At 43.6% G+C, this 144,179-nt stretch overlaps 2 protein-coding genes across 4 annotated transcripts in view; one reads left to right on the top strand and one right to left on the bottom strand.

Moving 5' to 3' along the window:
* The first annotated feature begins 14,360 nt into the window (after positions 1-14,360).
* ARHGAP25 (Rho GTPase activating protein 25) lies at positions 14,361-108,623 on the top strand. Of its 3 annotated transcripts, XM_040224071.1 has the most exons (11): positions 14,361-14,808; positions 60,728-60,927; positions 68,032-68,119; positions 75,094-75,210; positions 89,314-89,521; positions 95,552-95,684; positions 97,678-97,751; positions 99,310-99,431; positions 100,778-100,962; positions 104,761-105,287; positions 107,738-108,623. In XM_040224071.1, the coding sequence occupies exons 1-11, from the start codon at positions 14,748-14,750 to the stop codon at positions 107,943-107,945; spliced, it is 1,923 nt and encodes a 640-aa protein (XP_040080005.1). In that variant the 5' UTR covers positions 14,361-14,747; the 3' UTR covers positions 107,946-108,623. The 3 variants fall into 3 exon arrangements, with proteins under 3 accessions (XP_040080005.1, XP_040080007.1, XP_040080008.1); XM_040224073.1 differs by lacking the exon at positions 75,094-75,210 and having other exon boundaries at positions 14,362-14,808; XM_040224074.1 differs by lacking the exons at positions 14,361-14,808; positions 60,728-60,927; positions 68,032-68,119; positions 75,094-75,210 and adding an exon at positions 81,692-82,135.
* A 33,522-nt stretch (positions 108,624-142,145) lies between these two features.
* Positions 142,146-144,179, bottom strand: part of BMP10 (bone morphogenetic protein 10) — a 6,915-nt gene continuing 4,881 nt past the window's right edge. Inside the window, exon 2 of the mRNA XM_040224089.1 lies at positions 142,146-143,086. Within this exon, the coding sequence (XP_040080023.1) occupies positions 142,146-143,086 (941 nt within the window). The remainder of the gene's footprint in view (positions 143,087-144,179) is intronic.

Here is a 144,179-nt window from a genome sequence, read left to right on the forward strand (position 1 = left end):
ACAGGACTGGTCCACGGTGCATTTAGAATCTCAGCCCTTCTCACTAGCTCCTTGGCCACTGCTGGTCCATATGGTGATGCTTTTGTAATATTTAGAAAAATATCACTTCATGACTTAATGGGTAGACAGAGCCTTTGAGAAAGGAATGGTTCCCCTTCTTCTGGAGGAATGCAACACCATAGTCAGGCCCTGGCTGGATCCCAGGACCCCTTCAACCTGTTGGTATGGCCGGTGCCTCTGCAAACTGTCAACAGCACAACCACGGGTGGTGTGCTGGCTGGTCCACACCAATCCAGACCCACCATGCCCTCTCACCTGCGTTGTTGCAGTCAACCTCTGAAGTCTCTGCTTCTGTCCTTGCCCTCTCAGCCTTCACACAATTTGCCCCTTTTTGTTTCTTTCCCACCTATCTAAGCTGGGATCTCTTATCCCCTCTTCCCCAGCCCTCAACATGGAAGCCATAGTGAATTTTTTTTTTCCTATTTACTGAAGTGCAGTTGCTATGCAATATTATATAAGTTACAGGTGTACAATATGGTGATTCACACTTTTTGAATGATGTACTCCATTTATAGTTATAAAATGCTGGATATGTTCCCTGTTGCCATGTAACCCCTCCTTGTAGATTATTTCATACCAAGTAGTTTGTCCCTCTTAACTCCCTACCCCTATATTGCCCCTCCCCCTCCCTCTCCCCACTGGCAACTACTAGTTTATTTTCTCTATCTGTGAATTCACTTCTTTTTAAAAAATATTTACTAGTTTGTTGTACTTTTTTTTAGATTATGCATTTAAGTGATGCCATACAGTATTTGTCTTTCTCTGTCTGACTTATTTTGCTTAGTGTAATGCCAAGTCCATCCATGTTGCTGCAAATGGCAAAATTTGATTCTTTTTTATGACTGAATAGTATTCCATTACGTATATATTGCTCATATCTTCTTTATCCATTAATCTGTCGATCAGCATTTAGTTTGCTTCTGTATCTTGGCTGTTGTAAACAGTGCTGCTATAAACATTTAAATTAGTGTTTTGGGGGGGGGATATATAGCCAAGAGTAGAATTAATAGGTCTTATGATGGTTCTTGGACTTCCCTGGGGGCTCAGACGGTAAAGTGTCTGCCTACAATGTGGGGGACCTGGGTTCAATCCCTGGGTTGGGAAGATCTCCTGGAGAAGGAAATGGCAATCCATTCCAATATTCTTGCTTGGAAAATCCCATGGACGGAAGAGCCTGGTAGGCTACAGTCCATGGGGTTGCAAAGAGTTGAACACGACTGAGCGACTCACTCATGATAGTTCTACTTTAGGTTTTTCTGAGAAATGTCCATACTGTTCTCCATACTGGCCACACCAATTTACATTCCCACCAACAGTGCATGAGAGTCCCTTTTCTCCACATCATCACCAGCGTTTGTTACTTATGTTCTTTGGATAGTAGCCATTCTCACAGGTGCAAGGTGATAGCTCATTGTGGTTTTGATTTGTATTTCCCTGATGATTAGCAATGTTGAGCATCTTTTCATAGTGGTCTTTTAAAACTACAAGTCAATTTACTCTTCTGCTCAAAACCTCACTCCAAGCATAAGCCAGAGTCCTGGCCAGGTTCTAGAAGGCCCTGTGCAGTCAGCCCCCTGTTACCTCACCAACCCATCCCCAACGATCTCCTTTTCTTCCCTCTATGCCACGTACACAGTACATGCCATGTACAACTGTCTCACAGTTGTACTTGAGTGGGGCCCTTGCATTCACTATCCTTTCCTCTGGAATGTTCTTCCACAGATACGCATCTGGCTCATTCCTTACTTTCTCAGGTCTTTACTCAAGTGGGTCACGTCCACCCATTTACAGCTGCAGGCACCCCCTCCTGAAACTCAGCACCACTTCTCCCTTCCCAGGGCGCAACTACTCTCCCCTACAGCTCTCACCCCTGTCTAACATTGCACACTCACTCTACTTATTATTGTGGTTATCTCTCTCTCCTCTCACCAGAATAAACTTCACGAAAGCAGGAGGTTTTGGCTATCTTGATTTTGGCTGTTATCCTAGCACCTAGAACAGTGCCTGGAACATCACAGGTGAACAACTTATTTGCTGTTTGTTGAGTGAGTGAGTGGCAGGAAGCACAGTGGGACTTTTACACTGAAATATATGAAGTTGTTTTTGCAGGTTCAGTTCAGTTCAGTTCAGTCGCTCAGTCGTGTCCGACTCTTTGTGACCCCATGAGTCGCAGCACACCAGGCCTCCCGGTCCATCACCAACTCCCAGAGTTCACTCAGGCTCGCATCCACTGAGTCAGTGATGCCATCCAGCCATCTCATCCTCTGTTGTCCCCTTCTCCTTCTGCCCCCAATCCCTCCCAGCATCAGAGTCTTTTCCAATGAGTCAACTCTTCACATGAGGTGGCCAAAGTATTGGAGTTTCAGCTTTAGCATCATTCTTTCCAAAGAACACCCAGGGTTGATCTCCTTCAGAATGGACTGGTTGGATCTCCTTGCAGTCCAAGGGACTCTCAAGAGTCTTCTCCAGCACTACAGTTCAAATGCATCAATTCTTCGGTGCTCAGCTTTCTTCACAGTCCAACTCTCACATCCAACATGACCACTGGAAAAAGCATAGCCTTGACTAGATGGACCTTTGTTGGCAAACTAATGTCTCTGCTTTTCAATATGCTATCTAGGTTGGTCATAGCTTTTCTTCCCAGGAGTAAGCGTCTTTTAATTTCATGGCAGCAGTTACCATCTGCAGTGATTCTGGAGCCCAAAAAATAAAGTCTGACACTGTTCCCACTGTTTCCCCATCTATTTCCCATGAAGTGATGGGACCAGATGCCATGATCTTCGTTTTTTGAATGTTGAGCTTTAAGCCAACTTTTTCACTCTCTACTTTCATGTTCATCAAGAGGCTTTTGCAGGTTAAAAGTGATCAAATATCAGGAAATTCATGCAGTTCATTCAGTCTAATACAATGTAACCCATGTTTGGCCCAAAGGACGTATTATGTGGGGGAACACTTTCCTCACATAATGTTTGCTCTGTGTGCTCCCATTCAAAAACTTAAGATTCTGTGTGTAAACCTTGGGTGACAAATTTCCCATTTAAATGGACATTTGTCTTCCTAATTCTATGATACATGGAACAACCTTCCTCTAGGTAAAATTCAACAGCATTATATATCTCTATTTCTATCTTTATATCCATATATATATATATATGTTTATGGGATAGTTGGAATCAATGAAGGTTAATAGACTATCAAACTATGAGCAACCATCAAAATCAACACTAGAGCCTTGGAAGAGATGAGATCAGTATCAGTATCAGTAGGGCAAGTTGACCTCACAGTTCAGGCCTGGAGGAACAAGGATCCCAGCAGAGATGCTTGTCTGCATCCATTGACCCAAACAGCATATTCAGTGGGCAGAGTCTCTTTCTGTGCCAGGCTGGAGTTTTTTAAAAATCTATTTTACTCATATGGCCAAGGGACAGGAATAAGACATTGAACTTGTGCTTTTTAAATTTCACTGTCTTAAAGGTACAGACGATTACAATCCATATGAAACACGATATTTCTCTTGGTGTCTCTAAATGCCACAGTCCACAACACGCCTTCTGTGGAATCAGATATATTCCTGAAGATGCAGCCTTTAACCCTGCAGGGGCTTCACTGGTGGCTCAGCAGTAAAGAATCCATCTACAATTCAGGAGACCTGGGTTTGATCCCTGGGTTGGGAAGATCCCCTGGAGAAGGGAATGGCAACCCACTCAAGTATTCTTGCCTGGAGAATTTCATGGACAGAGAGCCTGGTGGGCTACAGCCCATGGTGTCACAAAGAGTTGGACACAACTGAGCTACTTTCGCTTCACTTGAGTAGTAACTTAAAGGACAGTTGCTGGTCAAGTGCACCCCCAATATGGGGCACACATCCCAGCGCCAATAAGAGCCAGGTAAGGAATATAAGCATGTGAGACTAGCTCACTCAAGTCCACAAAGAAATGTTTTCTCCCAAATGTCTTGACCTTCCCAGACTACCTTTATTCTCCCCACTTTAGAATGAGACATTCTAGAGTGAGTTTGAATAAACTCTGGGAGTTGGTGATGGACAGGGAGGCCTGGTGTGCTGCATTCCATGGGGTCACAAAGAGTTGGACACGACTGAGTGACTGAACTGAACTGAACTGAGAATGAGACAGGAGTGCAAAGTATTATACTCTTCTTTAATGTAGCCTAAGGAAAGCAATTCCAATAGAGCTATTTCAAATCCTGAAAGATGATGCTGTGAAAGTGCTGCACTCAATATGCCAGCAAATTTGGAAAACTCAGCAGTGGCCACAGGACTGGAAAAGGTCAGTTTTCATTCCAATCCCAAAGAAAGGCAATGGCAAAGAATGCTCAAACTACCGCACATTTGCACTCATCTCACATGCTAGTAAAGTAGTGCTCAAAATTCTCCAAGCCAGACTTCAGCAATACATGAACCGTGAACTCCCTGATGTTCAAGCTGGTTTTAGAAAAGGCAGAGGAACCAGAGATCAAATTGCCAACATCCACTGGATCATCAAAAAAGCAAGAGAGTTCCAGAAAAACATCTATTTCTGCTTTATTGACTATGCCAAAGCCTTTGACTGTGTGGATCACAATAAACTGTGGAAAATTCTGAAAGAGATGGGAATACCAGACCGCCTGACCTGCCTCTTCAGAAATCTGTATGCAGGTCAGGAAGCAACAGTTAGAACTGGACATGGAACAACAGACTGGTTCCAAATAGGAAAAGGAGTGTGTCAAGGCTGTATATTATCACCCTGCTTATTTAACTTATATACAGAGTACATCATGAGAAACGCTGGACTGGAAGAAACACAAGCTGGAATCAAGATTGCCGGGAGAAATATCAATAACCTCAGATATGTAGATGACGCCACCCTTATGGCAGAAAGTGAAGAGGAACTAAAAAGCCTCTTGATGAAAGTGAAAGTGGAGAGTGAAAAAGTTGGCTTAAAGCTCAACATTGAGAAAACGAAGATCATGGCATCCGGTCCCATCACTCCATGGGAAATAGATGGGGAAACAGTGGAAACAGTGTTACACTTTATTTCTGGGGGCTCCAAAATCACTGCAGATGGTGACTGCAGCCATGAAATTAAAAGACGCTTACTCCTTGGAAGAAAAGTTATGACCAACCTAGATAGCATATTCAAAAGCAAAGACATTACTTTGCCGACTAAGGTCCATCTAGTCAAGGCTATGGTTTTTCCAGTAGTCATGTATGGATATGAGAGTTGGACTGTGAAGAAGGCTGAGCGCTGAAGAATTGATGCTTTTGAAGTGTGGTGTTGGAGAAGACTCTTGAGAGTCCCTTGGACTGCAAGGAGATCCAACCAGTCCATTCTGAAGGAGATCAGCCCTGGGATTTCTTTGGAAGGAATGATGCTAAAGCTGAAGCTCCAGTACTTTGGCCACCTCATGCAAAGAGTTGACTCATTGGAAAACACTTGGATGCTGGGAGAGATTGGGGGCAGGAGGAGAAGGGGACAACAGAGGATGAGATGGCTGGATGTCATCACTGACTCGATGGACGCGAGTCTGAGTGAACTCTGGGAGTTGGTGATGGACAGGGAGGCCTAGCGTGCTGCGATTCATGGGGTCGCAAAGAGTTGGACACGACTGAGTGACCGAACTGAACTGAAGGAAAGCAACAGCACAAGTGTGACAACAAATTTCACCTGGCCCCGCCTCTCTGGAGCAGAAGAGTCTCGGCACTCTTGACCTACGTGACCAGGGCAGCCCCTGCTGAGCTTCTGCCGAATGGTTTTCTGAGCTGAACCACCTGACTCAAATTCCATGCTCACCGAAAAGCTGTTGAAATGAGGTGAGTTGTTATAGACGATGACTGGGGAAGGTGGTGTAGGCACTGGAATAGAGGTTCAAATCCTCAGGCAGCTAGAGTGGGAAGGATCAGAAAGGACTGGGGATGGTGTTAATATTTGCAGGTGGGCGATCAAAGTTCATGAGCCCTGGGTGGGGTCCACAGAAAGGAGAGAATTCTCACATGGATGAGGTGGGATCAAAATCAGCAGGGGTTGTGGGGGCCTCCCAAAGTGGGGGTTGGAAGTGGTCCAAATAAGGGGAGGAGTGTTTTAGCACAGATATTATTTAGAATTATCATGCACGATGATAACAAAAAAAAAAGTGGGTGGCTTTTACTTTTGTTATACTTTTAAAATTCTCCACAGCCAATAACATCTATTGTCTGCTTAGGACAGGTGCCTCCCATTGCTACCTTTCCCCACCCCAGCCCCACCCCACACTCACTACTGAGAAATAAAAACATTAGATTCAGAGATCTGCCACCATGGACCATGCATTATTATTATTATTATAATTTTTTTTTACGAAGCATCTCTTCAAGGACTGTGGGAAACAGTAGGGATGGCAACCAATCCTTGACCTCCTGTTAGACTCCAAGATTTTGTTGTTAAATAGTGAAATGTAAGGCCTCTTTTGTTTCACTTCCAGTGCCAAGATGCTCAAGATTTATCTTTGTTTATATCCCACCTCCCAAAATATACAAGCAATGCTATTAAGGAAAACCACTGGGCCAGCACTAGCAACAAAGCTTCTCTCTGTTCCTCCTAAGGAGAATCTTATTGATCACCAGTGTGTGTGTATGTGTGTGTGTGTGTGTGTGTGTGCACGCATTAGTCACTCAGTTGTGTCTGACTCTTTGTGACCCCATGGACTGTAGCCTGCCAGGCTCCTCTGTACGGGGAATTATCCAGGCAAGAATACTGGAGTGGGTTGCCACTTCCTTCTCCAGGGGATCTTCCTGACCCAGGGATTGAACCCAGATATCCTGCATCGCATGCAGATTTTTTATCATCTGAGCCACCAGGGAAGTCCAAAGGTACTGCCCTATTTCACAAGAAGCCAAGAATCTGGGCTCAGAGAAGCCTCCCTGACTTTGTCTCATAGGCAGAAAATTCCTGACAAAGGGGGACGCTCAGGTGTTTCTCCTGGAGTCTGTTCTTCACTCAGAGACACACACCGTGGAGAATCTGGAAAGCTGGACTGCCTTCTCCGTCGTACATCTCTCTGATGGTCATCAGTGAGGTGGCTACTGTATCATCCTCCCTTCTTCTCTCCAGGCACTGCTACAAATCCCTGCAGAAAATACCAGCTACAATAGCAGTGATGATGAGGATGATGATACAAACACGACCTGGAGCATGTGATGAGGAGAGAGAGGGAGAAAGCAGGGGGCCAAGGATTCTCTCTAGCAGACCTGACCACTGCTGCTAAGATGGGACTCTGGTTGCAGACCCAACATCACTTAAACATTCATCAGGCAGCAGGTAGGGGAAAGTGGTACTTCAGAAGTACATAGGAAAAAGACCGCCAGAAATTTGGAATGAAATTCAGCATGACATGCGTCAGCTTCTCCTTAAAGAAGGGCTTAAAGGAACCAAAACAAAGTAGTAGAAATTGGAAGCAGCCAAAACTGGAAGTCACATTTTAACTGAATGTGGTTTTGTAGAAATGTACATTCCTTGTAGCTACCTCTTTGGATGTTTTAAGAAGCAGAATTTAAGCTTTAAAAAACAGAAACAGCCAGTAAACAGATGGAAACAGTACTGCCTTCAGGAAAATGCAAATCAAAACTACAATGAGATACCACTCTGTACCTACTAGAATGGCTCAAATAGATGATAACAAGTGTTAGGGAGAACATGGAAAAAATGGAGCCCTCCGACATGGCTAGTGGGGACATAAAATGAGGCAGCCACTTTGGAAAACATTCTGGCAGTTCCTCAGAAGTTTAAATGTGAGTCACCATATGATCCAGAAATCCCACTGCTCTGTATATATCCAAGAGAAACAGAAGCATGTATACATGAAAATTTGCACATGAATGTTCACAGCAATATTACCGTAATATCTGCAAAGTAAAAATAATTCAAATTTCCATCACCTGATGAACAGATAAACAAAATGTGTCCATATAATGGAATATTCTTTGGTCATAAAAAGAAATGAAATTCTGATATATGCCACAACATTGATGAGCCTTCAAAACATTATGCCAAGTGAAAGTATTATATTTAAGAAAACCACATATTATATTACTCCATTTATATGAAATGTCCAGAATAGGCACATATATAGATTCAGAAAGTAGTCTAGTGGTTGCCTGGGGCTGGTTGGGGGAATTGAGAGGGTCTGCTCTAAAATTGTGGTGATGTTTGCGCAACTCTATGAATATAGTAAAAAAAAAAAAATCACTGATCACTGAATTTTACACTTTAGATGGGTGAATTGTGTGGTATATAAATCATATCTCAATAAAGCTGTTAAACAACCAAATCAGTGAAATGAAGAACAAACATGAGAAACTGTCTCAAAATGTGGAGGATAACAGAAGTGACAAAATGAAAGACAAAGAGGCAACAAATAAAGAGCTAGCAGGTAGCTAACTGGAATTTCTGGAGATCCAAGGGCCAGCGGAACGAGTCACAAGTGAAGCTATAAGATAATCTCCCCCTTGAGCGATCTCCAGATTGCTCAGACACAGATACCTAGGCATAGCTGAACCCTACAAATGGCCAATATGCGTATTAAAAAGTAACTTCAGTTTCACTGTTAATAAAAACATTGTTTGTTTAATTGGCAATGATTAAAAAGAGAACATGCCAGCTGTTAGCAAGGCCCTGATGAAACTGGAACCCTCCTATAGCACTGATGTGAACATGAACTGGTAGAGCCTTCTGGAGGACAGTGTGAAAACACGTCAAGATAACTACTCATGTTTTTTTGTCAAGGGATGTTAGCATTTATCAAACAACATGCATTCTAACGTTTTAAAAATTAAAACTATACATAAATATAGATACAGACACTTCCCAGGTAGTGCCAGTGATTAAGAACCTGCCTGCCAATGCAGGAGACGCGAGGGATGCAGATTTGATCCCTGGGTCAGGAAGATCCCCTGGAGGAGGGCATGGCAACCCACCCCAGTATTCTTGCCTGGAGAATCCCATGGACAGTGGAGCCTGTTTGGCTACAGTCCATGGGGTTGCAAAGAGTCAGACACGACTAAAGCAACTTAGCACACAAACGCATACACAGGAGGTACTGTACAGCCTGGTGACTGTAACTAATGTTACATATTTGAAAGTTGCTAAGGGTAGATCTTAGGCATTCTGACCACACACACACACACACACACACACACACACACGAGTAAGCACGTTAACTATGTGAGATGATGGGTGTGTGCATAATCTTAATCTTAGTAATCACACATATAGAATGTATATGGATATCAAATCATCACATTGTACACTTTCAGTGTACAAATATAAGTAATTATATTTGTCGATTATTCCCTTATTAAGATAAAAATACATATACACATACATCCACAGAGAAGACAGAGAATGAGAAACATTTTCATTACATCTTAAACAGTAACAGTGACTTTTATTGTCTTTATACTTATTTAAATATATGGAATTTAGAAAGACAGCAATGATGATCCTATATGCAAGGCAGCAAAAGAGACACAGATGTAAAGAACAGACTTTTGGACGATGTGGGAGAAGGCGAGAGTGGGACAATATAAGAAAATAGCATTGAAACATGTATATTACCATATGTAAAATAGATGACCAACAGAACCAGTACTCTGGGACAACCCAGAGGGGTGGGGTGGGGAGGGAGGTGGCAGCGGTGGTTCAGGATGGGGGGGTTTGGGAGCACCCATGGCTGATTCATGTCGATGTATGGCAAAACCCACCACAATATTGTAACGTAGTTATCCTCCAATTAAATAAATTTTTAAAAAAACTTGCAAAGACATCTCTAATGGTAAAAATAACAATAAAAGAAATGTTTAAAAAATCCACTGTTGACTCTCACCTCAGGGTAGAGTCCAACCCCTCAGCCAGTGCCTGAGGCCCTGCCCCTTTGGCCCTGTTTTCCTTCCTCCAGCCTTACCCCGCAGCCATATACCGCTCCGGGTACTTCCCTAAACGGGTTTCCTGTTGTAGCAGCTCTCTGCTCTTTCATCAGCCGGAACATCTTCCTCCCGCGCCCCGACCCTGCTCCTGGTCTGCCTGGTCTCTCCTGGGTCACCTCTCCTGGGAAGACACCCTGGCCACCCAAGCAGAGCTCACATTTCCTGCTCTCACCCTACCCTGTGTGTGCACTATTTTTATGCCTCCAATGACATTGCTGTGATGTTTACACTTCTCTCTCCTGAGTCATTTGAGGATTAGGCAGGTTGTTAATCATCCTGTTTACTCAGCATTCATCCAGCACAGTCCTGGATCAATGTTTATGGAGTGAAGTGGGGAATGAATGAATGTGAGCTCTGGACTCTCACACCAGCAGAACATCTGCTCTTAGCACCTAGTAGCTCCAACCTGCCCCGGACTGACAGAGCCCACCGTCTTCTCCCTGGGGTATCCCTCCTTCCTCATTAGCAACCCTCACTCTTTCTGTCCACCCCCCATCTCTGTGACTGGAGCCTCCATCTCTGCAGGGACAGGGGCCAGGACCATGGGCACCTTTTTTCTCCCATAGGAACTCATCGGGTGCCATCAATCTTACCACCTGGCTGGTTCTTACCTTGTTTTCCTTCCTGCCGTCCTTCACTGTCACTCTCCCTTGGATGTCTGCCCCAGCCTCCCCATCCTTATCCCAATAAAAAGCTCCCCAGTGGCTTCTATTTCTTCCTGTGTAAAGTCAAACCTCTTTCCAGGGATCCAGCCCTGATCCAGCCCTGGTCTCTCTCCCTAGCTTCACCTCTCCTCCATCCCTCCTCTTTTATCCTTTTTAGGAGCAACCTGATGAGTTCTTTCTTGCTTCTGTGCCTCTTGCATGCTGTTTGTTTCATCTAGAAAACATTTAAACCCTTTTGCTTCCCTAACTCATTCATGAAGCCTTAAAAGACACTTCCTCCAGGAAGCCTTCCCTAACTCCCTAAGGCCCAATTAGGCCCCTCCAAGGTAAAGTCTCATGCTTCCCAAACTTTCAATTCAACATACCCCTTCTCGTGTCTTTAATTGTTTACTTAATTGTTCTCTCTCAACAGACTGTAAGTTGAATGTGAAACAAGAACGGCTTGTTTAACATTCTGAACATGAACATTCCTCCAATATCCATTGAAAAATTAAGTCCTGGGACTTCCTTGATGGTCCAGTGGTTAAGATTTCACCTTCCAGTGCAGGGGTGCGGGTTTGATCCCTGGTCAGCAGCAGCAGCAGCAGCATACCCAAAAAACCAAACATAAATCAGAAGCAATATTGTACCAAATTCAATAAAGATTTTAAAAATGAACCACAACCTAGATGTCTATCAGCAGATGAATGGATACATATACATAATGGAATATTACTCAGGTATAAAAAGGAATGCATTTGCACCAGTTCTAATGAGATGGATGAAACTAGAGCCTATTATTTAGAGTGAAATAAGTCAGAAAGAGAAAGACAAATACTGTATATTAATGCATATGTAAATTAAGTTCTCAATAGCTGGTTAGAGTTCAATAAGCAAATACATGAATGAATGTTTGCTTTTCCGTTTGCTGTTGCAGAGGCCGATTCAATCTTTGGAACCAGACAAGACATCTAGTTCTTCATTTTCTGGAGCCCAGGAATTGGGGAGCAGCACTGCAGTGGTGCCCTCTACCTTGGCAGCGGAAGGCCCCAGAGCAGCCTCTTGGAGGCCAGGCAGTTGTGCTGGGCCTTTCCGGGGTGCTTTTCTGCTGGCTGTCTTTCTAAGTATTCACAAGCAACTTCCCCATCAGTCACGAGTTTTTCCAAGACTTATAGGAACGTACCCTGAAGAGTAAGGGAAGTTCTCTGCATTTTTCTACATGCTACCTTTAAGATATTTTCAAAGTCCTTGAGTTTAAGGTCTCAGGACTGAAACTTTGGGTGATATCAAGTGCCCTGTCGAGATGCTGCTGGGCTGAGCTCAGGATGGCTATCTACCCATGCCTCCTCCCCATGCCCCCTGCAAGTGAGGACAGAAAAAGAATGGTGTTGTTTGGGTTGGGCAGGCAGTCATGCAGAGCGGGGGCTGTGAAATGTGCAGTTGGCTGAGTCAAGTTCAGAGAAATCCAGCACCCCTGGGGTGGTTGGAAGGTGGCTGAATGAGCCAGGTTGGTGGGATGGATTGGAGTATTGATCAGTTTCTTTTAGTCTCTCCTCCCTTCTTCCCCCTCCCCCTCAGGGCTGTGAGTATTTCCTGTCTCACTGACTTTGGACTTGGTCATGTGATATGTGTTGGCCACTGGAATGTGAGCAGATATGATAAGAACAGAAGCTTTAAATGTGCTCCTGTGGTTCTTCCCTCTTACCGTCTTTTCACTCACAAGAAGGATATGCCTCAGGTCACCCTTGCTCCTTCAGCCTGGTTCCCCAAACATACATTTTGGAACAGTTTTGTTTGAGATGGTTATTCATTATATGAGCAGAGATGTGTATGACTGGGGGGTTCAGGGAGCAATTTGGGCTGGAAATCTACACTGGAGGGGTCAGCAGATGCATAGCATGCAAGCCTTGAAATTAGCTCACTGAGGTGTGGGTATAGATGGAAAAAAAGTTCACTGAGTGCATCATGGTTTCTTCCAATGTTTAGAATTCAGAGAGATGAGATGGCATCAGCAAGGATATGGAGATGGGACAGAAAGACAGGCAAACAACCATGCCAGCAAGGAGTCCTGCGGGCCAAGTGGAGAGTGGGCCGGGAGCTGGAGAAATTAATCAAATGTGTCCAAAGTGAAATGACAGGCGGAACTGACCAGTGGGTTCAGTGACAGTGATGTCATCAATGTCCTTGATAAGAATATATTTGGGGGAGTCATGGGATCAAAAGATCAACGAAAAAGATTCAGAAGAGAATAATGACAGATATTTGCAAATACACACAATTCTTATGTAAACTTTGCTCAGAAATGAAGGAGAGAAATAGAGCCATAACCAAAGGGGGAAGAAGCATCAAGAGAGATTTTTTAAAATTATAGGATGAAAAAGAATAAGTTTGAATGCCGGTAGGAACGATCCAAGAGAGAAGAAATTGATGATGCAGTAAAGATGGAAGAGTGGCGACACGATTCATCCTTTGTAGCCAGGAGAAGATTGAGTGTGTGAGCCTTCCTGCGTGGAGGTGGGACCTACAGTGGTGGGAGCTTACAGACATTCTCCTCCATTGCATCAACTTACTCAGTGAAACAGGAAGCCAGGTCACCAACAGAGTGAGCATGTGGGAGGCAAAGAAGAAAGTACGGCAGAGTCTTCCAGGACAGTGGAAGAAGGAATGAACCAAAGGTTTGCAGCTAGGATGCTGGCCAGTAGCAACTCTTGTGAGCCTTCTTACCTATTGCTTTATCAGCCCCATTACCTTATGGCCTCATTAGTCTTATTACCTACTATCTTTATTAAGCCTCATGACAGCCCTGTGAAGTAGGTCCTATTGCTTACCTCGTTTACAGATAAGACTATTGAAGTACAGAGTAGTCAAGAAACTTGTCCAAACTCATACAGCTAGAAAGTGGTTGGGCCAGGATTCGAACACAAGCAGTCTGGCTCTGGGCCCAAGTACTTAATCATTAAGTTAGTCCAGCCCAGTTGAACATATGAAAGCTTGTTATGGAAACGAACTAAATGGAATAAGGATTGAAATACGTTTGTGGTGCACCCACTGTGTATACTAGGTGCCTTCACAGCTCTGTGCAGTCGTGGTTATTATCAACCCATTTTACTGCTAAGGATACTGAGGCCCAGAGATTCAGTTGCTTATTAAAAGCTATAGCGCTAAAAAGTGGAAGAACTGAGTTTTGAACCCTTATCAGTCTGATTCCCAAACCCACAGCCTGTACACAAGGTCAAAGAACCGTTGTAACACCTAAGTGGGTCTACTTAGCTAACGTTGACTTAAATACATCAGAATCCTCCTGACATCAGGTTGAGATCACTTGGAACCTTTACCCAGAGCAGGTGGAGAATTTACTATGTGGGCCTTATAGCAGGAAGAACTCAAAGAGGGTGCCTTTGGGGGAGTGCTGATTTTCTTACTGATCATTTTTGGAAGTGCACTCTGTTCAGTGAGAAAGGAGGCTTAGAGGTATATGGCCAGAGTCTTCGAAATTTAATCGAACCTATAAGGTTTATAGCCTAACAGCACTTACTCTACTTATATAAGCACTTCTAAAACCTATTCTCTGAAGAAAGAGCTTCAGAGCTCAATGTATCATCTACACTGAACAGCCACCCACTTCCTCAAATGCAAGGAAGCAGACAGTTAAAAAAAAAAAAGCCAAGAGGCAGCCGTTGTTTATCACGACCTCGCCTCAGTGAGGCCTGAGATTCTTTTGAACAGGAGCTTTGCTTCCCATGACGCAGAGCGAAGTGTCAACTGGGATATTTCTGGTAATACTGAAAGCAAGAGAAGCAGGGTGTACACTTCACAAGACACCAGCCCCCCGAGGGACCGTGGGAAGGCTTGGGTGCCACCCCCCGTGACAGATGGGTGGAACTTTCATCTGAGAAAGGAGAAGATACTTGGGCAGATCAACCTCAAACCCAAGATTGCTTGTGAAGCAATTGTAAAGGGGAAAACACAAACACACACACACACACACACACACAAGCTCGAGAGGCAAGAAGACCAAAAAGCCAAGAAGGGTGCGAATTGTGGCAGACTCCCCGTTTCAGCAGCGACTCACCCAGACCAGAAGCAAAATGTCCCTGAAGTTGCCAAGAAACTGGGATTTCAACCTGCGAGGGGAGGCTGGCAAAATAGGTATGGTCAACGTCTTTTTGCTGCTTTTGTGGTTCTTACACTTGAGTTCCCACCATTTGCATGTTGGTCTGCAGGGAGCATAGTCTGCTTAAAAATCGATCTCTGGGCAAAGCTGGGTGTGGGGTGAAATTTGCATTCAGATTGATATATTGGCTCAAAGTCCCCAAGCACCAGGGGAAGGCTTCTTTTTTTTTTGGTTTGTTTGGAGGTGGTGGGAATGGAGCTTCTTGGCGTGTGGGATCTGGGGTACTTGGCGTGGACTAAGGCTACAGATCTCACAAAACATGGTGAGTTTTTCTCGGTTTATCTTGGAAGGATAATTTCCCTCCTGTTTGGACACATCCATGTATGAGTGGATTTTGACAGTCTTGGAAGTGCTTGATCCGTTCTGTTTTGTGAGCCCACTGGGTCGCCAGACCTTTGTGGACTTGGGCTGAAATGGTGTTACTTCTAGCAAAAAGTAAACAGTGTGGACAAAACAGGAACATACAGGCATTTGAAGGTAAAGACACTTTTAATTAAAAAGGATAGAATGGAAGGGAAATCTAGAGGAGATGAAATAGATGCATTCTAGATAAATTAAATTAAGAGACTCTGGTATGCTTTCTGAGATACTCTGGCCTTTAATTCTGGCCTCTTCTCATTAACAATATTGGTGATATATTGATTTTTTAAAATAAATTGTTATTGAAATACAGGTGATTTATAATGTTGTGTTAGTTTCAAGTGTACAGCAAAATGGGTGTGTATGTGTGTATGTGTGTTCTTTTTTTGTATCATCTTCCACTATAGGTTATGATAAGATATTGAGTATACATTTATATCATTGTTTTAGATTCCACATATAACCAACATCATATGCTATTTGTCTTCCTTTGGCTTACTTTACTTAGTATGATTATCTCTAGGTCCACTATGTGATCCTTTGATTTTAATCTGTTCCATAATTGTTATCATCAGTTTCTTTATATGGGTTTGTTCTACAATTAAATTGATCACAGTAATTTACCATAGAGCAACTGGGTTGGAAATGATTCCCTGTGTTTTACCCCTATACATGTATAGTGAGATAACTTCCTTGATACTAAACATAGACAAGTGTTAAGGTGTTTCTAATGACTTAGAAATGTTCAGTTTGGAACAGGCCCAACTTGAACTTCTAATGATGGTTAATGTGCTACTAAAACAAAGGGTTTGTTACAAAAAGTCACATATCTGAGTGTTAATGATACAGGTCTAAGAAAAGATTTGAAAAAAATTGAGAGTAATCAGAGAAGCCATTTATCTCGGTAACCAGAGACGATTAGTGGTCTCTAATCAAGCTGGGAACTATTGCAGGTTGGTTCAGAGAATAAGGAGAGATTTTATATAATCAGAGATTTTTCTCCTAACTACTGTTGATAGCAAGGTACTTGGCTAATGCTCATTCTATTGTATGTCATAAAAATTTGCTTTTAGAAGTAAAATTTCTATACTTCTGTTCCTTTGAAAGTGTCTTGCTTCTATTTGTGTGGGGTCATTCTACCCTCTCCTCATCTGTGTTTCAGTCTTATTCTCCTTCTGTTTAAAAATGGGAAATGAGACAATTAATGGTTAAATGATTAATTGATTAAGGGTTTTTTTCACCATATAGGACATTACCACATTAGAGTGCAGGTTTACATAATCTCAGACTTGGGATTAGACTGGGTAGATTTCATGTGATATCAACCAATGTTTCTTAAACCATAGTCCCATGGTTAGCCTGTGTCAGAAGTCACCACAAGTGTTAGGTAAAAATACAGATTCCTGAGCATCATCCTGACTTGTAAAATCAGAATCTCTGAAGGGAGACCCAAGCATCTGCAATTTAATAAGCCCTCCATCTCATCTCATCAAGAAGTCCTGCTGTAGGGGCTGTGGTGTAAGTCAGTGGACTTGGGAAATCGCCATTCATCTTATACAGCATGGTGCTTGGTCCCAGTGGGCACACAGCAAATACCTGTCGACTGAATGAATGATTGAATACAAGCAGATGATATTGTTTAGTACTATTTAATGAAAATATCAGGCTTCCCTGGTGGATCAATGGTAAAGAATCCACCTGCCAAACAAGAGATGAGGGTTCAATCCCTGGGTCAGGAAGATCCCCTGGAGCAGAAAATGGCAACCCACTCCAGTATCCTTGCCTGGGAAATCCCATGGACAGAGGAACCTGGTGGGTTATAGTCCATGGGGTTGCAAAAAAGTTGGACATGACTTAGCAACTAAACAAGAGTAATAAAGAAAAAAATCATAATCACAAAATGAAATGCAGAGGAGCCCTTGTCATTATCTATGCCATTTACAAGTTGGTCACCCCGAGGATTGGACTGCAGCCAGAACACTTTTCATGAATATCACGTTGGTGAGAATTCAAATCACAAACTGAGCCCTCCGAGGGAGGAGAGTCACTGACTCAGCCATGGGACCTCCGGTTCCCTCTCCAGCATCCTGGGTTCCAGGTATGACTGTAGGAACTGGCTTAAGAATAACCAAAGACATGAGCTGAGAGTCATGTCTGGGTGTCAACGACCTGTAGTTTCTCCAGCCTGGGCTAGTCAGGAGTAGATCAGTTTCTCAAGCTGGACACTACAGATTTTGGGGCTGGTTGATTGTTGTGATGAGGGTTATCCTCTGCATTGTAGCAATGGTCCTCAACCTTTTTGGCACCAGGGGCTGGTTACGTGGGAGACAGTTTTTCCATGGGCTGAGTGGGGGATGGCTTTGGGATGGCTCAAGTGGGTTACATTTATTGTCCCCTTTATTTCTATTATTATTACACTGTGATAATGTGGTAATGTGAGCAGTGGGGAGTGGCTATAAACACAGATGAAGCTTCACTCACTCGCTCACCTCCTGCTGTGTGACTGGGTTCTTGACTTACTGGTTAAGCCTGGGGGTTGGGGACTGGTATGCTGTCCAGGACGATGACCAGGACTGGTCCATGGCCTGGGGTCTGGGGACCCCTGCATCCTAGGATGTTAGTAGCATCCTCAGCCTCTATCCAGTAGATGGTGGTAGCACTCCCCTACCACCGCTAGTGTGACAACCATACAATCTCCAGACATTACCAGATGTCTTGGGAAGAGACAGCTCTCCTAGTTGAAAAATCACTGAAGCAGATTATCATCAAGAAGGTGTGGTTATCAGGCCACTTGGATCTGGAATTCCACTACCACCTCATGATTCATTGTCAAGGCACTTTCAAGAGGCTCTTAGTAAGTTATAACTTCGGGGGATGGACAGTACCCTAGAAGGATACCAGGTTCAGCCCTTGTTTAGGGAAATAGCAAGACACTGATGTGGCCCAGGAAAGGGCTCAATATCTTTTTGCTGAGTGGCACTTCCAGTTCCCCTAAATCTTATCTTGAGAGTGCTGAGCCAAGCCTTGAATGAAAGTGAAAATTTCCAAGGTGGGGGGCAACTCCGTACTTCCATCTCAGAGACTGAGGAGACCCCAGTGAATGGGAGGTGGACGAAAGACCACACCATGGGTCTGGATGTATGGGAGAACCTGACCCAGGCCACCCTGAATCTGATCTATTGGTCTTGGGAGGGAACAGGGGTTGGAGGTAAGGGAAATGTCGAGCCAACGATTTGACTTGAGATGGAGCCAAGAGCACACATTTCTTCCTTTGATCCTTTGTCATCTTCAGTTTTAGTCCAACACTTAAAATTGAGACAGCTTTCCATTGCTTTCTTGCAGTATTTTGTCTTATTCTTTGCAAATATGTTCTATCACTTATTTGTCTTTCTAACAGAATTGTAAGCCCTGAAGGGTGGTTTTAGAATGCAGTGTCCTTTCTTGCACTCTGTCCAAGGGTCTGGCACATCCGATGGATGGAATGTAGGTGCTCAGTTGAGAAGGTATTGACCGTCGAGGGAAAGCCCCTTCTGCCCTGCGGCTGGAAAGCGCTTAGTTAAAGATGGCTGGGTGAATTTCAGGACTACACTGGACCCATCCAGTTGCAGGCACATCTTACTTTTTTCTCAGGTACCCTAAGCCAAACTAGGCGAGGATGGGCCCTAGAGAGCATATGACTCTGAGATACATTTTTTAAAAGAAGTGACTATGGAGGGCTACTGTTTTTGACTTTCTTTTGTGTGTGGACATATAGTTTTAAAATTTTTATTGGAATATAGTTGCTTTACAATGCTGTGTTAGCTTCTATTGTACACTAAAGTGAATGAGCTATACTTTTAAAACAAATTTATTTTTATTTATCTTTTGACTGTGGTAGTATGTGGGATCTTAGTTCCTTCACCTAGGGATCAAAACTGAAGCCCCTTCAGTGGAGAATCTTAACCACTGGACTGAGAGGAAAGTCCACTCAACTTTTTTTTCTTGCTGAAATTTAATGTTGAGAAAAACTTATTCAGAAACAAAAATTCATTGTTTTACTCCCCCAAGTAGTAAAGTGAATAATGACAATAGAGGAGGGTTTTTTCCCCACTTGATAAATCATTATTTTTCTGATATGGAATCTAGTTTTGTCCTTTATAAAATTAGCATAAGGAAAATAAAAATATTTGTTACTTAAGGCCCTGGAACTAGATCAATTTCCAGTGTAAGTTATTATTCTTGTTTAAAGAAGTTAGATTTGAAAGTATAGTTTTAGATAGATAGATGCATAGATAGATCGACAGAGAGAACTCAATATATAAATAAGTCCAAGAATCCATAAAAATGCTTTAAAAAATGAACAAACAACATGAATAGGCATTTTCCAGAATAGGAATAATGATTCCAATAAATACATAGAAATATGGTTAATCACAGTAATTAGGAAATGTAAATTAAAAGTACAATGATATACCTAATCTCACCCACCAAAATGGTTAAAATTAAAAAGTCTGACAATACCAAGTGTTCTTGAGGACGTGGAACGATAGGAACTGTCAGACACTAACAACAACTTTGGAAAACAATTTGATATTCAGTTTAGTGAAACTGATGTGTACAAACTCTATGAAGTACTCATTTCCCTCTGGAGAGTGCCCCCTGGAGAAAACATTGTGTGTAAGAACAAGAAGAGAGGTATAGCAGTTCCACAGTGGTATTTCTTGAAATAACAAGGGACAGGAAACAACCAAAGTGCCCATCAATAAAAGAAAAGAAAAATAAATTTTAGTATCTTTATAAAATGAAAATAAATTTATAATAAATTTATAAAATGTAATACTATCCAAGAGCAAAAAAACTAATTGTGATGTATTTCAATGAGACTGAATGGCAAAAACTCAATATTAGACAGAAAAAGAAAGTCACAAAATCAGAATGGGGATTCATTTATAAGAAACTTAAAAACTATCACATCTATATATGTATATGGCAAAACTATAATGGAAATATAGAAACCAATTAACATAAAGCTCTGGGTGGTTGTTACTTCTGGAGGGAAAAGAGCAGGCAATGCATCTGGAAACTCCAAAGGTACCTAGATGGCTCACTGGTAAAGATCCTGCCTGCCAATGCAGGAGACATGCGTTCGATCCCTGGGTCAGAAGAATCCCTGGAGTAGGAAATGGCAACCCATTCCACTATTCCTGCCTGGGTAATCCCATGGATAGAGGAGCCGGTGTGGAGTCAGACATGACATGGCGACTCAACAACAACAAAGGTACTTAACTAATTTTAACTGGTAGGCACATAAGATGGTATTTTATTAATGTGTATAAAATGAACAAAGAAAGAAAGGTGTAAATAAACCCTTGAAAATCTGGAAGGAGGTATACAATTTGTTTATACAGTTGGCCCTTGAACAAGGTGGGGGTTAGGGGCACAGGCCCTCCCTCCCCATTCTGTGCAGTCGGAAATCTGGGTACTGTTATCTCTGCCTCCAGAACAAAGGAATTGATAAATGACTCACCCAAGGAGGCAGGATATTGAAATAGGAAAAGAATCTCCAATTGGACACAAACTTTTTGCTACACTTAGTTAATTTAAAGATCTGTAAAGTGAAAACACAGAAACTATATTTATAAAAAAAAAAATCACCTATAATTGGGCATGCCAAGTTCAAACCCATGTTGTTCAAGGGTCAACCATAGTAGCTAATTATGGGTGAAGGATTTATGGGTGAGGTATACCCACACATATATGTATTATTACGTTATAGGTATTTGCCAGAGTTTCTATAGTGAACAAATATTATTAATAACTACATCATTAAGAATGTGTGGGTGCTCAGTTGTATCTGACTCTTTGCAACCCCATGGAATGTGGGCCTTCAGGCCCCTCTGTCCATGGGATTTCTCAGTCAAGAATATTAGAGTAGGTTGCTGTTTCTTCCTCCAGGGGATCTTCTCCACCCAGGGATCGAACCCATGCCTCCTGGTGCTCCTGCATTAGCAGGCAGATTCTTAACCATTGAACCACCCAAAACAAATTCCAGTGCTTGGCCAGGCAGGTTGACATGAGGTCTGGCAGGTGGCACAGGCTCTCTGGTGATTTAGAGCCAGCTGCAAAGCCCTCCTCCAGCTGCAGAGGTTGCAACCAGCCAGGACTTATACATGGCCATCTGCAGACTTCCTGGGCCTCTAGCCCTGGGAGCTACATGGTCCTTCTGTGACCTGGCCAGCCTGGTTGAGCTCCCCAGGTTGGAACAACCAAGATCATGTAGCCTGTGGTGACTGGTCTATGTTTGTGGCATTCGGCTCTGGTGAAGGCTTTCTTTATAATTCACTGCCAAACTTCCAAAGTGCTCAAGCAGACCAGCCTGGGGTCTGGCCCAAATGTATGGGACTATATGCTGTGGCTGCCTTTGCACATCCCACACAGCTCCTGGTCCCTGAGGCATAAGGGGCCTCCACACACGCAGGCCTAGTCCAAAGGAGGAGTGTTGATTCCTCAGCCCATGACACAAACGTACTCCTCTTGGGACCCACCTCTGTCTCTGTTCCTTCTTCCAGTAAAAATGTCTCTCCCTATGTAGTCACTGACTTATCTTTAGATACAAATTAATTACATGCCTCTTGCTGCTGCGGTCGAGAGCCTCCTGACCACTTGGGGAATGGGGGCTGACATCATCCTAAACAGCAGCAGAGCGAAGACCAACTTGAGTAATGATGGGAAGTCAAAATCTTATTTTCTGCTCACTTACAGATAAAGTCCTCCTGGCAGACACTAGGCAAGGCTGACTTAGATTCTGACTTAGCTTCTGCACTTTTGTTAGTTTGGAGCCCAGTGCCCTTGGATTGGCAGAGGTGAGCGCAGTTGCTCTTGGTACATGAACTTCCAAAAATGTGTCTAGGGTGAGATGTGCCTAGACGTACACCTAGGCATGGTATACGCAGACATAAGTACCTTCCAGGCATGGTCAAGCTGTCGTCTCTGGCTCTCTGTTTATAAAGCATTGGCAGAGAGCATCCTACGGGAGAACTAGGGAAACTCTGCCCCTTCCCTTCTCAGCTGGAGTGTGGTCCTTTGAGAAAAGGACACTCATTATACGGCAGTTAGAAAGATCCTGTGACGGATTAAGAAGACTAAGTTGGTGATAATGGTCCCACCACACACAAGACAGCCTGAAAGAAAAAAAAGTGTAATCTCTCATGAGGCAGCTCTGTTGTTGATTAACTGGATATGAGAAGGGAGTGTATAAGCAGCTTTTATGAAGCCCCAGCTGTGGCCACAGCAACTGACACCGAAGGGCACTCCTAGAGACTCAGGGAAATACCGCAGGGAAAACCAGCGTGGGGGCACAGGCCAGTGGGAGGGATTCTAGCAAGAACGTGGTATGTAAATTTTGTATAATCCCCAGACAGGAACTGAGATGCAGAAGTTACAAAGAGAGAAGATAATTTACATTTCTCGATACTTTACTCATCACCATGATTTACTTTACTCATCACTTGATTTTTCCTTTGAAAATGTTCTAAAAAATCAAAATCACTTTGCAAAAAAAATGATGCCCATAGGTCTGGCAAACAAATATAAAGGCAGTCAGTCCTGCTCTCTGCCTTTGCAAGGCTTACAGGCTAGTGGGGCACAGACAATCAATCTCAGGACATCAAGACAAGTCCTGTGATGAGAACAGGCATGGGAGCCATTGGAGGGCGCCTGGAATCTGCATTCTGGCCCTGCCACCTCTCTCCCCATCACTGCCATCCCTCTTCTTTAATATATAGATGCATATGTTCTTCAGTGAGTCCCAGACTTGCCATCCTTCTTACACTGATTTCCCTGTACATGGTCTCTGTTCTTTCAGAGAAGAAAAAAGCTCCATAACTTTGTGTAGCTCCTCCCTGTGGAGGGATTACACCTGCCCACTTGTCTCTTGCAGCACCTGCTTCCCCAGGCAGACACAGACACACTCTAGACCCCAGTCAAATCTTCTGCAGCTCCTGCCCCTTCTCATCTGTGTGGAAGCCTGGCTCCTCGGGGCTTCCTTAACTACCACCTGATTCCTGCTCATGTTTCAGCCCTCCCTTGATCTCATTTGACAGACTGACATGTTTCCTCCTTTCTGTAAAGACAGTTGTGAAACTGACTGTGTGTCTTTTTTGTCTTGGTTGCCAGGAAGCTCAGAGCTAAATCGAAACTCTATCATGCTTTAGTCATAGCATGAACATCTTGTCCCCTGGGAGCACCTGAGCCTGCAAATCACTGGAAGGAGAATATAGCAATCCTTTCCCCACCCATTTAAACAGAGACACTCACAGCTCTAGAAACTGTAGACTTCCTTTGTGGTGAACTCAGTGAAGCCCTGAACATTCAAGATGTGATTCAAACCTACTAACTGATCATTTGGTTTTTAAACAAAGGCATTTCTCCTTAATCAGTAATGTGCAACACCAGTGCTCTAGGCCCTCCCTGGAGAGAATTAACTTGAATTGTCTGTAAAAAGTGGCATTGACTGAAGTGTGTCTAAGGGATGAATTGCCCATTGGTTTTTCTTGATAGGAGTGTAGGAGAACAAGAGGGTGTGTGTGGAACTGAAGACAGTGCATGAGCTTGGGATGCCTTTCCTGACTTGCAGAAACATTCACTTCATTATTAAACAGAATTAATAATACATATGTTGAGAGGAAGAAATTTCATGCATATAACACAGTAGATGTTTAGCAAGCACCTGTTTCCTTTCTTTATAGATAATCTCATTTCTAACCTCAGATCAAATGAGAAGCTGTACTAGGGCTGCCTTCTCTTGGCACCCTCGGTGAGAGGAGCTCACTGAGCTGTGCTTTACTGGCACACCATCTGCTTCGATCACCACCACAGGTAATGAGTTCTTGAAATCTGCTCCTGATTATTTTGTAACAAGGAGAACAAGAAATGAACAAGGCAGGGGACTCTTAGATGTAATTCTAGGTGAGAAAATTCGCTGAGAATTCAGTGCTTGTACTTTGTCTCCTTTGAGGGATTGGCATTCTTCCTCCTTTCTGTTAAGACAGTTGTGAAACTGACTGTATTTCTCTTTTTATCTTGGCTGCCATGAAGCTCAGAGTTAAATTGAAGCTCCATCACAACTTTCACCCATGCAGCTAGCACGCATATTTTCCTTTGTCTTTGGTATGAATTTATGTGTTCATTGCAAATGAGTTTTCTATTTGAATATGAAAACCCCATGAAGTCTTTTCTTTTAAGGAGAGAGTGTAAGTATATGCAATCTATCAATATATACCTCCTCAGATATCCTGGGAGTAGATTTCCTACTTATTAGTGGCAAATGGGTATTGTAATTTTTCTAAAACCAGTGTTCAGAGAATATTGGTGCTGAGAATCAATTCTTTTAGTTCATAAATGAAAGCACATTTCTATGATTACTCATATTTTTTCACTACTTATATCAAATCATGGTGTGTTCAGTACACTAAGACCAAACATTTTAATTTCATTCATTCATGTAACATTTATTTGCTCACCTTTACATTATAGACCCTTTTAAGGAGCATCCTCAATATCATACCTAGTGATAGCTGGTTCACTTCCTCCCTGTGCTACTCAGCTCACTTCAGTCGCTCAGTCGTGTCCAACTCTTTGCGACCCCATGAACCGCAACACGCCAGGCCTCCCTGTCCATCACCAATTCCCGGAGTTCACTCAAACCCATGTCCATTGTGTTGGTGATGTCATCCAACCATCTCATCCTCTGTCGTCCCCTTCTCCTCCTGCCCTCAATCTTTCCCAGCATCAGGGTCTTTTCAAATGAGTCAGCTCTCTGCATTAGGTGGCCAAAGTATTGGAGTTTCAGCGTCAACATCAGTCCCTCCAATGAACACCCAGGACTGATCTCCTTTAGGATGGACTGGTTGGATCTTCTTGCAGTCCAAGGGACTCTCAAGAGTCTTCTCCAGCACCACAGTTCAAAAGCATCACTTCTTCAGCGCTCAGCTTTCTTTATAGTCCAACTCTCACATCCATACATGGCCACTGGAAAAACCATAGCCTTGACAAGATGGACCTTTGTTGACAAAGTAATGTCTCTGCTTTTTAATATGCTGTCTAGATTGGTCATAACTTTCCTTCCAAAGAGCAAGCGTCTTTTAATTTCATGGCTGCAATCACCATCTACAGTGATTTTGGAGCCCAGAAAAATAAAAGTCAGCCACTGTTTCCCCATCTATTTGCTTCTTCATGAAGTGATGGGACCGGATGCCATGATCTTAGTTTTCTGAATGTTGAGCTTTAAGCCAACTTTTTCACTGTCCTCTTTCACTTTCATCAAGAGGCTCTTTAGTTCTTCACTTTCTGCCATTAGGGTGGTGTCATCTGCGTATCAGAGGCCATTGGTATTTCTCCCAGCAATCTTGATTCCAGCTTGTGCTTCTTCCAGCCCAGCATTTCTCATGATGTACTCAGCATATAAGTTAAATAAGCAGGGTGACAATATACAGCCTTGACGCACTCCTTTTGCTATTTGGAACCAGTCTGTTGTTCCATGTCCAGTTCTAACTGTTGCTTCCTGACCTGTATACAGGTTTCTCAAGAGGCAAGTCAGGTGGTCTGGGATTCCCATCTCTCTCAGAATTTTCCACAGTTCATTGTGATCCACACAGTCAAAGGCTTTGGCATAGTCAATAAAGCAGAAATAGATGTTTTTTTCTGGAACTCTCTTGCTTTTTTGATGATCCAGCGGATGTTGGCAAGTTGATCTCTGGTTCCTCTGCCTTTTCTAAAACCAGCTTGAACATCTGGAAGTTCACAGTTCACATATTGCTGAAGCCTGGCTTGGAGAACTTTGAGCATTACTTTACTAGTGTGTGCTGCTGCTGCTGCTAAGTCACTTCAGTCGTGTCCGACTCTGTGAGACCCCACAGACGGCAGCCCACCAGGCTCCCCCGTCCCTGGGATTCTCCAGGCAAGAATACTGGAGTGGGTTGCCATTTCCTTCTCCAATGCATGAAAGTGAGAAGTGAAACTAGTGTGTGAGATGAGTGCAATTTTGCAGTAGTTTGAGCATTCTTTGGCATTACCTTTCTTTGGGATTGGAATGAAATCTGACCTTTTCCAGTCCTGTGGCCACTGCGGAGTTCTCCAAATTTGCTGACATATTGAGCTCAGCACTTTCACAGCATCGTCTTTTAGGATTTGAAAGAGCTCAACTGGAATTCCATCACCTCCACTAGCTTTGTTCACAGTGATCCACCCCCAAAATGTGTACACACAGATCTTGTTTGCAGATGGGGCTGGTGACACTCTATTGCTGGAACTCTGGCCTATGACCTCTGAACCATCTGTATGTTTCCTTGTTGGTTTGGGGGTTTCAAAGTGAAAGAGGAAGTCGTACAGTATTATGTTTCTGATGCTTATATAAAATATTTTTAAATATTTACAAGTAATTTTATAAAATTTACCAAACAAATTTATAACAAACTCTGAACTAGCTACAGTGGCATGAGCCAACTAACATGGCAGTTAGAAAGTTACCTTGGAGTCAGACTGCCTAAATTTGAATACCACTGTCACTTGTTGCTAGTCATGTGACTTTGGTTCTCACTTTCTTTATCTGTCAAATGGGCATAGTCACAGTGCTAACCCATATGACTATTGCAACGATTAAAGGAGATGATCTTGGTAAAAATCCTTAGCTTAACAGCAGACAGTGACATGTGTTTCATAAATATCACTTATCATCATCACCATCAAGGGTATTACTACAATCTAGGTATTCTACTACAACTCCTTTTAGCAGAGTCATTGGTGAAGGCCATAGCCAGCAACGCTAGAGTCCACTTTGGTTTGTTTTGGTCCATTTTAGTCCTTCTCTATTTTCTTTAGACAAATGGTCTTTGCAACATCTGCTGACCCACTTTCCTGCCCAGTGTTGGTCACCTGGCATGTCTTGTTTCTGACTCCCTTACCTCCAGTCTTTCAATCTGCAATCCTTCTTTAAGACATACAAATTTTATCCAATATGTTTATATAACTTTGTCATTTTTCCTCTTCTTGCTTTTCTCTCTCTCTCCTTTTTTTAATCGACATTTCTTTCCCAAGTTGCTAAAGAACCTGGGTTGTGATTTTCGTATAAGGATAAGGAGGAGCTTCTGGTAAGTTGCCTATAGGATGACTGCTGTCAAAAGTTCAGTCTCCATGCTGTTGTGATGGGGCCATTCCTCATTCTCTTAACTCTGGGTGGGAAAAGAGTGAGTGACTCTGGGTGGTACACCACCTGGTGTTTTATTGAGAAGCTGTTTCCTCCAGGGCTGCAGGCATCTCCCACATCACAAGTCTCTGGCCTCTGATGTGAGCTTGCATCTTGTTTGTTTGGGCCTCACTCGGGTCAATGTTTAATGTCTGTGATCACTTACGTGTGAGTTACAGTAGCAGCAGACTAGATTTTCCAGTTCTGTAAGAATCCTGTGTATGGCCATCTATTCATTTCCACATCATTATTTTTAAATACAAGTGAAGAAAGAGCAGGACCTTCTCAGTGAGATCTCTGTCTTTCTCGGCCTCAATTCTGCTGTTGCAACTGAAGGGTTCTAGTGAGTGTATTCTCCCCTCCCTGTCCTTCTGCATTTTGCTCTGGGCATTTGCTCATTTAGATACTGGAAACCCACTTTGCTGGTAGATGAGGAATCTCACCAGGCATGCAACCCAGAGTTATTAGGACCACAGGTACAGGGCACCGTGGTCACTGTCCGTTCATTCTTAGCCGGGGGCTCTTTGTGCTCTGTCCTGAGACCAGCTTGGGCACCCCTCGTCTCTGTGTGAGCCATCCTGAGTTCGCCCACTCAGCTAGGGTGACCAGCTGTCCTGACTGGCCTGGAACTCAAGGGGTTCTTGAAATATGAGACACTCAGTATAGAAACCAGAAAAGTCACCCTAGTCACATGCTCTAAGTTTGAGATGTTTTCACAGAAAATTGCCGTTATTCTAATAGTCTCTCTATTCATTGAACTGGATTTCCAATGAGGTTGTACAGTTTAAGGTAAAAATAAATAGGAAGAAACATCTTTAAACCTTGACTTTTTCTTTTTTGGTACTTATGATCAAATGTCCTTCCAGATTCTTCCTTCAGGCTACCTGAATCTGCTATGCTAACTTCCTCTGTTTTCATGAAATTTTAAATTTCTTGCTCATACTTTCTCTTGAAGAATTAAGAACCACACCTGTCAGTCATGGCAAGGAACATCTTCCCAGAATGACACAAAAATCTTCCCTTTGTGGAATCTATATCCGGCCCCTGGGTTTGCCATTATACTTTCTGGGTTTTCTTTCAATTCTACCCCTTCTTCCCCACCACTATGACCACCACCCTTCTCCCTCTGGAAGCCTTCGTGAAATTGCCCAAGTAAGATTAATCCCCCTTCTTGTGTGAAATTGTTCCGTTTTGCTTCTCTTTTGACGAACACATTTATCAGACACCTACACTGTGCTAGGCTCGGGATGTAAGAAGATAAGAAACACTATGATCCTCACTTTAAGTAGCTCAGGCTCATTGGAGAGACAGGAAAGCAGGGCTCTCCCAGTAGAGAGAATCAGAAAGTCATAAATGACGTACGTGCGACTGTAACATTTAAAAAGCTGACGCAGGGTTTGTTCTGTAACTAAAGTTTCCTAACCCCAGCTGAACCACAGCCCCCAAGTATCTACAAGGGGCAAGTTTTCACTTGTTAATTACAACACGCGCGCGCTCCGCCTCCGCCCCCAAAAGCCTCCAACTCCAGATGGCTATTTTGACTAAGTGCCAGTAGAGGGCGCCCACAGACAACATAGCTACATCAACAAACACGGTTTGTTTCCCTGGTTTCTCTCTAGAAAGCCCTGGATTTACCCAGGCTGTGATCATCATAAAGTTGTCCCCATATCTCATTCCTCTGTGGCCTGAAATACCCAGATTATAACAAAAGTCACATTTGTATCTTTAGAGATACAAAGTGAGTTCCAGATAATACCTGTTTCTTGAAGGAACCGCTGATAGTCCTAAATAAACCATGTCATTCTTTATCACTGTACCCTCTCTGAAGTCTCACTTGCAGGCTTCCCATATGGAAATGTGATGTGACCACCACATCTTCCCTGCCCAGGCCACGCACTCCAGCAATTCCTCCCATTCCATTGGATCTACCACTTTTCCACCATCAATCATCCATTATATTCTCTTTAACATAGAAGATGATTCTGGGATTGCAGAGCTGTTAAACAAACACCCTCGACTCCTCTGCCCTTCCATCTTGCCTTGATAGTCACCTGGTAAAACCCTTCACTATGTTTAAACTCAACAACTGACTTTCTTGGTGCCTTGGGCATCTAATCATTGGTAGGGAAAATCAGGCCACTGAGCTGCCTGGATTTACTTAAAATTTGTGATCGATCATGTTAGGTGGATGTTCAGCCAAGCCAGAGAAGCCTGCTATGCCTACCTAATAAATTTCCTTTCCTTTTTGCCAAAACATTTTTTTCTTTTCTGAATGCTTTAACACCTACTTCCACAGTCACACTCACTTTTACATTTCTTAGAGAAAAGTGAGTGCAACTGATTGAGAACCACCTTGTTTTCTTACCACCAAGTGCTTCTGTCTACCCCCATCTACCCCCATCTTCCCCCATCTTCCCCTCAAGAACTTCCCTTTAGATCTGGACATGGGACCCCCATTTGGAGACTTGGATCTTATAGGGTCCTGCTCAGGTCTGGCTCTGTGTTCCTCCTCATAAGACAAGGCATCTTCCCACCTGTAGCCTGGGCCCTGCATGCCATCTAGAGCTCTTGGGAATGTGAGATTCCTACAAGGATGGCCAGAGCTGTCTTCCTGGGTCCCCCCCCCCTCCCCGGCAGTGGTTGTTCTGCAGATGGTTGTTGGCAAGGAGGCCCAGAATAGAGCTTGGATGTCTGGGCTGGTGTGTCCACATGCATGTATGTGAAGCCCCTCACTCTGCTAAATGGAGCTGGGATTGGGAGGAGAAGGGGTGTGGGCTATACAATGCGGGGCCTCTATCTGTATTCTTGCCACACTTTCTCCAAGGTTGGTGGTGGAAACCTGGCCACTTGTCATCTACCGTCAGCCAAGGTAATCACTGGGGACCCCACTCCACTAAGAATGTCCTTGTCAGCATCACTGATTGTTGGTATCTTGGCCAAGGGTGCATGGCTGTCCTTGTCTCATTCTACTACCCTGCAGCGTTTAACTGAGTTGGCCATTTCCGCCTTGAAATAATCTCCAGGCTGGCTAGATGCCACACTCGCGGCCTTCCTTACTGCATTAGCCACTCTTTCTGAGTCTTCTTTAATGGAATCTCCTTCTTCACCAGACACTTAGCTTTGAGATGTTCAAGGCAGAACTGGCTCCATCAATTTTAGGGCCTGGTGCTGAGTGAAAATGTGGAGCCCCTCATTCCCAGTTATGAAGAATTTCAAGACTGTGCACTTGAAGAGCAGTTCAAGTAGGCGCTGATGCAGGTGCTGAGATGTGGGGCCCAGTGCGACCTTGCAGGTTGTGTGTCTGTGAGGCCAGCCCAGGCCTCAGGACTCACTTCCCTCGTCTTCTTCTGTTTATCCATCCTCACTCGTTGGGTGCTCTCATCCCTTCCCATGGCTTTAAATTCCATCTACTCTTTTCTATGTTCACCCTAGTCTTTCTGCTGGGCTCTAGACTGCTCACCATCTCCACTTGGATCCTTCTCGGGCTTCGCTCTCCCAGTACGTCCAACACAGACTCCAGAATTCTCTCTCTTCCCATTCCTCCCCACCCTGTTTACCAGATCTCAATAAAAGACTCCACTTTTCACCAGGTTGCTCAAGCTTCCACCTACAGTCATTTTCCACTCATCTTTTTCTCTCCCACCCTGCATCTAACCCATCAGAAAAAAATTTTTGGATTCATTATCGATTTGGGCTTCCCATCTGATTTTTTAATTATTTCTGATACTGTAAACACCATCATTTCTGGCCAAGTCTTCTGCATTTGTTTGCTAACTAGTCTTCCTGTCTCCCATCTTGTCCTATACAATTTACACTCTGTATTGTGGCCAGTCTCAATAGTGGTGTTTTTTTTTTTCTTTTTTCCCCCTTCAATTATTTGCTTTAATATAATGAAGTTGTTACCCAGATGATTTTTACAACATCAGTCCTGATTTCTCAGAACATTGAATAACCACCCCCTCAATAGAATTTAAAAGCAGAAATCAACTTGTGGAATGCTTTCTCCAGTATATTTAGAATGAGATTCAAACCAATGAGACCTGCCTATGGAATCTGACCCCAACCATTTTTCCCAACCCACCTGCTGCTTCTCTGCTTCTCTCACATTGCCCTTCAGCCACACTCACTTTCTAGTTCCTTAAACACTTGGAGTTCAAGGTCACCTAGAACTTGCCACCATCTCTCTGACATGCCCTTCCCCAGCTCTTACCATGACCTTTTGTCCATTTGACTTCAATTCAAATATCCTCTCTCTGAAGATGTCTTTCCTGCCCACAGTATCTAGTATAATAACATCCCCCTACTCCAGTCTCTCTTTATCTCATTTCTTTATTCTATTTTCTTTATAGCACTTTAATACCAGAAATGATATTTATTTGATTTCATTTTATGATCTCCAATTCCTACTAGACTATAAGCACCTTGAAGGAAGGGCTTTGTCTATTTCTCTCACTCTTAGGGCATTGCTGCCAACAACAGAGCCTGGAATCTAAACAGGTGATGTTGGAGATTTTTGTGGTTATGTCTGGGGACTGTCCTGTGGCCTGCTAACTTTTCTCCACCCCAGTGAAATTCATGAGTAAAAATAAGATCAATGCATGTTTTTTCTGCTTCCTTTACTAGTGTGGAGCAATGGTTTGATTCAGAGAGACGATTCTGAATTTCTTTAAGAGAAGGAAGTAGAACTTTTGGTTTCTGAAACTATTTTGGAAGAACATGCAGGTGACTGAGCGTCAGCTGTTCTCAAGAGAGGTCAGGACCAAGTCACAGGGTTTAAGCTGCTGAATAGGGTGACAAACTGTGTCCTGGACTGCCTTTGGTAAGCCCACAACCCCCCCAAATTTGTATGAAAAATTATATGTGCAGATTCTCAAAGGAGTCTATACAAAGGCTAAAACCACTGTTTTATGTTTCCAAGCACTAAAAAAAAAAAAAAAAAAAAAATCCCTCACTAAGGAACCTGGTGATAATTAAACGCAATGTGGTGGGCACATGGGTCCGTCCTCTGTCTTGTCCAAGGGTGTTTTCTGGGTGTCGTGTGTAGAGAGTGAAAGGAGAGAAGACTGAGTGGTGGGAAAAGGCCACACGGTTCCCTAGTTCACAGCCTTTCGTGGCCCCACAGTGTTCCTGGCCTGGGGCAATCTGAGGGTGACAACTAACTGGGAAGTTCCTAGAACTGCTTCTTGTTGCTGACCTGCAGGTCCTGGCATCCTGGACCGCATCCCGGTCGTGGATGTGTAAGCTGAAGTGGACTGTGGCCACCAGAGGGCAGCACACCCAGCTGCAGCTGGGGCGGATCTGTTGGCCCAGCCAGACCTCTGGAGCTCCCTTGGGCAGCTGAGCTGGTTCAAGGCCACCTGCCATTTCATTAGCTTCAAAATAACGTGGTCTTGTGCTGCAGATGACTGATTTTGGCCCCCACTTGCTATGTTGGGGAGGGGGCTGACTGTACTTTCTGTACACTCACTTGGTCCTTAAACCATAAAGTTCAGGTGGAAAATGACCCTTCATATTCTGATAGCTCTAAGAGAGTAAAACTTGGGACTGACATAAGCAAGCAAAACTTATAAATGTTTGTGGAATCAATTATGCAAACAGGGGAACGTAAGTTATGGTTCCATTTGTTGTATAGTATCATAAAAAATGCAAACTGTTCTTCAAGGGCGAAAAAAGAAAGCTTATGAATTCCATTTCAAGGAGAAACCTACTGCTTCTACTTCCAAGGGACTTGAGAAGCATGGTCATTTATCTAATGGTAGGCTTCTAGTGGGTAGGTGTCCTTGTCATCACTTTACAGATACGTTCAATAACGTCTTGAGGGATGTATTCCCAGCTCCCCCTCTTGGCTTCTAACCCATCTCCATGGGTGGCCACAGGCTCAGCCTTTGCAGGTCTGCCCTTGGAGCAGAGCTGACTCAAGCTGCATCTAGCTTGTTCTCGCTCAGCCTGAGGTTCACAGAGAATGGGTGCAAATTGTAGGGCGCTGAGAGAAAGGTCCTTGAACTCTAAGAGCTCAAAACTTGCAAAATCTATCTTAATTTCTAATCATCCTGAGCCATGGTCTTTTTCCCCAAATTGCCTTAGTTTTTAAAAATAATTTGCTATCCTAAAAAAAATTTTGCACACGTGCACATACATGCATTATGTATATACATGTGTCTATATCAGGGTTTGTCAACTTCAGCACTGGCCCATTTGGGTCTGGACATCTGTTTCCTGGGAGGGCTGCCCTGAACACTGTTGGGTATTTACCAGCATTCCTGGACTTCTCCACCTCATGGCAATAGCAACCCTCCAAGTTGTGACAAACAAAATATCTCTGGACATTGCCAACCATCCCCCGGGGTAAAAACGCCCTCCATTAAGAACGATTGATTGATCTAGCTATTGGTTCATGCATGTGTGTTTGTGTGTATATATGTATGTATGTACATATGTGTCTATCTATCCATCTATTATCTATCTATATTAACCAGCTTGATTCAGAGTCTGTTTTTTGCAGCCAAAAAAAAAAAAAAGTCTGGTAAGACAATGATAAAACATGAATAAATTCTGTAAACTGCTCAAATAAGAGCACAGTAAGTTAGCAGCAAAACCAGGCCTGGAAAATCAGGCCTCAGAAACACTACCCAGTGGGCCTTCTGCTACTTGCCACCAGAGAACTCCTTTTAGGGGTCTCTCACCCCACCAGCTTGCCTATCATTGTGCTCTCCTTGTACGACAACATGGTAACACTGGAATGAAGAAATGGTGTTGAGGTGAGGCAACAGCATGGCTGCATTGCCTTGTTAGCCTGGGACACCAAAATGAGTCATCTGGGTGAGGATCACGGTCAGACTTTCTTCCTTGGATGTAGGTTTGGTGCTGGGGATGGCGGGCCATGAGGCGGACCAGCCTTTGCAGGGCTACCATCCACCCTTCCTGTGATCCTGCTCCCTTACTGTCTGGGGAGATTTGGCTTAATATTTTGGTCCTCCTGACATTCCCTTGTTTTTTGAGGTCACTCACCTCACCCCAGTCACTGTGGGGTGGTAAGAGTCACTTTTTTTTCCATTCAGAACTTATATTAGCTATGGAAACTTTAGAAGGTCAGGAGGAAGTAAGAATGTCAGGTGGTTCTGTGTAACAAACATACAACAAATGAGAGTGGATGAAAGAATTATTTTGAAATTCACATCTAGTGAAACATAGTTACTTTGGTCTGCAGCTGTGTGCATTTTGAAAAGTGCCTAGAGTCATGTGATAACCATCACAGTCAAGATACAGACAGGTCCAGCACCATCTCTTTTTAATCAACCCTTCTTGGCCAACCCTGGGTAGCCCCTCATCTGTTCTCTGTCCTTATAGTTTTTCTTTGTCCTAAATGCTGTATAAACGCAATTGTTTAGGATGTAGCCTGTCTGGAGTCCGATCTCTTTTGCACAGCAGAATGTATTTGAGGTCCATCCATGTTCCTACTTCTATCAATAGTTGTGTCCTTTTTATTGCTGAGTATTATTCCATCATATAGATGTAGCAACTTGTCAGTTCAAAGACACTGGGATTGCTTCCAATTTTTGGAGGTTAAGAATCACCTGCTATAAATATGGTGCTTACAGGTTTGGTATAAATATAATGGCTCATTTCTCTTGGGTACATTTTGAGCAGTGGGACTGCTGGGTCATATTGTAAATGTGTATTTAGCTTTGTAAGAAACCACCAAATTGTTTTCCAAAGTAGCTGAACCATTTTGTACTCCCATCAGCCAGGTTTTAAAGTTCCAGTTGGTTCTTATCATTACCAGTCCATACTGTTTGTTTTGAAATTTTATTTCAGTCATTCTAATATGATTGTAAAGGTACCTCTTGTGGTTTTCCTAATGGTTGATGATGTTTCGCATCTTTTCATTTAGCGAATTTTCTGTTCAGTGTTTTACCCATTAAAAAAAAATTGGTTGGTTTGAGTTTATAGTTTATAGTTGAGTTTTAAGAATTCTTTATGTACTCTGGGTACAATAGCTTTGTCAGATATGTGATTGGCAAACCTTTTTCCCCCCAATCTGTGGCTTGCTTTTCATTACCTTAGTGCCTTTCAAAGAGCTAAAGGTTTTAATTTTGACAAAAGCCACCATCAATTTTTTCTCCTCTAGACTGTGCTTTCGGTGGCAGGAGTAGTTTCCGCTAACTCTGACCCAGGATACTCCATGGATATCAAATATGTTTTTTAAACGTTATAGACTCTGAGTCTCTCATTCAGCTCCTGCCTGCAATGGTTTGCAAACATTTTCTTTCATGTTTCCTCCCCAGCACTGCCCACGTGAACACACCCACACACTTCAGCATTACAAGCACAGATTTCCTGTGTCACTCTGCAACCTCAGCCCTCCCTTTCCAGGCCTCCTCCCAGTGATCACAGAAGTCACATTTTCCAAAGTATTTTTTATCATGCAGAGGAAAGTGCTGGAGTTCGGAATGGTCAGTGCTGTTTTTAATGGCCAAACAGTCCAAAACATCATTGTGAAGCCTCTTTCTCAAAATTATGCAAGTAAAAATGGCATTCTGGAATCTCGTCCCTGCAAATACATCCATCCCTTGTGTAGCAAAGCTCACACTTTGTGTCAGTGGGATTTAATGTTCAAGTGAATTAATCAGCTATGTTTGTCTACTTGTATTTTGAAATATCTTTCCATATATTCAAAGGAACAGATGATTTGGGGGGCTATTTTTAAGTCTGGGTACAGCTTCCTGTCGCTATCTTAGGTGAGATTTGAAGTCCTCCCATTTCACAGCTGATACAAACTAAGGAAATGCCAGAAAAGTGAAGAAGAGAGGGGAAGGGTGGAGTTAAGGAGTTGCAGGAGAAAAAAAGTGTGATCCATTCTTGAGCACATGAATAAATCTTTTCTTCCATGTTTAAAATTCCACATTAAGATGCTTGCTACTTCTTTTCCAATTGAACCCCTTGGAAGTTCATTATAAAACATGTCAGTTATTTTATCTTTATTTAGTGCATACCTTGAGTTGAATGAAATCATTCCCTTTCAACAAAACCTCATGCACACATAAGTGATTTTCTGCGTTTTATGCTGTAAGATGGGCCAGACCAGAGGGACTTGGAACTGGGGACAAATCTTGCGTGTCATAGTACCAATCACCAAGTCACCCATGTGTGGTTCCCTGTCTTCTGCTTCCTGTTTATCCATCTGGGCTTCCTGCTTCTTCCGCTTGTGCACCCAGAACTTCAAGGCTTAGTTTGTCTTCCAGTAGCCACTGGCTAAAAGCAAACAAATGGATAATGGAGGAAGAAAGAAAAGTGATGCTTTTGTAGATCTTCTATGGACAACAAGAGATGTAGTGCAGAGGCTGGGAGGACGATCAAGGTCGGTGGGGAACGGTCAGCCACAGAGAGCGATCAGGGGAAAGGTCTGCGTCTGCCTGTCAAAGAAGCCCACACTTCACACAGATGCTTTCAGAAAAAATCCTAACATTTTTGTGAGGACCTTGAGCGATAATAGGGAAACCCCCTTGAGCATTTTTTTTCAGACGGCTGATAACGTTTGACAGCTTTGAAGAGGAAATAACTGTAGGATGTCAGCAGCAGAGTCACAGGGGAAATTCTGTCTTCTGCGAAGCCTCACTCAAATACTGTGATGCATAGCCTGAAATGGATAGAAATGATGGTAAAGAATATTATTTCACAAAAAAGTAAAATCTCAATGATTTCCCACGTCATTAGTTCTATGTGAGACCTTGATGTTAATTTTTTTTTTCTATTGGATTATGTTTCGTGGACTTTAGAGTAATTTCTTCTGTCGATCCTCAAAAAAATGTTTAATGGAACTGTAAACTGTCACCACAATGGAAATGTTCACACATTCCACAGCCCTCTATTATACAACCCAGGAAAAGTGTCAGAAATTTTCTGCTGTGTCATCCTCTGTTTCTTTGGAACTCTCAGCTTCATCACTTTTCCTTACACAGCTAAACACCAAACACTTGGCCCTGCTCCTAAGAACTTCTTTCTTGAAGTTTTCTTAAAGATGCTTTCAATTTTCAGTAGTTAAATTTTAGGCAATGTAGAGTATCCTTTCACCTTCCTGTTTCTGGTTTGAGATAGACCTTTCTTACCACCTAAGAATGTATTCTATTCTTGATAATTAGTTTTGTAATATCAATTGATATTGTTAATTTATCAAATATAAATTCAAAATATTTTAAAAAATGGCTTTTCAATTCTTTATTGCTGTAATAAACCATTGTATAATTTTCTTAATAATGAAATATTTGCATTCCTGGAGTATTCTAGACACTTGGGCTACCTAAGTGGGAAAACAGGCAAATCAATTAATTTGTGGAGTTTAATGATCTATTTTAAATGGTGACGTGAAAGTCACTCAGTTGTGTCTGACTCTTTGCGACCCCATGGACTATACAGTCCATGGAATTCTCCAAGCCTTTATAAATGAGTTAAAAAATGGAATTATAAAATGGAGTGGAGCTACCCACTCCAGTATTCTTGGGCTTCCCTTGTGGCTCAGCTGGTAAAGAATCTGCCTGCAATACGGGAGACCTGGGTTCGATCCCTGGGTTGGGAAGATCCCCTGGAGAAAGGAAAGGCTACTCACTCCAGTATACTGGCCTGGAGAATTCCATAGACTCTATAGTCCATGAGGTCACAAAGAGTCAGACACGACTGAGAGACTTTCACTATAACATGAGTTAGGAATTGTTCCTTGTACAGTAATTAACCACAACTCAGTTTTAGAACAGTTTCATCTTTCCAGAAAGTTCCCTCTTGACCATGCACATTCAATCTCTACTTTTACTCTCAGCTACAGGCAACTGCTCATCTGCTTTCTGTCTCTATAATGTTGCCTTTTCTGGATATTTCTTACATGGATTTGCAGTATGCTATCTTTTGCATTCAGCATCTTTCACTTAGCGTAAGGCTCTTGAGGGTCACCATGTAGCAACATGTATCAGTTCTTCATTCCTTTTTATTTGTGGGGCAGTGATGCATTGCACAGCCATGGCTTTCTGTTCATCCACCCAGCAGCTGATGGATTATGGATCATTTCCAGTTTGATCATTACGAATAATACTACTGGAAATGCTTGAATGCAGGAATCTGGGGACATGTGCTTTCACTTCTCATGAGTAGATTCCTAGAAGTGGAATTGCTGGGAAGCATGGTAAAGCTTACCTGTAACTTTTAAAGAAGCATTCAGTTTAGGTTCAGCTTAATACATGAATGAATAAAATAAAAATGAGTACATGTGCAATTTTCTTTCCTCTTTGGGGCCGCCCCAGGTTAGCTGAAAAATTTCCCCTGCTCTCACTGGTTCAGTGGCCCAGGTTAGCCATCTGCAAGATGGGACCTCCCTTGCTTTTCTGGCAGGACTGGTGTAAGCTGGAGATGGCATAGTCTGCCCAGCCAGGCCTCCGTGCTCTGGGGCTCTCCCTCTGCTCCCCTCTCCAGTGCTGCTGTTCTGCTCGAGGAGGTGGGCAGATTCTATGGGAGACCATCCCCATCTCGTGGACAACTGCTCCTCCACAGACACTGAACTGTGGGTTGGTCAACTCTTCTCTCAGTTTAGTCCTGCTTAGCCTCCAGGTCACAGAACTCCTCCTCACCGCCAGTAGCTGACACTGTTCCTTCTTCAGTTTTACTTTCATTTCACATGTCCCCTTATTACTGAAGTCATTCTTTGGTTGTTTCAATGCAAATTTGGAAATGGGGCTGTTATACCATAGGGTCAAATCTTCCAGAATTCCAGGGGATCCTTCCTTCCTGGGATCCCTCAGGTTGCCTCTTCTTTTTCCCCAAGCCCTGCCCTTCTTAGCCCCAAAGAACTTGTTCAGGTTCTACGGTTTCTGTGATGTCTTGGCTGACAGCTCCAAACTATACTGATCTCCCTTCCTCCCGGAGTGCTTTCTCTCTTATTTTCTTTCCTAAATAATGAGACTGCTCTGCTCTCCTTTTCTCTAATTCTGTACTCTGTGTTCATATTGTATTAGTAGAAACTGCTTGGATACAGAGAGTAGAAGAATTTGGGGGCTGAGGAGGACCTTAGCAAGACTCCTGCTCAACCACTTCATTTAAAATATGTAGAAACCAAGATGTGCAGAAATTATTCTTATTAATGACAATGTTGTGTGTGAGTGTGTGGGAGTGTGTGTGTGCGTGCCCAGCTGCTCAGTTGTCCAATTCTTTGAGGCCCCCTGGACTGTAGCCCACTAGGCTCCTCTGCCCATGGAAATTTCCAGGCAAGAATATTGGAGAAGTTTGCCATGTCTTCCTCCAGGGGATCTTCCCAACCCAGGGACTGAACCCACGTCTCTTCTGCCTGCATTGGCAGGCAGATTCTTTATCACTAGCACTACTAGCGTAGCTGGGAAGCCTGCTTAATAATGATAATAATAAGCAAAATGTCCTATCCCTCCTGTATAGGACACTTATATATTGTAACCTGCTGGCAAATAATACCATCAGGCAGGGAAGGGGGGTTTGCCCAAGATAACATACTAGTGTCTGAAATGCTTTATTTGCAAACTTTTGGAATTTACTTTGGTTTAGATTATGGAAATGTTTCTAACATTGGGACAGATTCCCCTCATTCAGTTCTTTCTTTTTTCAACACATGGGCCAATCTTGTTTATGAATAATAATGAATTATTCTAAAGTTTCAGTCAGTTCTTTCTTGACTCACACACAGTAAGTTTCAAAATTTTTAAATTGGGACATAGCCTGTAGATCACTGAAGAAAAAGCCAATGTAGAGATTTTACAAATAACTCTTGTTTTCTTTATGAAAAAATGACAGCGGGTAGAAGACATAAAAATTACCCATAATTCCACCTACCAGGAAAATAACCTATAACCCTACATCAGTCTGGTGTGAGTATTGCTTTATGTTTTTCTGTGCTATACCACACACATATTTATGAATTTCCTGCACTATAATGTGTATGTGTGTGTATTTAACAAAATGAAGTCATATACTATTTTGGAGTAAGTAGATTTTAACCTAGCTTTCCTAAATTCAATGTTTCCATGTCATTATAACCCAAGGAAGCATCAACTTTAATGCATAGCATTTTATATTATGAGACACCATACTTCATCCAACTGATTCCATATTGTTGAACATTTAATATTTACATTTTTTTTAACAATAATGCTGCAGTGAGTATCTTTACTTACATTATTGTCACCTTAACTAAATTAGTAGAAGGCTTCTTGGTCAAAAAGGCATGGGTATATCTGCAGATGTTGATATGGAAAGCAAGGTTTAAAGTTGGAGAGATGCATCCAGAAAAACGTCCATCTATTATGGGTCTATAATATCTGGGAGCTAAGGTATCACCTCAGAATTAATTGATCATGCAGCCTGTTTAACTGTCAGTCCTTGAGGAATAGTTATAGTGGCTTTTGTCTTCGTGCTTCCTCAGTTCAGTTCAGTTCAGTCGCTCAGTCGTGTCCGACTCTTTGCGACCCCATGAATCGCAGCACGCCAGGCCTCCCTGTCCATCACCAACTCCCGGAGTTCACTCAAACTCACGTCCATCGAGTCAGTGATGCCATCTAGCTATCTCATCCTCTGTCATCCCCGTCTCCTCCTGCCCCCAATCCCTCCCAACATCAGAGTCTTTTCCAATGAGTCAACTCTTCGCATGAGGTGGCCAAAGTACTGGAGTTTCAGCTTTAACATTCCTTCCAAAGAAATCCCAGGACTGATTTCCTTTAGAATGGACTGGTTGGATCTCCTTGCAGTCCAAGGGACTCTCAAGAGTCTTCTCCAACACCACACTTCAAAAGCATCAATTCTTCAGTGCTTAGCTTTCTTCATAGTCCAACTCTCACATCCATACATGACCACTGGAAAAACCATAGCCTTGACTAGACGGATCTTTGTTGGCAAAGTAATGTCTCTGCTTTTGAATATGCTGTCTAGGTTGGTCATAACTTTTCTTCCAAGGAGTAAGCGTCTTTTAATATCATGGCTGCAATCACCATCTGCAGTGATTTTGGAGCCCCCCAAAATAAAGTCTGACACTGTTTCTACTGTTTCCCCATCTATTTCCCATGAAGTGATGGGACCGGATGCCATGATCTTCGTTTTCTCAATGTGGAGCTTTAAGCCAACTTTTTCACTCTCTACTTTCACTTTCATCAAGAGGCTTTTTAGTTCCTCTTCACTTTCTGCCATAAGGGTGGTGTCATCTGCATATCTGAGGTGATTGTTATTCCTCCCGGCAATCTTGATTCCGGCTTGTGCTTCTTCCAGCCCAGCATTTCTCATGATGTACTCTGCATATAAGTTAAATAAGCAGGGTGACAATATACAGCCTTGATGTGCTTCCTCCCCTGTATTATTACTGGGACTTCTCAGAGAAATCTTCTTTAGCCTTCTATTGAAATTAGCACTGTAACTAGAGCATGCCAAATCATCTGGTTTGATTAACATCACCAGATTATGTCTTTTTCCATATTCATTTTTCTTAATCAATTACATAAATGCATTGCTAGAGACCTATGATTTTGGTATGCAGTCTTGACTGGGTTGGCAAATTGTTAGACATGTTGCATCTGAAAAGCAGAATTACAGCACAAAGTAGTTGGCTGAAAAATGTTTAATAGGCCAATCAGAAAAATTTAGAGTTGAAAAAAATTGTTTTTAATTTAGAGTTGGAAAAGCATTCAAGTTGCTTTATTCTCACCCTTTTATTTTACAAAGGAGGAAATGAAGACTCAGAAAGGCCCAGAGAATTACACAGCTGGCTTGTGTCTGAGCTGGAACTCGAGCTTCAGTCTCTTGACGCCCAATGAGATGGCCTTCCACTGCTCTAGGCTGACTGCCTGCCAGCTTGTCTGCTGCAGGCTGGGGTCACCATCATCAAGTGTAATGAGTTACCAGGTTTCAGTAGCCTATGGACTAGCACTTCCTCCACTTTTTGTCATTGTAAACGCTGATGATCAGTCACTCCATTCTTTCCATTGATCTTGAACTAGGCATCCGGCGTCCCAGACGTTACTTCCGGCCAGTAGGAACTGTCAAGCAAGACGAAGCCTCTTTGCCTGCCTTGCAACAGCTGTTTTTAAAGCTCCTTCTGTGACCCTGGAGAATTATGTGTGTGTATGTACATGTACACACGCAGACCATCACCACCACTAACAGTCTGAGTAAAAGCCAACTTTACAGGAAATATCCTAAATTGAAAGCGTCAGGGGTTCCTGGGTTCTTCCCCTTCATTAACTGATAAAGTGACAGAGCTGGGAAACGGAGGGGCAGGCTCCGTCCGGAGGGGAATGCGTACGTGTGTGGTGGAACATCTGTCTAACATCATTCTGCGATGCTCAGAGGAACAACCAACAGGTCTGGAAATGCAGGCCTGGGAAAACCAAGTTCAGAGCAACAGCTGATGTGTGAAAAAAATTAAGCTTAAAAGCATTTATTTTTAAAGACTAGTGAATCTGGAAGGAGTCTTTTAAAAAAATTATACATACATTTCAAATACCAAAATAGAGAATAAGAATAATGACCCCCACCATGTATATCCATTACTGAAATTCAGAATTATCAAGATTTTATCACATTTGCTCTATTACTTTCTTTTTTTTTCTTTTTTTTTTGCTGAGATATTTTAAAGCCAATCCCAGACACTGTGTAACTTCATTCCCCTTACTTAAGTATGTACCACTGAAAATATGGACACTTAATTTCCTAACCATATGCCTGATTACATCTATGAAACTAATTAATAATATCCTTTGTCCTCCATCCATAATCTAATTGCCTCCATTTTTAATAGAATCTTTTTGTCAGATCGTACAGTATGAGAAGAGCCAACTCATTGGAAAAGGCCCTGATGCTGGGAAAGATTGAGGGCAGGAGAAGGGGGTGACAGAGGATGAGATGGTTGGATGGTATCACCGACTCAATGGATATGAATTTGAGCAAACTCTGGGAGATTGTGAAGGACAGGGAAGCCTAGTGTGCTGCAATCCATAGGGATCTTGAAGAGTTGGACATGACTTAGCAACTGAACAACAACAGTAAGAGAAACATCCCACTGCCAGAACGGTTCATTGTTAACATTCTTCATAGAACTGTAATGTTAAAAATCACTATTCCCAAGGACCATAGAGGGCCCCTAGAAACAGACCGGAGTGACATCTGTAGGCTAGTTAATGGCTTGTAGCATCATCAGGGCCCAGTGTTTGATTATCAGGGCCAGCCCTAGGGCATGGCCCTGGCTGGGTCCCTACTGTGAGTTACTGGAGCCACAGAATTTATTTGGGCTTATAAAATGCAAATAGTTCAAGCATTCTAATGCACTACTTATTTATGAATGCCAGTGACTAAGCAAAACCCCTTGCTTAGAACACATGACTGACTTCGACAGTGGAAGGGTCAATACCAATGAGCACATCTGACTGTGCTAATGTCCTACCAGTCTTAATGATCAGAGTGCTTCCTTCTGTTCATGTCTGGGGAGCCAGGTAGCTTAGATACAGTGAGGGGGCCCCAGTGTGTACTCCAGGGTGCATGTGCCACTCTGTTGCGAAATCTCCTCTTCACCATGAGCTGAGGAAGAGGCAGCCTTGAGCAGTGTTTATTCGGAAGCTCTCACAATTCTGTGCGCTTCTTGTTTTTATGCTTGGCTTCCTGTTATGCAAAGATCGGCTGAGGGGGCCAGTGAAGTGTTGCAACGGATGGAGACACACACCCACAAGAGGCAACAGCTCTGTGCATTCCCAAGAGACACACAAGTTCCAGAATGTGAACACCAGAGGGGTGGCCCTGGAGAGGCAGCCTAGGTCGGGTGAATTCAAAGTGTAGACCTTGAAAGCCTGAAGACACTTGCTCTCTTCTTCGTAATCTATGCAGACCACATTCTTACTTATTCCTACAAAAGACGTAGCTGTGTGTGCTAAGCCCCTTTGCAAGACAGAGTTTGCTTTTTTAGACTGAAAGACTCACTTGTCAAACAATGACTGTCTCTGAGCTATAGAACCCGAGAGCATTAAACCTTCAGTTCCTGGGTCTGGAGGCAGGTATTCAAAGAACAACTTTAGGTATTTCTTTGAATTCTGTCTTGTGAATTTGTCTCAAGGCCAGTGTCCTGGGTAGGCCCATGTGACTTCATTCTGGGTGCACAGAGCTGTCCTCGGTCTTACATCTCATTACCTTTTGCAGGGGTGAGGGTGGAGCAAAGATTTTTCAAGCCAAAGTTAAAAATGAAACTGAGAATTTATGACAAAACTCCAGGAGAGTAATCACAGGATAAACGTATTCTAAAGTCTAAATGCCAGGTTTTGAAAGTGGAAAGATTTTTTAAAGCTCCCCACCTCCCTAAATAATGGGTGTTTCAAAATAGAGGTCAGTTTGCCTTGGAGAAGGAAAAGAGACGAGTGGGAGAAAAAGTGGGCCTGGAGGTTCTGAAATTAAAAGACGTCATTTTTTTTTTCTAGGAAAGCTGTCTTCCCAGTCTGTTAACTGGATAGCTGAGGGTCTGCGTGTGTGGTGGGGTGGATAGTGTGTGGGTGGGTGTGTGACTGTGTCTGAGTGTGGATGGATGTGTGAGTTTAGGTGTGAGTGTGGGGAGTATATGTGTGTGGGTAGGTGTAAGTGTGTGTGTGTGCACGCGCGAATGTGTGTGGCTATGTATGAGTGTGGAAGGGGTGGGTGTGAGTGTGTGGAGGTGTGAAAGGGGGAGTGAGGGTGTGTGGGTGTGTATGAGTGTGTGGGGGTGTGTGCAGGGTGTATGGAGGGTCTAGGCAATGGCCTAATGACCCCTAGTGACCGTCTCCAGGGAGGCAGCCGTGGGGGGCTACTGTTCCCCACGGCTCCCAGGGCTGCCCCTCAGCCACGTGGGGGATCCACTCTGAGCTGCCCTGTGGGCCGAGTGCTGGGCCCCTTGGGGTTGATTCCAAGTTCCTACCTCCCACGTCTCAGCCCCACTGGGCTCTGCTCAGGTCTCCTCTAAGGAGCTTTGCAGAGAGCCAGTAAGGCGCAGCAGGACTGCCTAACATGTCCATTTTCCTGTCGGGGTGTCAGCACCGCCTTGGTGCTGGGTGGCAGCTTCAGTGCTACTGTTCCCCATAGCTCTTTCATCAAGGGCTGCTGAGCCCTGCAGAGCTTACGCTGGACGGAAAAAGTAGCACAGAGTGGTTTACACATAACATTGCAGCAAGATGGGTGGAGGCCGAGGCAGGTGTCTCCCACGATGGGCGGAGAACAGTCTCCTCTTCACTTCCCTCTGTCTAGCTCTGTGAGTTTTTACACACGATTCCCAGTCCCGGAGTCTCTCTTTGCCACTAGAATATGTGCCTCTCTGTGGGCTCTTAGGTGGTGCCAGTGGTAGAGAACCCGCCTGTCAATGCTGGAGACTTAAGAGACGCAGGTTCAATTCCTGGGTCAGGAAGATCCCCTGGAGAAGGAAATGGCAACCCACTCCAGTATTCTTGCCTGGGAAATCCCATGGACAGAGGAGCTTGGCGGGCTAGAGTCCATGGGGTCAGGAAGAGTCGGACATGACTGAAACAACTTCACGCACAGCACATGTGCCTCTGTGGATTGTGTGCCTAGGTTTGGATTTGGGGCTTTGAAATTAGATTTCTTGCTGTGTACCTGGGCCAGTCACTTCACTTCTCTGAGCTCCAGTTCCTGGTCTGTAAAATACAGAGCTTTCCATGAAGACACAGGGTGAGCATTCAACCACATTGGACTTGACCCTGATAGTGGGCTTGCATGGTGGCTGGCAGAGCTAAGACCTCACTAATACAGCACTGTTTATGTGGATCTTTCATATCAGGGATTCCATCTTCCCTGGCTGCTCTGACTGCGTGGGCACAAGTGAACATATCTAGAAATCCCTTGGTTGCAAATATATACATTGTCTGATGGTGACTCACATTTCTCACTAAAATATTTATTTTATTCACTCAAGAAATATTTACTGAGAACCTTTAGTTGACCAAATGCTTTTCTAGGAGGTGTGGTTAGACTGGTGAAAAAAAAAATTTATAAAAATCCCTGTTCCTGGGAATCTACTTTCTCATACCTGAACTTCTGTCTTTTCACACTTTGCGGTTTGTGATCGATAATAAATCCCCTTTTTTATACAAGAGGAATATGAGAGGGCTCTGGTCCACCAATAACTAGGTCAGGGTGGAGTCAACTATAGACATCAGGGTGCAGTAGAATGTATTTTTATGTGCCAGGCTGCACAGCAAATGTTTGAAGCCTCGTAAGTCTTGAGTTAACTAATTTAGAGGGTTTCCTCTATATTTTAAACTCTGCACATTACTTAGCACCATGCTCTGCACATAGGAAATGCCCAAGAAATTTTTCTGGTTGGTTAATTTCAAGGATATAAGTTTCTTTGTTAAAGAGAACATATCCTATGAATCTTTTGCCTGTGTGCAGGCTTAGTAGCTCAGTCCTGTCTGACTCATTGAGACTCTTTCAACTGTAGCCCGCCAGACTCCTCCGTCCATGAGATTTTTTTCAGGCAAGAATCCTGGAGTGGGTTGCTATTTCCTCCCTGGGGATCTTCTGGACCCAAGAATCAAACCTCCACTTCCTGTGTTCCTGCATTGTAGGTGGATTCTTTACCTGCTGAGCCTTATTCAACATTATTTTCTCTCCTTCTAACACACACACACTTTCTTCCTCTCTCTTTGTTACTTCCAATTAGCTTTTCTGAGCAAGACACAGTGAGGGTGCTCCTTCATGATACCAAATGAATAAGACATGGTCCTTATGAAGAACTACTTCATAGCTCTAGCACCTGCAGACATGCAATAAAAAGCACAGAGATATTTATTCCTTACTACTGAGCCATAGTTCAGTTCAGTCACTCAGTCATGTCCACTCTGCCACCCCATGAATCGCAGCACACCAGGACTCCCTGTCCATCACCAACTCCCAGAGTTCACTCAGACTCATGCCCATCGAGTCAGTGACGCCATCCATCCATCTCATCCTCTGTCATCCCCTTCTCCTCCAGCCCCCAATCCCTCCCAGCATCGGAGTCCTTTCCAATAAGTCAACTCTTTGCATGAGGTGGCCAAAGTACTGGAGTTTCAGCTTTAGCATCAGTACTTCCAATGAACACCCAAGACTGATCTCCCTTAGAATGGACTGGTTGGATCTCCTTGCAGTCCAAGGGACTCTCAAGAGTCTTCTCTAACACCACAGTTCAAAACCATCAATTCTTCGGCGCTCAGCCTTCTTCACAGTCCAACTCTCACATCCATACATGACCACAGGAAAAACCATAGCCTTGACTAGATGGACCTTAGTCGGCAAAGTAATGTCTCTGCTTTTGAATATACTATCTAGGTTGGACATAACTTTTCTTCCAAGGAGTAAGCATCTTTTAATTTCATGGCTGCAGTCACCATCTGCAGTGATTTTGGAGCCCCCCAAAATAAAGTCTGACACTGTTTCCACTGTTTCCCCATCTATTTCCCATGAAGTGATGGGACCGGATGCCATGATCTTCATTTTCTGAATGTTGAGCTTTAAGCCAACTTTTTCGTTCTCCTCTTTCACTTTCATCAAGAGGCTTTTTAGCTCCTCTTCACTTTCTGCCATAAGGGTGGTGTCATCTGCATATCTGAGGTTATTGATATTTCTCCTGGCAATCTTGATTTCAGTTTGTGCTTCTTCCAGTCCAGCGTTCCTCATGATGTACTCTGCATATAAGTTAAATAAGCAGGGTGACAATATACATCCTTGACATACTCCTTTTCCTATTTGGAACCAGGCTGTTGTTCCATGTCCAGTTCTAACCTGCATATAGGTTTCTCAAGAGACAGGTCAGCTGGTCTGGTATTCCCACCTCTTTCAGAATTTTCCACAGTTTATTGTCATTCACACAGTCAAAGGCTTTGGCATAGTCAATAAAGCAGAAATACATGTTTTTCTGGAACTCTCTTGCTTTTTCCATGATCCAGCGGATGTTGGCAATTTGATCTCTGGTTCCTCTGCCTTTTCTAAAACCAGCTTGAACATCTGGAAGTTCACGGTTCATGTATTGCTGAAGCCTGGCTTGGGGAATTTTGAGCATTACTTTACTAGTGTGTGGGATGAGTGCAACTGTGAGCATTCTTTGCCATTGCCTTTCTTGGGGATTGGAATGAAAACTGACCTTTTCCAGCCCTGTGGCCACTGCTGAGTTTTCCAAATTTGCTGGCATATTGAATGCAGCACTTTCACAGCATCATCTTTCAGGATTTGAAATAGCTCAACTGGAATTCCATCACCTCCACTACCTTTGTTCGTAGTGATGCTTTCTAAGGCCCACTTGACTTCACATTCCAGGATGTCTGGCTCTAGGTGAGTGATCACACCATTGTGATTATCTTGGTCGTGAAGATCTTTTTTGTACAGTTCTTCTGTGTATTCTTGCCACCTCTTCTTAATATCTTCTGCTTCTGTTAGGTCCAGACCATTTTTGTCCTTTATCGAGTCCATATTGGCATGAAATGTTCCTTTGGTATCTCCAATTTTCTTGAAGAGCTCTCTAGTCTTTCCCATTCTGTTGTTTTCATCTATTTCTCTGCATTGATTGCTGAGGAAGGCTTTCTTATTTCTCCTTGCTATTCTTTGGAACTCTGCATTCAGATGCTTATGTCTTTCCTTTTTTCCTTTGCTTTTCACTTCTCTTCTTTTCACAGCTCTTTGTAAGGCCTCCCCAGACAGCCATTTTACTTTTTTGCATTTATTTTCCATGGGGATGGTCTTGATCCCTGTCTCCTGTACAATGTCATGAACCTCCATCCATAGTTCATCAGGCACTCTATCTATCATATCTAGCCCCCTAAATCTGTTTCTCACTTCCACTGTATAATCATAAGGGATTTGATTTAGGTCATACCTGAATGGTCTAGTGGTTTTCCCTACTTTCTTCTATTTAAGTCTGAATTTGGCAGAGAAGGGAATGGCAAACCACTTCAGTATTCTTGCCTTGAGAACCCCAAGAACAGTATGAAAAGGCAAAATGATAGGATACTGAAAGAGGAACTACCCAGGTCAGTAGGTGCCCAATATGCTACTGGAGATCAGTGGAGAAATAACTCCAGAAAGAATGAAGGGGTGGAGCCAAAGCAAAAACAATACCTAGTTGTGGATGTGACTGGTGATAGAAGCAAGGCCCAATGCTGTAAAGAGCAATATTGCATAGGAACCTGGAATGTTAGGTCCGTGAATCAAGGCAAATTGGAAGTGGTCAAACAGGGGATAGCAAGAGTGAATGTCGACATTCTAGGAATCAGTGAACTAAAATGGACTGCTAAGTCACTTCAGTCGTGGCTGATTCTGTGCGACCCCATAGATGGCAGCCCACCAGGCTCCGCCATCTCTGGGATTCTCCAAGCAAGAACACTGGAGTGGGTTGCCATTTCCTTCTCCAATGAATGAAAGTGAAAAGTGAAAGTGAAGTCACTGAATCATGTCCAACTCTCAGCGACCCCCTGGACTGCAGTCTACCAGGCTCCTCCATCCATGGGATTTTCCAGGCAAGAGTACTGGAATGGGGTGACATTGCCTTCTCCAAAATGGACTGGAATGGGTGAATTTAACTCAGATGACCATTATATCTACTACTGCGGGCAGGAATCCCTTAGAAGAAATGGAGTAGCCATCATGGTCAACAAAAGAGTCCGAAATGCAGTACTTGGATGCAATCTCAAAAACGACAGAATGATCTTTGTTTGTCTCCAAGGCAAACCATTCAATATCACAGTGATCCAAGTCTACGCCCCAACCAGTAACACTGAAGAAGCTGAAGTTGAATGGTTCTATGAAGACCTACAAGACCTTTTAGAACTAACACCCCCAAAAGATGTCCTTTTCATTATAGGGGACTGGAATGCAAATGTAGGAAGTCAAGAAACACCTTGAGTAACAGGCAAATTTGGCCTTGGAATACAGAATGAAGCAGGCAAAGGCTAGTAGAGTTTTGCCAAGAAAATGCACTGGTCATAGCAAACACCCTCTTCCAACAACACAAGAGAAGACTCTACACATGGACATCACCTGATGGTCAACAATGAAATCAGATGGATTATATTCTTTGCAGCCAAAGATGGAGAAGCTCTATACAGTCAGCAAAAACAAGACCAGGAGCTGACTGTGGCTCAGATCATGAACTCCTTATTGCCAAATTCAGACTGAGCCATGAAAAGGAATGAAAATAATACAATTTGAAGCAACATGGCTGCAACTAGAGGTTGCCATACTAAGTGAAGTAAGTCAGAAAGAGAAAGACAAATAACATATAATATCACTTATATGTGGGATCTAAAATATGGCATAAATGAAACCATCTACAAAATAGCAACAGACTCACAGACAGAGAGAACACACTTCTCAATGCCAAGGGGATAGTGGGGGAAGGAGAGGGATGGACTGGGAGTTTGGGGTTAACAGATGCAAACTATTCAATATAGGATGGATAAATAAGGTTCTACTGCATAGCACAGGGAACTATATCCAATATCCTGTTATAAACCATAAAGAAAAAGGAGAGAATATGAAAAGGAATATGGACACATGAGTCCCTGGTCTCTCAGTTGGTAAAGAATCTACCTGCAGTGCAGGAGACCGGGCTCAATCCCTGGGTCAGGAAGATCCCTTGGAGAAGGGAATGGCAACCCACTCCAGTATTCTTGGAGAATTCCGCGGACAGAGGAGCCTGGTGGTTACTGTCTATCGAGTCACAAAGAGTCGGACATGACTGAGTGACTAACACACACGGACATATATGTAATTGAGTCACTTTTTTGTGCAATGGTAATTAACACATTATAATTCAAGTAGGCTTCAATAAAAATATGAATTAAAAAAGAGATATTTATTTCCAAGCCATGGGGCCTTTGCTCACCTACACAGCCAATAATGCTTTTCTGAAAGTGAACACTGAAATCAGAAGCTCAAATACTTCTTTATAAAGGACCTCTTGCTTTTGAACAGTACTTGTATCCTTGAGTGAGTGAGTAAATTCGCTCAGTTATGTCCGACTCTGCGACCCTATGGACTGTGGCCTACCATGCTCCTCCATCCATGGGATTCTCCAGGCAAGAATACTGGAATGGGTTGCCAGTTCCTTCTCCAGAAAATCTTCCCAACCCAGGGATTGAACCCAGGTCTCCCGCATTGTAGGCAGATGCTTTACCATCTGAGCCACCAGGGAAGTCCTGTACTTGTATCCTTAAGGGTCCTCTAACAGAACACGGACGTTTGTGTAAGTGTGTGGTCGAAAGTTTTGGCAGAAAGAGTGATCAGGGCTGAAACCCAGCCAGTGTTCCTCTCATGAAGCTGTTACCTGGCGAATGGCTACATCCATCCCTCCAGGGGTACTATCTGCTCCTCCAGGACAGCTCCTGGCCCAGGGGTGTGAGATGGGCCAATACTGGCCCTGGATCTTTGCTTAGCATGGAGTGACAGCCTCTCCTTTCACATCCCTTCCAGGCAGCAACCCCTGCTCCATCACTGAACTCCTGGGGAGAGTGGATTTTCTTGCTGTACTTTCTTCTTCCAGACTTACACCTAGTGCAAGCTCTCTGTAAAGAGAGGGAAAACAGTAACCTTTTCTGCCTTGTATCTAAGTTGATCTCCAGTGCCCTGATTTAAAAATGTTTCCCTCAATGCTAGTGTCCCCTGGGCTCAGACTTTTCTTTGATTTCTGAACATCTGTTATGTTACTTTCCAGATAGGAGATTCTCACATCCTTTCACTTGTACCTCATTTCCCCCAATAACCTCTTTCTGAACACACAGGTCTCACCAGTCAAAATCAGAATTCTGGGGAAGTCAAAAGCTCTCAGTTCAGTTCAGTCACTCAGTCGTGTCCAACTCTTTGTGACCCCATGAACCGCAGCACGCCAGGCCTCCCTGTCCATCACCAACTCCCAGAGTCCACCCAAACCCATGTCCATTGAGTTGGTGGTGCCATCCAACCATCTCATCCTCTGTCATCCTCTTCTCCTCCTGCCTTCAGCATCAGGGTCTTTTCTAATGAGTCTGCTCTTTGCATCAGGTGGCCAAAGTATTGGAGTTTCAGCTTCAACATCAGTCCCTCCAATGAACACCCAGGACTGATCTCCTTTAGGATGGACTGGTTGGATCTCCTTGCAGTCCAAGGGACTCTCAAGAGTCTTCTCCAATACCACAGTTCAAAAGCATCAGTTCTTTGGCACTCAGCTTTCTTTATAGTCCAACTCTCACATCCATACATGACCACTGGGAAAACCATAGCCTCGACTAGACGGACCTTTGTTGACAAAGTAATGTCTCTGCTTTTTAATATGCTGTCTAGGTTGGTCATAACTTTCCTTCCAAGGAGTAAGCGTCTTTTAATTTCATGGCTGCAGTCACCAGCCCACCCTTATATTTCATCACACCCAGAACAGGACTTTCCTGCCTACTCCAACCCACCACGCTCTCTGCTTCTTTCCCTGCATCTACAAAAGGGCCTCTGAGGTCTATGAGCTATCTGGAGGCAGGGTTGTGTCTGGCTGATCTTAGATCCCAGATCCAGTCCCTGTTTGCAGTCTGTGCCAAAGGCTTGGCCAATATGCATAGAATGAATGGATGGAGAAGGCCCCCTCACCTGAGCCACTCAAACCCCAAACCTCACACCCACCTCCTGTTCAGCCGGGTGTGGGGCTCCAGTGATCCACCTCACCACTGCCTCTCCTATGCTCTCTATTCCCCTGACATCATCCTAATTCTGACCTCTAGATTTGTACCCAGAATATGGTACACTGTCCAGTTAGTTTTCTCCTTTTCCTTTCCTCCTTCCCTCTTCCTTCTTTCATCTCTTTCCTTTCATCACTTCTATCTTTTCTCTCATTTAATATGAAATCATATCTACACTATGATAATAATGCTAACAATTATGACCTCCATTTAATGCCAGTGTTTTAAGAGGTAGACCCAAGCTGGTGCCTGTCCTCTTAGAGTTCAAGTAGAAAGGGAAGACAGAAGAAGAAAAGGACCAGAAGGCATGATAAGTGTTTTGAAGGACATGTATCCCCAGCTAAGAGGGACCAGAGCCCAGGGCTTGATTCAGTCTGCCTGGGCTGAAAAGGCTTCTTGTGGGAGGTGTGGCCAGAAGTCTTAAAGGATGAAGAAGAACATTCCAAGAGGTCCAACTAGGGGTGGCTAAGGATGGGTAGGAGAATATTCCAGCAGACAGACTAGAATATTCTCATGGATAAATGCCAGGGTCCAGCCCCGGTGGATCCAGGGAATTCGAAGGTGGGGACGGCGTCAGTGTCCTTGGAGAAATACATATTTAATTACAGATATATAGAGAGATTAGAAATGGATAGTATAGTAGGAAAATTAGTGGAGAAAAAGAGGCCGAATAACTTGGTTTAGCATGGTTCCCATCCATGCTCCAGATGGGAATTCAGCCAGAAAAACGAGGAGCAAGAAAGAATGACATGGGGGTATCAATCTTTCTGGAAACTGATCCGATTTCTTTATTTTGGGGTTTGCTTATATACCTTTTGTTACATATAGGGATGAATACAGAGTCATGCGGGGGTCAGCAGTCCTGACCTTTATCAAAATCAGGTGCTTCACATAAATGTATTAAAAAAAAAAGTCTTAGGGATATTACATCATCTTCTGGCCATGAGATCTGCTGACATTTTATGATCCTTTCTTTCTGATAACCAAAAAACTTATTTTTTCCAAGGGTGTTTTTTCTTAAACCAGGCACCACCCTCCAAATAAAGTTACATTCCTATAGGATGAGGGTGTAGTGAGTTACAATCAAGAAAGGAATTTATTTAACCCAAGGTTAACATGATTAATCTTAAAGGTTAATACTTATTTCTCCTATATGTTAGTTATATTCATTATAAGGGCAGGGAATATGGAGATTTAGCAGCAAACATCAGCCCAACAAATGAAAATCCTTTCACCAATGCTCCCCTTAAGATCTATTTAGTCTTAAGATAGTGATAAAGCTACATTTTTACATAACAAGGACACAGTGATTTATAACAAAGTACAGTGATCTATTACAAAAGAGAAAATTCATTAACTCAAAAAGTCTAGTATTGCTAACCTTAAAAACTACTATATTTCCTTTTCTATATTCCAAATACATTGACTAATATATTCCCAGGTGCCTAAGGATATGGAGGCCTGGGGGCAATCATTGACTCAACAAGAAGAAAAAGCTCTATGCTAATTAAGACTCTCAAAATACTCCAAAACTCTCTGTGCTGTTTATGGTTGAGAGGTAGTAAACAATCATGTGCCTAGTGGCAGGAGTATGGATAATCCTGTCACACAAGCTAGTCTGTCAGCAGAGAGGTTTGACCTGGGACACCCGTGTCACACCCAGGGCAGGGAATTAGCAGCAATTATTGGCACAACAAATGAAAAACCCTTCACCAATATAATTCCTAACCAACCCACTATACTAATAATTTCCAGCTCCCCAAAAGAATTTGCCTTTAGTAAGTCTAAAACATCTCGTGCCTCTCAGATTGGGAGGCTGTAAACAATCACATGTGGCCGGACGAACCTATACAGGCGGGCTAGATAACCTTCAGAGGAGTCCGTAAGCTGAAACACTCTTGTCAAGCCCAGGAATTTTTATTGCCTTGGAGCTGCACGTTTACTCCTTCTCCGAGAGAAATGGTTATGGGGGAGAGCCCCCCATAAAGTCAGAGGTGTAAGTGAGAGCATAAAACAGACTCTGGTTTTGGGGTAGATGCTCGGGAACAGGGGGTTTCCTGAGGCTTGATCACACCTTTGCATATGCCAAGCCTCCTTCCTCATGACCTTTGCCATGGGCGGAGTTCCTCACGCTGCCCCCCAACAGATAAAGTTCAGGATGCTTATGGAGGAAGGGCAGGAAACACAACAGGAGAATCACAAAGGATTCTGAATCCCACTGTAGGTAGTTTAGCCTTCATCTTTTGGGATAAAGATGTTGGAGGGGCATTGAAGGCTTCTAGGTCAAAGAGTGACATGGTTAGACTTGTGTTTCAGAAGATCTGTGTCATAAACAATGTTATCAGTGGGTTAGAGGTGAGATTGGTGGGAGGGAGACAGGTCAGGCAACTATTGCAGAAACCCAGGGAGAGGATAAATGGGCCACCCAAAATGGTGGGCTAAAGAGGAGGGATCAGAGAGAAAGAAAGCTGTTGATTGTGAGGATGTAGGAATGGAGCAGCCTTCTGGATTGGCTGCTGGACTGGGAAGAGGTCAGTCACAACAAACCATAGAAAAGCAGGTTTGAATGTGTCTGTTGCACAACCCGAAGAATGGGTGGGAGATTGGGGAGGAAGTGGTAAGTTCAACTAGCAACACATGACCTTAAGATCTTCATGGTGGTACATGTGGGCAGTCGGGTAGATGAGTCCACAGCTCAGGAGAGGGTGTCTGGGGGGCGGCCATGTAAATTCTACCCCCTTTTCAAATTTATTTAAACAGGGTTCCCAGACTAACGCACTGCTCAGATCAACATATTGAGAAAATATCTTCAGAGATTTCTGGCTTTGACTGAACTATTCCTATCTCACTCACATGTTCACAGCTTCTAAAATAGAATCTAAACGGATGCAGAGTTGAGAGAAGTTGGAAGAAACATCTGCGAAGTAGACCTTAGAAGATTTTGTGATTGATTATCTGGAGGGGGAGGGGTCAGAAGATGAGAAGATAAAGAAAGGAAGTGATAATGCCTCCCCAGCTGACTTCTCTGTTTAAACTTCCTCCTTTAATTTTTTCCCATTCCAATTTGGGGCAAAAAGCAGCTAACTTCTACTGCAGAAACTGCATCACTGAGAATATGGAACTTCTTCTGTCTTTTTTTCTGTGTCTCATCTTGCCCTCCCTCACCTGCAGACTAGAGTTCAACCTATTCAGTTCAATTAAATCACTTGTTTATTTTATCACAGACCTCTCTTGCTCAGGTAGGTGAGCTGGCTCCCTCTAATCTCTCAGATCAAGGCTGAACTTCTAACTCTGCCATCAGAAGCCACTTCTTCTCTGGACCCTCGTTTCATTTCTCTGTTTGATGAAATGATACTCCCACCTTTACGGCCTGTTTCATCTCATGCTCGTAGTGCCAACCAACAGAACTTTCTATGATGATGGAAATATTCTATGTTGTCTATTACTAGCCATGAGCCTCATGGGCTGTTGAGCACTTGAGATGTGGCTGGTATGAACAAGGCACTGAATTTAATTTATTTTAATTCATTTTGATGTATGTAGCCAGTCATAACAAGTAGTTACTATATTATTGGTCAGTGGAGGTCTTGGGGCCTATTCGTTCTTTATCTATGAGAGTAAGGGTGGGTTTCCCACATCCCTAGAGTATTCTGTAAACTTTTAACAACTGCCTTCCCACTGCCCACCTTGCCGCACTGGCTACTCGCCACCCCCTCTCCAGTCCACAATCCAGCTCAGACTTCCTGCCTGAAGGGCTGGGAGCATGCACTAGTATGTGATGACTGGCTTACAAGCAAAACTTATCATACTTATTATTTTCATTATGAGAAACAGCCCCCATAAATAGTAACAGATTTCTTTGTTTACTTTATTCAGGAACAAGTCACACCCACAGAGAAGAGAGACTGTTCAAAGGGAAAAATCAGGAAATGTAGTTAAAACCAAGTCCATCTTGGGGCCCATCAGGCTTTCTTCTCTGGTATTTGACTCATCTGATGATAAGTGGGCTGGGTAAGGGGCCTTATTGAGGGCCGAGGTGGGAGACAGCTCTGATGTGGGACAGAAGGAGCCCCGGCTTCTTTACTCTCATCAGAAACTCTGCTATCATCTCCCCAGTATTCGGGCCTGATTCTAGCAGTGGGAATTTGTCCTGAACCATCTGTACTCATGGCCCAGTGCCCCAACTCACATCACATTTGATGGACGTATGGGTGAATGGGATCATTTCTGAAATATAACAGATGTCAGCCAAGGCCTAGATCCCACACGTGCGGTCAAAGTGGTCACTTACTTGTTACCAGGACATCAAGACCCCTCTTAACTGAGTCTGAGGATATGAGCTTCCTTTGCCAAGCTATTCTATACCGCACGGGTGCTTCTAGGGGGAGGTGTGGAGCTTCGCGTGTTTGTTTCTGTTATTGCTGTTTTTGTCACTCTTGTTGTTGTTGTTCAGTTGCTCAGTTGTGTCCGACTGTTTGTGACCCCGTGGACTGTGGCACACCTGGTCTCCCTGTCCTTCACCATCTTCCGGACTTGGCTCAAACTCATGTCCATTGAGTCAATGATGCCATCCAATCATCTCATCCTCTGTCGCCCCCTTCTCCTGCCCTCCATCTTTCCCAGCATCAGGGTCTTTTCCAATGAATCGGCTGTTCCCATCAGGTGGCCGAAGTGTTGGAGCTTCAGCATTAGTTCTTTCAATGATTATTCAGGGTTGATTTTCTTCATGATTGACTGGTTTGATCTCTTTGCAGTTCAAGGGATTCTCAAGAGTCTTCTCCAGCACCACAGTTTGAAAGCATCAGTTCTTTAGCACTCAGCCTTCTTTATGGTCCAACTGGCACAGTTTTTGCCACTACAGAGCATGAAAAATTTCCCAGAGCTATCCCAGCATCTGAATTCTTCCCTGAGTTGGTTCTCTTCACTCTCCAGTGTCTTTTTGGGTCCTGCTCCCCTGCTCCTACTTCTTCAGTGCTTCTGGAGTCCTCTGGTTTCTCCTATCTCCTGGAGGAGTTCTAACAGTTTCTGTGGATCTCTCGTGGGGGAGGGGCATAGCCTGAGTCTGGGGAGACCGGAGTCTTCAGAACCACCACATGGCACCCACCTGATTCCCTCCTCTTCGGCACAGGCTGCCTTTAGTGGCATCACCCTAGAAGCCATATGAAGGTTTCTCACTAAGCACTTGCTAGGAGGGATGGCACCCCTCCCAAGTCTGGTGCTGCTTCAGCTGAATGATCACATAAATCCCATTGAGTTGGGCTACACAGAGGCTATTGAGGTGAGAGAAGATCCCTGTGCATCCGTCAGAATCCCTCACTCTTCAGTCTTCTTCCAAAATTCTGAACACAAACCATTCTTTCCACTTCTGCCCTCTTTCTAGTACAAATATGAGTCTTTCCAAGTGACAGTCTCTGGCCTAGAGAGACACTTCAAATTCCCTCCTCCCCATGGTACTCCTACCCAGACCCTCCTCTGGTTCCCTCAGATCATTGAAACAGCCTTAGAGCAAGTGATCAGCCCCAGAGTGGCTGTTCTTTGAGTTACAGATGAAAGACCTTGAAGACAGCAGTAAAGGGAAGAGCGAGATCTAAGATAAAATCCTTAACTGGCATGCCAGAACACACGGATATAAAGCAAATGTGTTGCTAGCATGCTGCTGAATTGTCATCAGAATGTCAGTTACTTTTTATTACAATGGCGTATCTGCATGTTATGATGTCTGTGCAAAGGAGGTTGAATTAAGTATGTCTTGTATCCTGGTGTACAACATAGGCTGATCTCTCCAGTCCCTGGTGAGAGGTAAGGGTTGATGCTGCAAGCTGCACCTTGGGAATGACAGTATGTGACAGGAACGCAGACCCTTTGTGGGGTCAAGAAAGCCCAGTTAGGAAAGAGTCCATCTCAGACAGCAATACAGGATGAAATATATAAATAGGGTGATAACTCTGGATCCAATTAGAGTCAGTGGAAGAAAGACTCTGTAATGCTGTATAAAATTCTGGTATTTGAAAGCATGTCATGAACAGAAGTACATGACGAAAAACCAACAGGGAATCAAAAGCCAGGAGAGCAGTTGTTACTTCAATGCATTGAAGGTGGGAATGAAGGAAGAAGGAAGATTTGATGATGGAGCAACATTTCGAAACGAACAGGGAAGTTTAGGAGATCCTCAACGGTGATCTCCATCTTCAAAGTAGGAAGTAAAGTCCTCTGTTGATAAAAATAATAAGTGACATCTGTTCACCTTGGACAAGGGACTGTGCAAAGTGGTATATATATATATATATATATATATATATAAATTCATTTAATCTCCACAGCAATTCCATAGAATAGGGGCTATGATGATCTTAGTTTAACAAGTGAGGAAGCAGGCTCAGAGAAGTTGCCTGATGTATCCAGGCTGAAAGATCCAAGAAAGGAAAAACCAGTCTTTAACCAGGTGAGATGAGATGGGCTGAGAGAGGAGTTGGCTTAGTTCAGCTATGTCATGAACGTTCTGGGGACTGACAAAAGCTGGATCAAGGGATTATAAGATGGAGACTTCCTCCAGCAAGGAGGAGTCTGCAGACACAGGAAACTGACAGGTATGAAGTTCACTTAGCACAAGGCTGAGGAGACAGGGAACTCCAACATGATTTTAAGGACACTGTTGAACCAGCTGGGAAAGAAGGAAGGGAGAAACAGAGAAAGGACATGCTGACCTGCGGGGGACCCCAGGTTGGCTGATCGATTGCTGTGGAAAGGAAGGAAGGAGAGAGTTATCCTCAGTGGGAGTCACCATGGAGACAAGCTGTGGTCGCCTGGACCTAATCTGATGACAGGCAGAGCTCTCCTGTGAAAGCAAAAGGAAGCTACACAGTGCAGTGGGTTGAAGGGTCTGGATTCAAATTCTGCTTCCGTGTCTTGTTGACAGACTCATGTTCCCTTCAAATGCTTGTATGCTGTCAGCCACACGGGAGGGGCAACCCAACTGAAAGGGTAATGGGAAGGCAGCCACAGGGAGGCCCTTGGTCCAGCAGAAAGGGCTGTGAACTTGCCCAGAGGGCAGGGGGACAGAAAGCACTTGATGACCCTGGGCAGAAGGATTTGGGAGGTGCCCGCATCCTGCATGGTGGCTGTAAGGTCAGGGATGAGGGGCTTGCGGGGGCAGCCGGGGCAGGGCAGAACCAGACAGTGAGGTTGCGGAACACAGCAACTCCTTCTGTGGAAGAAGTCAGGCAGCTTCTGGAGGCTCTGCAGCTGCGTGGGACTCACCCTGAACCCTGAGAGCAAGAGGCACTATTTTCTCCCCTCTGTTGTCAGATATTGACTCCCACGCAGGAAAAAGGAAGCACCTTTTGTCAGATGCTGCGGCCACTTCCTCTTCAGACGGCTCCAGCCAATCTCTGGCTTTGTAGAAGGAGGGAGCAGACTCCAGCTGCCGGACCTTGTGGGTGGAGAGCCCCAGGGCCGGCGCTGGTGGGAGTGGGCCCCTCGGCGGGTTCGCTGGGTCCCGGGGCATCCTCTCTGCAGCAGATCAGGAGCCCTGAGCCCAGCCAGGCTGGGGCCCAGTGCCTCCCGGGCCCTCCCTGCACACTGCTCACAGCCCAGGTCACCCCGCCTGTCTGTCCCTCTCCACAGCTCGGTCAAGGAGCGTGATGACCGGAGAGCAGATGGCGGCCTTTCACCCTGCATCCACCCCCAACCCGCTGGAAAGGCCCATCAAGATGGGCTGGCTGAAGAAGCAGAGGTCCATCGTGAGAAACTGGCAGCAGAGGTACTTTGTGCTGAGGGCGCAGCAGCTCTATTACTACAAGGACGAGGAGGACGTAAAGCCACAGGTACCAACCAGGCTGTTTGCACCTTCTTCCTACAGCGGTCCCCTCCCGGGCGTGGGAGGCGGATAGAGCGCCGGAGATTCCTATAAACTCACAGGGGGCTTCTAACTAGGATAACATCCTGTCTCACGGTACCATCCTTCTCACTAGGATAACATTCGAAAGCACTTCTCTGTCTTTCTCACCCTTGTCAAGATAATATAAACTGGGCTTCAGAGATGACAGGGTGATGATCCTCCACGGAGCCCCAAGATGATCACTGGGGCTCTTCCTAAACACAGCACTAAGTCAAGCCTGGCAGCTATGGTCTTTTAACTTTTTATTTTGTATTGGGGTATAGCCGATTAACAATGCTGTGATAGTTTCAGGTGAACAGCAAAAGAGGCTCCATGACAGCATGGTCTTGATGGGGATGCAGAGCACAAAGGCTCAGGGAGAGTGGCTTTGGCTTCAGGAAAATTGATCTGAGGCTTTGATTTATTTGTCTGTTCAATCAGTGTTTGTTGAGCATCTACTTTGCACCAGGCAGTGTTCTGGGGAATTGAAATAACCCCAGTGAGTAAAACAGATTAAAAAAAACACACACACAGAAAAAAAAAAACCCTGCCATGTGGAACTTAGAAGATGGGGTGGGGAAGACAGAAAATAAACATAATCATTAAGAAAAGCATGTGGTTTGTTAGAAAATGACTATTTCTATGAGGAAAAAAATAGAGTGGGCTAGGGGGATCGGTCATTTGAGGGAGGTGGTACTATTTCAAGAAGGGTGGTCAGAATGATTTCATGAAGAGGGGGACATTGAGCAAAGATTAAGGAGGAGTGGTAATTGGGCAGGCAGGTCTCTGGGGAAAGAGCACTATGGGTGGCAGGGACAGGCAATGCAAAGGCCCTGAGGCCTGAGGCCTGAGGTAGAGTGTCTGATATGTGTGGGAAATAGCAAGGAGGGCAGAGTGGGGATGTAAAAGTTAGAGAATAAGAGTATCAGAGAGGATGAAGTCAGAGAGAAGGCAGGAGGTGGGGGTGCAAATTGCAAAGGACACGGTAGGCCTCTGTGAGGACTTGAGCCTTTATACTGAAGTAAATGGGAGGCCTAACAAGGTGTCCAGAAGAAAGGGGTCATTCTTGTTGTGTGTTGTAAAAAGATGGCTCTGGCTACCATGGTCCAAAATAGATCCAAGGCGGAAGTGGAGAGGCATAAGGGTGATTTAGATGAGAGGCTATAATGTTTAAAATCTCAATAGGAGTTGGGGGCTGCAGGAAAATGACCAGATTGCCTGATATACTTTGAAAGTACAGTAAACGGGACTTCCAGGTGGAGTGGATGGGGCTAGAGAGGGCTTTGATCCTAAATCTTGGGCTTGGGTCTTTTCTTCCAGCCTCATGGCCATTGTGGTGAATGAGAGCAAACGGAGATGTTAGTAACAGCTGAGAGGCCCCAGGTGTAAATTGTATGTCTCAAGGCAACCAGGAAGGCTGGACACCCTCTCCTAGGGCGGTGGAGGTGAAAGAGTAGGCTTGGCTGGAAGGGGTTTACTAGGGAGAACAGACTCTAGAACCTTCTGGAGGCAGGAAAAAAATCCCCAAGAAGGGTGAAGATATTGGAAGTGGGAGACAGGGTATGTAAAGAAACGAGAAGGTTCTTTTGGAAGAGGACAGTTCTTGCTAAGGGCAGGCTTGAGGCTCTGTAACACATCGGCAACGTGTTGGCCCTCCACCCAGAGGGCTGGGAGTGTTTGTTCCTGCAGAGGCTGGAGAAGGGCTGGAGACCCCACCACTAACTGAGTTCTTGATCAGTGTCCTGTGTGTAGAAACCAGACTTTCCTCACTTGACAAACAGACCCCATCAGAGTCAAGCAATTACAGGCTAAGATGCAGTTCCTAGTGCAGTAATAGTAGGGCAGGAAGTCTTCCCATCTGCGAAGAGTAAGGGAGATAGCAATGCACAGGCCTTCTGAAATTAGCAGAAAGGGCAGCTCAGTGAGACTCACTTCACTGAGGAGGTGTTGGGGAGCTTCTGTTGGTTCTACTACCGTCTGGCCATGTAATTATTTTATTTTTCTAGACCCCTCTTTCTTCTTTTGTAAAATGAGACAGTTATCTGTCACAGGATTATAGGAAGCACATGTAAAAAGTTGTTTTGTAAAAGCAAAAACTGATGTCAAAGGGTAAAATAAATTATTGGTGGTCCTAACTTTTCTCCCTTACCTTGGGAGGAGGAAACTCAGAATCCTCTCAGGATTAAATTAGTAAAGGGGCTTCGAGGATGACAAGTGTGGCTTATTTTTTAGGAAACCTATTAATGTATCAAGCCAATAAGTCAAATGAGAAAAATAATACAACCCCTAAAGAGATGGCTGAAAAGAGAATTTGATAAAATTCAAAACTCATTTCAGATATAAAAAAGTTTTTAAAAAAGCTTTTAGTAATAAAATGATAGTTTCTTAGACTATTTTACATTATATGGGTATGAACATTTTGACTACAAAAGCCATATGGGAACATGGTAGGAAATTTGGAGGATGCAGAAAATCAGAAAGTAGAAAATAAAAATTGTCCCATCAGGAAGAAATAGCTACCCAAATTCCCAATTCTTTGTTTTTTCTATGCATACACATTTAAAAATATCTATTCTGAATGTGAAATTAGTATAAAAATATTTTAATTAAAATTAACTATATGTCATGAATATTGTCCCTTATTATTAAATATCCTTCTACAATGTCATTCTTAGTGGTGGCAAAATAATTTCTTGTGTGGACATTCTATAATTTTTTAACCAATTTCATCCTAGAAATTAGTTGAGAATTTGGGCTGATGCTTCTATATTACTGTAACAAACAAGAATTAAGTGGACATCTTGTAGACTTTTCATATATCCATCATTATTTCATTAAGATAAAGAAAAATCTGTACAAACTAAAGAACTTTTATTATACTATCATTTAACATTGTTTTGGGATTGATGCTGCTGCTAAGTCGCTTCAGTCGTGTCCGACTCTGTGCGACCCCATAGACGGCAGCCCACCAGGCTCCCCCGTCCCTGGGATTCTCCAGGCAAGAGCACTGGAGTGGGTTGCCATTTCCTTCTCCAATGCATGAAAGTGAAAAGTGAAAGTGAAGTTGCTTCAGTCGTGTCCGACTCTGTGCGACCCCATAGATGGCAGCCCACCACGCTCCTCTGTCCATGGGATTTTCCAGGCAAGAGTACTGGAGTGGGGTGCCGTTGCCTTCTCCATTGGGATCCATAGACATTGCAAATATCTTGAAGCGAAATGAAAGCTATGAAATAAATTCATGGGAAAAAATAAAGGTCTATTTCCACCCTATATTTCACACCATTCATGATGCTGGATGGATTAAAGACTACATGTGTAAACGATTCATAAAGATTCGAAAAGAAAGTGTAATTACCTGCATGATCTTTGGGAAGCAGATTTTTCTTAAGCACACTTTAATTTCTTAAGCTGATTTTAATTGTATAAATAGAAATTTCTCTATCTTAAAAACCAAAATAATAAGGTGAAAAGGCAAGGAACAGGAAAAACGGTTCATATACTTCTGGTAAATATTCTTCATATCTAAAGTACTCTCAAACTTATAAGAAACAGCAATAGGAAAATGAGCAAAGGACTTAAATGGACAATTTCCCAAAGAAATGTAATAGCCAAAAGGCATATGTAAAAAATTTCACTCTCAGTCGTAATTAAAGACATGTAATGGAAGTTAATGAGATATCATTGTCCTTTTATAAAACCGGCAAAGATTTTCTAGAAATTCCAATTTTAGTGAAGACTAGGGAACAGGAATTGTCGTGCACAATTGGTAGAAATGAGAATCTGCACAACCTTTGTGGAGAGTAATAAGCCTCTTTAAAAATGCAAATTATTTGACCCTGCATTCCTAATGTAGGGGTTTATAATAGTGACATAGAAAGAATATATAGCAAAAGGGGCTAAGTTATATCAGGGAACTTATATATATTTATACAATAGAGTATAATTCAGCTGTTGATGCTGAAATTGATACTTTTTGAAAATGAAAGACATTGATAATTTAATTGCTTTGAAAAAAAGCACTTAACAGCGGAAGATGATTTATATGCTAATCCCATTTTTGAGGGAAAAAAGAATCATGAATGTGTAATTGATGGGAAAAGACTTGGAAAGAAATACACAGAGGTGTTAACTGAGTTATCTGAGTACTGGAGTTACACAAAACTTTAATTTTCTCTTTCTCTATGACTAAAATATAAATTAGTTGTAAATTTAAAAAGAACACACATCCCTAAAAAACTCAAAACACAAAAACGCTGCAATCATCTTAGAGCAGTGATATGAAAAAGGCCCTCATGTATACTGATGATGAGTACGTGCAGCCTTTCTAGAAAGCAATTTGGCTAGATTTCTAAGAGCCAAAAATATATCCAGAATGACCCTGTCATTCTGGTTTTAAGAAGCTCTTCAAAAGAAATCAGATATGTGCAGTGCTATTTGTAATGAGAAACATTGGATGAAGTGTCTGACAAAGGAGAATGATTAAGTAAATTACAGAGCCCTGTGTAATGGACTCTTATTTATGCTCTTCCAGGGAGGGCTTGGGAGAAGGCAATCTGTACATTTTTTCCTCTGAGTTCTCAGAAAGGTCTGTCCAGCTCTAACAGTATAATGCCCTGTAAGTCCATGACCTAGTTTTCTATAACTCATTCCAAAATTTCTTTGTCAAGGAAGTTGTTTAAAACAGAATCTCAGTGAATCGCTCTCAAGTCTCTGCTACAATGATGGTTTTAGACAATCCTGGTATAGCTGTCCCATTGCTTCATCTGCTTTCTCTGAAGTCACAACAGATGGTTGTCTATCAGGGGCAAGCTGGGAAGTATTTAACCAACAGCCTGCTGGTAGAGGAACTATTTTGGATGAAGCACTTGCCAATTTCTGTGGTGTAAACACTCCCACCATGGCTGATTCAAGCTACCAGCATCCCTGAACTCAGAATTGAGAACGGAAGTACAGTAGCAGTGTTAGACACTATTTCTACCACTCAGATTGATTACATGTAAATAACTATATGAAGAAAAATGATAGTAAAATATAGCAAAACACTAGGTAAATAGAAATTTTTTTTATGTTTATATGAGATGATGGATGTTCACCAGACTTATTACAGTAATCATTTCATGATGTTTGTGGGTCAAATCATTGTGCTGTGTATCTTGAACTTGGACAGTGTGGTATGTCACTTGTGTCTCAGGAGAACTGCAAGAAAAAAAAAGAAAAAGAGAATTAGAAAATGATAAATTCTGCATAGTACTATCTTTATTTTTAATACAAAATATTTCATTGAAAGTTCATATTATTTAACTTTTAGTAATGGCTATGAGCTATGGGAACAAAACAAAATACTTGTTTTTTAGACAGGAGGGAGCCCTGCCTAGTAGGAAGAAAAATAAAATGTCATTTCAGAGGTATCTGTCTCTCCTAAATACATCTCTAAACTATTGTTTGATAAATTTAATCCAAATAGAGTACAAATAAAATGAAAAATGTGTAATTACCATTTATTGAACAGTTACTCAGTGCTGGGATCTGTGTTAAAAGTCCTGCATATACTATCCAGCAGCATAATCTCAGGGTCAATTTTTTCCTGGGGCCACTGATATTTAAAGATAATGAGGAGTGTGTAGGTGGTGGCCATTTTTAAATAATAAAATTAGAGAAGTATAAGCAGATATTTTTCATTTTCCTTCTTCCCCTGCCTCCCTCCTCCCCCTCCTTCTCCTCTTCCCCTTTCTCCCCTCCCCCTCCTCTTCCTCCTCTTGTTTTTTTTTCTACTCTGTTCCTCAGTCTTAGACATTTTCATTTCTAGACCCCCGAGGAACATTTATTCTTTCGGGATTCTGAGCTGATATGAGAGCTGCTTAAGACTCTTTCTTTATAGCTTCTCTGTTGCCAATCCTTTCATCCGTGGTTTGTTCTAGAAATAAGACGTCCCTGTTTACTCAACTCTGAATCAGATACACTACCTATTACAGTCAGTGAGATGTAAATTATGAGTGAGTGACTTGAGGACAAATTAGTTATGTCCTTTCCTGCAGTTACTTAGACTTTGAAAGCGTTGGTTTTCTCATCTGTGAAATGGGTGTGGCCACCCTGCCCTGCTTTTGATTTGGGGCTGTTCTGAGGTCTAAGGAGATACTGCGTGTGGCAGTGCACTGTCAGTGGTGAAGCAGTGGGTGTACGCGTGGTGGGGGTGACTTGTTTTTCTGATGACATTTTCACGTGTGAGGTCACAAGTTCCGCTCACTCTTCCACCCCACCCGCCCCCGTGATCCTCCTCCCCTGTCCCTTCAAGGGACACTGGGCCAAAGGGTCTCAGCACCTCAGCTGTGATGGTCAAGAGCACAGGCTGTGAACACACTTCTGAGATGAATCTCTGCCACTTCCTAGCTCTGTGACATTGGGCACATCACAGAACCATTCTGATCCCATTTCCTCACTTGTGAATTTGTGTAGCAATACTTTACTTGGAGAATTGATGAAAGGACTAAGTGAATAATACACAGCTGAAGTGCTTAGCAAAGGCACAGACTCCTGGAGTGTGCTGCTGCTAAGTACAGCAAAGGCACAGACTCCTGGAGTGTGCTGCTGCTGAGTACAGCAAAGGCACAGACTCCTGGAGTGTGCTGCTGCTAAGTGCTGCATCTCCTTGATGACCTTGCTTCAGTCCTCAGTGCCCCCTCTGGCGACCTGGCAGGTGGTAGGATCCCCCCAGCCTCAACATGGCCCCCACAGAGATCAGGTGTCTGGTCTGGCCATGAATTTGGGCTCTTGGAAAAGTAGGTAGAGACACAGGTTGTTGACAGCACCCTCTCAGCTCATTCTCTGGTCAAGACCTTGTCCTCTTTGTCTCCTCAGGCACCTCCCTTGTGCTCACATAGCTGCCACTTAATTTGACCGAGGTCTGAACAGCCGAAGGGCCCCATTCGAAGCTAAGATGCTCACTTTCATGTTCATCTCCACCAGCCCAGCACTGCCTGTCCTCCAACTTAAGTTTAGTTTGAAGCTGATGACATTTCTGTTTATCTTAAAGGCCTCACTTTCAATCTTTCAGGGCTGCATGTATCTACCTGGAAGTACAATCAAGGAGATCGCCACAAATCCAGAAGAAGCAGGGAAGTTTGTCTTCGAAGTCATTCCAGGTAGGTGACAAAAAGTGAGAGAGATGTTCATTACATTCCCGGGTTACTTCTGATCCCAGAAGTCAAGGCTACATTCAGTGAGTCTGTCAACCAGCTAGCCAACCAACCTAGTAAGAATGCATAATAGTTCTATATATAGTTAATGATCCTATACTAGTTCATTAATTACATGGAAACTAAGTGGATGTGCATCTGATTCAGCTCTGTAAACATTTCATGGGCACCCGCTTGGAGCCAGGTATTCGCTAGGCACTGGGACACTGATCTGAAAGTATATCACCCTCGCTAACTAAAAGGGAGCTTCCCTGGTGGTTCAGTGGTTTGTAAAGAATCTGCCTGCAAATGCAGGAGACACAGGATCGATTCCTGGATCAGGAAGATCCTCTGGAGAAGGAAATGGCAACCCACTCCAGTATTCTTGCCTGGGAAATCCCATGGATAGAGGAGCTCGGCAAGCTACACTGTCCATGGGGTCACAAAAATGTTGAACTTGACTTAGCAACTAAGCAACAACATGAAAAGGACCTTAGCTTTGAAGATGAGTGGGACAATAAAATGAACAAAGTATAAATAGAACCATGAGAAACTGCCGTGTTGGTAGGTCAAAAATGGTCGATAATCAGCAGTCTCATATGGTGCCACGTGACCTAGTAAGAAATGACAGCTCCAACTTACTGAGTACTTATTATGTGTTGGGTGCTATAATTCACCTATCACACAAGTTAACAGCACGCTGGAGATGCCTCTTTCTAATCAAGAGTTACCTTCCTGGAACGCATGTAGGGAACAGGGGAATTTGTCTGTTTGTCTCAAGGGGAGTTGATGTGTCACACTGAAGCTGCTTCTGCCTGTCTCTTGCCCCACCAGGAACTCCAGGGCTGCTGGTCCAGCTCTGCAGCCGTGGTTTGCTGCTGCCATGGTGACACAGCAGGAGAGGCCCCAAGTCCCCTGAGTCCCTTAATTCTCTTTTTACCCTCACACAAGTCGGTCGTATGCATAAGAAGCCTCAGGGGGAAGGCAGTATAGCAGAGAGGGTGGACGTGTGCTATCTGGAGCCAGCCTGCCTGGGGCCACATCTGGCCCTGCCATTTGCTGCATGTGTGATAGAGTAAAGTGAAAGTCGCTCAGTCGTGTCCAACTCTTTGTGACCTCACCAGGTCCGTGGAATTCTCCAGGCAAGAATACTGGAGTGGATTGCCTTTCCCTTCTCCAGGGGATCTTCCTGATCCAGGGATCGAACCTGGGCCTCCTGCAATGCAGGCAGATTCTTTACCATCTGAGCCGCCAGGGAAGCCCCTGCTATGTGTACAATTGTGATCAGTTATTGAACTTAATTATTTAATTATTTAATTTCTCCTTGCCTCTGTTTCTTTACCTGTGAAATAGGGACAGTGATGATACAGTGAGGATTAAGTAAACAAATATATATGTCACACTTGGTATAGTGCCTGGTAACAGTGTCATGTCAGTGTTTGATGTTTTGGCAATAACTAGAGGAAATTGTAAAATTCAGAAATCAATCTCCAAACTGGCTATGACTCTTTATAGAAAACAAAGAAAAATAGGATTTTTTTTTTAAAGTTCAGCTCTTCCTAAGTGGCCATCTCATGGGCCTTCCCTTGATTTTTATCTGAGGAGCTATCCATTTTTCTTCCTTCTGAAAGGAAGAGCCTACTTTTCCAATCTCTCCTTTCTGGGAGAACTCCACCCCTTTCCCACATAATTTCTTCTCTTTCTAGGGCCCCTTTCCTAGCACAAATCATAAGACACAGCCGCTTATGATAATTTGTGTCCCATAGCCTGATTTCTCAATATAGGGTGACCCTACTGAGAGTTCCAACTAGAAATTTACTGTGGGCTTTGCACCAAAAAGCCAGTGCCTTTGGAGACTGCTGTGCTAGGGTGAAGATCTGTTCTCTCATCGTAACTTACACTTGCAGTTGTCTCCTGGGCTGCTGGGGCAGTTCTTGGGCAGATTCACACATGTACGTAGGTGCACGCACACACTCATCACATAAGGAAAAACAACACTTATAAAGCAATAGTAAGGTAGGGAGCCATTTTCCCAAACATGTCATCATTCACCTAACCTGAAATGAGACAATGCTTTCTGTTACAATGTAGAGAATTTTCAGTTCCTTTTTTGGTCATCTTTTTGTATGAGATGATTCTCAGGGGCCAACCCTGGCATAAGAAATGGCCTTCCTAATCAGGGCCCCCTCTCTGTGATCACCAGTGTTAGCTGTACAAAACCCACAGAGAAGAGTTCCATTGTTGTTATGCTCTGCTTTTCTTTATCTGGGGCAGGCAAAGATTTGAGGCAAGCTTCCCTTCCCTACTTAACTCAAGCAGAATAACAATCTCCCACTCAAAGGGAATCATCAGGTAGAGGGGGCTATTCCTTCTGTGGGATATGTAGGATTTAATTCTCACACTGCTTTCTGAGATGTGACACCAAATTTCTTGAGTACCTGCTATGAGCCGCACATGTTATAGGAACTGGGAACCCAGCAATGAATGAAACAGCCTGTAAGCAGCTTAGAATCAAGGCGGGGAGACTGACAACAAGCCAAATAAATGAGTACATTGTATAGTTTTATGATGTGATCAGTACTATAAGAAGAAAGCAAAGTAAGAGAGAGGAAGTTCTGGTGAGGTAGGGATGGCAACTGTTGATTTATCATTTGAAGGAGAGCAGACAGAATAGACATCATTGAGAAGGTGACCTTTGAGCCAAGATCTGAAGGAAGTGAAGGCATGAGCCAAGTGTGTATCTGGAGAAGAGCATTCCAGGGAAGGGAACAGCCGGTGCCAAGTCTCTGAGCCTATTTCTCATGTTCAAGAAACAGCAAAGAGGTCAGGGTGGTTACAGTGGAGTGCTGAGAGGGGAGAAGAGGAGGCAGTTTGGTCAGGGGTGGGCCCAAGTTTCACAGGCACTGGTCGGTAACTGTGCAAAGTTTGATTTTTGTGCTGGAAGGATGGAAAGCCATTGGGAGTTTTGAGCAGAGAAGTAACATGGTCCAACTTTTGTTTTAAAACTCTTCTGAGTTGAGGCTAAAAGGGGGCAAATACATAGCAGGAGCAGCAGAGAGGAGGTTATTGCAATTATACAGTTGAATGATAGAGACAATGAAGGGGTAAGAAGTAAGCAATTTCTGGACACGTTTTGAAGACAGAGAGTACTTCATTTGCTGACAGATTAAATGTAGCAAAGAGAAGTCAAGGTTGACTCCAAGGTTTTCACGCCAACAACAGGAAAGCTGGCTTTCCTGAGATTTGTGCATGTAGAAGATCAAGGCTTTAGCTTTGTATTTTTGTTTTAGTATTAAGTAGTTAACTCAGTTTTAATGACAAGGAAAACAATGTTCAGGATAATTTAGCTACTGCTTCCATAGAGGTAAGGATAGGATGTTAAGAGATTTAGAAAAAAGACTCCGCACTAGATTTGGAATGGAAGGGGAGATGTGAAGGAAGGGTCCCTAGAGAAAATAACATTTGTGCTAGATTTTAAAGGATGGGCTTCTCTGATGGCTCAGATGGTAAAGAATCCGCTTGCAATGAGGGAGACCTGGAGTTTGATTGCTGGGTGGGGAAGATCCCCTGAAGAAGGTAATGGCTACCCACTCTAGTATTCTTACCTGGAGAATTCTGCGGACAGAGGAGCCTGGCGGGCTACAGTCCGTGGGATCACAAAGAGTCGGACACAACTGAGCAATTCAACTTTGACTTTAAAGGCTGGCTAGGAGTTCCTTAGGAAAGGGAAGAAAAGAAGGCAGGTTCCTCTCTAACAAGAGAAACAGCCCAATAGGTGACACATACTGAACAGACTGTTTAAGTCAGAGAAAGTATGTATCTGAGGGCAGAGCTGCTGTTCTTGGGCTTTGTATTAATGTCAAACAGTTTCTCTCAAAGACAGCTCTCCCTAGCACCTCAGTGTGTCTAAACACTTAATTGTTTGTAGGGCAACAAGAGCTTTCAAATTCCCTGTGGTTCTTGTCTCTCAAATCTGTCTTAATCTCACTCAGCCTCACTTTCCTTAGCCTTTGAGATAACCTACTTCTGAATCCATCTTGTCATCAGCTCTTCTGATCAGAAAGATCAGTCATAGAAGCTCTGGTTATTTAGAAACAACAAGATCTGGGTATTTCTTAATTGTTGCCATGATGCAGCCAAATGAGTCTTTCAGGAATCAGTGTGAATTGAAAGGCATGTTCTCTCAGACTGGAGTGTAGGCATGATGGAAGACACCAGATGAATTTTGGCCAAGGTCAAATTTGAAGCACTATGGGTTAATGGATACTCTTGAGAGAAAGACTGGTAACTTACTGGGTAACTTAGATGCTTCCTACATGGTGCTAGTGGTAAAGAAGCTGCCTGCCAATGCAGGTGATATAAGAGACACAGGTTTGATCCCTGAGTCGGGAAGATCCTCTAGAGTAGGAAATGTCAACCCACTCTAGTATTCTTACCTGGAAAATCCCATGGGTGAGGAGCCTGGTGGGCTACAGTCCATAGCAAACAGTTGAACGTGACTGAAGTGGCTTAGCACTTACTGGGTACCAATGGGCAAGGCCCATTGCACCTCTGGGCTTCATTTATCTGTGGAGCAGAAATGATATAGTAGAGCCTTATTCTACTTCAAAGGGATATTGTGATCCCTTTGGGATTCCTTAGTTCTTCCCCGAGGGCTTTTTACTGCCCATTTTACTTCTGGAAACATCTGATGTTCCTCAATAGCCAGTGCTTCCATGGTCTGAGACCAGAAGAGCTGTTGATGACTCAATGATAAGATGGATTCAGAATCAGGTTTGTTGTCATTGTTGAGTCACTAAGTCATGTCTGACTCTTTGCGACTCCATGGACTGTAGCATGTAGAATCAGGTTTCTCCAAAGCATAAAAAAAGTGAGACTGGGTAATTTTAAGGTGCGTTCAAGAGACTGGAAACAGAGGAACTTTGGAAGTATTCTGTTGCTCTGAAAGAAAATACAGGTTTGGACCCAACTGGGCAGATATAATAGGTTCTTTTTAAAAGTTTTTTTTAAAAAACAGATGAACCTATTGCCGGGCAGGAATAGAGACACAGACATAGAGAAAGGACATGTGGACACAGTGGAGGAAGGGGAGGGTGGGATGAATTGGGAGAGTAACATTGAGATACAGACACTAACATGTGTAAAATAGATAGCTAGTGGAAGGCTGCTGTATAATGTAAGGAGCTCAGCTCAGTGCTCTGTGGTGACCTAGAGGGGTGGGGTGGAGGGTGCGGGGGAGGGATGCTAACAAGGGAGGGGGTATATGTTTACATATAGCTGATCACTTTGCTGTACAGAAGAAACTAACACAAAATTATAGAGCAATAATACTTAAATAGAAAATAATAAGTGAAAAAGCAAATAAAATTGGGACTACGTTTTCTGACATCTATAAGAAATTGAACTTATTTGATGTACATTATTATGTAAATTACAGGTGTCCAATATAGTGATTCACAATTTTTAAAGGTTGTACTCCATATATAGTTATTAGAAAATATTGGCTATCTTCCCCATGTTGTACAATATATCCTTGTAGCTTATTTTATTTTATACCCAATAGTTTGTCCCATTTAATCCTCTACCCCTTATTGTCTCCCTCTACTTCCCTCTCCCTACTAGTGACCACTAGTTTGTTTTCTATGAGTTTGCTTCTCTTTTTTATTATATCCACTAGTCTGTTGTATTTTTTTTAGATGATATCTATAAGCAATATCATACAATAATTATCTTTCTCTGTTTGACTTATTTCACCTTGTATAACACCCTCCAAATTGATCCATGTTGCTGCAAGTGACAAAATTTCATACTTTTTTTTATGGCTAAGTAGTATCCCATTGTATGTATATACCACATTCTCTTTATCCATTCTTCTGTTGATGGACATTTAGGTTGCTTCCATATCGGTAATTGTAAATAATGCTGCTATGAACATTGAAGTATTTGTATCTTTTCAAATTAGTGTTTTTGTTTTGTTTTTCGATAAATACCCAGGAGTGGAATTGCTGGGTCATATGGTAGTAGAACAAACTCTTTTTGAAGGAAATGCCCTGATATTTTGAAAAGAATGGGTTGATATCCCCTAGAACAATTTGAAATTTAATAGTATCTTGTCGTTGCCCTTATTTTCTTGTTGTTTTTAAGACCTATGCTTGATGGGTTCCCTCTCCTACACCTCTCCTTCTCTCTCCCTACTTGTCTCTGTTTGTCACTTTCTCTCATTCTTTGTCTCGGTCTCCCATCCCTACTCTGCCCCCTCGTCATTTCCTCTACCCTTTTGTCCACTTGACAACTCCAACCAAGGACATACTACAGACGTATGTCTATAATATGATTAAAGTGAAAACAGTAAATAAAGTCCTAACAGATTTCATTTGTCTGTCAACGATGTATCAAGAGCCACTGTTTGCAATGGCTCATGCGGGCAGGAGAGCAGTGATCCTGAACAAGAAGCACTGATTCACAAGAGAGAGACACCTGTGTGCTCACTGTCCCTCCCTCCTGAGTTGCTGTTTCCTTGCCCACACCCACAGCTGAGCTCAGGGTAGCTGAAGAAAGTATTCATGACTGGCGTGATAGACTGAAGTCTTAAAAACTTGTACGGGCTGAGCCTGTCTCCTCTAGTACTGACATTGCCCCTCGCACTTCCTCTTACTTTTGGTAGGAAATGGCTTCTGGCATTCAAGGGAGCCGATCTCAGCCCAAATCAATTCAATTGCAAACCACCGAGTTCAGTGATTCATCTATAGAATTGGGAGTTTCAGCAAAAACAGCAAAGGTGCATAGATATTCAGTTCTGGGAATAAGTAGATGCTTTTGTGTTGTTTGACTGATTGTTTAATTGGACCAAAAAGCAATTCAGGCTTGACTTCCCCCTTGCTGCCCCTTGCTCTAGTCCCTGACAAACGTAAGACCTTCATTAGTGTTACTTCTTCCTCCAGCCTCATGTGACCAGAGTCGTACAGGACAGGATTCCTATGTCCTCATGGCCAGCTCCCAGGCGGAAATGGAGGAGTGGGTTAAATTCCTTAGGAGAGTCTCTGGCACGCCCTCTGGAGGTAAGGACCCCCACAGGCTTTTCTGAACAGGTGTCTGTGACATCTCAGAGATGGGAAGGAAGTAGTTTCAGACATGATCTTTCCTGGAACAGTGTTCAAAGAAGACCACGAGGGGACAACTCTGAGGCTGTGCTCATTGCCAAGGCTCTAACTTCTCTCCCCCAGTGATCTCAAAGCCAACTCTAGATTGGCTGGAAAGACCTTTGTTTGCACTCATCGACAAATGTGTGTGATGCCCTGAAGTGGTCCTTTTCCTCTCTGGACACAGTGCTTTTGTCTGTAAAATGAATGGCTTGGAGCAGCTGACCCCAGTCCCCAGCAGCACTAACCTTCAGCGGTCTGAAGAGTCTGCCCAGTTATAGGGACTTTGGAACCTAAAAGGGTTTGATGGCAGGATCTATGCTAAATACATAAGTAAGGCTGATCAGCACAGGAAAGGAAAGTTGCTGTGGGGGTCAGACTGGGGAGAGGTTCTGAATTTGTGTCTAGTGTTATAGATATGCAGTGAATTCAGAACTGAACACTTTTCTGGCTTACAAGTATTTGAGTGTACAAGCTCAAGTTCAAGGTTACAAGCCTGAGTAGTTGAGCTCTCTGAGAAACCTGATGCTATGTCCATCAGGAGCCCTGCCTGTGAATAACTAATGTGAGAAAAATCTGAAATTAACATAGAGGTAAATCCAGTATGTGATTTTCCATGTCATAAAAAATATGAAAGAACTGATGTGGACATGATCTCAAGGGACCACATAACACAAATGAGTGTATTCAACTTTTTTAAGAAGACACTCATTTTTGTCAACTTCAGGATAACTGTGTAATACATGATTATTTATCAGTTATGCTGCCTGTTAATTTATAAATCATTTGGGGGGGTGCTTTTACAGCTCAAATATGATATATTTTTTAATTGCCCAATTATTTCTTTCAAAAATGATAAGCACCTTAACAACTTTGTGGACATTTGAAAAAATATAGGAAAATAACCACCCATAAGGCTACTGAAGATATTTTTATATTTTCCTTTCAGCTGGTGTTCATATATACACACTTCTTCCCCAGGATGATAAACAAAGGTTATATGCAATTCAATACCTTTTATTTTCTAGTTTAATTTTCCAAAATGGTTGTATAATCTTAATTGGAAAATTTTATGCAAATGATGTTAAACAAGAAACACTGGGCATCTGTAGTCGCTCCTTCAGGAAACCAAGGGCAGGAACTTCCAGGAGGACTCAAGGAGCTGAGACAGAACTGATCAGCATGAGCTTATCCTGTTTGTTTCTGAGGGGCCATGCAGCTGTTCGTTCTGTTTTTCTCTGCCTGCTTGTCTGTTTTCATCTAGTTAACAGCCCTCTAGCACTCACGCCAGTCCCAAACACTGCTGAGCTAGCCCCAGCTTTCCTGGGGCTACCAGTGAAGATTGAACTCAACCTCTTGTTGATCAGTCACTAAGTCATGTCCAACTCTTTGTGACCCCATGGACCTGCAGTACACTAGGCTCATCTGTCCTCCAGTATTTCCCGGAGTTTGCTCAAATTCATATTCATTGAGTCAGTGGTACTATCTAACCATCTCATCCTCTGTCGCCCCTTTCTCCTTTTGCCTTCAATCTTTCCCAGCATCAGGGTCCTTTCCAATGAGTCGGCTCTTCACATCAGGTGGCCAAAATATTGGAGCTTCAGTTTCAGCAACAGTGCTTCCAATGAATGGGGTGGCAGCAGAGGCTGAGCTCATTCCGTTTCATGGATCACAGCTTTGAGGCGAAGGCACTTACGTAACTCAATGAAGCTAGGAGCCATGCCTTGCAGAGCCGCCCGAGATGGATGGGTCATAGGGAAGAGTTCTGATAAAGTATAAGGAAATGGCAACCCATCCAGTGTTCTTCCCTGGAGAACCCTGTGAACAGTATGAGCTCAGCCTCTACCGCTGCCCCAGTCCAAACTCCTGGCTCAGTTGTGGTCAGGATCAGGGGCAGGGATGCTGTCCTATGACCCATAACCTGCATGGGGGGTTGAGGGGTGGGCTGTGAGAACAGAAGTGACTTGGATGGGACAGCCAAACTCAAGAGTGCCTGCCTCCTGCAAAGAGCTGCAACCTATTACCAAAAAAAAAAAAAAGAGTGTGATTTCATTAATCATTTCCCAGTTCCTAGATATGGCATTTTGGGGGGTGCTAATCAAGTAGAGATGAGATGTTTATTTATTAAATGTCTATTTGGTGATGCTCACCCTGGCTGGTCTTATCTGTGACCTTCCTTACTGCCCTGGATTGTGAGATGGTTGACGTTTTCTTTCTTGGATCCAGTGCTTTGACTAAACTGACAAGGGTAGTAGATGCCTTCTAAAATATGTATCTGTTCTGAGTCAGAATGCTGTGGCTGTGCTGTGACCAGCATCTGTGCCCCTGTGGTGCTCTGCTCAGCCTTGTCAGGGTGAACTGCTGCTACAGTCATAACACAAACGGGGATTTCTTCCTCACCCCACCTGGAGGCAGCCGCCATCAGAAGCAAGTCAGGCATAAGTCCTGTAGGCAGAGGAAAGTCCAGGGGAGCAAAAATAAGAGCACGGCACTATTTATTTATTCAGAGAACAAGGTTTGGATTTGATGTGGCATCTCAGACCCTTGAAAGTTTTCCGTTGAACCAGACTTGGAGATCTCAGGATGAGAAGGCATTTGAAGACAGCAGAGTCCAGTCTGAGGCCATGGGACAAGTCAGACATTTGTCCTTCCTGTTTTTTAGTCAGGACAGTCCAGTCCTGAGGAAGTAAATGATTTTTCCAAGGGGCCCAGGTATCAAGGGGTAGCAGCAAGGCTACTGTCTCTGTAGGGGGCCCTCTTTTGCCTTGTTAAGTGCCATGGATCTGGGTCTACTGAATCCCCAGGGCACATCCTTCAAACACCGGGAAGACACTGAGATCTGTTGCTGCTGTCTTTTTCCAGGTCTTCATGAAACTTTCTATGACTTTTTTTCACCCAGAACCTAATCACGTCTCACCACCTTCACTACCATCATCCTAGCTGAGATACCAGACTGTCTTTTTAGAAGTGCGGCTTTGATCTCCACACTCTCTCCAGGCTTTCAGCCGCTCTATCTTATAGTCTGTTTTCAACAGAGCAGAAGAGCAAGCCTGTTAACTCTATCATATCAAGATCCTGCTCTACTCATCACAGTCCAATAGCTTCCTTTCTCTGTCAGAGGAAAAGTCAGAAGCATTAGGATGAATCCGTACACAATCTGCCCCCATCCCTGTGACCTCTCCGATCTTGTTTTCTAGAACCCTCTCCAATGCTCATTTCACTCCAGCTTCACCAGCCCCCTTGCTCTTCCGCAAACACCCTGGACACAGTCCTATCTCAGGGCCCTGGGACTTACTGCTTTCTCTGTCCATAATCCTCCTTTCTCAGACAGCTGTGTGACTTGGTCCCTTGCTTTGCTCAGGTCCCTGCTCAAATAGCACTTCAGCAAGCCCTGCCCCAATCATCCCATTTAATATCAAGCCCTTTTCCCATCAAGTCATTCTCATGACAGTTCTGCAGAGCTGAGGCTTCTTCCTGCCCCAGTTCCTTTTCTAACTCCCGTGATGGGAGAGATAGTCCACGTGATTCCCATGCAAACCTAACTTCTTCCCCATGGTGCTTCCTGCCTCGGAACTGATTCTGAATACGCCTATAACCGTGTCTGATTCCGGGACCAACTTGGGTGGATATGTGTTGTGGGGAGGGGGAGGGTTCCCCCACAAGTTCAAGCAATTCTTCTACAGGAGCTAGGTGCTGTACAATTGAACTCAATTTTGACACTGTCTACAGTGGTAAAGAGTCCACCTGGCAGTGAAGGAGATGCAGGAGACGTGGGCTCAGTCCCTGGGTCGGGAAGGTCCCCTGGAGGAGGGCATGGCAACCCACTCCAGTGTTCCTGCCTGGAGAACCCCATGGACAGAGGAGCCTGGTGGGCTACAGTCCTTGGGGTGCAGAGTCAGCTAAGACTGAGTGACAGCACACACGCATGCACCAAGAGATAGCTTCAGATTTCACAGATTAAGAGCTCAGTCCTGCAAGACTGCCCCCAAGCACACACTCGCTTCATATGCGACAAGTCCACATTGTACCATGTGCGTCTGACCAAACAGCTAGAGATTAGAAATTCCAACAACCCCTCCTTGGGTTCTAATAATTTTCTGCAGTGGCTCAGACAACAGAGGAAACCAGTTTACTAGATTACTTGTTTATTATAAAAGGACAAAACTCAGGAACAGACAAGTAGAAGATATGGGTAGGAAAGGTATGGGTAAGCCCTCTCCCCCGCACCACTCTATCAGTTCCTCCTTGCGTTCAGCAACCTGACATCTTTCTGAACCCATTTTGTTTGCTTTTTTCTGGAGGCTTCATTACATAGGCAGGATTGATTAAATCAGTGGTCACTGATGATTGAATTCAGTCGCCAGCCCCTCCCCTTCTAGGGAGGCTGAGAAGGCTGAGACTGAAAGTTCCAAACCAATAATCACATGGTTGGTTCCCCTAGCAACCAGCCCCTATCCTTAGCTAGGATCCAAAAATTACCTCTTTAACATAACAAAAGACACTTGATCACTCTCATCTCAGGAAATTCCAAGAGTTTTAGGAACTCTGTGCCAGGAAATGGGTGGAAGAGCAAATATATATTTCTTATAAATCATAATATTGCACCTTGGAGAGCAACATTTTGGCGCACCTTGGTATTCCAGCTTTTTCCTTCCTAGACAACCAGTTTATCTCTCTCCTCCTCCCCCCTCCTTTTTTTTAACTATGCTTTTCCTAAGGGTCTGCCTGGAAAAGTTAGATTAATTTTTCCTGGAAGTTCTGGATGCAATTCTAGAGTTTTCTAGAATTAAGGAGAACAGAAAGGGAAGTGATCACACCTTAACTTTAAATGACTCTTCCGCAGGCTCCCAGCTGCCCATTTTCTTCAAACCATCTCCTCCCTTTAGTAAGATGGCTCTGCCTTCCCTGGATTCGGCCCATCCCCAGGAAGCTGTTAGCCACTTTGCAAATTGTTCCTCGGTGGGGACCTGCTTTGCCCTCTCCCTCTGGAGGCTGGCCTCTGAGGTTTTCCTGAGCCATTGCTGGCCACAGAAGCGCTGCTCTAGGTTCTGTGTAGTTTTGCTCCACCCAACCAGGATATAAGACCCTGGGGGCTGGTCCCACGGTTTAAGAGTCTTTGTGTGTTTGCTAGCACTAGGCATGGAGCATATAAATATGCAATTGCTCTATTCCTTGGGTTCTTTTTCTCCCTCTTTTCTTGCTGTGTCTGCAGCCTTCAGAGCAAAATTTCACAACCCTCAGCCCAGTGTGAGGGAGTGTGGTTTCTGTAATTCACTGTTACCCCGTGTGCCCTGCTTCTTTTTCGCTAGCCAAATGGGACATTACAAGGGATGGTCTCTGTTTCTTTCATTAATTCTTTCCCCTCCTTTCCCCTGAGGCCTCAGCACTTGACAGACACTCAACAAATATTTATTTACTCAACAAATATTTCTTGAGCACGTGCCATGCGCCAAGCACTGTGCCAGCACTGGGTACAACAGTGAGAGAGAGAAAGGAGAGAAAAAAAGACAAAGTCTCTACTTTCATAGTCTAGTAAAAGACATAGAAAAGAAGTTAAAACTCCAAGGAAACCCATAAAATTTCAATTGCCTAAAGTACCAGGAAGAATAAAACTCATGATGCCATAATGGGGGGGAAATGTCTTTATTAAGAATTTCAGGAAACTAATGATGATTCAGCTTCTATCTGAAAGGCCAGGAAAGGCCAACTAGGCAAAGAAGGGGGAAGAGGCACAGTGTCTCAGAGGAACAGCAGATACAAAGGTCCTGTGGCAGAAAGGAGAATGGGCTCTGGAGTGAGAGGAAGATGTGAACAGTGGAGATAGCCTGGTTAAAGCTGGGTCTTTATGCTAAGGTCGTTTGGATGAGGGTAAGGAAGGTGGAGATGGGGAGAAGTAAGCAGATTTGCATAATGTTTCCGTGGTAACATTGCCCAGACATGGGAGTGAATTTGATACTTAAAGAGAATGTGGTATCAAAGATGAGCCCTCCATTTCTATGAGTGCATGGAGGGATGAACTTGGTTGGCAGCATCACACTGTCCAGGATCCTACCTGGCAGTCCTTCCCTGCCCTTTCCTGTCTTCCCCCTGACGCCAAGAGTCCATTTCAAGTCTCCTGGGCACGCCTAGCTGGCTTGCTGCACTCTTTGCTGAGTCTTCTCAGTGGGCGGCGGCGGGGGGTGGGGAACCTTGTCATTTTACCCAGCAACCCACCTCCAAGATCCTTTTCTCTGAAGGCTCAACTGAGCCACGTGCAACTCATTCCAGGGAAGTGTGGGCTGGCTTCATCAGCGCTAAGTGAAATCCTGTGTTCCTGCCAGAGGCTTTGATATATGGAGCGATGCTGGGAAGGGCTGTGTGTGGGCTTTCTTTTTTTTTTTTTTTTTAACGCACCTCCCTGGTACTCCTTGAATGGCAGTTGACAATTAGCTGCTAAGTAAAAGGGGGCACTTATTTTTATTGCGGGGGCCTTGACAGCTTTATATTCACTCTTTAAAAGCCAAGAGTCATGTGTGTTAAGGTGAGTGGGGAGGAGAAGATGTGTGGGAAGGAGGAAGGGAGGGCCGGGGCAGGTGCCGACAGATCCCATGGTTTCAGTGCTGGAGTCAGAACCTGAGCAGTGTTTACAAGCATGTGTTGATCTGGAAACAAGAGAGAATGGTTCCTGCAGCTTGTGGAGGAGGAAAGGTCTGAGGCTGGCCCTGCAGAAAGTACGATTCCTGGGCCCCCATCATGCCTCGTATCCCCAGGATGCCGCGGTGGGAGCTGGGCTGTGGCTTTCCTGCCCTGGCACTGCTCTTTTGCTGGAATTTCAGGAAGAAAACCCCCAAGCTCCAAAAGAAAGGTATTTCTTTCCAATTTTGTGATTTGCTTCTTCCACAAAAAGACGCTTTGCCTAGTGTTCCCCTTCCCTCCTGTCTGAGAGGGGTATGCTCCTAGGACTGAGCCTCTGGGGACAGGAGTGGGAGAGCAGGGAGAGAGAGGCAGAGAGGGGGCTCTCCGTGACCTGGGCTGGACCGAGGCCGGGTGGGAGGGCTCTTGTCCTGGATCCAGGAGTGTTTGAGCAATGATGAAGGAGGAATGAGATTAAAAAGGAGGTAACAGCTAATCCTACTTGTGGTTAACAGAATCAATACAGTGTTCAGGGGTTTTCCAGCAAATCTGGGGTGGAAGCTAGGGAAGTAAGGAGTGAAGGATGGCTTGTGAGAGGAGACCAGACAGTTTACCCCTTTCTCTGTCTCCTTGAGCTTTTTGGATGTCTGAAATTTTACCTGGACAATTTTATTCCACTGACTTTACACAAGAAAGATTAAAGTATACTGGTTTTAGAATCCCAGGGTAAACATTAATATGAACTTGGACAGATTTGTAACCCAAGTCTCAGTTTTCTCATCTGTAAAATGGGACAATAATAGCTACTTTATTATTTTTAAGAAGACTAAATGAAAGAGCACATGAAAATTTTAAGGTAGTTTGTCGTAAAATTAGCTTAATTAATTAAATATATTAATAATGATATGGCATATTATAATTACTTGAGATTTGTACCTGTTTAGATGGAAATGCGTTCGTTAATGGTAACGGGTCCAAAGTAATGGGCAATTCTGAGTGGACGAGTGGTTGGAGAGGGTAGAAAGGGCAGTTCCCTGAAGGGCTGAGTGCAAGCTAGGAGGGCAGAGAAAAGGGAGCTGGGTTTCTCCTCTTAGTATCCATAGGGTAGGAAATGGTCTTTGAGTACTTTCTAACCCACTGTCTGTTGTCTTCCCCTTTCACTGATCCTTCGCTAGTTTCCCTAGATTTCTCAGTTCATCTATTCCCTTATAGCTAGGCTATTTCTTGTCTACTCAGGATCAAAGAATTCAGGATCTTTGAATTCTTTGTCCACCCAGGATCAAAGAATTCAGGATACTCTAGCAATCAGGATCCAGAATTCAGAGGTAGGTAGAACTCAGAATTGGGTCTTTGAAGTTCCAGGGATATTTTGGACTCTAAACTCATGACATGTGATGTGAGATGAAGAGTGACAAACCCTGATGTAGACAAACTGAAGAAACAAAGTTGCCCTTTCTCTCATGTTAGAAGGGATCTGTGGGGTCCTGGTGTCTCCAGAGCAGGCAGTGGTCATCTCTTGTTGGTAAGACTGGCTTGCACTGATTTCTAGGCTGGAGCTGGAAGGTTTGGAGTCTTCATCATATGGGTGACATTTAAAGTCGTGCGATTATAAAGTACATGTAAAGGCGGAAGGAAAAGCTTGAGACATTAACCTTTAGTGGACAGGGAGAAAGGAGGAATCATCCAAGGGGGCTGAGAATGAGGCTGGTGAAATAAATGGAGAACCGAAAGCCATGTGAGAAATTGTCTCAAGAAGGAAGGGGTGATTTGCTGTGTCACGTGTTGCTGACGCAGCAGTTCAGAAAAAGACTGAGAATTTGATCACCGGGCTTTAAAAATGCAGAGGCCATTGATTTTCTTTCCAATCAATCCTAAAGGAAATCAACCTTGAAGATTCATTGGAAGGACTGATGCTAGAGCTCCAATACTTTGGCCACTGATGGGAAGAGCCCGACTCACTGGAAAAGACCCTGATGCTGAGAAAGATTAAAAGCAAAAGGAGTAAGTGGCAGCAGAGGATAAGATGGTTAGATAGCATCACTGACTCAATGGACGTGAATCTGAGCAAACTCTGGCATGCTGCCAGTCCATGGGGTCACGAAGAGTCAGACATAGTGACTGAACAACAATAACAAATTGATTTCCTTGACAAGTGCAAGTTTGGAGAAGTGCTGACCAGAGTGCATTTGGAGAGAAGGGACGGGGAAGAGGAGGAATGGGAGACGGCAGGTAACAGCTCTTTGAGGACTAGTCTGTCACGTGCCAGGCTCTGTGCCAGGAGATAAAAATAGATGGTGAGCCAGACAGGCTGTCTGCCTCGGAGGAACCCACAGTCCAGTGGAAGAGAAATACTTAAATAAATCATAATAAGACGACATGAGAAGTGATGGAGGTATACACAGGGAGTGCCGTGAGCACAACATAGGGAATAACCAATTCCTTCTTAGTAGAAGGCATTTGAGTTCACGCTGCAGGAAAATCAGGTTTCCCGGTGGGGAGGAGGAAGGGCTTTCACGCCAGAGTTTTCAAGAGGAAGGCTGGTTTCCCTTCTATCATAATCTACAGTTACCAAAGAATCTGGGCTGCAGCAGATGCTCAGGCTATATTTGCCAAATGATTTTGTGAATTCCAGTGGAAGGAGTTTGCAAGAAAAAAAACTGCAGAAGCACCCATTACAACAATGTTTGTAGTACGAGTGAGGATTGAAAAGAGAGGCAGTTTAAAGTGAATTGAAAGTGTCCTGATCTGTTAAGAAGGAAGGAAGGGGTGTTGCACATCATTCTAATGTACAGTAATTAGTACCTTGTGTTAATGGTTTTGTATTCTCAATGCCTAGGAAAGTGCCTACTGCTTGAATGATTGACTGAATTGCTATTGCTTGTGAGAAAGTCTATAGGAGGAGCAGTGACTTGGGAGAGTTGGGAGTGGGATGAGAGTGAGATTGGAGAAGACAGTGGGAGAACTGCCATCAGACATTGGGCTTACAGGAATAAAGGAGAGAGAGAAAGAAATGAGAGAGGCAGAGATGATATCTATAGAAAGAGATTGGACCAGATATGCAAATTTGTGTCAATTTATGGGTGTTATCCAAAGCCATGGACTTGTATGAACTTTCCCAAAGATAACATCTAGAGTGAGGCGAAGTCTGAATTAGGATGCTAGGAAATGACACATTGAAGGAGCAGGTAGAAGATGGGCAAGTACAGGAACCTGCAGAGGAGCCTGCAGGGAGATGAGACTAAAGTGAGGGTGGATGGTTTCATTGCCACGTAGGGAGGAAGTCTTGAGGAAGGAAGGAGAATCAATACCATTGGTCTTCGGAGAAGAGCAGCAGATTGTGAAATGAATGAAGGTCAGTTCAGTTCAGCCGCTCAGTTGTGTCTAACTCTTTGTGACCAGAGTCACATCACCAACTCCTGGAGCCTACTCAAACTCATGTCCATTGAGTCAGTGATGCCGTCCAACCATCTCATCCTCTGTCATCCCCTTCTCCTCCTGCTTTCAATCTTTCCCAGTATCAGGGTCTTTTCTAATAAGTCAGCTCTTCTCATCAGGCGGCCAAAGGATTGAAGCTTCAGCTTCAGCATCAGTCCTTCCAATGAATATTCAAGACTGATTTCCTTTAGGATGGACTGGTTTGATCTCTGTGCAGTCCAAGGGACTCTCAAGAGTCTTCTCCAACACCATAGTTCAAAAGCATCAATTTTTCAGCACTCAACTTTCTTTATGGTCCAAGTCTCACATCCGTACATGACTACTGGAAAAACCATAGCTTTGACTATACGGATCTTTGTTGGCAAAGTAATGTCTCTTCTTTTTAATATGCTGTCTAGGTTTGTCAGACTTGGCTATTAGGAGGGCATGAGAAATCTTAGATAACAGATTGGGTGGGAAGATGCTGGTGAGGACACCAGATTGAAATAGATTGAGAGGTTACATGAATAACAAGGGGAACAATGGAGGCCATGAGGGTGGATGACTCTTTGCAGCAGCATACCTGTTTCTCTGTAAGCATATTGGTGAAGAAAAGAAAGGAAGTATTTATTGACTGTGGGAGAGCTGGGGTGGGAAATGATTCTTTAATAAACTGGTAAAGACTTAGATGCAGACGCTCTTTCAATTTAAGATATCAAAGAAGAATGAAGTCCTAGAAGAGACAGAAAAGGAGGGTACCCCACTTTAAGAAACATCATCTTAGACAAAAGCACAGGGTACTTTTCTTCCTCCAAGAGAGGACAGGCAGATGGACAGAGGAGGGAGGATAGGAAAGGCAGGGACTAGAGATCACAGTTTCTTTCATGATGTCCTCCGTTTGGGGAGAGAAGGACAAGAGGAGACAAGGTCACCTGCTAAGACAGAGGGGAGGGGATGGGTGGTGGGCTCAAGGGTGTGGTGAAGATTTGGACCCAAGGAGATGCTGGAGGGTAAAGGGATGTTGGGAAATGTGTGTCCTGGGGAGAATGACATTGAAAGTCGTGACTGTGGACCATGGGACGAAGAGACAATGAACATAGGAACAAGGCTGAGAGACTCAGACGAGGAGGAGAGCTGGTGGACAGGCTGTGCAGAGGTGTGTAGGAAGGAGCTTGATTTCAGATCGTCTGCCTCAAGACCTCAGAAACAGAGCTTACATTTGACAGCTCTGACATCTTTGTGTTTGGGGTGTCTTTCTCTACTGTGATCCAGTGGGCTCCTTGAGCCCAAATGTCAACTGCTCTGAAACACATCTGCTTTTCCATCTAAGGTGCCCTCCCTAGAACTCTCAAGGGGAACTTTTTAAATGCCCCATTGTCTGTGTGTTAAGTCAGATCAATTAATCATTTCCTTCCAATTTGGTGAAAATATCTATCTAGCTCCTTTCACGGACAATTAGAAACCTAACTCTATATATTTCCTGACACCCTCTAATTGTTTTTTATCATTTTGCATGGGTCCTTTCATTTTCGTAACTTGGTAGTAGGCTAATTGAAAGTGAGAGTCACCTCTTTCAGGCCCTTGTCTATAGAACCCATTCCACATGATCTACTGCTGATACATGCAGGGCCCTCAGTAGATGCCAGTGTGAGGCTGAAATCACTTACTGAGGGCGTCCCTATTAGGGTTTAAACTACAGCAATGCCCAAATTGCCTTTAATCTTGGAAAGCACTTGCTTAAAGATGACAAAGCTCTTTAAGTAATTCAGCAAAATTGTTTGACTGTCTCCTTGTCCCCATGCTAAACATAAGGGTGAAATCAGGTTGAGTTGGCTTGAGAGATTACATGAATGACAAGAAAAGAAATAGAAGCTCTGAGGGCAGGTGACTCTCCTGGCCTCCTCCTGGCATTAGGGAGCCTACAGTCTTGCAGAGGGCACAGCACAGATAAGTGATAGTAACTCGGTGAGAAAGGATTGGGATAGTATAGAAGGGATATGGGTACACTGAGTGAAGATGGAGTTCCTCAGGCTGGGCCAGGGAAGTCTTGGCAGGGGTGGTGGTATTTGAGTTGGACCAAGGAAGACGTGGGCTTCCCTTCTGGCTCAAATGGTGAAGAATCTCCCTGCAATGCAGGATACTGGGGTTCGACCCCTGGGCTGGGAAGATCCCCTCGAGAAGGAAATGGCAACCCACTCTAGTGTTCTTGCCTGGAGAATTACATGGACGGAGCAGCCTGGCAGGCTATAGTCCATGGGGTTGCAGAGTCAGACACGACTGAGTGACTAACACTTTCACTTCAAGGAAGACATAGAATCTTAGTAGACAGGGAAGAGAGAGATGAGCAGACTGGGGAGCTAGAAGAGACCATCCAAGGGTCTATAGTTTGGTGAGTACTGTGGGCTTTGAGATCATCAGGGTGAGGTGCTTTTGGGGGCATGGGAGGAAGGCCAGAAAGGTAGGTGGGGGCTGGCCCAGTTGCCGACCTAAGGGATGCTGGCCCTGGTTTTCAAATTTTACCCACAGAAATATTTAAGCAGACAGTCTCACTGGAATGCTGTAAGTAAAACAGAAAACAGCCCAGCAGGCCTGAGGTGATGAGGATCCCCTGGAGCTTTGAGGGGTAATTTGAAAAATGCTGCTGTGGCAATTGGGGAAGTAGATGACTATTAATAATGGAAGCATACTTGGGTAGATAAAGGTAAATAGCAGGAGGATTTTGAACAATTACAGGAAAGGAGACCACAGCAGAGGTAAGGAAGGGAGGTGTCCAGCTTGGCCTCGGGCAGTGGGGAGTAAAGAAGACCCCGATCACAGAGATATGGCTGCAGCTCTTACATGTGAGATCCACATTAATTAGAGACCAAATAAAGGAGACCCACCAGACAGAGAATCATGGGGAAAACCAAAGGGCTTTGGGCACAGTGTCCTAGGGATTGGAGTAGTCAGTGTAGCAGAGCCCTAATGATGCCAGAGAGAAAACCAGGCAGGACAGAAGTGAAACCATGACTGTCTTCTTACCTCTAGGACATGAAGGGCATGGGGCCCTGGTGAGGAAATGGGTAGCTAGCCAGTGTCCTGATTCATAAACTAACCTTGTTCCACTGCTGGGGTGGGGAAATTATAGAGCCAGATGCTGGCAGGGCTGGGTGGAGCTGGTCCACACATGCTTCGCTGGAGGCAGTGTAATTCGGAAAAATATTTCTGGAAAGCAATTTGCATACCATAGTCATTAAAATGTTCAAACGGCTTGACCTAATAATTCCACATGTGAGAACTGGCCCTAAGGAAATAGTTAAAAAGGAGGAAAAACCAATGTTCATCCAATCCAAATGTTAATTAATCAATTAATTAGAAATTATACGTTGAACTAGATACATTCCAGGAACTCTGCTAGGCTAGTGACCATGTTCACTGTGGCAGTGTTAACAACAGTAGAACATAGTAAACAACATAAATTATTTAAAATGCTGCAGTGGTTTAATACAGTATGAGACATCATATGAATGTTAGACTATTATGCTTTAATGCTAAATGACACAAGCAGAATTCAGAATGGCCTACTTGCTTCTCTTGCGTTTACTGCCTGGGTGTGAATTCTGACTTGTACTGTGTCCTGGCACCTGACCTTGGCAAGTTCATTAGCACCTCTAAGGCTCCATATCTTTAATAGTAACACAGGTATAACAATACCATCTCATGGAGTTGACTGTCAAGATTAAGTGAGGAAAGGTGTTCACACTTCGCACAATTCCTAGCACAAAACAAGCAGTCATTAAAAGTGAGTTGTTCTTTTAAATACTATAAATGTAGACAAACAGACAGACCAACAGCCTCAAATGGACAGCCCCCACTTTATAGCCCCAGGAAATACGATGTGTGGTCTGTCTTGTATATTTTGTTGAGTATCATTGCAGAAAATCCTATCACTTTGACTGCTCAGTTCTGCCAAGGGAAATCGGAGTGACGGGCAGGCCCTGCTTTCTCTCTTCCCAGCTGTGTTTGGCCAGCGCTTGGATGAGACCGTGGCTTACGAGCAGAAGTTCGGCCCCCACCTGGTGCCCATCCTGGTGGAGAAGTGTGCCGAGTTCATCCTGGAGCATGGTCTGAATGAAGAGGGCATCTTCCGACTGCCTGGGCAGGACAACCTGGTGAAGCAGCTGAGAGATGCTTTTGACGCGGGGGAGCGGCCCTCCTTTGACAGGTATGCTGAGCTCACCTCGTCGCCCCTGTGGCCTGCTTGGCCGAGAGGACCTTTGTCTACCGGTTGAGCTATGGGACTTGCATAGATGCTTCCCAAATCCCTGGCTTGCCACAGAAAAAGCCTTTTGTTCTGCTCATAACTCTAGATTTGGGAGCCTGGAGCATGGTTAGAGAAGCATGCTGACCGTTTTGTGCGAGAGGCCATGAGCTAGGACCAGGGCCTCGCAGGTCAGTCAGGGGGTGTGTAGGATATGGGGGGAGGGGAATGCAGACTAAGGGAGAAAGACGGGACCGAGCTCAAGGCGCACGATCTGAAGCAGATGAGGGATGGAGAATGGCGGAGCTGGCTGGGCAGACTTGGGGTGGTGGATTAGGTACCGTGTCAATATCCAAGGGTTCCGATGATCTTCCTTGGCTTTCTAGAAATGGCCAGGGCCAGGACTTCTTGCTTATTTGCGGGAACACAGTCCTGTGCAACTCTGAACTTAATTCTGAACGCTTTGGGAGGGAGAACAGACTGACATCATGGCAGCCTGGTGTTTTCCCAGTCTCGTCTATGGAGGTTGCCCAGCCCTGTTTGGGGCATTTCAGGTGCAGTGATGTTTCTTCCACCCTCCCCCACCCTCCCCCCTGCCCCCACAACCACTGCATCTACACAGGTGAAGTTTTCTTCTCTGCCCTGCTCAACTCGCACAACCCCCACCGACACTGGATACTTTTGACCTGTTGTGCAATATTTGCTCAGTTGCCTGCACGCACTTGTTCTGCTGGCAAGAAAGAGCCATTGTTCTTTCCAAATCAGCAGCCCATTAACCGAGGTTTAGTGAGTGGAGCCTGAACTCTCACCAGTCTCCAAAGATTGAAATTCCCCCAGGAGCTTGTTTACGATGGGGGACTAGGGCTGATCCTGGGACAACCATGAACAGCTAAGTGTGGTACTGTGTCGACCGTCTCACCCTCCCTCTCCCTCACCTCCCACTCTAGTCACCGATGATCCCCACTCTCCTTCAGAAGCATTGCTGAGACCCGTCTCTTTCTCTCCATTCTCAGCCAGTGTCTTGGTTTGGAGCATCATATGTCTGTCTCTGCTGTCCTTGACATCCAACAGGTTAATTTATCAAGGTGCTGTGTTTTAACAGGAAAGCAACAGGCGAAGATGTTACTGGAATGAGAGCAGGTTACGGGCATCAAATTTACAGAGCATTCTGGGAGGACCATAAATCACATTTCACCATCAGGCATCTGTTCAATCAAGTGCACTACCTTCACACTGACTTTTCTTCTTATGTTTTTAGCTAGCTTTGTGTGGATCAAAAGATGCAGTTGGGTTATTGCTAAAGCAATGAGAGTCAGCCAGGAGGACTAGAGGTGATTATGGGAGTTGCCAAACACCTGCCCGAGGCTTGAGCTCCTACATCTATAAAGTCAACCTGGGTGGTTGGAGTTGAGTCTTTGATTCCTGTGAAATATTTGGGGCTGGAGGAAGGAGAGTTACACACACCTTGTCTGATTGCTCCACCCTCTAGGACTGAGGAATAGAATTTACACATTCAAAGTAATAAGGGTCACCTGAGGCTCTTCAGAGCCAACTCTTGGGGCCACGTGACCTCTAGGGTACTTGTCTAGATCCTCTACATTGGGCTTGTGTGCAGTTCCACCATCAGATCCCCTGAATTACCTCACTAGAAAGAAGGAAAACAAAGGTGCTCTTATTTGGTAGGTTCTACTGCAGATGCATCTGGTTCTCATTAAACATATAAATAAGAATTTTAAAATGTCTTTGTTGAGTTACTTCTGGGCTGGATACTGCCCATATATGATTCACTTCCCAAACCTATATTTCTGTGAGAAAAGGACAAGTGTGCCACATTATAAGGTCAGTGTTACGATGCCAGGGTCGGCAGACCATCTGAGAGGCCTTGGCTAATCTCTGATGGGTCAGTCATTGAACTCAGAGGTCACTTGGCTCCTGACTTGTTTGTAGTCTTTGTATATATATATGTATGAGGACATTTCATTAGGTTGAAGAAAAAGCAAACTCGGGAAGAATCATGCAGGAAATTTAGACTATAACCATGATATCTGAGCCAGTTCCATAACCATGGGGCACAGACATTAAACCAAAAATTCAGAGACAAACCTGTAGAGTTCTATTGCGTTCAGTGCCCCCAAAATGAAAAATAGACGGTATTTTTTTCAGCTATTTTTAGTTTCACTTTTTCATCATTTTTCATTTCAGCAGGGGGCTTTTGACATGATCTGCTGGATTTAGGGGCCTTCCCTGGTGGCTCAGACAGTAAAGAATCCGCCTGCAATGCAGGAGACCTGGGTTCCATCCCTGGGTTTGGAAGATCCCCTGGGAGGAGGGCATGGCAACCCACTCCAGTATTCTTGCTTTCACCCCAAAATGGCACTTAATCTAAGATACAGTAAACAAGCCTGAGGATTTAGCCAAGCCAAGCAGAATTATCTTCCCCTGACAAAATGAACTGGAAAGCTTTCAGTGGATTGTAATATTCTATGATGATTTAGATGGCTAATTGTGTTTTTTGATGATAACTTTGAAGTATCAATCCTGTATCCGTGGTTACAGTCCCTTTCTCTTTTCTAATGTTGGCTATTTACTTCTCCTAATTGAGCTATCTATAAAGTTTGACTTTTTTGTTGTTGTGTTTATCTTCAAAAATTTCTGGATCTTGATGTATTATCTATACTATTTTTCTCATTTCAAATTCTTTTTTTTCCGTATTTGTTCTGTGGGTGTGTTCTGAGTTTTGGGGGCTGTGCCACATGATGGACGATGCATTGGAGAATGGAGTCGTGGCAGCAGGAAGCCAAATAGGGGCTGGGGCAGAATTCTGGCAAAAGACGATGGCCTTCTGGAACAGCACGGGGAAAGGAGGGGCAGGACCTAGAGGCATTCCAGGGGCACTTGCAGAGTAAGATTAGAGGATGTGGGGAAGGGGAAGGGCTTCAGTCAAACCAGAGATGCCCATTGGGTGGACAGTGATTCAGGGGCCTTGGGACAAAGATTTCTGGACTTAGGAGAATGCTGCTCTGCAAAGTGTCAGATGCTATTTTCTGGGGAACTTCTCCTGCGTTTTGATGAGAGGGCTTTGCCAAAGTATTTTTAGGCAGTGACTCAGCAGGGAAGTCTTTTCCAGAATCCCCACCTTAAAGTGAATAGTCCCCACCCCCTGGTTTCCTGAGGGCAGCAATGGAGCAGAGGCAGGGCTCTGTGCTTGCTGGAGTTCTGCTTTGGAGTTAGAGTTCACGGGCCGCAAAGGCTGGAGTCTTTTCAGAAGGCAGTTCCAACCACCAGCCGTCAAAACAAACCAAAGAGAAAACATTTACATGAAACGTCAAGACCGAGAGCTCCACAGTCAAGCCGTGATGTTCTGGTTTCTGAGGCCTCAAATGCCTGCCTTCACCTCCTCATGCACAAATCCACCCCTCCTGGCCCTCCTCCAAGAGTGGCTCCCACCCAGCCCATCCACTTCTGTATCCCCATTGCTGATGTCCAGGAAGCACTCAGATCAGCTGAACCTTTTACCACATCACAGCTTTTCAAAATACTACTGGGGCTGTCTCTTACAAACACCAGTTTTTTTTTTCTTTCTTTTTTAATTGAAGCATAGTTGATTTACAGTGTTTCGAGTGTACAGCCAAGTGGTTCAGTTACACACACATATATGTCTATTCTTTTTCAGATTCTCTTCCATTATGGGTTATCACAAGATATGGACTGTAGTTCCCTGTGCTATGCAGTAGTCCTTATTGTTTACTTATTTTATATGTAGTAGCGACTTCACTTTCACTTTCATGCATTGGAGAAGGAAATGGCAACCCACTCCAGTGTTCTTGCCTGGAGAATCCCAGGGACAGGGGAGCCTGGTGGGCTGCCGTCTATGGGGTCGCACAGAGTCGGACACAACTGAAGTGACTTAGCAGCAGCAGCAGCAGCAGCAGCAGTGTGTATATGTTAATCCTAGACTCCCAATTTACCCCAACACTTCTTCTTCCTTTGGTAACCATGAGTTTGTTTTCTATGTCTATGAGTCTATTTCTGTTTTGTAAGTAAGTCCATTTGTACCATTGTTTTAGATTCCACATATAAGCGATATCGTATATTCGTCTTTCTCTATCTGACTTACTTTACTTAGTATAATCTCTAGATCCATCCATGTTGCTGCAAATCGCATTATAAGATTTTTTTTTTAAGGCAGAGTAACATTCCATTGTGCATATGTGTAGCACATCTTCTTTATCCATTCATCTGTCAATGGACATTTAGGCCGCTTCCATGTCTTGGCTATTATAAATAGTGCTGTTATGAACAGTGGGGTGCATGACCAGTTTTCCTTGATATGAATGAAATAAGCATATGTTTTTTCACTATTGAGCTTCAAGTTTATGGTATATTCAGACTCATTTTCTCTTATAGAGCTGTGGGATAAATGCAATAGCTCCATAAACCCCAGAGATCGGTAGACTTCTCTTAAAGGGCCACAAATAAAATATTTAGGCTTTGTGGGTCACACAATATCTATTGCAGCTACTCAACTCTGTTCATATAGCATGAAATCAGCTGAAGACAATACAAAAATGAGTGAGCATGGTTGTGTTCCTATAACACTTTATTTACGGATGCTGAACTTCAAATTTCATATGATTTTTCACTTGCCATGAAATATTCTTCTTTTGAAACCCCCCTCCCCCAACCATTTAAAAATGTAAAGCCCATTCTTAGCTCACAGGATATACACATAAAGGCAATGGGCCAGATTTGGCTTCTGGGCCATGGTGTACCCAGTCTTGCCTCCATCCTCCTTGTTAATAATGTGCTGCCTGGCCCATGCCCTAATTCCTCATTATTCTTCAAATCTTTTCTGAAGCGTCTCCCAGGACTCCGCAGTTCTATGTTGGATATCCCTTTTCTACATTTTGATGCAGTCCCAGGTCCTGAACTTCCCTTGTCTTTGCACTAACCACACAGTATTATAATGACTTGGTAAAATTGGAGTCCGTACAGCTTTGTTTCCCCATGAAGACAGGGGTCTTGTGTGTCTCAGGTATTTCAGGTTTCACTGCTGAAATCCGTGTATCTGACATAGTACCTTGAACCTAGTAGGTTCTCTCAACACTTGCTGTTGAGAGTAAGTGTTGAATAAATGATCATGTAAATATATGAATGAACCCCAGAACTATGTTAAGCTCTCTGAAGGATTAAAGAGAACAATGGGCCAGAGCTATAAATGAGTTATCACATGAAAAACTATAGACTACATAGAAAATGCTAAATTGTAGTATACTAAGTGACTTAGCTGAAGAATTGATGCTTTTGAAGTGTGGTGTTGGAGAAGATTGTTGAGAGTCCCTTGGACTGCAAGGAGATCCAACCAATCCATTCTGAAGGAGATCAGCCTTGGGATTTCTTTGGAAGGAATGATGCTAAAGCTGAAACTCCAGTACTTTGGCCACCTCATGTGAAGAGTTGACTCATTGGAAAAGACTCTGATGCTGGGAGGGATTGTGGGCAGGAGGAGAAGGGGACGACAGAGGATGAGATGGCTGGATGGCATCACTGACTCAATGGACGTAAGTCTGAGTGAACTCCGGGAGTTGATGATGGACAGGGAAGCCTGGCGTGCTGCGATTCATGGGGTTGCAAAGAGTCGGACACGACTGAGCAACTGAACTGAACTGAAGTGACTTAGAGAAAGAAGAAAGCAATGAAGATTAGACAGTTTAACAGGTTTAATGGAAAAGTAGACCTTCAACTTATCTCTGAGGCACTTAGATAGAAGAGATAAAGGAAATGGTGTCGGGGATTGTTATTCCAGAAGGGGGAGTAGCAAAAATATTTTAGTCAAATGCGTCTTTATCAAACTCTGCTGCTGCTGCTGCTAAGTCTACTCCTTTGCAAAATTTCCTTTTGGGGACCTGGGATTTTATTCAGTGGATCGCCAGCAGGGAGGTGAGGAGAATTCTGGAACTTTACTTTCAAAAAGCATTGCTTATTTTCTTCCAGAGATACAGATGTCCACACGGTGGCCTCCCTGCTGAAGCTCTACCTCCGAGACCTCCCAGAGCCCGTGGTTCCCTGGAGCCAGTACGATGGGTTCCTGCTCTGTGGGCAGCTCATGAATTCAGATGAGGCAAAGGTTTGTATGTCATTAGAGTAAGTTGTCCTACTTTGGAAGAAGGTAATGGTTAGTGAACACTAGGCTGGTAGGGAAGCAACAATGGGTCAGTTTGGACCTTTTGGTGAGATACTTGGTTAAACTAGAAATTTCTCAACAGCAAAAGGTCGAATGAAGCCAATCATGGTGACAGTCTTTATGGGATGTTGCACTCCAACAAAGAACTGGACTATCATCAAATACCCTCAAGTCACCTTAAAGCTAGTAAGAGAAGGAGGATGCTTCTGAGAAGGTTTCAGGCAATATGGCCTTGCTGAAACCTGCTGGAACAGAAAGACAGACTGACCAACCTGGAGGGCAGATGCGGGGTCCAAGTGTTCTAGCTTTGTGATACCATGCATGACAGGCGTGGGTATATGAGGAACATATGCCAGGGAGAGGAAGGACAGGAACTTTCCTTGGCTCATTTCAGCCACAGCTGCTTGCAGGGCCTACAGTTCCTGTCTGCAACATCACAAAGCTCTTCACCAGCAGGAGTTTTGATCCTCAGGTAAATTGTTTCCTTAAAGGCCTTAGAGTCAACAGTTAACCACATTATAATCATGTTAAACTAACCAACCAGCAAAAGAAACCAGTAAAACCCTACTGACAACGATAAAACCTTCATGGTTTTTAATCAAGACTTGCAAAACTAAATGGTCCATGAGTGCGTTTGTATTACACAGCTATTAAAGGGGTCTAACTCCCCACATTGGGGGCGGGGGGGATTTGTATTTAGCACTACTAAGCTAAAAGCTCTCTCTGGCAAAATGGTGCACAAAAAAACTTGCAATAAATTTAACTTTGATTCTGCCATTTATTAATAGCAAATGATGTATCTTCTGTAAGACTCAGTTTATGTTCTTAGACCAAGAGAACTTTCTACAATGATTGAACTGTTACATAGCTGCACTGTCCAATGTAGTAACTGCTCGTTGTATGTGGCCACTAGGTGCTTGAAATGTGGCTAGTGCAACTAAGGAACGACATTTCTAATTTTATGATATTTTATAATAGTCACATGTGGCAAGTTGCTGTTGTATTAGACCGTACAAACTTAGATTTCATAACAGGATCATTTTGAGAACCAAGGGATATGTGTCACAAGTGAGTCACATTTTAAAATTATTGATTCGGGACTTCCCTGGTGGTCCAGGGATTAAGACTTCACTTTCCAGTGCAGGGGGTGTGAGTTCCATCCCTGGTTAGGGAGCTAAGATTCCACGTGCCTTGCAGCCAGAATCAACCAAAACATAAAATAGAAGCAACAATGTAACAAATCCAATAAATACTTTAATAATGATCCACATTAAAAAAAAAATCTTTAGAAAATAGTGATGGCAGCCCCTGCAGGTACTATGAGTGAAAAGAGGAAGGAAAGTTTGCAGTCCTTCTTCCTGGCGCATGCCCTCCTTGTGTGACCCTCTCTGAAGTTCAGTGTCATCATGGAGCTCTAACCTTCAGACCTCTCACCTGCCCTCCAGGTTGGTCATCCTGGCCTTGTGTCCCAGTGTGTTCCAGGAAAACCACATTGCTTGAAATCCCAGTTCTCAGAAGCATCTTCCTTCTCAATACATCTGAAGATACTTGGGGGGCATTTAGTTCTGGTCCAGTTCTTTATTGGAGTGTTACATCTCTAGCGTTTATGAAACAAGCAATTCTTGTGAGTCTGGTTATCACTTAGTTCTTGCCTTAGAGTAGCTCCGAGTTGGGGAGGAGAGCATAATTGCAGATGAATAAAGAAATACTCTGTACAAAAAGCAATGAACATCTCCATGCTGTTTTTGCAGCTTCCTGTGGATTTATAGTTATTTCAAAATGAAACATTAAAAAAAAAAAAACTAGAAAACTATGGAGACAGACAGGATTGACTGCCAAAGTGTTGCTCCTGCAGAGATAAACCCCAGTTATGTTCCAGGGTCCCATTGCTGGCAAGTGAGCAGCCTCATTCACTGGTGTTGAAATCTCTTCCCAGGCCCAGCAGGAGTTGATAAAACAGCTCTCTCTTCTTCCCCGAGACAACTATAACCTCCTGAGCTACATCTGCAGGTAAGGGGCCCCTGGAATCAGCTCCATAATTTTCAGCCACACCAGAAAGAAGCCCCCATTTAGAGGAAGAAAGAGTATCTCTGTGAACTCAAGAGATTTTTTTTCAGAACTTTGGAAGATCAACTCTATTCACATACCACTGAGGTAGTTTCCTGTGACCCCAAGATAATTTAAAGGATCCCCTGAAAATCTGGTCAACATAAAAAGGAAACATACATCCTCCTTAAAACATATTCCAGGGCTGCCCAGAATCCTGAGACAGGCACTAGAACCCAGAATCCTTATAATTTTTCTAGAATTATCTCCCATCTTCCTGACTCTGGATCATAACTTAGCACCCAGAGGCATTCATTCCAGGCTATCTTTATTAGTTCCCTTTCTGAGGACCTGCTGTGTGCTGACTTTGTGGCAACACATGGTATGTGGATTGACCCAGATCAGGCTGAGTTGGGAACCTGGATTTCCATCCCAGACATAGCTGAATTTCTCTTTATTTTTTTAAATATTTTCTGTAGTTTCCAAATTATAAAAGAGATAGATGCTTGGTTTGGAAACCAGCAAAATACAAAGTACTGTATATAAACAAAAATTACCCCAAGTCCACTCACCCAGCAAAAATCACTATTAACATTTGAATGTGTTTCCTTCTGAATGTTGTTGTCTCTGTGCTAGATCTTAACATCTATCAATATTAATAATAAGGAAACAATTTTTATACCAAATTAGAAATATGTATATACATTAATAATATATATATTTGTAACCTGCTTCTTTTGGCTAAACATTATAGTTTGAGAATTTTCCTATGTCGCAAAATAAGGTTATATATGACTCCGTAATATTCCATAAAGTTTTCTCATTTGGTCACCACACGCTTCTCTGAGAATTTCTCCATACTGGGAATTTTATATTGTTTCAGCCTATTCCTTTAAAAGTGTTTTTTAGAGATAGTATTTAGAAATCCCTTTGCTGATCTTTTCAGGGTTTTTTGTGTTGTTTTTTTTTTAATAATGAGTCTGAAAGCTTCATGCCTCAACTGGGTAGAATTATAGTGAAAATTCATTGTTATTTTTTGAGCACCTGCTGAAAATTTGAGATGCTCGGTGGTATAGTCTGAGGATGAGAGCAAGGAGGGATCATGAATTCCCATTTATGAAATCTCACTATAACATTTTCTTCTCTGGAGACTCAGCTGGGATGTACAGAGAGCCTGGGAGATAAGCCTGTAAAGTGAAGACTAGTTATGGTCTGCACCCATTTTAGTCTTTCTCATCTCCTCTTAGCTCCTTGCACTGGGCCCTGCTTCATGCCAAAGTAATTTCCTATCCACCCTTGGCCCCTACACCACCCTCAGCAGCTGGGCTGCTTGTTTCTCGTCTTCCTTGATCTTGACTCTTTCGAGACAAAGCCAAATTCCTGTAGTCAAAGCAGACTGGTCCCATTCCTGAGACCAGGAGGAAAGAGTTGAGACATACCTCTGTGATCTTGTTGGTACCTGGAAGTACTTCCTTGTGGCAACTTCTTGTCTCCCACTCTGGGATATCCTGGCTGCCCGCAGGTTCCTCCATGAAATCCAGCTGAACTGTGGAGTTAACAAAATGAGCGTGGACAATCTGGCTACTGTGATTGGTGTGAATCTCCTCAGGTCGAAGGTCGAGGACCCTGCTGTGATCATGAGAGGTACCGCTGGTCCCATGGTGATGGCAGGGGCAGAGGAAGTAATAACAGTGACATCACTACCAAATTGCTCTGCAATTTGCTGAGCATTTTCTGTAGATTATCTTATCTGAGTTGTAAATAACCCTGTGAAATCAGCAGGCAGTTTATTTTCTGGGTCACAACAGAGCAGAGAGGTTAGAGATTTACTAGTCATCACACAGTATGGTAGGCTAGCACAAAAACGTTTAGCTGGTGTTTCTTAGTCTTTTAGTATTTTTAATCACTCATGAAATTAAAAAATGCTTACTCCTTGGAAGAAAAGTTATGACCAACCTAGATAGCATATTCAAAAGCAGAGACATTACTTTGCTGACTAAGGTCCATCTAGTCAAGGCTATGGTTTTTCCAGTGGTCATGTATGGATGTGAGAGTTGGACTGTGAAGAAGGCTGAGCACCGAAGAATTGATGCTTTTGAACTGTGGTGTTGGAGAAGACTCTTGAGAGTCCCTTGGACTGCAAGGAGATCCAACCAGTCCATTCTGGAGGAGATCAGTCCTGGGATTTCTTTGGAAGAAATGATGCTGAAGCTGAAACTCCAGTACTTTGGCCACCTCATGCGAAGAGTTGACTCATTGGAAAAGACTCTGATGCTGGGAGGGATTGGGGGCAGGAGGACTTTTAAGGGGACGACAGAGGATGCGATGGCTGGATGGCATCACTGACTCGATGGACGTGAGTCTGAGTGAACTCCGGAAGTTGGTGATGGACAGGGAGGCCTGGCGTGCTGCGATTTATGGGGTCACAAAGAGTTGGACATGACTGAGCAACTGAACTGAACTGAACTGAACCAGAGAGTGCGAACAAATGTAATTTTATAAGACACCTCAGAAAGAGGCTACTTGTAAGCTGTGTTAAAAGGCTTCTGAGGCTGTGTCTTAGTTCAGTGAAGAGTCCTGACACAGAGTATTGATGTCTGCCATGATTTCGGGGAGACAGTATGCTTGGCACACATTAGGTATGTGTGCAGTAAGAAATCAGATGTCATGTTAAGGACCACATCAGGAGAGAAAGATGTCTTCATTTTCTTTCTTGTCATATTCCCTATTTCCTAATCAAAGACGATGCAGAGGACTATAGGCTGAAAACAACCCTTTTTCACCCCGGTCCCATATACTTCTGTCTCATCCTTTTCAGGATCCCCTATCCCAAGCAATTAAGAAGGGTCCTGTGAAGAATAACTGAAGTCCTTGGGGGCCATGTGGTTTTAGAGTCAAGTTTAGTGACATCTCATGGGTGGAGACCCTTGAGGACTGCCTGCCCCCTGCCCATGGTCTTGCACTACAAATCTCTTTCTTCTTTCTTTCAGGGACTCCTCAAATCCAAAGAGTGATGACTATGATGATCAGAGACCATGAAGTCCTTTTCCCCAAGTCCAAGGATGCGCCTTTATCCCCCCCTGCCCCCCAAAACGACCCCAAGAAACCTCCAGTTGCACGAAGCTCTGTGGGCTGGGATGCCACTGAGGACCCTCCAATTTCTAGGACAGACAGTGTAAGTAACATGGTAAGGTGTGGAAAACCTTCCTCTTTCCATCCAACTCTTCCTTCAGTCCAGGTCATTCCATGTAAGAGCTGCTCTGGGCTGGCAATCTGGGAAGTCCTGGGAGATGCTGTGGCAGTGGACGCAGCTGGTATAGACTCATTTGAATGCATCTTGAAAGCCTGGCCTCTTTCAAAATCTAGTTTCTGTTGGTATCCTGGAGATGGATTAGTGACATGTGTGCCCACCCCCCAATGACTGAGCAATGGGAGTCCTCACTGAAGCCTGCATTAAAAAGGAAACTCTTTCAAATGCAGTCCAGGGAAGTTTGATAGGGAAATTAATGTATACCACAGTGTAAACGTTTCAGTGAGAGTTGTTGAAAATTCCGGGTGAAAGTCCAGAGAGAACTGGTTTCCTGCTAAGCCGTGAAACGTGATTTCTTTCTCAGAGTATGTGATGTGTTTGTGTATTATTTCCCTTTCCCTGATAAGCTGTCTCAGCGATGTCAACCCCCTCATTTGTACTGAAGGATTGCCGCTCACGTTCACAATGTCAAAAAACTCTGCAGACTCTGAAATTTAGACTAAGGCCAACAATTTACAAAGCTCAACTATTTTCACATCTTTAGAGAAACAAATATTTTTTAAAAGAACATGTGAACTTTACGTAGCAGCTTGATTCTTGATGTGTGACCAAGTCATGAATCTAAAATTCCCAGTCGACCAGGTGCTGTCCGTTGCCTACCGTACCTACAGTACCTACAGTTGCCTGTTAATCCTGTGGATGATGAAGAAAGTATTGCAAAAAAGGTGGTGGTGGTTGTGATTTTTCTTGGGTGATGCCTGTCTGGATACAGTGCATCTTACTAATACTCTAAAATAAAATTAATATTTAGAAATGTTCCTACTTCATGTAGTGAATCATCCTGGACATCCTTGAGAGTGGCCATTTTGCTCATTTGACAGGTTTCTGTATTTGGTATAACACTAAGGAGAGGCACTGTGCTGGAGACCTTAAATAGATCACGTCTGGAGTCTTCACCCTTTCTCTGTAGGGCAGAATTTATCTTACACATCTTAGAGCTGAGGGGCTGAGTCTCAGGGAGGTGGACCAGCTAGCCCAAGGTAATGGCAGGAGAGTGGGACTTAGACGCAGTTTGCATCTCAGGACCCAGGCCCTTCTGATTCCAGGTGGGGTTGCTGACGAAGGTGATAAGCTGGAAGCCTCGAATGACAGCTTGAGCCCTGACTTTCTGATTTTACACATAGGGCTCAGTCTTTTTCTCTTTCTTCTTAATTTAATCTAAACATATATATCCATGATACAAAAACGTCAAAACAAAAGAAAAAGATATGTTTAGGACTTTATCTCCCTCTGCTCTCTCCATCCACCTCATTCTTCCCTGCTTTTATCAGTTCCTTTTTTGTCCTTCCAAAGTTCCTTTATGAAAACTTAAGTAAATATGAATGTAAACTGTTAGTTACTTCCCTTTTTATACAAGGTATAACATACTCATTCTCTCCCTTTACACACACACACACACACACACAGGCATACACACATGCTACTCTGTATCTTGAATTTTTCTGTTTAATGGCATACCCGGGAGACATTTTCATGTCAATACATAGACAGCAACTTCATAAACTGTGTTTTTGGCAGATGTATGATGGTAAAGAATCTGCCTGCAATGCAGAAGACCCAGGTTTGATCCCTGGGTCAAGAAGATCCCCTAGAGAAGGGCATGGCAACCCACTCCAATATTCTTTCCTGGAGAATTCCATGAGCAGAGGAGCCTGGCAGACCACAGTCCATGTGGTCACAGAGTTGGACATGACCGAGTGACTAACATACATGGTATTCCATTCTGTGCATGTACCGTGATCTACTCAGCCAACCCCTATAGATGAGCAGGTTACTTTTATTCCTTTACGCTACAAACAAGGATGCCACAAATAATCTTGACCATGCTTTATTTCATGCTCAGACAGATATATTTCTGAGATAAATTCCTCAAAGTGGGATTGCTGAGTCAGACAGTAAATAGAGTTGTAATATCTAATTTTGATTAAAACTGTTAAATAGTGGTTGTCCTCTTTTGTACTTCCACCAGTGATGCATGAAATAATCTGTTTCCCTACACTTTTCCCAGCAGAGTATGTTAGCTTTCAGTGGGTGGGGGTTCCCATCTGACAGGAAAGAACTGATATTTCATTAATTTTAATTTTGAAGTTTTCCTGTTGTAAGAGAATCCAAACATTGTTTTCTTATGTGTAAGGACCAGTTGTATTTTCCTACATAAGCCATCTGACCTTGTTCTTTGCCTATGTCTCTATTGATTATTGGTCTTCTCAAATTTTATGAACTTTATGTATTAGGGAAAATAGCCTATTGTCTGTGATAGGCATTGCAAATATTTTTGTTAGTTTGTTAATTCTTTTTTGATTTAGCATGTAGTGATTTCTGTGGCTTACTTTTAATTTGGGAAATCATGGAAACCCATGTAGATTGAATTTATCAAACTTTTCTTTTATGGCTTTTGGATTTGGGTCATGGAAAAGCCTTCCCATTCTAAGGTTATTTTAAAAGACCGTATTTTAGGACTCTTTCCCACAAGCAATTGATTTTAGTCAGCATTTCACTTCTAGAGCATGAGTTCCTTCAAGTATTAATGTAATATTCTTCTGAAAAAAATGCCAGGCAGAAAATCAACTAATGTGACAAATTAAGAGATGGTCTTCTTACCTAAACAGACATTTCTCCAAAGAAGACATATAGATGGCTAAGAAACTCATTATTAGAGAAATGCCAATCAAAACTACAATGAGGTATCATTTTATACCAGTCAGAATGGTCATCATCAAAAATGATGACCATTTACAAACAATAAATGCTAGAAAGTGGGGAGAAAAGGAAACCCTCCTACACTGTTCGTGGGAATGCAAATTGATACAGCCACTATGAAGAACAATCTGGAGATTCCTTAATAAACTAGGAATAAAACTACCATACAACCCAGCAATCCCACTACTGGACATATATCCTGAGGAAATCATAACTGAAAAATACACATGTACTCCAATGCTCATTGCAGTACTATTTACAATAGCTAGGACATGGAAGCAACCTGGATGTCTATCGACAGATGAATGGATAAAGAAGTTGTGGTACATATACACAATAGAATATTACTCAGCTGTAAAAAGGAGTGCATTTGAGTCAGTTCTAATGAGCTGGATGAACCTAGAGCTTATTTTGCAGAGTGAAGTAAGTCATAAAGGTAAATATCATATATTAACACGTATATATGGAATCTGGAAAGATAGTATTGACAATCGTATAAGCAGGACAGCAAAAGAGACACAGTCATAAAGAACAGACTTTTGGACACAGTGAGGGAAGGAGAGGGGGGATGATTTGAGAGAATAGCATTGAAACATATACATTGCCATATGTAAAATACATAGCCACTGGGAGTCTAATATAAGATGCAGGGAACTCAAAGTCAGTGCTCTCTGACAATTTAGAGGGGTGGGATGGGGTGGACGATGGAAGGGGGGGTTCAAGAAGGAAGGGACATATGTATACCTATGGCCAATTCATGTTGATGTGTGGCAAAGACCATCACAATAGCTAAGTAGTTATCCTCTAATCTAAAATACAATAATAAAGAAAATACCGAGGACATAAAAGAGATGGTCTTCTGAAGTTTCATAGATGCGCCTTCTTTCAAGTTACTCATCCTTATCCTGAGAACATGACACTTGTGTAAAAACCCATGTAACATCCGTGGCCATTTTTTTTTAGGCCAGTGACTCAGATGCAACCAGCCCCACTGGACAACAGCCAAACGATGGGTGTCTAGAAGACAAAGTATCCAGGGACAAGCCAGGAGATTGGAAGCTGCAATCACGAAAAAGGACTCAGACACTCCCAAACCGGAAATGCTTCTTGACCTCCGCTTTGCAAGGTGCCAACAGCTGCAAAGCAGAGATCTTTAAAAATGAATTCTGGTCATCTTCTTCGGAGGCAAAGGCTGGGGATGGGCACAGGAGAACGATGTCTCAAGGCGTGCCGCAGTTTTTCGACTCCCAGCGGACTTCCACCTATGATAACATCCCCACCCAGCCCGGGTCCCCTGGGAATGAAGCCAGTACACTCTCACCCCAGGCCTGTGACTCCAAGAGAGATGCTCTTGCCAGCCTAAACTCTGAAACTGGGCCTGGGAAAAAAATCTCTGGTGAAGAGGAACTTGAATCTTTGCAGAGGATGGTCCAGGAGCTGCAAAAGGAAATAGAAACACAGAAGCAAATGTATGAGGAACAGATTGAGAAGTAAGTCAGTCCCAGAGGGGCTTGGGCAGCCACTTGGTTTCCATATTGAAAGCAAATAGGGATTTTTCTCTGCCAAAGGAGTGACATCATGAAACTTCAATTATAGACAACAGTTTCTGTAGTAAGTAGTCTGGCCTAATGAAGAACAAGGGCAAAGGGATTGAGAAGATGACCCAATTAGTGAAAACACTAAACTTTAGATTAAAGTCATGGAAAAGTAAGTATGTAGCTTAAGTAGCTTAACCAGCTATTTCCAAAAAGTGATTCTTTAAGCTTCAACACATCTTAATACGAGCTTCCCAGGTGGAGTAGTGATAAAGAATGTGCCTGCCAATGCAGGAAACACATGGGAGGCAGATTCGATCCCTGAGTTGGAAAGAATCCCTGGAGGAGGAAATGGCAACCCACTCCGGTATTCTTGCTTGGAAAATTCCATGGACACAGGAGTCTAGGGAACTGTAGTCCATGGGATCACAAAGAATTTCATGCATTTGCCTTAAAACATTAAGAGAAATTTCAAAACTTTTTTGTATTAATGTCATTCACCAACTCTGCAAATATTTATTAAGGTGGCCACTCCTCCTGAAGGGGACAAAGTCCTCTGAATCCAAAATTGGGTGAGGGGTGGGGGCTCCCCACTCCTCCGTGGGAGAGGAAAGAGGACTCAGTCTATGATACTTGCTCTAATCTTTATGCTTCAGACATCCGTTCTCATATAATCCCTTCAGTAATCAGGTGAAATAGGTAAAGCCCTCATTTTACAGAAGAAATAAGAGTTTGGGAGGTATAAAAAGGTTCTTAAAGGTTGCACAGCTAATCATTGATGGGACTGGGATTTGAACCTGGGTCAGCCACCCTCCCAAGCCCACTCAGATTCTACCTCTCCACCACTGGAATCAGTGGTCAAGATCTAGCAGTATCTCGTGAGGTTGCCCTCTAAACAAGAGGGATGTGGAGAACTCTGAGAAGAAAACTAGATTTGTGATGAGTAGGATTCCAGAAAGTAAAAGTGTTAGTCAGTCAGTCGTGTCTGACTCTTCGCAACCCCATGGACTGTAACCCACCAGACTCTTCTGTCCATGGGATTTCCTAGACAAGAATACTGGAGTGGGTTGCCATTTCCTCCTGCCAAGTATCTTCCCAAGTCAGGGATCAAACCTGGCTCTCCCACATTGCAGGTAGATTCTTTACTGTCTGTGCTACTAGGGAAGTTGGGAAAGAATCTTCCTGCAATGTGGATTCCAGAGGAATGTCTAATTCGGCTTTAAGAAGAAATGGGCAGAGGTAGGCAATGCTCTGATGAGAGGCCATTATGTGCAGCATTAACTAGGCCCTTGAAGTTAGAAGCCAGTGAAAGTGTTAGTTGCTCAGTTGTGTTCAACTCTTTGTGACCCCATGGACAGTAGCCCGCCAGGCTTCTCTGTCCATGGAATTCACCAGACAAGAATACTGGAGTAGGTTGCCATTCCCTTCTTCAGGGAATCTTCCCAACCCAGGGATCGAACCGGGATCTCCTGCACAGGCTGGAGATGGGTCTCCTGCATTGCAGGCAGATTCCTTACCATCTGAGCCTCCAGGGGAGCCCAGGGATGGGCTCAAACAGGAGCTCAAGTCTCCATTTAAGAATGTTTCTGCTGTTGGGTAGCATGGAGGCAGTATCTCACAGAATGAAACTCTGAAGCAACTTTTATAATCACATTCTCCTCACAGGCCTGAAATTCCCTACTGTGGTTTTAAAATGTCATATGTATGCTCATTTTCAAGGGTTAATTCAGCACAGCCTAAAGGGGGACAGAAGGGCACCTGGGATGAGAACTAAGATTTGGGGCAATAACAGTGAAAATCCTGGGAATTCAGGAATCCAGCAGATCTTGCACTTTGAGTGGGATTCAGAAGTGTGGGTGGGGCTGGCAAGACCATTGCTCTCTAAGGGCAGCTCCCTGGATTCTCCAAATCTTGGTCTCCAGGAGCCTTCATGAGAGAAGGCTGTGGTCCGTGGTTTGCGTGGAGCAGGATGAGAAGGCACACGTGTGTACACAGGGGCTGGGGATCCGTACACACAGAATCTGGGTGAGATTCAGCTGTCAATCAACACTTCCACAGAGCAGGACAGATGTAAGGTGCTAGTGGGCTGAAAATATTAGAGGTGGTATCTTCATTCAAAGACTTTATAGTGTGGTGGAAGATACAAAACACAAAACGACATGAAAAACAACATGAGATGTCACAGGATGGATGATAAATGATGGAAGAGGAGCAGGAACATGCTCTGGAAACTCAGGTTTACTGAGAAGTCCTCCTGTCTGGGGTGGGACATACTAGGAGGCACAGGCTGGAGATGGGTCTTGTGATGTGGAAGGTGAAATGGACAGGGTGGCGGTGGGCAAGGCCAGGGGGAGAGTCTAGAGGTCATGCCTTGTCATCCCATTCTTTTCTTCCCTTCTTTGTAGCCTCGAGAAGGAAAATTATGACGTGTGGGCTAAGGTGGTGAGGCTCAATGAAGAACTGGAGAATGAGAAGAAGAAGTCAGCAGCCTTGGAAATCAGCCTCCGCAACGTGGAACGCTCCCGGGAGGATGTGGAGAAGAGAAACAAGGCCTTGGAAGAGGAGGTCAAGGAATTTGTCAAATCGATGAAGGAACCCAAGATCGACGCTTGAGGATCCTAGGAACCACAGAGACCGCCTGCAGAGACCCAGCATTGCTGCCTTTCTTGCTGCTAACCAATAGCCAGGAAGCAACATCACTCCCTAAGAGGGTAGATGACATTTGGAGGGGAAAAACATCACATTTCCCAATAAATAGATCAGTGGAGTTTGCAGGAAGATAAGAGTGAGTGGGGACTTGTGTGGACAGCTCTGAGCCCCTGGAGCTGTATTAGAAAGGATTGCATTATTCCACGGTGGTTTCAGCTGAGTGAAACGGCACCTTCCACAACCCGATGGCTGTGTCCAGTGGAGATTGACGCAGGCCCCAGGCAACAGGCTGCCCTCAACAGAGGCTGGACTGAAGTGTTAGCTGTGTTTCCGTTGTGGAACAACTTGCTTGGTCAGATGTCTGACTGGGATGTCTCTGAGACACAGGGGCCAAAAATAATATTCAGCTTTTGAGTTCTCTGCCTTGGGGGAGGGGAACTGTGTTTTGAAGGGCTGCACCTGCTGAAACTGGGACCCCATTCTGCCACCCCCACCATGAGGCATACTCTCCATGGCTGGAAACTCAAAATTAGTGTTAGGCAAAGACAAACCAAGCAATAAACTGTATTTATGAAAGCAAAACCCATTAGAAAATTATATTCAAATAAAGAAAAAAAAAGCAGCAGGGCTGTTGGTAATCCATGCACCACCTTTATGAGAGTAAATGACTCCCCTTCCTGGGAGAAGAGACACCCCTCTCAAGGCACATGGTGAGCAGGAAATGGGCTGTGTTCCAATTCCACTTGCATTTCAGGGGCCGCAATTGCATAGGGCAGGCCCACAATGATACAACTCTTTTTAGACACTGGTTGTAAGTTTAGATAGTAACAGTCATATAATAATATTTTTTCTGTTTCACCAAAATGCATGTGATTTTATTCTTTAAATGATCCCGAGGCACTAGAGAAAAGCTGAGAGTTGACTTTTCCTTCTATATTAAGCCAACCTGGCAGAAGCCTCTAGTGAGGCCCCAGGCCTTCCTGGGAAGCATGGTGGAATCTTTAATGGTTTTTGTCATCGTTCTAGTTGAGTAGTCTCTAAGCTCTTTTGATCATGTACTCCATCAATAGAAAATATTTGAGCATACCTTCCTCAACATGAAAAAAAGTGAAAGTGTTAGTCACTCAGTTGTGTCCAATTTTTGCAACCCCATGGACTGTAGCCTGCCAAGCTCCTCTGGCCATGGAATTCTCCAGGCAAGAATGCTGGAGTGGATTGCCATTCCCTTCTCCAGGGGATCTTCCCAACCCAGGGGTCAAACCCGGGTCTCCTGCATTGCAGACTAATTCTTTACCATCTGAGCAGCCAGGGAAGTCCATCCTTCTCAACATAAATATGTTTATCTATTTATAAATGATACACACATACTACTATATTAATATATCATGTATATCACAAAACATACACAGGAAGAAACTGAATAACGATGAGATAAAAACAAACCTAAGTAAATATTCTCAAATGTGCTTTCAGCTCTGGAAGAAGCCTCTAGCCCAGTTTCCCAGTGGGTGTTACCTGTACTCATATTACAGATTTCATCCATTACTCCCATAAATATGCTTGAACTCTGGAAGACACATGGCTGAATTAGTGGTTTGGAATCTCCGGTTACCACAGTGAGAGTTCAGCCTTCCCCAGCATCTGTGTCTCTTCATTACTTCTTTTCCTCCCTTCGTTTTCTCCCCTTTCTTCCTTTTTTTCTATATTTTCCTCACTCTGGTCATCATATCCCTCACAGAGTGAAAGGCCTGGACAGGAGCTGTTTCCCAGTCTTACTACCCAGGCCCTGCTCCTCCCACCTCCAGCATCCTGAGGACCAGTCAGATGGAGGACAAGGACGACACATAGAGCTCCTAGTAGAGGCCTGCTTACAGCCCACTGAAGGCAGGGAGACTGATTTGGGACACTATTAAGTAAAGCAGTTAAATATTTGATTTCCTGGGATTTGTTTTTCAATGACAGAGTAGCAAATGTAGAAACACTTCCTGAATACTTGATGTCCACTGATGAGTGTCTGTAGTTCTGCCAGGCACGTGTGCCATGTTCTCCCATGGGTTCCTGACATGGACCCTTGGATGCTAATACAGACTTGAGTGTGGAAGTAGCCAGCTTCATAGTTCCAAAGGGAACATTTTTCTGCAGGTGCAGAGAGGAAGCCCTGAAGCCTGTTTGTTTGGGGGTCCACATTATAGGAACTTGCTGGCCCACATTTGAGTCTCAAGCACCTCTTGGTCAGATCATGTCTCTCATTCCACACCTTTTGCCAGAACCACAAGATCACAGAGCGACTGGTCCAGCTTCAGAAGCCAGTGTCTCAATACCTCTTCACAATCGAGGGTATCTGGCTTGCCGAAGCTGCCCCTACCTGCTCTGGTGCCACCCTCCACATAAGGAGAACACAAAGAAGAGTTTCTCCAGGACCTCGGGCCCTCGAGTCCAAGGAAGGGCCAGGGAAGAAGATCTGGGGTCTGAGTGTCATCAAATCCCCAAAAGACCACCTACAAGATGCATAGCAGTGTCGCTCCTGCTCACTGGATCTGGAAGCCAGTTTCTGGAAACCAGACCCAGACTGACCTATGTCACCTCTGTCAGGCCCTGGAGCTCCCAGTGTTACTTCCAAAGCCCTGCAATGGGCAGGATCTAAGGAATCTGTCTTTTCCCTGCCTCTACCCGCTTTACCGTTCCTTTTCTTCTACCTGCACAGGTGCTGAGAACTTCAAAAAGTCTGCAGTATGCACTTTCAAACCCCCTGCTCTCTCCCCACCAACATTCTTCACTTCCTCACTGCCTCGAGCATGGCACATTTGCTCCTGTGTGTGAAGCAGACCTGATGGTCTTCCATCTGTTTGTGCATAGGGCAGGAGACTTTGTATTAGGGAATTGCCTGGGTTAAGTCCTGTCTTCATCTAACAAAATTCCACAAATGGGGTGGCATTTATTTGTCACACTTCTGGAGGCTGGAGGCCAAGATCAAGGTCAGGTGAGGTCCTTTTCTGGGCTGAAGGCTTCCGGTTGTATGCATACATGGAAGAAGCTCCGTGGGGAGCTCCATGGGGGCTCTTTTGTAAGACATTAATCCCATTCTCAAGGGCTCCAACTTTACAACTTACCTCCTATAGGCCACATCTCCTATTACCATTATCTTTAGGGCTGAGGATTTCTACATATGAATTTTGGGTGGAAGGTAAGCAAACATTCAGACCAGAGCCATTCTTTCTAAATGAATCTTGGTCAGTCTGAGCCTTGAGAGATGGAATGTGACGTCACAATACCGAGCCTACTGCAGAGGATGCAAGCAATAATTGTTTTGTTGTTGTTTTGACCAATTCTTTCAGTGCTGCTCAGATGCCCACCCTCTCGGGAAACATGGAGCAGAGGACTCCCAAGCAGCCCGAGGCCCTCAAGAAGGGGAGGGCCAGGGCCACATGGCACAGGAGTGGATGGCTGGGCTCCGGGTTCAGGACAGGAGGATGCATATGCGCTGACATCATGTAAACTTCCACATTCCACTACTTCCTCTACAGATAGCATCAGGCCGTGTGCTGCCGGGGAGCAGAGAGATCACTCAGAGGCTACTCCTGCAATTCACGTGGGCTGCCTTCATAAGAATTGCAGGAAAGCTTTCATCCTGCCGGGAAGGCTTAAGGAGGCCCCGGGGATGGAGATTCAGCTGTTGCTCAAGGCTGGCCTTTGGTCAGCCACAGAGAGAGCTGCTGAGTGACTTCAGACGAGGAGTGAGTGCAGAATACCAACAGGGAGGCCAACCTCTCTTTCCTCTGCTGCCGGGAAGCTGTTTTACAGTCCTAGAATAACAGCACTGGAAGATACCCTTGAACTTGTCTAATCTAACCTGTTCACTTAATGGATAGTGAAACTGAACCCCAGAGACAAGTAAATTGTCAGAGTTCACACAGTGATGAGGAAGAGGTTTAAAGGGCTCCTCTGTTCCACTGTTCAGTGATGTTTGTGATTCTTAGCTTCTGTCCAAGGGTTCTGCCCCCAGACCAACACCATGCTGTGAAACCCAATGAACGTCTGTCACTTCAATGCTTCCAAAATATACAGCTGGGCTTAGCTCTTGGTCACAACCAAGACCCACCTAATATGATGACATTTTCCACCTTCTCTGCATTACCAAAGCTGTCCTAAGACAGTGGTTCTCAGACTTAGCCTCACAATAGAATCTCCTTAATCTGAGCATCAGATCCTACTCCATATCAACTGAATCAGAATATTAGGAGTGGAGTCTAAGAATTAAAAAACAAACAACAAAAAAACCTCTCCAATTACTTCTAATACAGACAGGATTGTTAAACATGAGTCTAAAACTGCTAAGTATGGCTCAAGTTATGATTAATGATAATATTAAATCTACCTGCTCTCTCTCCCATTTTCAATCAACACAACTATACACTCTGTCCTCCCTACACGTTGGTTTATCATGGTTTCATTCATATAAGGTAAGAGATGCCTACAAGTAGAAGATGGATTTATGATATGAATCCATTTTTCAGATGGGAAAAACTAAGCCTGAAGATGTTACCAAACAACTTTAATATAGCAGTAGCTTAGTCATGAAGAAATCCAAAGACTCTGAGACTTCCTTAATACATGGGGATACACTCAACTTGCTTTAAATGTTCACATAAGCAAAGAAGGTAAGCCCTTGAGAGCCTGATTTAAAGAGTCTTGAAAATGTGTGTTAGCAGCTCAGTCACATCTGACTCTTTGTGACCCCAGATACTGTAACCTTCTAAGCTTCTCTATCCGTGGGATTCTCCAGGCAAGAATACTGGAGTGGATTGCCATTCCCTTCTCCAGAGGATCTTTCCAACCCAGGGATTGAACCCAGGTCCCCTGCATTGCAGGCAGATTCTTTACCATTTGAGCTACAGGGAAGTCCCAGTCTTGAGAATGACTCTGATTCAAACCATCTCTCTTTCATACTCAAGGCAGATAGCGACATCTCTACCAGGAGCCTTTGGGATATTAACCATGGGTGTGTGTCCTAGGAGACACTCGTGAAATTTCCATTAATCGTTAAAACCATCTCTATACCATGTAGTTATCTGATTCCTAGCAGAGAGCTGTGTGATTAGGATGGGAACCTAGCTGGCTAAATTGTGCTATGGGTGGAGGTGTGGATGGAGTGTGGGATGTAGCACAGAATAGTGCAGATGAGGGCGCTGGTCACCTGAGAGCACAGGGTATACAATCTGAGATGGGTGAAGAGCTGTTTTGTGGTTCAGTTGCTCAGGCATGTCTGACTCTTTGCCACCCCACGGACTGCAGTATGCCAGGCTTCCTGGCCCTTCCCTATCTCCCAGAGTTTGCTGAAACTCATGCCCATTGAATCAATAATACCATCCAGCCATCTCATCTTCTGTTGTCCCCTTCTCCTCCTGCCTTCATTCTTTCCCAGCATCAGGGTCTTTTCTAATGAGTCAACTCTTTGCATCAGGTGGCCAAAGTATTGGAGCTTCAGCTTCAGCACCAGTCCTTCCAATGAGTATTCAGGTTTGATTTCCTTTAGGATTGACTGGTTTGATCTTGCAGTCCAAGGGACTCTCAAGAGTCTTCTCCAGCACCACAGTTCAAAAGAATCAATTCTTCAGTGCTCAGCCTTCTTTATGATCCAACTCTCACATCCATAGTTGACTACTGGGTGAGGAAGCAGGGACTTACAAGAGGACAGGGGACTCAAGTAGCAGGATAGAAAGCTCATTTGCCCTCAAACAAACCTGATAACGGATCAAAGCTGGCACTTTGACTTCCTTTTCTGTTCTCTCCTCCCATTTATTAATGGCTGTCCTCCCTGCCTGCAAGGCCAGTCACGTTCCAACATCATTCTGGATCCTTGATCAGTGTCGTCATCGACATCATAACAGTCACTACCATCGATAAGCAACAAATACCATGTCTTCTCTGGAAGGCACTGTGCCAAGCATTTTGTACATGTCGTCTTTAAATCTTACATCAGCTCTTCTCTTTTTTTGTTGTTTTTTTGAAGAGAAAGGAAGAGTGGCTTTATTACCTTGCCAGGCAAAGGGGAAACACAATAGGCTTGTGCCTCAAGAACTGTGCCTTAAACCAACACTTGGATTAAGTGCTACTATACCAGTTTTACAGAGGACAAAATTGAGGTTTCAATGTCGCAGAGCTAGGAACTGACCCAAGTCTGTCCAGTTTGCCTAGTGCTAGAGTGGATCACTAGCACTTCAGAGAAATTAAAAATTTCTAAAATTCCTAAAATTTAGAAATCAAAAATTCTAAACTACAATTCAGAGAAACGTTTCATTCCCTAGATCATAGGTTTATTATGAAAGAATACAACTCAGGAACAGCCAGATGGAAGAGATGCACAGGCCGAAGTCGATGGGAAGGGGCACAGAGCTTCCTTGATCTTCCGGCATCTCCATGTGTTCACCAGCACAGAAGCTTACCAAACTTCGTCATTTGGGCCTTTAGGAAGCCCTCATTCTATAACAACAATTGGTTAAATCACTGACCAAATTGGTGCTTCAAATTGGTGATTGAACTCAATCTCCAGCCCCTCTTCCCCCACCCTCCGGGTAAATGATAAGACCAAAGTTACAGACCACTGAACTGGCCCTGAAAGTGAGTTAGTCACTCAGTTGTGTCTGACTCTCTGTGACCCCCATGGACTGTAGCACACCAGGCTCCTGTGTCCATGGAATTCTCCAGGCCAGAATAGTGGAGTGGGTTGCCATTCCCTTCTCCAGGGCACCTTCCAAACCCAGGGATCAAACCCAAGTCTCCTGCATTGCAGGCAGACTTTTTACCAACTGAGCCACTAGGGAAGCCTAGTGATTGCAATCTGTCTTCTATTCCTGGCATTCTTATTCAAATTGTTATTTTAATTTTTAATTTAAAATGTAGTTTAGCTCATATAGTTTAAATGCATGTGTGAAATTAAAAGTAATAATGATTATAATGGTAATAATCACTAACCTTTATTGTGTGCTGAATATTGCCAGTCAGACTGTTCTAAGTGCTTTTTTGGTATTATCTGAGTTAATCCTAACAAAATCCCCAGAATTAGATAGCACTAAACCGTTTCTACAGCAAAGGAATTTGTTGCTGCTTTTGCTCCTGCCTTTCATGGTGACTCTGCAAACTGTCTCACGTCCAGAGGAGAACATTTTTCTGACAGCTCCTGGGGCTGGAGATGGAGTTGGGAGCACATGAGGGCAATATTCAGTAATTGGGTGAATTGTTCATCTGACAAATTGACTTTGGGCAAATTAGTCTGCTTCACATGCTAATTAATAGCCAAGCTTGGCCAACTGGAAACAGAGACTTACTGGAAACCCCAGTAAAGCATCAGGGAAGTTCACACCTGATAGGAAAATATTAGACAAGGCAGGCAGAGGTTGCTTCCTGGCCCACTGAACTGAAGATCAGGACCGAGGGCATGGTGAGATGGGGCAATGGTTGCAGACCCTGCAGAGAGGATCAGAAGGCAGGGAAAATTCACCATTTGGAACTCCGGGGATGGGGGATGGTGAATGCACCCTGCCTCCAGGCTGTGTGAGCAGTTGTACAGCTGAGCGGGCAAACACAGATCCTTCACTCTGCTGTCTGCAGCCTGATCTGTCCCCTAACCCTCCATCCTGACTTCTCACCCCATGGAAGGGGGCCTTCCTCTATGCAGAGCCACACTCAGTTTGCTAAGCCCAGCAACTGCAGGGCTCTGCCAGCCCACCGTGGGCACAATCTTCAGCTGACACCAAAGAGCCACACAGGCTGCTTATGACTCTCGAGCAGAGGTCTTCATGAAGCAGAAATGGCCACCTAACTGTTGAGAATGATGAAGTTTGGGTCTTATTACAAGTACTTTGTAAATACTTGGTGAATACTCAGAGACAGAGGGGAAAAGAAGATTCTTACACCTCAAGAGATTTGCCAAAACGTCCACCTTAAAATAGCTCTTTGTTAGTAACTGAGGCAACTGTTATTACTTCCCTTGATGGAAAGCTCTCATAGATTAAAAAAAAAAGTATCAAAAGGACTTAAGAATGAAATAGAGTTGCCACGTGATCCAGCAATCCCACTCCTTGGCATATGTCCAGACAAAACTATAATTTGCAAAGATACATTCACTCCTAGATCCATAGCAGCGCTGTTCACAATAGGCAAGACATGGAAGCAACCTAAATGTCTACACTTCAACAATAAAAGAAAATAAAAAGATTTCAGAATGGAGAGAACCAGTAGGTTGCAAATTTAGCGAGAGATGCCCAGGCTTCCATTCTAAAATTACCTCCTCTCTCTAGTCTAGGTGGTGCGTGGTACTGCTGCTGCTGCTGCTAAGTCGCTTCAGTCGTGTCCGACTCTGTGCAACCCCATAGATGGCAGCCCACCAGGCTCCCCCGTCCCTGGGATTCTCCAGGCAAGAACACTGGAGTGGGTTGCCATTTCCTTCTCCAATGCATGAAAGTGAAAAGTGAAAGGGAAGTCGCTCAGTCGTGTCCGACTCTTCACGACCCCATGGACTGCAGCCTACCAGGCTCCTCCATCCATGGGATTTTCCAGGCAAGAGTACTGAAGTGGGGTGCCATTACTAGTTAAGTGTAAACAAGGGTATTACCTTGGGAGAATTGTTCCTAGTTTGAAATTATTTAGTCTATTTAGAGGCATCCTACATAGCTAATAATGCCATCTGACCACTCTGTCTCTTAGGGCTTTGCCTGCCACTAGGACAAGCCCAACTGCCTGCACTTGGTGTAGGGGGCACTTAGGCCATGGCTGGGCCAGGGCCCCTTTGTAGTTCTGAGCCGCATCCTCTCTTCATGCATGTATACACCTGCAGTCCCCATGTTACCCTGGGAGCTGCCATGTGCTTGGCCCAGCCCGCCTTGCCTGTCTTCCCCTGGAGGGCAGAACGAATGCCAAGACAAGGCTGCCACAGGAACTTGCACTCCACTGCTTTAAGGCATCGCCTAGTCCTCAGCGTCATGCCATTCATCTGACTGGCAGTGCAAGTGACTTCCGAGTCACCTGTGAGACATCACTTCGCTCACCCATGAACAGGGGAGATGGGGAGATCTAACTCACTCAGAGCTCACGATGGCCCTTAGGACCAAATAAGATGATGTTGTGAAAGGGCTAAGCAAACGTGAGATACTGGCCTGAGGATTAGGATTCCACACTTCACAACCCCAGAATAGGAATTGTGCTGAAAGCAGGCTCTATACTCTGCTTGCCTGCTGGCACTCTGGCTCCCCAAGCAGGAGCAGGACACAGATCCTTCCCGGCCCTTCTGACTGCCTGGGCTGAGGATGAGGGTCCTTGCTGGGATGGAGGGCACCAGGGCCTCCTGATGCAGCCCAAGAAAATGGGCTGTTCGTACACAAGTCACTGTGAGCAGTTTCACGTCTTTGACGCAATGTGCACACGAGGAGCCTCCGATGCAGGCAGGCGCTCACACAGTTCACGGAGACCCTACGGACCTAGCTTTTCCATTTCGCCTTCTAGGAACTGTGTTCACACCAGAGCACCTGGTGTGGAGGAAACACCTGGGAGAGTAACAGGAGTCAGGCTTGTGCCTTCAGCCGAAGCCTCAGCAGTGGGACAGAGCAATGAAGGGACTCGGGTGGATGCTGAAGCTTTCTGCTTACCCCCCACCCCACTAAGAAAGCAGTCTATCTATGAAAAGTACTCCTCTACCAAATGTATTTTAACTGCCTTTTGAAAGCCAGCTCAAGGTGGTGAACAGTGAATTACATTTACAGTTGGTGTGGATTTCAGAGTGAGAATTAACCTGAATTAGAATCCCTGAGCCCTGCTGTGCTCAGTCATTATAGTCCTGTCCTACTGTTTGTGACCCTATAGACTATAACTCGCCAGGCTCCTCTGTCCGTGGGTTTCTCCAAGCAAGAATACTGGAGTGGGTTGCCATGCTCTGCTCCAGGGGATCTTCCTAATCCAAGGATCGAAGCCACAACTCCTGTGTCTCCTGCATTGCAGACACATTCTTTACCTACTGAGCCACCTTGGAAGCCCTGAATTTGAATCCCAGTTCTACTCTGTTCAATCGTATCATTTTGAATTTTCCATCACCATTAAAATCTTCAGAAAAACTCCCACCCTTGGTATATTAGTTTTCTTGAACCGCCGTAAACAACAGAAATTTATTACCTAACAGTTCTGAAAGCTGGACGTCCAAGATCAAGGTGTGGGAAGGGATGTAAGCTTCAACAAGCCTCTCTCCTTGGCTTGTGGATGGTCACCTTCTGCTGTGTGTTCACGTGGTCTTTCCTCTGTGCACATCTGTCTTAATCTCTTCTCATGGCACGTCAGTCATGGTGGATTAGAGCCCATCCTAGGGATCCCATTCTACCTTAATTACCCCCTTAATTACAAAATTACACCATTTCTCCAGTTACAGGTCACATTCTGAGGTGGGGGTTAGGGCTTCAGCATGTAAATGTCGGTCACATGACATTTCATCACTTATGTCTCCAATGAAGAGGGATGCCCCACTTTTCAGAATTTCTTCTGCACATCAATAAAGATTTTAATATCTTAACAATTAGAAACTAGGGGCTATGGTTTTATTTAGTTTTAAATTTTCTCTCACAGGAGATGAATAAGATCAGAAATAAGATCTAGTCTTGCTGACCCATGGATGTCATGAGAAGGACATTGGATAGGGGTCAGGAAACCTGATTTCTATTTACAATATACAGCATTTTAATTAGACTATTTATTAAACTATTAATAATAATAATAGAAAGGTGTGATGAGGCACTATCTCACTTGAGCCCAGGAACCCTGAATGTCCCAGCCTGCACTCACTCAGTCATTACTGTGGTGGGTTTGTGGGGATATGTTGACAATTGTGTGCTCTTTATTACTATAAAGGTTTTGCCCCAAACTTCAGTTTAATCCCTTGGTGACCTGAGCTGGACCTCACAGCAGCACCATGGTACCTGGGCTAGAGGTGGGTTTGCAGCCTGACTTCCAAAAGGACTGGGCAGCCCCTCCACCCCTAGATGCTGGGCCCCCAAACCTCCCATAATGACACTGAGAAAAGACAGCCCTGAAGAGAAGCAAAGGAGACCACTCTCCTTAACCCCTGTGGAGAGCTTTTCTAAACCTCTCATTCCAGACTCTTCAGGAGCTCTTCCAACCTCCCAGCTGGCAGGAGGCAGAGATAAACTAATCATGTGTGTGTGTGTGCATGCAAAACTCACATCTCTTGATTCTGAACAGTCCTTAGAAAAAGAAAGTAGTGGAGGTCAGCAGAGGTGATGGCAGGATTGAGGTGACCTTACACTTCCCTCCTAGTAGCTGAGGCTTTGGCGTCAACTATAAGGAGACATTCACGAAGGCCTGGAGGCATCCATTGTTCCCCGTAGGTCATAGAAAATTGCTAGCATTTGGAAAAAATGTACCCATAAAGGTGAAGAGGATGTTTTTGAATATCTCTTGAAGACCACTGGCTCAGCTGTTAAACCCAATGTGAATGAAGGAAGAAATCAATGAAAAGTTGAGAAACCCTCAATGGAAAAGTTGAGAAGCATTGGTGACCCGCTCCTGCCACTAGTGGGAGCTCTAGGTTCATGCCTCCATCAGCCCCTAGATGGGCTAGAATATGGGGTAAGGATACTCTGGTGGGGTCTTGAACTAGGGGACCACAGGCTGTATTCCAAATTTCCCCTGTAGTGTTATCTTCTGAGACTTATTACTCCACACAGCTAGCTGGGCAAGAGAGGTTCCACCTCTTCAGATCCTTATACATTGTGAGTCTAAAAAACACAGACCTAGAGATGAGGGCTAAGGGACCCAAGGCACTGAGACCCAGAAGGCCAGATAGTCTGCTTCCAGGATGTAAGCTTCAACTTGCCCAGGAACCGGGCAAAAGTCATTCATTCCAAAAAGCCCAGGCATTCACCCTGGCCCAACCTCTAGAATTTATAGGGAAAACAAAAACAAAAACACCTTATTGTACTAAAGTAGTCTTTCTTGGACTCACTCCAGTGTCTTGCCTGGAGAATCCCAGGGACAGGGGAGCCTGGTGGGCTGCTGTTTATGGGGTCGTGCAGAGTCGGACACGACTGAAGTGACTTAGCAGCAGTCTTTCTTGCAGAGCTCCTTCTGAACATGGTCACTGAGAACCAGAGGTAACAAGAAGATGCTGAGGTTGGCATAAACATCCTCAAACCCACCTCGATGAATCTAACATGGATTCATTAAGACTAACACTGTTATTTTTAATGCCTCAATTTGGAACCTACAAGTTTTCTCCTCCCTTCAAGTCATTTTTTGAGGAAGGATGGTGCTAAGCATGATTGTGGATTTGCAGCTGCCAAAGGAAATGCCTGCTGAGAACCAGATGTGGGTAGATTCTTCCCCCATGCCTGAGAACAAGGTCCTGCTGGCAACATGCTGGTTTTACTTTATTGTACTTATTGTAGTTTGTAGTGATACATTTCAGGTAAGATTATTTGATTAATATTGATTTCATCTGCCAACCTATAGACTCGCAGGGCACAGACTGTGTCTAGCTGGTTCATGCATGAGCCTCAGTGATCAATGCATTTCCTGGTCCACAGCCCCTGCTCTATTAAGACCTAGAATAATGCCCAAGGGGTGCTTCTAGTAATTCCAAAAGGAGCTGTTTTAAAAAAGAGAATACGTGTTGGCTCAAAGCTCTGAGGAACCAGTACTTGTACAGCAGTATTTAGTCCTCATCACCAGAGACTATCCCACCGAAAAAGTCTTTTGAGGGGCTTCCTTGGTGGTGTAGTGGTAAAGAATCCTCCCGCCAATGCAGGAGACATGAGTTCAGTCTCTGATCTGGGAAAATCCCACATGCCATGAAGCAGCTAAGCCTGTGTACCACAAATATTGAGCCTGTGCTCTGGAACCCTGGAACCAGAGCTACTGAGCCCATGAACCAATGAGCCATAACTACCAAAGCCCAAGTACTCTAAAGCCTATGCTCCACAACAAGAGAAATCATCACAGTGAGAAGCCTGTGCACCACAACTACAAAGTAGCCCCCACTCACCACAACTAGAGATGATCACAGCAGTGAAGACTCAGCACAACCAAAAATAAAGAAATTAAAAAAATATATTTTGCATGATTTCCACCTAAACATTTTGGTTTTTGTGTGTATCATATTAATGATACTGGTTGGCTTGAAATAAAGATTTCCACAAAAACAACAACAGGAACAACAAAAGACACAGATACTTCATTTTTGGAAAGATATGCAATAAAGCAGCCCTGGATTGAATTTTAGGTATGTTTGACTATCATGTGCCAGGCATTATTTATTCTAATATTTTTGGAGCACCCTGTGAAAGCCAGGCTCCGTGAAAGAGACAGGCAGACAAGAGCTTTGCCATCACACAAGGGCCCTCCTAAAGCAGGAGGAAGAGAGATGCAGAGCTACAGATGGAGGCAAATGGAAGAACTGCAGATTGTGCTTAATGCCATTAAAGAAAGAAATAGCGTGCTCCATAAGAGTCAGACACAACTTAGCAACTGAACCACCACTACTCGAGAAGAAACACATTTTCAGAGAGAGCCCTAAAAAAGAGATTTCTACAAAGGAAGTGGCAGAGACACTGTTCCTGGCAGATATAGGCTTAAACTATTAAGAATACAGTCCTTGTGAGTAGACTTTTCCAATCAATAGAAGTGCTATAATAGAAGCATGTCCAGGTTGTTGGGACACACACACAAAAGAGCACTCAACACCAGATGTGGGGCAGCTTGTGGAGAAGATGCCGCTTGAGCGGTAGACTTACAGTGAGCGGGTGGCGGGGCATCGGAGGAGGGGAGGAAAGGGTTCCAGGCAGAAAAGATGGCACATGCAAAGCAGGGTCATCAGTTAATTCAGAAACCAGCCATCAGTCTGTCTGCATGCTACTAGGTCCCAGAAGAGGCTAGAAAAGAGTGGACTGAAATCAAAGGTGGCAGGATTTTATATTAATTGTTCACAGTTCACCTTCTCTGAAGACAGCCATCAACAGTTGTTTGTCCTTAGCTCCAGCTTAGACATTTAAAGATTTTCTGCTGAGCAGATTGGTGCAAATCTAGAATTTAAGAACTTAATTTTTCTCTTCTGCTCATTTTCCTGATGGCAGTCATTTTTCATCTCTTTTTTCTTTGACTCCATTATCAGCTCTATTCATTATGTTTATGATGTGGCAGCTGAAAATAGTTATACATTCAGGCTAGGAATTTTGGAAAATGAATTACTGCCTTAAAAAATCAGGTTCATCTGTAACACAGAGCCATTATTACGGGGTCTTTATTATTGATAGAAACCCATGGCTCCAAGCCCATGCAAGCCACTCTCTGTATTACTTCTTTGATCTCCACATAGTACTGAAGAAAGCGCAAAGAGCTCAGAACATTTTTTGAAAAAGAGAAAAATTCTAGTATTTTTAGGTCTATCTTTTGAACGCCCTACCCCATCCCCAGTAGTAACTTCTCTTATCCAATCTTTTAAGCTCCACCATCATCAGAGTCTCAAAATCACTTTCTCTACTGGAGATGTGTTGTTGATTTGTGTGTTTAACCTTAACTCCCCTGTGGCTTCTCTAATTGCCGTCTCCTTAGTCAGTCTATAGTCTAGTCCTCTCAATTTGTCCTCTCCTGATGACTTTCCTTTATCTGACTCTCTTTCTTTGCCCATCATCCAGCTCCATGTCATGTAAGTCCCATAACCTGGCAGACACAGACAGTGCCCAGAGAGCAGGCTCTGGAGTCCAGCTGTGTGTGTGCACTGCCAGCCTCTCTCCCCACTCCACCAACCTTAGCAAAGTCACCGACCATTTTCAAGTCTTAGGTTCTTCCTCTAATACTGGCAATAGCCTGATTCAGTTAAGAGTGTTTGGCTATAAATAAAAGGACACCCAACTAAGAGCAACCCAGGCAATGAAGAGCATAACTATCTCTCCTCGTGAGAGCCCTGGAGGCAGGTGGTATAGATACCGGAGGGAAGCTCCACAGTTCCTTAGGGGCTCAGAGTTTTCCGTGCTTCCCTAGCCCTCACCATCCTCGGTCTTTTGCTTGTCTCACATTAGTCACCTCATGTTTCCAGAATGGCCACTTCAACTCTAGGCCACTTGACCACATCCTAAGTCAAGGAGCAGAAGACAAATGCACCTCTCCCTTTGAGGCACTGTCCTTCGATCTGAAAAAATAAGTATCCCCAGAAGACTTGCTATTGCTTAGAATGGAATCATGAGGCCACAGAGGAGGTACATGGCCACAATATAGATACTTCTTTGAGACATCTAGTTTTAACACCATTATAGTTTTCTAAAATATTTTCATGACATATCTCTAAGGCATTGTAAACTAAAATTTCTGATGAAAAGTCATATCTTACTTTTAACATTCATTTTATTCATTCATCCAACAAATATTGATTACCCACTCGATCAGGCACTATTCTGGGAACTGGGAAACAGGCAATATATGTGACATGAACAGCGGTCCATGTGATATGACATTTAAGTGCTGGCCTTAGGCTAAGACTGGAGTTCTAGGAAAATACCCTAAGTTGTATCCCCTCCCTTTTGTGTACTTTGCCCATATAGTCACACACATGTTTGTAAGGAAGCATGCAGACTCCAATCTCGAGAACTCTGGAGAGTAACAGAAAGGGCTGTAATTTGGGCATTCTTGATTCAGTCTTGCAATTTCTGATCCCAAACGTTTATTTGGCCTCTCTGGCTTCCACTTCTGTTTCGGAAAAATAGAGTTCAACTAGATGAAATCTGAAGTCATTTCCAGCTCTACAAATATATAAATGTATATACTTATGGAGTTGGATGAGCCCATAAATTCATCTTGCCCACTAAGTACTTAAGTTGGTCATCAGTAGACTCTTCATGAGAGAGTGGCTGTGTCTGGGCCACTAAAGAACCCAGAGCAAGAAGCTCCACTATAGTGTTTATCTAGAGACACACAAACACACAGAAGCTCTGCCATGAGGTCACCTTGCCCTTATCTCTGCAATGCTGATGGAAGATACACATCTGTCAGAATTCTTTCCCCAGAGTTCCATGAGTCCGCCGGAAGCCAAGCTGCAGAAAGGTTCACAATTAACCCAAGAAGTGAGTGCCTTTGCTTTCTTATCTTCCCTCCTGCCTCATTCCTCTGGTGACAGGAAAGTGAAAATTCTCTGTGGCCTGGGGGAAGGTTTCTCAGAGAACAGAACGCACAACTGCAAATCAATCTCTTCCTTTCCAGAGCAGGATAAGGAAGAAGACACGGCCTTTGTATGAACTGCCAAATTTAGAAGAGGCGGCACTCTTCAAAGAGTCACCTCCCAGCCTTTTCAAATGTTTACTGTGGAAAAGTCCTGGCAAGGGTGGTCTCTTTTTTTTCAATCTGGAATTTTCTTCTCAGCGGTCATTGCAAAGCTGAAAATCTTGGGAATTCCATTTTGGCCTGTTTCTCCGGGACTTTCATTGCCAACAGAGACTTTCAGATCAACCTCATTTAAAAAATGTGTGTTTCATCCCCCCAGAATTCTAGTCTGCTGGCTCCACTGGGCTTTGCCTTCACTTAGAGTGGACATCAGCAGGTTCCCTGAGAGCTCTTCCTTGAAGCCATCCAGGGTTATAAGATGGTGCTTCCTGCCACAACAATCAACCACCCACATGCACACTTAAATATATGACAAAGTCAGCTTTATACTCAGCCTTATGGGAAAAGAACGGAAAAATGGAATAGGAAAAGATGAAGAAAACTTCAAAGGTAGCACAACAATTTCAGTGGTGAGGAACTGGGTCTCCCTGCCTTTACTTAGTAACACTATTAGTTGTCATTTATTGCTTCCTTACCCATTGGCACACGCTGCTCCAAATACTTGATGTGTGTTAGCACATTTGATCCTCTCAGTATGTCTGTAAGGTAAGGTGTTTTCTCTCTCTCAATTGGCAAATGAGGGAACACAGACACAGAGGGGTTCCGTAACAGGCAGGCTGCCTCCAGCAGTTCAGTTTTTAGCCACTATGCCAACACTGGTCTTCAAGGAACAGAAAGGAGGCCACCCTTCTGAGAGCTGTTTGCCTCGGTTCAGTCGCTCAGTCATGTCTGACTCTTTGTAACCCCATGAATTGCAGCACGCCAGGCCTCCCTGTCCATCACCAACTCCCGGAGTTCACTCAGACTCACGTCCATCGAGTCAGTGATGCCATCCAGCCATCTCATCCTCTGTCGTCCCCTTCTCCTCCTGCCCCCAATCCCTCCCAGCATCAGAGTCTTTTCCAATGAGTCAACTCTTTGCATGAGGTGGCCAAAGTACTGGAGCTTCAGCTTTAGCATCATTCCTTCCAAAGAAATCCCAGGGTTGATCTCCTTCAGAATGGATTGGTTGGATCTCCTTGCAGTCCAAGGGACTCTCAAGAGTCTTCTCCAACACTACAGTTCAAAAGCATCGATTCTTCGGCACTTAGCCCTCTTTATAGTCCAACTCTCACATCCATACATGACCACAGGAAAAACCATAGCCTTGACTAGACGGACCTTAGTCGGCAAAGTAATGTCTCTGCTTTTTCATATGCTATCTAGGTTGGTCATAACTTTTCTTCCAAGGAGTAAGCGTCTTTTAATTTCATGGCTGCAGTCACCATCTGTAGTGATTTTGGAGCCCCCCAAAATAAAGTCTGACACTGTTTCCCCATCTATTTCCCATGAAGGGATGGGACCAGATGCCATGATCTTCGTTTTCTGAATGTTGAGCTTTAAGCCAACTTTTTCGCTCTCCTCTTTCACTTTCATCAAGAGGCTTTTTAGCTCCTCTTCACTTTCTGCCATAAGGGTGGTGTCATCTGCATATTGAGGTTATTGATATTTCTCCCGGCAATCTTGATTCCAGCTTGTGTTTCTTCCAGTCCAGCGTTTCTCATGATGTACTCTGCATAGAAGTTAAATAAGCAGGGTAACAATATACAGCCTTGACGTACTCCTTTTCCTATTTGGAACCAGTCTGTTGTTCCATGTCCAGTTCTAACTGTTGCTTTCTGACTTGCATACAGATTTCTCAAGAGGCCATCTATTAGTCTAGGGAAAACTTAGCTCTTCCCTTCCACACCTCTGGTCAAAGCACTGCCCCCTATTAAAGATGTCAGGAATCCTTAGTTTGTGAAATGTGGAAAGGAGAATGTGAATTTGTTTTCCTGTTTCTATTTTTCCCTTCTAGGTGACCCCCACTTCTAGTTTTGTTACCTTCCTTCCATATTACTAGACCAGAGTAGTCACAAACATTTGTTCAAATCAGATATATTTAAGAATGTCTACAACATCTATCTAAATGTATACACACACACACATCAAAAGAGAAATTTGAAGTATGTTATTTTAGTTCATTTTCCCACTGTTTAATAGAATTAGCTTCAGAACCGAAGGGAAATTTAAAGTTCATTTAGTCCAGTAGGTCTCAACTACAGGCCATGTCACCCTCCAAATAGCTCTTTTGAGGGTCTGGGCACGTTATAATAACTGAAGGTGGAGTTCAGTGCCACTTGTCTTTAGTTAGGGAGCCTGGGATGTTAAATGCTCTACAGCATAAGGGACAGTCCTTCACAATGTCAGATTTTTCTGCCTTGAATTCCAGTGATGTCCCATTGATAAACACTGACTAAGTTCCAGACTTCCATTTTACAGTTGAGAAACTGAACCATAAAATGTTATTCTTATTTGCTAAGTTGTGTTCAACTCTTTGTGACCCTGTGAACTGTGGCCCTCCAGGGTCCTCTGTCCATGGAATTTCCCAGGCAAGTATTCCCAGGCAATGCTGGAGTGGGTTTCCATTTCCTTCTCCAGGGGATTTTCCCAATCCAGGGATCGAACCCATGTATCCTGTATTGGTAGGTGGATTCTTTACCACTGAGCCAGCTGGGAAACCCAGTTAGTTGGGAAGCCCAGTTAGTAGCAAAGCCTGAGGTAAAATCCAGATAGACATATTTTTAGGAAAGGGCTCGTTTTCCTACACCAGAGAGTCCACAGAGTCAAAGCTATTTTCATAATAATAAGACATGATTTGAATTTATCACTCTCATTCAGTGGAGATTTCCAGAGGCCACACAATGTGTGCTGATATTGAACATGAAATGTGTCTACATTTAGGGTATCTGTGAGCAAATATTTTCCAAATAACAATAGCACAATATTATAGACTCACTCTTGTCTAAAAGATCCATTAAAACTGCAAGAAGACCAATGGATTTTAATGTAATTACATACAAAGAGTTCATTGAAATGATTTAAGATTTTACCTTGCATCTAACATTTAAGAAACTATCACTGATTGAATTTTAGTGTAGTGTCAAAGAATACCCACAATTATCTGAACATGCCATTAAAATACGTCTCCCTTTTTCAACTACAAATTTGTAGGAGACCACATTTCCTTCATCAACTTCAACCAAAATAACACTGCAAAGAATTGAACATTATAAGAATCTAGTTGTCTTCTATTAAGTCAGACATTGAAGATTTTTGCAAAATTATAAAGCAGTGCCAATCTTCTTGTAATGCTAATTTTGTTTTGGAAAATAGATTTATTATTCTTAAAAATACATTGTTTATATTAATGTACAATGAGTTTAATTTTGAAATAAATTGGTAAATATATTTTTTAACTTGTGAGTTTAAATTTCTAATACAGTAAATATCAACAGCTATAACCCACAGAAATGTGAGCTCTTTTGGGTCTTTTGGCACCCCACTCCAGTACTCTTGCCTGGAAACTCTCATGGACAGAGGAGCCTGGTAGGCTGCTGTCCATGGGGTCGCTGAGGTTGGACACGACTCAGTGACTTCACTTTCACTTTTCACTTTCATGCATTGAAGAAGGAAATGGCAACCCACTCCAGTGTTCTTTCTTGCCTGGAGAATCCCAGGGACAGGGGAGCCTGGTGGGCTGCCATCTATGGAGTCGCACAGAGTCAGACACGACTGAAGCAACTTAGCATCCGCAGCAGCAATAATTTTTAAGGCTGTAAAGGGGTCTGAGGAATAAAACATTTGAGGACTACTGCCTGGCATTATATCCATTCAACTAAATGTAAGTCTCTTGGCTAAGACCAGGGACTCTATTTTAAAAATTGTTTCTCAGATAATTCTAAGGCACAAATTAGTTTAAGAACCATTGACACAGAGCATGTCTTTGCTGGAGAAAGCCTCATTTTATTGTTGAGCTGTAGAAACAATGCCAGGATCAAGGATAGGCCTTAACAGTCTAGTGGGGGGACATTAAGGATGCTGTTGGCTCCACATCAACAAGGACCAGAGGTAAACTCCCCAAAACTGGGGTAGGGGACAAGGAAACACCCGACCCAACTCCTGGTTCATTTTGATCAAGAAAAACAGCTGGGAGTCAAAGAATGAGCCTCAAGAAGAACATGAATATGACTGCTGGATTCAGCAGAAAAGCCACGTCCCAGTCAAGGGGAATGTGATTCTCTCAGTGTCCTAACCAAGCTCATGGACAAACAGGGAAAAGAGTGGCTAATGAGCCAAATTAGGCTCAGAGATATGTATTATTTGTATTTCCCAGAAGGTGGACATTTTCTGGAATCAGTTGGGAAAAAAATTTTTAATTACAGTTTCAGATTTCTAGTTTATCTTAAAATTGGAAAATCTGATCCTCACAGGCCTTAAACTACTTCAGCAACAATTGTCTGGTTCATCACAGCTGCTGCTGCCCACAGCTGGAGCCTGAGTCTTCCAGTGATCCACAGTCTCCAGGCCTCCTCACTTGTTTATGTCACTTACCTGGCCTCTGGGGTTGCCATCCCAGTTCTAGATAGCTCAAAGAGAATGATGGGATCCTTTGGTGGTCTAAGAAGAAGGCAGGGAGCAGGGCTGTACCAGAATATGAGACAGCCATACAGGCTCAAACATAGCAAAGTCTGAAATCTGGAGTCCTACTGGACGCCAAGTTGGTCTAATTTGCCTGGACACAGGGTTAGAGACAAGTAGTTCAATCTTTCTACCATTGATTTTAAGTTACTGTGCTAGTAATAGCACTAGTAACAGAACTAAAGGGCTCAAATTAGCTGTAGGTAGTTGACTAACTCCATCTTTTTTGTAAATATTAGAACTCAGAGTAACAAGTATTCCCTGCTCAGTGTCTTTTTGACATCACTTGTGTGATGAGGAAAAGAGCAGTTATAATAAACCCCTTAATATCCTCCTCATGGAAATCTCTTGCTGTGTTGTTGAATTTCACATTTAGTCTTTGTTTGTCAAACCAGTTAAGAAAAGCCACTTCCTCAATGTCAGCTCTGGATCCAAAAACGTCTACCAAAGATAAGCAGTTGTCATGGCAAAAAACAACAAACCCAAAGGTGATGGATCATGGGACTTGGTTACTATACGTGCCTTGTGAATCCACACTGCCTTCAACCTTTACTGAACTCCACATGTAGCTTTTCAACACATGTCCTGGGTTCTCTCAAAAGCACTTTGCTTCTCACTTTGCAACTCTTCAAGCCAATGGCATTCAACCATATTATGTAAATCCCTATTTACTAAATAACATTCAGTTCAGTTCAGTCGCTCAGTCATGTCCAACTCTTTGCGACCCCATGAATCGCAGCACACCAGGCCTCCCTATCCATCACCAACTCCCAGAGTTCACTCAGACTCGCTTCCAATGAGTCAGTGATGCCATCCAGTCATCCCATCCTCTGTCGTCCCCTTCTCATCCTGCCCCCAATCCCTCCCAGCATCAGAGTCCCTTCCAATGAGTCAACTCTTTACATGAGGTGGCCAAAGTACTGGAGTTTCAGCTTTACCATCATTCCTTCCAAAGAACACCCAGGGCTGATCTCCTTTAGAAAGGACTGGTTGAATCTCCTTGCAGTCCAAGGGACTCTCAAGAGTCTTCTCCAACACCACAGTTCAAAAGCAATTCTTCGGCACTCAGCTTTCTTCACAATCCAACTCTCACATCCATACATGACCACAGGAAAAACCATAGCCTTGACTAGATGGACCTTTGTTGGCAAAGTAATGTCTCTGCTTTTGAATATGCTATCTAGGTTGGTCATAACTTTTCTTCCAAGGAGTAAGCGTCTTTTAATTTCATGGCTGCAGTCACCATCTGTAGTGATTTTGGAGCCCCCAAAAATAAAGTCTGATACTGTTTCCACTGTTTTCCCATCTATTTCCCATGAAGGGATGGGACCAGATGCCATGATCTTTGTTTTCTGAATGTTGAGCTTTAAGCCAACTTTTTCAGTCTCCTCTTTCACTTTCATCAAGAGGCTTTTTAGCTCCTCTTCACTTTCTGCCATAAGGGTGGTGTCATCTGCATATCTGAGGATATTGATATTTCTCCCAGCAATCTTGATTCCAGCTTGTGCTTCTTCAAGCCCAGCGTTTCTCATGATGTACTCTACATATAAGTTAAATAAGCAGGGTGACAATATACAGCCTTGATGATTGCTTGGCAATATTTGATTGTAAAAAATCTGGCTTTTGATCAAACACGTTCATGAAAATTTAGAAAATGCAGAATATAGTCTAGTAGGACCTGGGATATTTTGCTTGTCTGTTTGCTGCTCATTAACACGAAATGTATTGAGGCAAACATTAGTCTATAACTTTACTAAAAACATCTTGGTTACCTGAGGTTGTAATATACCTAGGTCTTAGGATTAAGTCTTCCACAGACTAATTAGATGATTTTAGTTAAATTACTTAATATTTTTGCAACTCCTTTGTCCACAGACCAAGAATTCCAAATAGAGTTTTAAAATCTAATAAACCAAAAGAAACTGAAAGAGGCCTCTATCTTTAATTTAAACACATTGCTTAGCCATCTCAAGTCACCAAGCTTAAAAACTTATCATGATTTGACTTAAGAAAAATATTTTTTTATCAAGAAAGGATTTGCCATGCCTACAGATATCCTTCAAAACTATTTTAGTGACTATTAATTTATTTTGGATATCTTCATTTATTTGGACTAGCTCTAATTGTTAAAATTAAGGGGAGGGAGAAGAATACTTGTCCATCTCATACATAGTCAGAGTTGCCTCAAATTGTACCCCTCTGAGAACTTGACAGATGTTTTCTATGTTTGCAAGAAGGGGCCTGGATATCTCAAGTCTGAGCCCCACCCAAGAAATCTAAGGTCAAGAGATGAGATGGTGACCTGCTCTGGTGGAAGAGTACAGAATAGATAGTTACTGTGAGGGGCGGGGAGGGGCGTCTCAGAGTTAGGCAGGGCCAAGAATGCAAGTGTTTCCAGTGGCCTCTGTGTGGGTAGTGCACAGAAGAAAGAGAATCACCTTCGAGTTTTCTTAGCTGTTATCATGGAGGCTTTAAAAGATGGCTGAAGCTTCATCAACACATCTCCCTGTGAAAGTGAAAGTCCCTCAGTTGTGTCTGACTCTTTGCAACCCCATGGACTATACAGTCCATGGAATTCTCCAGGCCAGAATACTGGAGTGGATAGCCTTTCCCTCCTCCATAGGATCTTCCCAACCCAGGGATGGAACCCAGGTCTCCTGCATTTCAGGCTATTTCTTTATCAGCTAAGCCACAAGGGAAGCCCCTCCCTTTGGAAGGTGGAGTCCAACTCCCATCCCATTGATTATGAGCTTGTTGGCCACAAATAGAATGTGGCAGAAGTGATGTTCCTCTTCTTTCAAGGCTAGACATGCATGCTGGAAACCAGAGAAGATGTCTGGCTACCCTGCAGGAGCCACGTGGAGAGATAGCATGGATAGACAGAGAGATACAAGGTGTCCCAGGCCAGATGCCACAGATGTCAGTGAGGAAGCCTTGGAGGTGATGGACCCCCAGCCCCTGTCTGACTGCCTGAGATGGCAAAGAAGGATCTTCCCCCATGAGCCTAATCAGCACTCAGATTTCATGACCAAAATAAATGACTATGATTATTTGGGTGAGGTTGCTTATATAGTGATGCATAATGAGAACACCACCCAATATAATTCCCTAAGGACATGACCGGACATTAGCACAAAAGAGCCTGGGCCGGGGGTGGTACCGCTGGTTCCCTGGGTGTTGCAGGAGGCAGCAAGCAGACCCTCAGGTCACAGAAACTACAGAGTCAAAGGCAGTTGCAAAATCAAAGGTTTTTTTAAACAGCTCAGAGGAAGGAAGCAAAGCTTTAAGACTTTTCCAGTCCCAGTGTGAAATTGGCTTATGTTAGTTCTAGTCAGGTGGAGAAGGAAATGGCAACCCACTCCAGTGTTCTTGCCTGGAGAATCCCAGGGATGGGGGAGCCTGGTGGGCTGCCGTCTATGGGGTCGCACAGAGTCGGATACGACTGAAGCGACTTAGCAGCAGCAGCAGCAGTCCTAGTCAGGAAAAAAAGCTTTCTTCTCTTTATTTCTTCTTCATTTAACTGTTTCATTGAGCTGGACCATATATTACTTTGCCAACCAAACATTTTAATAATTTTGAGGCAGGGAAATTATTTCTAAGCATAACATGCAAAATCAAGAAGCTACAAAGGAAGACTGACAGATTTGACTAAATAAAAGTTTAAGACTTTGAACAGAAAAATAAAATATTTTTGAAAGTTGAAAAGTAAATGACAAACCAGGAAGACCATTGGTAGCGTAAAACGAAGGATTGATTGCATATAATATACAGATTTCAACAGACCAGCTAGAAGAATGTGAACGAACAGTGAGTAAAAGACAAGACAAGTCTATTGGCAGAATAAAGAAAATTAATCAAGAAATATGTAAAAACAAATATTCAAATTCACCAATCATTAAAGAAATAGATTTTTAAATTAAGTGTATTGTACTTAGCATTTGGTCCCTGGGTCAAAAAGATCCCCTGGAGGAGGAAAGGGCAACCCACTCCAGTATTCTTACCTGGAAAATTCCATGGACAGAGGAGCTTGGAGGGCTGCAGATCGCAAAGAGCTGGACACAACTGAGCAACTGAGCACATTGTACTTAGCATCTGTATTAGTTTCTTAGGGCTGCCATAACAAAGTACCACAAACTGAGTGACTTGAACAACAGAAACATATTGCCTCACAGTTCTTGAAGCTAAAAGTCTAGGATTACGGTAACAGCAAGGTTGGTTCCATCTGAGGAGTGTGATGGAGGATTTGTCCTTTGCCTCTCCCCTATCTTCTGGTGGTTTGCTGACAATTTTCAGCATTCCTCATCTTGGAGATACATCACCCTGATCTCTGCCTTCATTTTTACATGATGTTCTCCTAGTGTGCATGTCTATATCTTTATCCAAATTTGCCCTTTGTATAAGGACACCAGTCATATTGGGTTAGGGACCACCCTAATTTTAATCCAGCTACCTTTTTGAAGACCCTATTTAAAATGAGGTCACACTCTGAGGTACTAGGGGTTAGAGCTTCAACATACATTTTGAGGGGACACATTTCAACCATGGAAGCATCCATTAATAAAAACAATAGTATTTAATATTAGAATTTAATTAGTATTTAATATTAGAAACAGACTTCTTGTATCCAGCTAGTGGGGCAGGATAGTATAATATTTTGGAGAATAACTTGGTAGTATCTCTTAGAATGATATAGTCTAAATATGTACATCATTTATGTCCAGCAATTTCACTTTTGTGAATATAACAAAATCCAAAATAGGCAAAGTGAACATGAAAAATAGAAACTTTGAAGGTAAGATTTCCAGGGAAAGAAGGAGGAGGATTTGTCTGGGATTGCTACTGTTTTTAATGTTAGCAGTTATCATAGTGAAGTGGTTTTCAACTTCAAATCTCAAAGTTTCATTCAAAAATGAACCCAGCTAGGCTTGATTTGTTATCCTCTGAGTAGCTAGTTGGGGAATCGATGGGAGATACACTTCATTTCCTCTGGCTCTTTCTGCTCAAGGAATCTTCTGAGCAATAACCTATGAAGGCTGACAGATTTAGCAAATAATACACAGGACATCCAATTAAATTTGGATTTCAGATATACAACAAACATACTTTTAGTATATGTATGTCCCATGCAAATATTTGAGACATACTCAGTCAATTTTTAATTGTTTATCTTAGATTCAAATTTAACTGGGCATCCTATATTTCATCCAGCAACTTAATACCTGACCCCTTACTGTACTAAGCAAGAGGACCTGGCCCTTGGGAGCTAGGCTGCAATGGTATGATTTCACTGTGTTGTGCTTTTGTAGGAACTTTAAAAAAGGCCAACAACAACACCCCCCAAAAAAAACAAAAAACAAAACCAAAAAAATATTAAAGAACAGAACATGTGACAGGAGCTGGTCTCATGTAAATATTACGTTAATTAAAACAGATGGATCTGGAGCATAAACAACATAGCTGCAGGGGGCTGGTTTTTGTTCTGGCTGGGTTTCTTAATATAGTCACTCAGTTCCCATCCTGTTAGCACTCTTTCCTTATCAAACATTGAACTGGGGTATAAGGAAGTTTAAATTATCAGTGATTGGAGAGCCGTTTTCTAAACACTTAAAACAGATGGTTTACTGCCTGAAAAGCGTGCTTCTTTTCGGGGAATGGAGTGTTGAGCATGGTTATTTCAGGAAAATGCTTGGCCGTAGCTCATGTACTGACATCACGTTTGCCACGCGGATGAATAGTTTCCCCTCTACTCTGTTTTCCTTCTGTCTACCCACTGGGCAAAGGTCTTATTTTGAATGCTACTTGCTTGCTTCTTGCAGATGACATTGGGCAAAAGGCCTAGTTACTCCTCCCATACAACTCCCCACAGCTTCAGAGAAACAGCAATAACCATGCAGAAGATTTTTTTTTTTAATGACCATCATTTGAGAGTGTAGAGCTGAAGAATCTACCCCCTGAGAAGTAGAGAACTTAACAAAAAGAGAATGTCCTTTTGCCCTTTTGGTGGAAGGGGGCACTGAGGGGGGATCTAGTATCCAATCTAGGGTAATGTGTTGCATTTAGTTGTCATGTCTCTTTAGCCTCTTTTAATCTATAATAACTTCTCAGTTTTTCTTTGCCTTTCCTCAAAGGTTTAAGAGAGTACAGCTTGGTTATGCTCTAGAATATTCTCCAAATGGACTCATCTGATATTCCCTCGTAATTGGTCAGGTTACATCATGCATTTTAGGCAAAAATACTAACGAGGGGGTATTAGAGGGGTTCAGTTCAGTTCAGTTCAGTCACTCAGTCATATCCGACTCTCTGCGACCCCATGAATCACAGCACGCCAGGCCTCCCTGTCCATCACCATCTCCCGGAGTTCACTCAGATTCACGTCCATCGAGTCAGTGATGCCATCCAGCCATCTCATCCTCTGTCGTCCCCTTCTTCTCCTGCCCCCAATCCCTCCCAGCATCAAAGTCTTTTCCAATGAGTCAGCTCTTTGCATGAGGTGGCCAAAGTACTGGAGTTTCAGCTTTAGCATCATTCCTTCCAAAGAAATCCCAGGGCTGATCTCCTTCGAATGGACTGGTTTAGAACTGTATTTTCTAACACCAGCTCTCTTCTGTGGGAAGAAGGTGGCCTTGTGTCCTGTGAGTGAAAATTTTCTGCTGAAACCCTGCTTCACACTTCCCACCGAAGAATCTTAACTTGAACTGAGAGTCCTAAAGCTTTTACAAGAGTCTCAGAATCTCATTTAAGAGTGAAAATGGACTGGGTGTCTGTGTAGTTTCTGGACTTTCTCCTTGGGATGAGCTGAGCTCCTGTGGATCTGTGTGAACTGTCTGATGAACGTTAAGAGAAGGCAGGACCTGGTTCTTGTAAACTGACAGTTTGGGGGAGTGAGTTGTAGATAATCACATAATCCATTTATAACCACCCAAGTTAACAAGCTCTCACCTTCTCCAAGCAGGCCCCTTATTTACAAATAGTCACTTCTGCACAAAAGCAGGCTCTTGTCCACGTGACTGGAGTCACATGAAGCCCCTCTCATGGCACTATTTTCCCTCAACATCACAAAGACCCATTCATCTTAAGAGCAGTAATACAGCCTATAAATAGAATCAATGTATAATCTGAGGTTTGAAAATCATTTTTTCTCTTACTTTGTAGACAAACTACCCCCCTCCCCAAATCACTTACAGCCCTGTCTGCCCAATGTACTACCAGGCTCTATTGTAGATGAGAAACTTCTAGAGCCATGATAGCTAGTCCTGGGCTGCCATGCTCAGGTCAGACCAAGGTGGAGAAAGAATCCAGGCTCCACACTGGGAGAAACACTCAGTAATGGACTTATTTACAGAAAGGAATGAATATGTTGCTAAAAAATTCAAAATTAAGTGTAAGAATGGCTTTTCAGGTTTTGTCAGTCCAGAACTGGCCTATGCCCATCTCCAGTTCTCAGCGCCCTTTTCTCTGTGTCTGGAACTCTCATCCTGCCTTCGTCACTTCTGATGCTGAGAAACTAGGGTCGTGCTCCCTGCTGATGCACTTGCCAGATATGACCTCCAAAAGAGGTGCAGGATGATTGATAAAGGGAATTTTAACCCACCTGGGACTGTCTCTATGTCCTTCAGATCCCATGTTCTGCCATAAGAGTAAACTTCCTCCCAGGACAAGCAGCACCATCTGTCTGTCCACCAAACCTATTACCGCATCAGGGCCAAGGTCCAGACCAAGTACAGGCCTTCCTTCTGTTTGCCTCTGGCTGAAGGAGCTGTTTCTGGGCATGTGTTTCAACATAGTCTATTGCTTCCCTGCTGGCTCAGACTAGAGAATCCGCCTGCAATGAAGGGGACCCTGGTTTGATCACTGGCTTAGGAATATCCCTGGGAGAAGGAAAGGGCAACCCACTCCAGTATTCTCAGTTGGAAAATTTGATGGACAGAGGAACCTAGCAGGCTACAGTCATGGGGTCACAAAGAGTTGGACACGACTGAGCACCTAACATTTTCCTTTCCTATTGCAGAACAAGGGAAACAGTGGAGCCAGAAGGACAGGAGAGCTGTCTGCAAGCCAGAGAGGCTGTCAGGAAGGTCGATCAGTTGTACATGTTCAGCCCCAAGTGCTGGGAACTGGAAAGCTGTTAGGGTCACTGAGAGAGAATTAAATGTCATATAAGGAAGAACCCTAACAGCTTTCTGCTTACTTTTGTCTCTCCTGAAGTGACCTGTATGCATAAGGACCTAACCTACTTGATGAAGTGAGTATAATCAAGGCAGCCCCTCTGAAAATGCATTAGGTGCTCCTTGAAGGAAGTGTGTTCCCTTCTCATCACTAATATTTGCAGAAAAGATGAAAGGTGTTCTGGCGGCTGCCTGAGTAGCCCTCAGATAACTTTCAAGTTCCCTTCTAAGCCTGAGATTCTCTAAAGTTTGAATCATCAAATTTCAGTGAAATTTAGCATGAGTGTGTTTCCCAAAGAAACTTCTGCTTATCCTGCCTCATTCCACACTCAAAGAAGAAATATTTCTCAATTATTGCCAGGAACCAACATCATTGTCTATGTATGTCTCTGGAATTCTTGGGATTCACAGAAAGTTGTATAAAATGAGAGAAACAACTACTCACTCTCTGGGGAGACCCGTTAGAAGCCAAAACCAACTCATCATTTCCTCTGGCCATGCTCTACAAATGTACCAGGACGCTTTATTCCATCCGAATAGACCATGAAACAGATATGCAGAAGAAGGGGGTGGGGTGGGAAGGGAGGGCAGGAAAGATTTCATCTCGAGGAAAACAAGCTGCAAATAATTATTGTCAAAATAATTTGTCCATTTTATTTAACAAGATGATCTTGAATGTACACATGTGGCTTATGAACACAGTGTCAAATATTTATTTCCATCTTCACTTTAGTCTAATAGTTACTACATACATTTAGACATGGTTTGACAAGAGAACATGAACGTGCTTCAGCTGGTTCAGAGTGACTGCGGTATTAGCCGATTTCCCGTGTTTGTGGGGGCGTGTTAGGTGGGCGCGAGCAGTCAACATTCCCACAGCACTCAGGCCAGACTCTCACAAAACAAGTGCTCACGTGCAATGGAAACATGTGGATCACGACCAACGGGTATTCCTTGATGGGGTTGTTCATTTTGCATACATTTCCACACCCAGAAACACCCTTTTTTGCTGCTATTATACATTATCTACTTTCCTTCATTCTAATGTGTGAAACCAAATGTCTTTTTTGGAGGCAAGAAAACGCAGAGTCAAAGAAACATTGCTTTTTTTCACCAGATTCAAAAAGGGCTAAGTACCACCCATGGTGACTCTGTGAAAAGATCCACAGTCTTTAAAAAGGGCAAGGTCCCCCCCAGTGTTACAAACTGCAAATGGTTTTGCTAAAACACTGCTGGATTTTATAGTCTGTTGATGAGTGCAGTAAGCAGTCATACGTAAAATTCCTTTCTATGAAAGTATCTTTTACTTCAACAATGTAAGTTCCAAAGAATACCACAAACTTTACTAAGAGTTCAGGGGAAAGTATTTACCACTGTTCCAGACCAAAAAATTACATGCAGGAAGGAAGTTATTCACTTTAAGACTGATTCTCTGGAGAAATCACTAAATTAATATATACATTATATATATCTTTTTCATTTATAGCATAATGGGTCCAATTACAAACAGATTTTTCCAACTGGATATCTGAATTGGTGGGTCATTGAAGGCAATGGATAAGATCAGAGGGGAAGCACCCAGTTTGGGGGGATGAAAGGCCCCCATTACATTCTGTCTCCATTCACTGAGCAGCAATCCTAGTCTCTCACATCCTGACATTTGCCTCTCACAGTAAAATGATAGTGTCAGCTCATTAGAGTGACATTTACTGATGAAATGTTTTCTAAAAACATGGGCACTTCAGTTAAAACTGTCCTATTTACAAATCAGTAAACATGCCAAGGAGCTCACAGCATGCCTACAAGGTACAAATATACAAAGTTATGGCAAAGTTATGAAAAGACTCCTTAAACAGGAAATGTTGGTGCAAAGAGAGAGAGATGAAAATACAGGCCATACATCGTAAAGGAGCCATATTTAGGGGGAGGTACTGTTTGAAAAAGCACAGAAGACTCTTTTATCCAAGAGAGAATCACAAACATAAAAATAAAATATTTGGTATTCTACACTATATTACAAAAATAAATATATCCATCAATAAATAGTAGGAAGCCTAGAAACTTCTACATGAATATTTGGGTAGTTGGCTGCCAAAGTCCCTCTGCTATCTTTCTCCTCGAAAGTCATTTAGGTTTATCAACTTCTATGATGATAATTCTGCCATAAAAGTATAAAAAAAGACGTGTGGGACATAGCAAAGGTCTATGACAGAAAAGACAGTAGGGAATTCTACTTTCCTAAGGGTCTGACAGCTTCCTGGCTCTGCATCAATGCAGTGATGTAGAGAGGTTGCCAACATGCTTCAGGAGGTCTAAGGGGAGATGGCAGGGCTCCGCTATCTATGGTCAATGTCTCTTCATTTTTTGATGAGAAGAAAGAAACAAAAAACATTCGAATAAGCAGTAAACGGCTTTCTGCACTCTCTTTCTGTAGGGTAGAAGAAAATCTTAGAAACGCATGTTTACATCTGGCCTGCAGTAAAAAGAGAAATACCTGACATATGCAGCCTGATTGCCTACAGCCTAGATTTTCACATCTCTTTAATGGAAGAATGATTATGAGGGCTCATGACAAACTTCTCTAGGAACCCGGCAGAGCCAGCAGAGGGGATGAAAAAAGCAGAGTCTGGCACCTCACACCATCAGTGTTTTATTATCTATATGCTAACAGCAGAGGGTACCAGAGCTGGCATGCATGACTCCTGAGAAGCTGCTGTTACATTTATGGGAATTTTGTGAGCCAATTGACAACACACTGGTGGCTTGAAATAGGCCATGGTGGTGGTGGGGGAGGGGAGTATTTATACCATCAAAACCCGCAAATCAGAGCTATTCCCTCCCACCTCTCCCATCCTTACCACTGCTGGTTATAAAGCATTCACCAGCATACGACTCCTATGTATTTTACATATAAAGAAAATCTTGGTTGATTTTTATCTAACTAGAACAATCCTGTTCAACCAAGGTTTTACTATATGTCTATTACAGTGTCCTTTAGAAGTACTACAGAGTATATGAGTAAATGGTGTGTACCATGAATGGAAAGGATGGACCCCTCTCACAGAGGGTACTAAGCTTGGCTATATAAAGCCAGTTACACACACACACACACACACACACACACACACACAAGCACACCATTTTAGATAGGAGACATTCCATCACTGAATAATTCTGAGTTTCCTAGCTGTCTCAAATTGTCAGTCACCATATACCAAAACTCCATTTTTTCAGGGCCAATGAATTCTCCAGGACTCACACTCTGGACACCAGCAGACAATGGATGTGCAGAGCTGAGGTCCAAATTCGGCAAAATGTCCTTCAAAATAGCTTCCCTTGCTTCTATTTTCTAGTGCAAGATGAGTTTTATGAACCCAGAGTCTTGTCAAAGGAAGGCTGAAGGCTTCCCAGGGTTTAAAAAAAAAAAAAGTGCAAAACTTCTTAAAGAAGTATTCAGTTGGGTGAGGGTGGGGGAACCACATTTCCAGTTCTAGCTTGGACCATCCCTGTCATCTGCCTGGAGGTGTTGGAACAATTCTGCCATGGTTCTGCCTGCACAGCACCTGTGGTCCTGCAAGAGGAGCCCTGAGACCGAAGTCAGAGTCTCAAGTATCCTTCCAACTGGCCAACTACTGGGGCAGACCTCCCAGACCATTCCCATCAGAAGCAACTTCCCAGCCCCTTCATCCTGGCAAAACAGAAAGACTGCAGCTGGAGAAGGAAGGGAAGGCACCAGGTTTCTACCATAGCTGATTTCCAAATTCCAGCTTGGCTTTCAAGTCATTTGGTTGTGTGGCTGTTTACTACCTCATTTGTTTAAGTGTATTCATTTTGACTCTGGTTCTCTTTTTCTTACACTTTAGTATTCTTCATGAACAAAAATCTTATATATTAGCAATTCAACTAAATAAAATATCAGGGGGAAATCTCAACATAAAGCACTAACTCCTTCTATCCTAAGAGCAAATGCTTTTTAGGTATCCTCTTTCAGCTCACAGCAGGGGCAATGAAGGCCAGTGAAGACATGGGACACAGGAATGGAAGAAGTTCACAAAGTGCAGGGGCAGAAAGGGAGACGGAAGTGAAAATGTGGGGAAAAGCAAGAGCAGAAGTTCAGAGGCAAAGGAGAAAATGTGAAGAAAAGAGCAAGAAGTGAAGAGTCCAACAAACAGATCCCTTCTGATATTTCCTTCTCTTGGTCTTTGATAATTTTATTTTGTCCAAAATATTTGACTATCCAATTAGACCTGCTTATACTGTTACAAACAGTCCTGGGACATCTCTATTCTTTGTCCCTCCTCCCCTAGGAGCCTCTCCCACCTCCCACACCCTCTGTAGCCATAAAGGCCAACACACAAGGCCTTGAATTTTCTATCACCTCAGGAACAGACGAAGTCCCCTCCTTTCCTTTCTTGACAAGACACCACCTTTGAAAGCACACTAGTCTCCCATGGGCTCCTTCCTTGCTATTGTCCCTTAAGGCCACTGCCCCTTGAAGCCCTTTGGTTTCTGTATCAAACAACCCCTCCCCTCAAGCATACAGCCTCTTTACCAGGCCTTGCTGCTCCGAGTAATGACAGAAATTCAACTCACCAAAGCTGCATCTAGAGTTCCAAGAGTACTGAAGAGATGTAATAGCTTCTAGGATGGTTAAATTTCTGGTGCAATTTATCTTAATGTAAATCCTACTCAGAGAAGAGGTGACCAAGACCTTCCCACTGGCTTTTAATATATACACGTTTGATGTGCATGTGAGTAGAATCTGCCTCTGTAGACCCAAAAGGGTTGATAAGCTTATCTATGTACACATATACATACACAAATATCTACCTCTCTTGACACTGTATTTCTGCTTAGCAGTGTTCCTTTTGAACTGACATAGAAGGCAAGTAGTGTGGGCTTGCTCCTTGCTGTTAGAGATGGCATTGCCAGGACATGGTAAGTCCAAAGAAAAATAGATTGAAAGGGACTTGACTGTAGAGTAAAACATGGATTTCCTACAACAAATCGACCTGAAATATTCCCTAAGGCAGCAAGCTTCTATGATCTGTACACCCTTATTAAATAATCTCATTAAATAGGAACACAAAATATACACATTTACAGTTATTAAATAAGCCACAGGATTCCTCTCCTATCTACAGCCACATTCAGAGACAGCCATGCCCTCGTATTTAAACTTGTAGGTAACGACGCCCTTATCTAAATAGAGGATGGAGATGGGCTCGAGCTTGGTGGGCACACAGCAGGCTTTGGAAGCCTTCTGGGAATTCTTGAGGTGGACCAAGGCCTGGATAATCGCATGCTTTGTAGGGGTGAGATGCTCTGCCAGGGGGTAGTTGCAAACACCACGACATTCATAGGCTTCATATCCAGGAGGAGCAATGATCCAAGAGTCCCAGCCAATCTCCTTGAAGTCGATGTAGAGTGGGGTCCTCTTGCAGTAGTTTCCTTTTGCATTCCTTCTGATGCGGGCAGTGGAGTCATAGATGATATTCGACCTCATCTGCAGCAAAGCCTCTTCCCCAGGTCCATTGGAATAACCGTCCAAATCCAGGTTGTCCATCTCTGGGAATTGCTCATGGGCGATCATTTCATCCAGTTCCTCTTTCTGCTCCTTCTCACTGCTTTGGTCATCAGAAAACACGACAAGCAAAGGATCATGCTTATTCCGGGCACTAGTATCTATTTCCAGTTGTCCCCTGCCAAGTGTGTCCTCTGTTTCGTGTTTGCTCTCAATGTGGACCTCCAGCTGGTGGGTGGATGAGCCTGACTTTTGCCAATGCCTGATGGCATCAGTGACATCAAAAGTCTCCCACTCACTGTTGGTTCCGTAGATCTCCCCTGACACTAAGACCAGCATGCTTCTTTCCCCTTCGTGGTCCTCTTTGCTCTCAAGTACTTCAAAAATGGTGATTTTCCGGTCCACTCCTTCATATATAAGGCGGTCTCTTTGCACCAGGGTGTACAACCTGAGCTCAGCCATGATGATGTCTTCATGGTGAGGGATGGATACATTGAAGAGGAGTGGGTATTTTCGGAGTCCGTTAAAACTGGCTGGTTGGGAAAATAGATCTGGAAAAGACAAAAAAGAAATCAGATTTGCAGCATGTATTAGAGAAAAACAGATGCCTATTTATGCAATAAGAGTGCCTGTCCATTCTCTCCACACAGAAAGAATGAAGGAAAATCAGTGAAAACAAACACAGTGTTGGCATTCTCTAAGAGGAAGTACTGAAGGTCAAGCATTGAATGCTAGACCACCTTAAGCTGCCAAGACTAAAGTGGAAACTGGCCCCCTAATGAAAGAGAGAAGACACACCCAGCCTGGTTCCCATAACTTATCAGTCACAGAATTACATACTGGGAGGGTCCTTGGAGATTGTGCAGGCAAAACTTTTCTAACCAGTGAGGAGTTATCAAATGAACCGTAAGGTGGTTGTTCTTTGCTTGAAACTTTTCAGAGATGAGGTTGTCATGGCTTTTCATATTTGTACTTATGGATGGAGTCCTTCACATAGTCAGGGCCTTCCAGAAAAACATCCATTTAGACCAGGGGTTTGTAAACCTAGCTTATGGACCAAATCGGCCCTGTTACCTGTTTGTTTTTTAAACTTGGCTACAGGCATATGGGATCTTAGTTCCCTGACCAGGGACTGAACCCCCAACTCCTGCATTGGAGGGTGGATTCTTAACCACTGGACCACAAGGGAAGTCCTGCACCACCTGGTTTTGGACATAAAGTTCACCCTGATAGATGATAAAGAATCCACCTGCAATGCAGGAAACCTGAGTTCGATCCCTGGATTGGGAAGATTCCCTGGAGAAGGAAAAGGCTACCCACTCCAGTATTCTCGCCTGGAGAATTCCATGGACTGTATAATCCAAGGGATTGCAAAGAGTCGGACACAGCTGAGTGACTTTCACTATACTATACTATTCATTTCTGCATTATGTTTGTGGCTACTTTTGCACTACAATGGCAGAGTTAAATAGTCTCAACAGAGATCATATGGCCCACAAAACTTAAAATATTTACTTATCTGACCCTTTACAGGAAAAAAGTTGCTGACCCCTGTTCTAGACACCAAAGCGTAACAAGTTCAACAAGACAGCCATAACACTAAGGGAGTCACCACAGTTGAATCTGGAGTGTGTGGTCCTTTGT

Source organism: Oryx dammah, unplaced genomic scaffold, assembly GCF_014754425.2.
Source record: "Oryx dammah isolate SB20612 unplaced genomic scaffold, SCBI_Odam_1.1 HiC_scaffold_25, whole genome shotgun sequence".
Taxonomy (NCBI): Eukaryota; Metazoa; Chordata; class Mammalia; order Artiodactyla; family Bovidae; genus Oryx; species Oryx dammah.

What these genes read in the sequence shown, in the direction of transcription:
- ARHGAP25 (XM_040224071.1), top strand. Translation starts at nt 14,748, where the DNA reads ATGTCCCTGAAGTTGCCAAGAAACTGGGATTTCAACCTGCGAGGGGAG. An exon ending in CTCTGGCACGCCCTCTGGAG is followed by an intron (nt 75,211 to 89,313) that starts GTAAGGACCCCC and finishes CTCTCTTCCCAG; the next exon opens with CTGTGTTTGGCCAGCGCTTG. An exon ending in CCCTGCTGTGATCATGAGAG is followed by an intron (nt 99,432 to 100,777) that starts GTACCGCTGGTC and finishes TCTTTCTTTCAG; the next exon opens with GGACTCCTCAAATCCAAAGA.